We start from the raw sequence: 138,623 nt of genomic DNA, 5'->3' as shown, positions 1-138,623 counted from the left end.
AGACTATATGATGGTTCAGGACGCAACATAGAAGGCAATCAAATTAAACAACACCATACATTCTCGGTGATTTTCGAATTTGGACTCAATCCGATTTATCCCCAATATCTCCCAGAATTTAGGAATACCAGAAAAAAAGAGGTTTGTTTTGGGAATTGAGTGTTGCTCCCATGCTTCCCTCCAGCAGGGGGAGGACCTCTCTTCCTGAATGATCATGGCAAAGCTTTGTTCCAGCCCCTTAACTTTCCTTCTCAGAATAAAAAAATAAAAACCGAGCAAACTTCCTCTTAGAATACCCGCTAAATAAATTATTCCCATTTATGTAGCCATAGAAATGTTTAAAATAGGAGATTGGTATTTGGGCTGGCTGCTCCTTTCTCTGTTGCTTTTTTATGGGGAAAGAGAGGAAGAGGCCAGGTTGGAGATGCAGTAACTCTTGCTTTTTGCTATTGGATAATTATTTCCCAAATTGGACAACTGGATTTGGTCGCCTTCTTGAGTGTGAACTGGTTCAACTGCCTAGATCAGTGTTTCTCAACCTTGGGGACTTTAAGTCCTGTGGACTTCAACTCTCCAGAATCCCCCAGCCAGCACAGCTGTGCTGGCTGGGGGATTCTGGAGAGTTGAAGTCCACAGGACTTCAAGTCCCCAACGTTGAGAAACACTGGCCTAGATGCTTTCCCTAACTAGCAATGTAACCAATCTATTGGTTTCCTCCCAAAAAATCCCTTGACTCACGAGGACCCTTATAAGCAAATCTTTTTATAGTGAGTTACTGGCCTTCGTCAACCTGGCAGATGCTGGTCGGCCGGATTGAGAAAATCTGGTTTATGAAGTTAGCTGTAATTTGAGAACACAGCAAATTTGGACATACCAAAGTCAGTTCTGAGAACAAGATCTGCTTTTGCTTAGGCTAAAAAGCCCAGATCATGGCAGAAATAAAGTAATAATGCTTTGGTGGATGGCATAACCACCTTGGTTCTGTTAGTTGGCATCCATGCTTCTGTAGAAAGTGAGCACCCATCCCTCTCCTAGAAGAATGAAATATTCTAGGAAATATTGAAAAGGCAGAATATTATACTTCCCTAGATGAGAAAAGGAGGAACATGCTCTTGGAAAGCACCCCCCACCTTTCTTAACAGCCCCAGAAAGACTGGGCCACCTTACCTACAATTTTTACTGACAGATCTAGATAAGCACAGAAAAAGCAAAGCCAGTTCTGAGGTTTTTGTGCGAAATGCAGCATAGTAAAAGCCCATTCTCCTTACCTGGGAAGCCCTTTGTCCACTGTCCACCAATGCAGATTAAATATTTTGTTTTGGGAAACAGTCTGCACCTTCCAAAAGTCTTCAGCGTTTGACCTTGAAGTTGCAAGATTTTCTCAGGCTGCAAACTACTCGTGTAAATTCCTTTTCTCTCTTCTAACATACCCCTCCCCACCTCCTATAGCTTTTTTGTCAAGGGGCAAGTGGAAAGAAGTGCCTTGCTAGTCAACCTTGACTTTGGAACGAGCTCCCCGCGGAGATTCAGACCCTCACCTCTCTCCCTGCTTTCCGAAAAGCCGTTAAAACCTGGCTGTGTCAGCAGGCCTGGGGTTGATGAGTTCCCTTCCCCTCTCGACAGGTGTGGTTGTTGGTCATTTTAATATGTGTATTTTGTACTTGTATGTTTCCCCTTCCCATTTAAGTTGTTCGCCGCCCTGAGTCCCTTTTAGGGAACAGGGTGGCATATAAATAAAATAAAACTTAAACTTAAACTTTTTTTTTTATTTTAGCAGTTACAGTATTTTAATATTAGAATACTTCAGTTCATAGTTTGCTAACGCAATGGTAACCCAGTTATTGCAATGTTCCTATGAACAATTGTTTCCAGCTGATGGCACAGGAGGGTCCAGAAGTGGGAGTTCAGTCCTTATTTGCCCAAGAGACTGAGTCGGAATTGAAGCCACGCCTCCAGCTTCCCCTGCTGGCTTCCCATTCCGACTCAGTCTTGCCCAAGAAGAGATGTATTTTTTCATTGCTGTGAGTTAGTATTTTAGTTTTAGTGTTATTTTCCTTTAAGTTACCTTTTCTCTGTTGCTTTAACTGCTGGATGGTGGGGGGGACTTAGATCACAAGTTCTTTTTCATCATATTTGGTTTGTGTCTGAGACAATTCAAGCCTGTTGGAGGCTTTTAATCCAAGGTGTTTACTATTTCTTACTAAGGTGCTGCTGGTTGCGCCAGCTATCGAGGCTTTGTTGCAGCATTCTTTTACATTTTTCCATTGCGGTCACCTATTTGTGGGCTCCCTCAGAGGCTCTGACTTGCCACTGGCTCTCAGAGGCAATGGCGGGCTGCTGGCGATGCGACAGGTGAAGGGGGAGTGCGGTCAGAGTGCTGGAACTTCTGCAGGGCTTGTGGCGAAGTCACAGGGCCAATCCGGAGCTCTTGGAGCCATTTTTCCTTGCCGGGAACACCAGATTTGGTTGCATGGCTTTCCTGGCGGTGGCCATTTTGGGGAAAATCCTCATGGCGGTGGCCATTTTGGGGAGGACCGCAGGGTGGCAGCTATTTTGTTGGTGGCCACAATACGGTGGCCATTTTGGGGAGGACCGCAGAGTGGCAGCTATTTTGTTGGTGGCCACAATATGGTGGCCATTTTGGAAAGCCTTCTGCTGAGTCACGAGGGCAGTGGCCATTTTGTGTGCACCTTTTTTCAGATCATGGCTGCGACCCAGTTTTCGGCTGATGCGACCCCGAACGCCGCTAAGTTTGCTCCCAGAGCTCTTTCCTCCTCTGTTTCAGCTAGGCGGATGTTGTGGCTCCGGAATTGGCAGGCAGATGCCAAGGCAAAGTGGAAGCTGGCGGCGAGCCCATATGCAGGGAAGAAGCTGTTTGGCGAGATCCTGGACCCTATTCTTCTCGAAGATAAGAACAAACATAAGGTTTTGCCTCCCACAACTAAGAAGCAGGAACACAAGTATACACCTTACCCACGTAGGCCACCTTACAGGGGCTCTGACACTGACTATCATTACCAGACTAGGAATTTTCAGCCGCGTCAGGATAGGGGACAGGACAGGTCTTCCCACAGGGATAGGTCCCGTTTTCAGTCCCAGGGTAAGGGGGGACGGACACCCTTTCTGCAGAAATAAATGAACAGGCTTTGGGAGCTCCCATAGGTGGCAGGTTGGTGTTGTTTGCCGACCGTTGGGAGAGTATTATATTGGACTTCTGGGTCCTGAATACAGATTTGGCCCACAGCTGGAATTCCTCTCCATCCCCCTGAATTCTTTTCTTCACATCCTCCAAAACTCAAGCCAAGAGGCTGCTTATGCGCCAGGCCATCGACCATTTGGTGGAGATCCAGACAGTTGGATTGGTTCCAAGGGAGGACTGGAGCAAGGGGTTCTATTCGAACCTTTTTGTGGGGGGATGGAAACTAATCAAGGAGAGGAGCAACCTGGAATTAAGGAAAAACTTCCTAACAGTGAGGACAATCAACCAGTGGAACAGCTGGCCTTCAGACATTGTGGGTGCTTCATCACGGGAGGATTTTAAGAAAAGACTGGACAGTCACTTGTCTGAAATGGTATAGGCCCTCTTGCATGAGCAGGGGGCTGGACTAGAGTCCTTTCCAGCTCTATTCTGGACTCCAGAAGGACTCCAAAGTCCTTTCCAGCTCTATTCTGATTCTGAAAGTGGATAAAGATAAAATCTGGCAATCACAACTGGTACATTAAAAAAGAAACTGAAGGCAAGTGTTTAGCTGCACAACTACAAGCTATTTGAACTAATGCAATCAGGGCCAGAACTGAAATATCATGAAATGATTCAAAGTATATATTCTGTAGAGAACCAGACGAAACAGTAGATATATTCAGCTCATTTAAGAAGATCACGCAAACTGATTATAAACAGAGCAGGTTAATACATGGTGGGATTTCTGAAAACAGATAAAATCTTGGCTCACAACACACCAGATACAACTGTAGTTGAAAAGAAGAAAGTGTGGACAATTGATGTGGTATTACCGTGTGGTGGCTTAATACAAGACAAAGAACTGGAGAAGATCACAAAGTGTCAAGAGATGAAAATCAAAATTGAAAGGTATAAATCAGCTATGGTGTTCCCATTAGATATCAACAAATTGGGTGCCATACCAAAAAATCTTGGAGAACCATTTGTCAATGTCTTGCACATTGACAAAATTTCTACCGGTCAATGACAAAAGTCAACACTGCTTGGAATTGCAAATATACTATGTTGATACATATTATTACATCTTACGTTCGTGTGAAGAATTTGTTTAGGAAGGCCAAAGAACTGGTAGGTCTGCAGCCATATTCCTTTTGGATCTTGGGCCTGCCACACTTTCTATTGTTCTACTATGTTGTTTCTATTGTGGGAAAATAGGAGGGGGGATGGTACAGAGTTAAATGCTATGTAGCTAAAATAAAATTCCTTTCTAGAAAGCCAAGGTTATCCTTTGTCTCTGCACCTCTGTACCTGACCAGAACTGGATGGTTGGATCTAACAGCATGGCAGTGGAAGATTACCATGTAATGGTCTTGTGGGTATGGGGGCAAGATCTTGAACTTTCAACTGGGTGGGGAATACCAGGAAGCTTTCAGATTTGGGTTTTCCCAGATATGCCAATGTGGCTCTCTTCATGAATTGGAACTTTGAGGAATCCTTTGCCTTGGACTCTGATTTAATTTTGGATTCTATTTGGAACCCTGACATTAACCTGAATCTCTATTAAAAATACTTCTCCAGCTATCCCGAAATTTGGGGTGCTGTCCGGGATCCTAAGCCCCAGCACTGACCCGAACCTGGGCAGTGCAGAGACTCAGTGTAGATGGAGGAGGAGGAGGAGAAAGCAATGTTAAAACCAACAGATGATAGATTGCCTATTTATGTCGAGACCATGCCTTCCAAAGCTGTGGTAGAATCCACAGAGAGGGAATGCCAGCTGGAGCCAGGTGCAAAGAGTTGGCCCCTAGGCTTCCCTCGCAATTGGAAATAGCTTTGCAAGATGAAGCTTCGGGATTTACAACCCCTAAGGAGTTGCTGTTGGAGCCACAGAGGGGTATGAGGGTAGCCTCGACCCACGACTGGAGGGGACCAAAGCAAACGCCAACCGGCTGCTCCGATGATTGGGGATCCAGCCACCCTCACACAGTCAGTCTCTGACAGGCCTCCCAGACCAATTCAGGCAGCTGAACATGAGTGGAATCAACCCTTGCCTTAGCTCTGGACCACCCATGGGGACCCTGGCCCAGCCCACATTCACCTTCCTTGGTAGAGACTCCGCTATGCACTGAAGTGGGAATTTATGCTCCTTCCATACAGCAACAAGCGGGTCAGGCCAACACCTTGTCACTGGAGCAAGACTGGAATTAAAGATACTTTTACTGGTTATGAACAGGTAGCAGCGAAAGAAAAGCAAGATCTGAGCCCAAAAGGCATGAACAAGAACATGTCAAGAGCCGAGGTGGCGCAGTGGTTAAATGCAGCACTGCAGGCTACTTTAGTTGACTGCAGTTCTGCAGTTCGGCTGTTCAAATCTCACCGGCTCAGGGTTGACTCAGCCTTCCATCCTTCAGAGGTGGGTAAAATGAGGACCCGGATTGTTGTTGGGGGCGATATGCTGATTCTGTAAACCACTTAGAGAGGGCTAAAAGGCCTATGAAGTGGTATATAAGTCTAACTGCTATTGCTATTGCTAAATGATTACCCAGCCCCATCCTTCCAATTGCCCCAGCCCAGTGTCCAATCTGCAACTCCCTAAGGTGTCATGTGGGGTGCATCTTCAAAAGGCTTCATCAGGTTGGTATGCGAGACGGTTGGTCTTGACCAAGACTAAACATCATCCATCAGCATGCGCAGAAGATGGTGAGAACAAAACTCCCTTCTACATACACCTCCAGTACCATATAATTCCCTTCCCAAGTCCCATGCCCCCACCTTCCCCATTTCTATGGCAGCCGATAGCAAGCAAGCGAAGCAGAGGCTGACAGCCAGTGAATAAACGCACAAAGACATACATATTAGCCAGCAAAGCAGATAGCAACAAAACCTGGCAATGATTAAAGGAAAGTTGAAGAAACAGAATGGAATTAGCCACTCTGCAGCTAATTCTGTCTGCATAATAAGACTCAGCCCTGAAGGACAGATCAATAAATGCCAGAATTGAGAAGATACCAACAGACAGCGAATGACACACCTCTACAAAAAAAAGATTTTTAAAAATGGTGGGCCACCTGATTAGCGGCTGCAAGAAGATTGCACAGATTGACACAGGGAATGGCGTGACGAAGTAACAGCAAAGAAATACTGAAATACTCGAAACAATAACATTTCTCTGTCCCCGATAAACGGGAAGGACTTGACAAGTAGATAAAAATGCCAAATCCAGTCTAAACATTTGGCTGACTCTGTGACCAATGATGATAATAAATTATATAGTTGAGAAGAATTTATCAAGTGGAATGCAACCATCTGTTTGAGACAATTGCAATTCCAGTTCTCAGGTTCTAAGTGTGCATCCTTGTTACTCTAAACAAAATTCGGGGAAGCAGCAAGAACTTACGGCTGTCCCAGAGTTACCAAGAAGGATCTTGGTGGAATGCATTATCTAATTCTGCCTGGCAATGAATCATCAGCCAACTTTTCAATCTCCCAAACTGCAGAGGAATGCTATGTTACTTTGGTTTTCCACATCTGAAGATAGCTAAAATGTCATTTAACTAGCCAGCAAAAAAACGATATGGATAAATAGCTCGCCACAGATTTAAAAGATGCTACAGTGGGAAATATTTATCAGTTTTCTCCCTCTTGAGGATGCCGAGAAAGAGAAGAATGGGATACATGGTTCAGCAGAATGCTATAAAGTTCAAACCAGAAAAAAAAGCAACTGGGATTCCTGGACTGTATTTAATCTGGAAAGAGAATTGCAGGATGAAATGAGGTTTTGTATTGAATTAAAAGAAAAAAGGTGGACTATTGCCTCAACACAATTTCTCATACACCCACCAAATGTGTACTGTGATTTGGAAATCATCTAGCTTCTTTCTCAGGGTCAGGCTGCACATTTATTTATTTATTTATTTATTTATTTAGTTAGTTAGTTAGTTAGTTAGTTAGTTGGTTAGGGTTAGGGTTAGGGTTAGGGTTAGGGTTAAGGTTAAATCAAGATTGTCCGTTTTCAATTTTTTTACCATACAACAAGTTCTGCTAAGCCTTTTTTCCTTTCAGTTAACAAAGTAATGTCATCTGTATATTATGATAGATTGCTCTGAATATCTCTTGGATCTTTTCTTCTTTAGCATAGGATATACTTCTGTTTTAGTTTCCATTGTACTTGTTTTATTACAAACAAATTAAGTGCAATGCTGTGTGCCTTACACTATCTTATATTTTCACCATGTCCTTCAGGTCAAATCTTGGCACGTCAATCACTTTTAATTTATAAATTTAATATATATAGTTAACAGCAACAATATAACATAGTTTAACTCACAATCTGGATCTCATTGCATTTCTCACTCTTCTACTTTCTATTGCGTAGGATTCTGATGCTGACATAATGGCTCATAACTCAACTGGTGGCCATGCCAGCCATGCCAGCCTTACTACTAGTGTAGGCTGGCCAGCCCAGACAGCGGGACCACCAAACCCCATCTCTAGGGGTGAAATTCAGCAGAGACCCAGGGGACCTGGGATTTTTCACCACCCACATCTGGACCTACACGCAACAATAGGAGCTGACATAGCAACCGAAGGAGCCAAAGTGAAGGTGGTGACACTGGTAGCAATGTGGATGGTCATCCTCCACAATGATGCCCTTCAGCTACACAACTTTAACCGCTTTATGATGGCACTCTGCAGAGATTCGAAGATCCATTAAGCAATTGCAAAGCTCAAACCCAAATCAAAGCCACTGACCCAGGGCCATTTACACTGAGGAGTTCCATGAGCTGATGTGCAGACTGAATGATTGGCTGCAGAACATGCTTATCAAGTGTTTCCAGGATGGGCTAAACAACAATGTCTACAACACTTGCAACTGAAGGGGAGGGGGCTGCAGACTTCAGGACCGGTACATTCTGACAGAGAAAGTTGAAATCGACCTGGCCTGCTCCCCGCCTCTACAGCCACTTAGACAATATCATAGAAATTCATGGAAAGGTAGAAAGTGTAGAGAGGAAAAGGGGGGGGGGATCCTCCCCAAAAAAGAAACAGTTAAAAAATAAAAAGGGAAATATTCTGAAGAGTCAAGAGGAAGTTCTGGTGGGTGGGTGTGCAAACAATACAACAAAAAGAGATAAAAGGGACACTGAAGAGAAAGTACAACACATACACAAATAAAAAAAAGAGAAACAAGACTTCAAGAGAGCAGGATAAAAGACAGATTTAAAAAATCATTTAAAATGGTATCCTTAAAAGATTAAGAGATGATGGATAATTAGGAAAATGGTAATAGAAGGGAGGTATAATAATAGGGTAAATATTAGCAAATATATACAATAAGATAGAGCAGTAGATGAGAGTGGAAAGTAGACAATTTAATAACATTATTAATTTTGGATTTAATTTAAATAATGTTGGGGATTTAAAATGTTAATGTTTGGGAAAGGAAAACTTGTGAAATATTTTCTCGGAAGAAGAAATAGGGTAAAAACAACTGGAGTAACTGTAAAAAGGTGAAATATAGGGCATAAGTGATGTTAATTATGTGTAAAAATTGAATAAGGAATGATAAAGACCTATGTAAAGAGAATAATACTGTTGAAGTTGGAATCGCAAAGCTATGGTGAAAAAATGACTGATTTGTAAAGATTAATTAATAGTAATTAGTTGAGGACAAAAATGTATAGCAATGATATGTAAATTCAAATGGATTAATGGAAGAAGATAAAGAATTATATAAAAGGGATGAATATTGATAAAAGTGGGAAGATTAGAATATATTGAAACTATGATTATGAATTTGATGTATAACATGTGACCTGTTGAACAGTCTGTCCATAAAGTATGTATGATGGGGAAAAAAGAAACAAATGCAATAAAACTTGTTCAAAAAAAATATTGGAACACTGCTATCATGTCACCCCTAGTCCTTTTTTTCACTAGTCTAAACATACCCAATTCCTGCAACCATTCTTCATAGCATTTTTGTTGCTCTTTTCTGCACTCTTCCCAGAGTCTCTACATCTTTTTATAATATTGTGACCAAAGCTGGATGCGGTATGCTAAGGCTTTATAAAGCGGTGCTAATACCTCATGTCATCTTGATTCTATCTCTCTGTTTATGCAACCAAAGATTGCATTGTTTTTTTGGGCTGCTACCACACACTGCTGGCTCATATTTAAGTGACTGTCCAGTAGGACTCCAACATACCCCTCACAGTTACTGCTTTTGAGCCAAGTTTCAACTAACCAAGCAATGAATCAGTGAACATCTAGAAACAAACAAAGTAATAACCAAAAGCCAACATGGCTTTGTCAAAAATAGATCATGCCAGACTAATCTTATTACATTCTTTGACAAAGTGACACAATTAGTGAACCAGAGGAATACTGTTGATATAATTTACTTGGACTTCATTAAGGCATTTGATAAAGTAGAGCATAGCCTACTACTAGATAAAATAGAAAAATGTAGGTTAGACAGCATCACTACCAGATGGATTCGTGACCAACCGCACTCAACATGTAGTCCTCAATGGAAGTGCATCTACATGGAGGGAAGTATGCAGTGGAGTACCCCAAGGCTCTGTTTTAGGCCCAGGACTCTTCAACATCTTCATCAATGATTTGGACAAGAGGATAAATGGGGAACTCATCAAATTTGCAAATGACACCAAGCTGGTAGTAATAGCCAACACTCCAGAAGAGAGGCTTAAGATATAGAAGGATCTTGACAAACTTGAACATTGGTACTAACAAAATGAAATTCAGTGGTGAAAAGAGTAAGGTTCTACATTTAGTCAAGAAAAACAAAATGTACAGGTACAGTACAGAACTGTGAGAGGGATTTGGTGTCCTAGTGGACAACCATTTAAATATGAGCCAGCTGTGTGCAGCAGCTGCCAAAAAAGCCAACACAGTTTTGCTTCTAGATGTTCAGAGACCTTTTTTAAAATTATCTTTTCCAGGATCTTCCCAGGTATTGATGCCAGACTTTCCTGTTTTGTTTCCCCTTTGTGAAGATGGGAATCACATAATCTGTTTTCCAGTCCTCTTGTAGTTCTTCGGTGCTCCAAGACCTTTGAAATAAATTGGTTCAATGGTTCTGAGATTACATCTACCAGGTCCTTCAAAATTCTGGGAGGTAATCCATTAGGTCCTGATGATTTGAACTAGTCTAGAGCAGAAGGGTGTTCTCTTATCATTTTCATGCTTATTCTTATTTTTATTTCTAGTCTTTTATGATAATGTTTTTGGTAGGTTGGGCTATATTTTCTTTTTGTGTGGAAACAAGAAGGTTCATTCTTATAAGATACAGCGGCCTGCTCAATCCAGATTAAAATGCTGTTTTCCTAGTTCCTAATATTTTAATTACTACTTATATCTCCTTTTAATCTGGAGAACCCAAATGTTAAAATTCCCATAGAAACACAGAAGAAAAGTCTCTAGGATTTGTTTTCGTTACACAGAACTAATTTCAGCACCAGAGACAGCTCCGTTCTTTGGCGTTTTTAGAAATACTCTGCAATAGTATTGTTATTGTGATGATCCTCATCACTAACTTGATTTTCATGTAATCTGATTATCACTTAAGAAAAGGCATTCAGCTGGTGCAGAATTCAATGCTCTGTTTGGTTGTCATTTACACAGTGAACACTCCCAAATCTATTTTAACTACAGGATCATAATTAAGTCACACAAGTATTGGTGGAAATTCCAGGATTTTGAGTCTCCCTATTGTTTTCCTAAATAAATAATAGTTTGAATTTTAACTTTATAGCATACATTTAGATATTCTGATGGATTTCAGATTCTAATTAGAACGTCTATTTTTCTTCTTTTTCATGTGTAATAGTACAGTTTCTCCAGAAAGATACTAGAACAAGACAATAAGCCTAAACTAGTACAATGAAACCAGTGATATCAATCTCCCTTCTGAGATTACAGCCCCATTCCTCATTCCGTGTGTGTGTGTGTGTGTGTGTTGTATTTAACACAAATACAACACAAATATAACAAAGGCAACAGTAAAAATATTGGGTTTCTGTCGTGATGGACTCTTGTGACGAGCCGAAGGACAGATGATGGAAGCAGTTAGCTTCCTCCCATAATTGGGGCATACCAGGGGTTGTGACACTAAATAGATAGATAGATAGATAGATAGATAGATAGATAGATAGATAGATAGATAGATAGATAGATATAGATATAGATATAGATATAGATATAGATATAGATGATAGATAGATAGATAGATAGATAGATAGATAGATAGATAGATAGATAGATAGATAGATAGATAGATATAGATATAGATATAGATATAGATATAGATATAGATATAGATATAGATATAGATATATATGATAGATAGATAAATAGATAGATAGATAGATAGATACACACACACATATTTGCTTCACATTAGCTACAATTATTAGTGCATTAGTGCACTGAGCTTGGTAAAACTTCTGCGTACATAAGATATACTGTTAATAGTCTTATTCCCAGTTTCAAAAGCTTTTCATTTAATTGTATATAACCTCATAGCTTAAATATCTCACTCATTTTCAAAATCAAATAATAATAATAATGAAATTTAAGACTAAAGAATCAGACTAATAAAGATAGGAAAGGCCTTCATTGCATAATATACTCATCTGAACAGGGAGGTTTTTTCGTAACAACGAGATCAATGTGTCTGACTTACAATCAGATAGTCCAGCATCTTGTGTAAGATGCATCTAATGAACCACAAAAATGGAGACATTGTACTGTTAAACATGTAGTGTGGAAAATCCTTTCAACAGCTGGTTAGGTTATCAGGCATCAGCATATCTTGTGATTTGTGTTTGGCCTAACAAAATGCTTTCTTTGCTTGCCCTGAATTAACTGCCATCCAGCTCTGCAATATACACTCATCCAAAACAGAGGGAAATTCTCTCTCATCCTTCCATAAAGAGAATTGTTTTTTAAACTCTAACCATTTCTTTTATTATTTTTCTTTGCCTAACTTCGCCCCATTGAAAAGCTTCAAAGAGGCACTTTGCATCTTTGTTGGTTTTGAGTTCTCGTTTGCAATGTTTCCAAGTTATGGCCTTTTACAGAAAGGATATTTTTCAAACCATACATTTTCTGTATTAAATGCATCACAGATCACGCTTGTAGTAATCTAGTTTCAAGGTCATCTTATTCCAAAGTGTTATAATCATTGTTAACAAGCAAGGCATGATAGTATTTCTTTTGTCCATTATACAGCTATAAAAATATTGACATTGCTCATTATCTCGAAATCCATTTAACTTTTTCCCCAAGCAGATTATTTCTGCCTTCCCAGTATATTTTCTTAATTCTAAATATTATTTTCCCCACAATATTAGACTCCACATCCTAAATAAAAATGAATTATTATTGCCAAGAACATTCATTTTTCATTCTTGTCCTTGTTTCAAATTAATTGTCCAATTACAAGAAATCCCCATGCTCTGACCATCTATCTCACAAAGGTGTCACATGCAGACAAGGCAGTGGTGGGTTTCAAAATTTTTAGAACCTATTCTGTAAGTGTGGCCTGTTTTGTGGGAGTGGCTTGACGGTCATGTGACCGTGTGGGAGTGGCTCGGCAGTAATGTAACTGGGTGGGAGTGGCCAACTTGATGTCACTCACCAGGAGATGTCATGGATTGGGTAAAATGTGGTGAAGCTCACTTAACAACGCTCTTGCTTAGCAACCAAAATTTGGGGCTCAATTGTAGTCATAAGTCAAGGACTATCTCTCCCTTCCTCTGCATGGCAGCTTTGTCCTAGTAAACTATTTCTCCTTTCTGGCAATTTTCCTCTCTGTTAGAGAGACCAAAATAATCCAGGCAATGTAAGGTTTCCTGCTGCAGCATGCGGTTGGACTAGATGACCTCTGAGTAGCCTTCTAGCCCTGAATTGCTGTGCTGTTTTTCTTTCTTTCTCCTAACAAAGAAACCTGCCTGAGGCTCATTCCACATTCCCGCCAGATAGCGATAATGAGATAATAACCCTAGAGAAAGTTTGGCTCCATTCACAAGCAGGGAATCATCCAAACCCTTTTAGAAACACAAAGCCCATATTGCACAAACCCCAAAACTTCAAAAACATAACACCATATAACATGTAACTATGTAACCAATTTGTTGTTCCCTGCACCTTTGCAATTTAAAGCTTTAATTTAAAGGCATTAAGACTTGTGGACTTCAACGCCCAGAATTCCACAGCCAGGCATGCTCAGATCTGATTTAAAGCGACAGCATTTGTTTTTCTCCTTTGTGAAAGAAGTTTCCTTCTTTCTTTTTCTTTCTTTCTCCCTTCCCCTCCTTCTTCCCCCTCTCCATCCCTCCCCCCTCTCTCACTCTCTCAAACACACACACACACACACGTTGGATTGGATATATTTCTCCTTCCCTCTATCTCGCTCCCCCGCAAATGCAGTGCACACACACAGAAGTTGGATTGGGTATATTTCTCCTTCCCTCTCTCTCTCTCTGAAATGCAGCATGCACGGACCGAAGTTGCTGAGCTGAGCAGTAGCCCTGAAAGCCAAATTTCTCCTCTCCAGCCACCACGATCTCTGCCGTGCTGCTGCTGCTGCCGCCGGCTGGGTGGGCAAAGGAAGTGGGTGGGCAAGGCAAGCATGGTGTGGACGGGCAGGGCGATCGAGTGAGAGGTGACCGGGCAGGCGATGGGAGCAAGTGTGGGGGAAGGCCAGGGGAGGGACCATTCTGGTACGCGGCCTCTGGAAGCCCCGGTACGGGAAGACACGCTAAATTCTTCGAACCAGTCTGCGTATACCGGTGCGGACTGGCTGAAACCCACCTCTGAGAGAAGACCATACTTTCCACTGAGTTCCCGACCTGGTCTCTTTGCTATCCTAAGCTGCAAAAGCTTCCCTAAATATATATTTCACATACCTTTTCACTACGAGTGTCTCTTCCTGGCCCTTTCCTAATGTTGAGACTGATACAGGCCTTCCGAACAGTGTTGCTGCCAGTGCTCATGCCTAATGGTGTAGCCCATTCCCGTAGAGCTACCTCACAGCTGAATGTTCAGTACTCTGAATTTCTCATCTGTACAAGAATTGTCTCTTCTTCTTCTGACTGCTTGCTCCATGTCAATTCATGGGCCATGCAAGGACATGCGTTTGCAAATATGTACCGTACACTTTGTTCTTCCATATTGTTATTAATGCAGATGTTCTTCACTTTGATACCAGTCAAAACAGACTAGTTCTCTATATCCCACAGTAACCAAAGCAAAAGTACCACCAGATGGGGATGATGGGAGCTGTAGTTTCATTTATTTAATAAAGACGAAATTGGACAAGAACTGGCACCAGTATTTCTCTTTCATGACTCAACCTGGAGAAATTGGTGCTGGAACTTGGACCATTAAATGCCAATGACAGTTGAAATTATCTGATTCTGGGTCTGCTGTTTGTGTAGGAAGGATTTTTAACAACCAAGTCTTCTAAACATTTCTAAACTTAAACCACATGCTAGTACATCAGATCATGACTGTTAAACCGTTTCAATCCAATAGAAAGCAAGTAGCTACCCATAATCTTTATTCAGCTAAAGTCCCCTACCACATGGGTTAATGAATCCCAATCTTTGGACTAAATTTCAATTATCTGTTCATATAAATTAACTCTTGCAAAGTATTGATATAGCAGTCAGAGTATTGATGTGTGAAGGGCTCAGGCTTCAGGACCAACAAATGGTCCTTATATCTGCAAGGATCCTTAGATGGTTGGCGCAGAAGAGTTGGAGGAGGAGGGGGGGAAGGAAGAGGAAGACACACACACACACAAACACACACAGAGAGGGGAAGGGAGGGAAGGAGAGGAATGAAACAGGAGCCTGAGGAAAAAGGGGAAGAGCTGCAGAGGCTCACATATTGATTTGAGATCCCAGCCAAAAAGGCTGTGCTGCAGACTTCTTCTTTGCATTTCTCAGTGGGTAAGCTTGAATCAGAGATAAAACATTGAACAAGACATGACTTTTCTTAATCTTTGCCTATATTCCCTTTTAGACATCCACGTCCTATTGGCAAAAGGGCTGTATGTCACACCAAAGGACATCATTTTCAAGGAAGGACATGTTTGATGCCTTAAGCTGTGCAAATAAACAAGGCCTTTTCGGCATAGCAGACATGATTTAATGACTGCAATGGGAGTGGAATTATGCTCCAGAAACAGCTGTGTATCTGCTATAGGGTAGGACTAGAAAGGGGTGCCAGAAATGCTGGTGCAACCATTGGGAGGGCTTTGGGCTGAGAAAAGTTGTGGTGTCATCAACATCAGAGCCGAGGTAGCGCAGTGGTTAGAGTGCAGCACTGCAGGCTACTTCAGCTGACTGCAGTTCTGCAGTTCGGCTGTTCAAATCTCACCGGCTCAGGGTTGACTCAGCCTTCCATCCTTCCGAGGTGGGTGAAATGAGGACCCGGATTGTTGTTGGGGGCGATATGCTGACTCTGTAAACTGCTTAGAGAGGGCTGAAGGCCCTATGGAGCGGAATATAAGTCTAACTGCTATTGCTAATCTCACCGGCTCAAGGTTGACTCAGCCTTCCATCCTTCCCAGGTGGGTGAAATGAGGACCCGGATTGTTTGTTGGGGGCGATATGCTGACTCTGTAAACCGCTTAGAGAGGGCTGAAAGCCCTATGAAGCGGTAGATAAGTCTAACTGCTATTGCTATTGCTATAATGAGAGAAGCATGAAACGAGTGTTGTGCTATTGTCAAGGGTAGGTGGCTCCCTTTCATTGGTCTGCTTCAGCCTTCAGAATCACTGCTGTGGACTGAGGTTGAGTGCTGCACCCTGAATACAGAGCCAGGCCTAAATGTGTATGCTCCTTACCCGCATAGGGAATGGGGGAGGCATGTGTAGAGATAGAGGAAAGGTTACGTAGAGGCCAAGCACAGCACACTGCCATGGCTTAGTAACTGCTTACCTCAGATGCCTATGAGCTCACCTAGTTAGCAGCACCAAGCACCGCCAGAAACCAGACTCCACCCTGGCTGGGATGTTCTTAAGATTGACAAGGAGAATACACCAATTACAATGCTGTTGCTATATACTCTTTGCTTTGCTTGTTAAAACAAAGAGCAGGCGATGGGAGCAAGTGGTGGGGAAGGCCAGGGGAGGGACCATTCGGGTACACGGCCTCTGGAAGCCCCGGTACGGGAAGACACGCTAAATTCTTTGAACCGGTCTGCGCGTACCGGTGCGGACTGGCTGAAACCCACCTCTGAGAGAAGACCATACTTTCCACTGAGTTCCCGACCTGGTCTCTTTGCTATCCTAAGCTGCAAAAGCTTCCCTAAATATATATTTCACATACCTTTTCACTACAAGTGTCTCTTCCTGGCCCTTTCCTAATGTTGAGACTGATACAGGCCTTCCGAACAGTGTTGCTGCCAGTGCTCATGCCTAATGGTGTAGCCCATTCCCGTAGAGCTACCTCACAGCTGAATGTTCAGTACTCTGAATTTTTCATCTGTACAAGAATTGTCTCTTCTTCTGACTGCTTGCTCCATGTCAATTCATGGGCCATGCAAGGACATGCGTTTGCAAATATGTACCGTATACTTTGTTCTTCCATATTGTTCTTCCAAGCACAGCACACTGCCATGACTTAATAACTGTTTACCTCAGATGCCTATGAGCTCACCTAATTAGCAGCACCAAGCACCGCCAGAAACCAGACTCCACCCTGGCTGGGATGTTCTTAAGATTGACAAGGAGAATACACCAGTTACAATGCTGTTGGTACATGCTCTTCGCTTTGCTTGTTAAAACTGTATAAAAGAATAAACTCTGCGAAGGGAGACAGACATCTTTGGATGAACCCTGCTATGACTGGTTTCTGAATCCATCATCTGGCGCCCCAAGCGGGACACCCTCCAGGGGAAGCAACAGCCAATATACCTTACCTTCGTCTGGAATAGACACCAAGGTGCACCTTCGTCCTCTGGGACCCCTCAGTGGTAAGTATGGGTTGCAATCTATCTCAACAACAACAACAACATGTGCAGGAACTTCGATTCCTGCTACAGAAGTCAGGTGTTACAGCACCTGAGGCAGACATAAGGAAGCTGGTTGGGGAGATAGGGAAACATTGTCCCTGGTATCCGGAGCCCAGGATGCTCCGTTTACGGGATTGGACAAAGATAGGGCATACTTTACATCTTGAACCCCGGGCTCCAGTACAGATATTAGCAATAGCAATAGCAGTTAGACTTATATACCGCTTCATAGGCCTTTCAGCCCTCTCTAAGCGGTTTACAGAGTCAGCATATCGCCCCCAACAATCCGGGTCCTCTGTTACATCTGTGGTTTCAATGCCGTCAAGCAGTGGGAAAATTTGGCTCTGATGCTTTGGCAGGAAAACAATTGACCACAAAACCTCCACCTGATTATGATCAAATAAAAATTATTCCCCTGGAATCATCTTCAATTGGACCTTCAGTTCCTCATGAAGGGGTTAATTCTTGTGCTTCTCCAACGGTCATTGTATACCCCCATGAGGCAAATTTTAGAGGAACAATTAGCAGGGGGGGGGTGTGGGGGGTATAGAAAAATTGCTGAAATGTTGTCTGTTTCTCCAGTTCACACTACGGGACAAGTAGATCAGAAAGGAGCTCACTCAGATAGTAGAATATCGTCCTCTGTCGTATGCAATTTTAATGGAACTTAAAAAAGGGTATTTAGAGATATGGGGTTGGGGAGTCCCTATGTACAGGGAATGCTGGAAGCCACTATGAGAAATCATATTTTGGTACCTGGAGATTGGAAAACTATCCTCCGCGAGCTGCACTGGCTGCCTATTGGTCTCCGGATACGCTTCAAGGCGCTAGTCGTCACTTATAAAGCCCTTCATGGTATTGGACCTGGGTACTTGAGAGACCGCCTGCTGCCAATCACCTCCACTAGACCGATTAGATCCCACAGATTAGGCCTCCTCCGAATTCCATCCGCCGGCCAGTGTCGACTGGCGACTACCCGGAGGAGGGCCTTCTCTGTGGCTGCTCCGGCCCTCTGGAACGAACTACCCGTGGAGATTCGAACCCTCACCACCCTCCAGGCCTTCCGCAAAGCAGTTAAAACCTGGCTGTTCTGACAGGCCTGGGGCTAAAGAGCTGTTGCCCCCGTCTCGAATGGTATGACTGTTGTGTGTTTTTAAATTATGTATGGTTATGTTTTGTCTTTTATTTTCTGTCTGTACCCCCCCTTCCCTGATTTGAATTGTGAGCCACCCTGAGTCCCCTTCGGGGGGAAAAGGGCGGCATATAAATATAATAAAATCAATCAAATCAATCAATCAACTACCTTTCGCATGTTGCTTACTCCAGCGGAATATGTGGTTTGGGACAGCAAATTGAAACACCAATGTACTGTGTATGCTCTTCACTCGGGGGGGGGGGTGTATAATTCCTGATCAATTGTATGGGTCTGGGGCCTTTGCTCCAGTTGATGCTCGGATTGTTTTACCAGCTGCCACTTTACAGATTTCTTCTGAATGTGCCAGCCGAGCATTTGGAAAAGTGCCTGTTTCTGGCAAGGCTCATCAGGCCTTCTCTAGTATCAGGCAGGCGGCTACTGAGCCGTATCCTGATTTTATTAACAGATGACGGGATGCTTTACGGCGACAGGACGTACAGGCCAATACGATCTCGTCGGACACGCCATCCAGTGACGTGGGGAGACGTGAAGAACCTGACCACCACAGCGCAGGCAGTGCCGCAACAGCAGCAAGTGGAGCAGAGACCCGAGAACTTCAGCACTGCCATTTTTGCGGTTCTAACTGTCAATTCCTTAGCCGTCATTTGTTTACGTTTGATTGTTAATTGCTGCCCTCTAGCGACAGCATCTGTCATCTCACCCAAAGATTGCATGTCCTTACCCAAGCATCCACTATATATTATATAGTTGCATATCTAGTATAATTGCATATCCTTACCCAAGCATCCACTATATATATCCACTATAAGAGCCGAGGTGGCGCAGTGGTTAAATGCAGCACTGCAGGCTACTTCAGCTGACTGCAGTTCTGCAGTTCGGCTGTTCAAATCTCACCGGCTCAGGGTTGACTCAGCCTTCCATCCTTCCGAAGTGGGTAAAATGAGGACCCGGATTGTTGTTGGGGGCAATATGCTGACTCTGTAAACCACTTAGAGAGGGCCCAAAGCCCTATGAAGTGGTATATAAGTCTAACTGCTATTGCTATCTATCTATTTATCTATTTATCTATCTATCTATCTGTTTATCTATCTATCATCTATCATCTATCTCTATATCTCTGTCTGTCTATCCATCCATCCATCCATCCATCCATCCATCCATCCATCCATCCATATCTCTTATCTATCTATCTAGAGCCAAGGTGGCGCAGTGGTTAGGGTGCAGTACTGCAGGCCACTTCAGCTGACTGCTATCTGCAGTTCAGCGGTTCTAATCTCACCGGCTCAGGGTTGACTCAGCCTTCCATCCTTCCGAGGTGGGTGAAATGAGGACCCGGATTGTTGTTGGGGGCAATATGCTGACTCTGTAAACTGCTTAGAGAGGGCTGAAAGCCCTGTGAAGCGGTATATAAGTCTAACTGCTATTGTTCAGAGCAGAGATAACTGGAGCTGAGGGATGAGCTTCTTGTATTTCATAATTGATTAATCAAGGAAAATAAATAACCACGTGCTTGTTTCATATTTGCAATAGCTCTTTCATGTGCACATCGCTTATTGCATGCAGTGGTGGGGTTAAAATAATTTGACAACCGGTTCTCTGCCCTAATGATTTCTTCCAACAACCAGTTCACCAAACTGCTCAGAAAGTTAACCACCGGTTCTCCCAAAGTGGTGCCAATTGGCTGAATCCCCATCACCGATTGCAGGTCTATAATAGCAGTTAGACTTATATACCGCTTCATAGGGCTTTCAGCCTTCTCTAAGCGGTTTACAGAGTCAGCATTATTGCCCCCAACAACAATCTGGGTCCTCATTTTACCCACCTCGGAAGGATGGAAGGCTGAGTCAACCTTGAGCCGGTGAGATTAGAACCGCTGAACTGCTGAACTAGCAGTCAGCTGAAGTGGCCTGCAGTACTCTACCCACTGCGCCCCCTTGGCTCATATAAGCCTTTCCTGCCTTTAGCAACCATGAATGGAGGAAGTGGTCTGTTATTCTGGGCTCTATTTCTTTTTCATATGAGTAGGAAATGACTTGGAGAAAACGAAAGAGGGAGAGGGCAGGTGAGATCTCAAAAGTCGCATTTTGGGCAATGGGCAACTTCCTTTTCTACAGTGGTCAAAATATGCATCTATTGGCATATTTTGGTCCAAAGAAGCACTTTGGTTAAAGGGCATCCATCAAGTTTCCACAGCCCAAAACTGTAGTATTGTACAATATTTAGTGCCGCTATGTGTTAATCTTGGGTTGAGTACACAGTAGGGATGAACTGAGAACAAAAATCAAATGAAGTCAGTAACAATTTGAATGTATAGATCAGTGTTTCTCAACCTTGGCCACTTGAAGATATCCGGACTTCAACTCCCAGAATTCCCCAGCCAGCATTCGCTGGCTGGGGAATTCTGGGAGTTGAAGTCCGGACATCTTCAAGTGGCCAAGGTTGAGAAACACTGGTATAGATAATCCTTGATTTCAAAAATCAAAAATCAAATGAAGTCAGTAACAATTTGAATGTATAGATCAGTGTTTCTCAACCTTGGCTACTTGAAGATGTCCGGACTTCAACTCCCAGAATTCCCCAGCCAGCAAGGAGTTGAAGTCCGGACATCTTCAAGTGGCCAAGGTTGAGAAACACTGGGTCAAAGCAACCAGGTGACAGAGCTTTTAATGTGAAAGCATTGGCAGCGCAAAAAAACCCCAAACCATCCAGGTGGGGAAATTTCATTGGGAGCAGTTCGGGCTCAAGCCAAGGCCTTCTGCTTTGGCGCCAAATGGCCAGTCGGTGAAGTTCATCACTGCAACTCTGGGGCTTAAAATAGCCCCAGACAATCTTATTCCGGGGCAGATTTCCTGTACCATCCCCCTCAGCTTTTGCATCCAAAAGACCCAAGTTCTGGTGTTCTGATCAGACCTACCGAGATATGCTCACCCTCGAAAGTCCGACCTCCCGATGTAACTGATTTTAAATCAAAATATTTAAATCATGACATTTTCTTGCCAAGAGAAGCATAGGGAACATAGCAAAATCAAACATTTCTGATTAAATGCTACAGAACATAATGGAAGTTTATACAAAAAAAAATACTCAATATAATGCCACTATGGAGAAGGGCATGTTTTACATATATACACAAAAACATTTCATGTAGAGAGATTTTGGAAACCTCCAAGAGTCTGCTTCTACCTCTTTCCTTAAAAGGGGAGATTCAACAATTACTATTTTAATATAAGGAGCATGTCCTTAGAAGCAATGTTCCCTCTAATTTTTTTTCAGTGTGAGCAGAAAAGTATAGTGTTTGAGCGGCATATTTTCATGCCTGAGCACCTTAATTTTTTTCACAGATGTCACCTAAGACAACAACGAAATCAGTATTATTTGAAACTCAAAGTTATGTTTATTCAAGGTACCCGCTTAATTAAAAGTGTTATATAATATCAGTATCACTTAACAACGGTCCTGCTTAGCAACCAAAATGTTGGCTCAGAAACTCTGGCATTGAAGCGTGCAAGTCTTAAAGCTGTCAAGTTACAAGACCCTCGCACCCCTAACCCTTTAGGGAAAAACCCCCAGGGATCTTCAAACCTGACAGCCTTAAGCCTTGTGGACTTCAACTCCCAGAATACTTTTCCGCTCACACTGAAAAAAAATTAGAGGGAACATTGCTGACGGGGTGAAGCATAGCTTGCATTGTCCCTAGTGCGGATTCTTTTCCCAGCCTTGGGAGCTGAAGTCCTCCGTCCCTCCCTTATTCCTGTTTCCTTTTCCTTCATTATATTCAATTGTTTCAATATTAAGTGTAATTCTTCCTTCCTAACATTTTTCCATTTTTTTCCTTATATTCTTTTCCATTTCAACATTGTCTTTGTTCCTTTGTCCTACTGTCTGTATTCCCCTTTCCCAGTTTTTGTGTGAGCCGCCCTGAGTCCCCTCAGGGAAAAGGGCGGCCTACAAATTCTAATAAAAATAAAAAATTCTAAATTCTTCCATTCTTCCTTCCTTCTTTCAATCCTTCCAATATTTTTTCCTTCATTCCCTTGTCTGTTTCAATATTAAGTACATTTCTTCCTTTCTTCCTATACTTTTTCCCATTTTCTTCCTTATATTCTTTTCCATTTCAACATTGCCTTCCTTTTTTCCTTCCTTCCTTCCTATACGTCTTTCCATTTTCTTCCTTATATTATCTTTTCTGTTTCAACAGTCTTTGTTTCTTTCTTCCTTCCTTCCTTCCTTCCTATACTTCTTCTTTCATTCATTATATTTTCTTTTCCATTTCAATATTAAGTGTAATTCTTTGTTCTTCCTTCCTTCTTTCAATCCTTCCAATACTTTTTCCTTCATTCTCTTTTCCTTCAATATTAAGTGCAATTCCTTCCTTCCTTCCTTCCTTCCTTCCTAAGTTATTTCCATTTTCTTCCTTATATAATATTTTCTGTTTCAACATAAAGTGCCTTCCTTCCTTCCCTCCCTCCCATCCCTTTCTTTATGTTTTCTTCATGCTTTCTTTTCTTTTTCCTCTGCTCTTTTTAAATCCCCCCCCCTTCTTCTCCTCCTCTACATTTAGGTTGGATTAGTTTGTACAACGGTCATCAAACTTCTGAAGTAAAAATAAATAAATCATATTTAAGAAGAAGAAGAAAAAGGAAGACGTTTTTAGTTAAGTCAAACGTTTTAATAAAAGTTTCATCTTTTAAGATTCGTCCAACACATCCAATTGTAACCTTAACAGTAAAGAATATCACCCCAGCTGCTAAAGGTTCAACCAGTCTGAGAACCATTGAAAAGACAACAGTGCAAAATCCAAAAGACACAACTTCCTCACCGCCATTGCTTTGGTACCAAATCTTTGAGGAAGGGGGTCCAGAAAGGAGGAGGAGGAGGAGGAGGAGGGAACCAAAGAGAGGCTTTTACCGGGTCTGCGCCCCACAGCCAGGACCGTCCTTGCGCCTCAAGCCGCGTTTCTTCCTGCAAAGCCCTTCGGGCAACCCGAGAGTTCCGCTTGACGCCAGAAGGGCTTTGCAGGAAGAAACGCGGCTTGAGGCGCAAGGACGGTCCTGGCTGTGGGGCGCAGACTCGGCAAAAGCCTCTCTTTGGTTCCCTCCTCCTCCCCCTCGTTCCACAGCCTGCATGACGCTGCCGCCCAGGCTGAGAGCTGCCGCTGAAACAAGTTTGGGGAGGTCCTTTGCAGGCAGCCAGTTCTAGCCGCCTGCAAAGGACTTCCCCACGTTTGCTTTGAAAGAAACCTCTGTGCGGGAGTTAGAAACCTCTGCGCGGGGGTTTCTTGCCATGTGTGCGGCCGCGCGGCCGCGCACCTTAAAGGGAACAGTGCTTAGAAGTAGTCCACTTTATTAATGGAACCATTTAAATACACGTATCCACATGTATTTGGCTGGAAGACTGTATCTCTCCAAGTAAGCTAGCAATAGCAATAGCAGTTAGACTTATATACCGCTTCATAGGGCTTTCAGCCCTCTCTAAGCGGTTTACAATTATTTTTTTTAGCAAATTGAGTCAGCAACTTGCCCCCACAGTCCGGGTCCTCATTTCACCCACCTCGGAAGGATGGAAGGCTGAGTCAACCTTGAGCCGGTGAGATTTGAACAGCCGAACTGCAGAACTGCAGTCAGCTGAAGTAGCCTGCAGTGCTGCATTTAACCACTGCGCCACCTCGGCTCTAGATCTTTAGGTCACCATCCATGAAATACTATATTCCAAGTGGAAGCAAGTTGGAATAGAGGGACACTATTTGTACTTCAAAAAGCCACTATGCCTGCCAAAATTTCAAAATGATAAGTGCAAACACAAGCCAGAGTTAGGTAGGCTCTGGCAGGATTCAAAAACCTCCCCTGTGATGGAACATCCACAATTATGCATAGCTGGCTGGGGGATTCTGGGAGTTGAAGTCCACAGGACTTCAAGTCACCAAGGTTGAGAAACACTGTCCTAGACATTGCAATAATAGTTTCCAAGTAAAAAAAATTTGAGGAACCAAATAAAAATACTATTTACATAATACATTACATCAGGTCAACCATCCAAGACTTCAAGTCAGGTGAAACCAACGAAGAGCCCTTTATTTTGCCTCCCATTATGTAAACACTTTTATTTTTAAGATGGAGTCCTCGAAGTCAGATTTCTTGAGAGAAGGAAGGCTGAAGAGCAACTTTCTTCCTCCTGGTCTCCTGTCTCTCTTCTGTCACAACATTATCTTCTCTCTTACAACAATATCCTTCCCTGCCTATCAGAGGCTCCAATGGATCAAGTGTTTTTCCAAAAAGAATGGGAGGGTTCACATTGCTCCCCAGACTCACAGTGGACAGGAACATTTCCTCTTCTGCATGAGGAAAGGCATCTCTCCCTCATTGCTGTGGATCTTCCACGATTTCATTCCCACCTGGTACTCTATTTTCACTTCAAAGAGCCACTTGATGTTGTTATGGAACCACATCAAGGGCAGAAAGGCTCTTATTGTGCTCTGGAGTCAAGAGCCACTGGTTACTTATGCCTCCAATCATGATTAAGAACAGGTGGCCATGCCAAATGACTGGCTGTGTGGGGACCAAATGGAGATTGATTGATTTATTGATTGATTTATTATATTTCTATGCCGCCCTTTTCCCCGGAGGGGACTCAGGGCGGCTCACAATCCAAGTCAAGGGGGGGGGTACAAATAAGGAAAAGAAAAAAAACACAGAACGAAACTGTACGACAATTTAAAAAGCACACAACAACCATACCATTCGAGAGGGGACAAAAGCTCATTAGCCCCAGGCCTGTCAGAACAGCCAGGTTTTAAGGGCTTTGCGGAAGGCCTGAAGGGTGGTGAGGGTGCGAATCTCCACGGGGAGCTCGTTCCAGAGGGCCAGAGCAGCCACAGAGAAGGCCCTCCTCTGGGTGGTCGCCAATCGGCATTGGCCAGTAGATAAAGCAAGAGAAGGCTAAAGGTACAATCTCTTTATGCTAAGCTTTACATAATCCACTCTGACATTTCCCACTTCAGTAAAATCCAGGACAATCCAGTGACAAGCTTCCCAATCTGACCCTCCTTCCAAAATATTAATGTAACTCCCTTAACTATTACTCCAACGCAGTGGTGTGTGGGAAAGTTAGATTCTTACAGTCGTCCTCCTCCTCCAGCTAAGCATGTCCACAATGGTCAACGGAAATCAAAAGAGGGCTAATTCTCCCTTTAGACTGAGTTGCCTTCAGAGTTGGTCAGGAAGCTCAGGATGTTTCCTACGTCCTACTATGCAAAAGGCTTGGATGCTTCACAGGGAAGAGTTCCAATCTCTCCCTCCAGAGCCAAGGTGGCGCAGTGGGTAGGGTGCAGCACTGCAGGATACTTCAGCTGACTGCAGTTCTGCAGTTCGGCGGTTCAAATCTCACCGGCTCAAGGTTGACTCAGCCTTCCATCCTTCTGAGGTGGGTGAAATGAGGACCCGGATTGTTGTTGGGGGCGATATGCTGACTCTGTAAACCGCTTAGAGAGGGCTGAAAGCCCCATGAAGCGGTATATAAGTCTAACTGCTATTGCTAATTTCTTCCTGGTGCACAGTGGTTTAAGGATCAGCCTGCAGGAAAAGCAAAATCAGCGGCTGAAATATTTCCCCGGGACAATTCTGTTGCCATTCCTACGGTCCTTGAATGCATTAGGGTGAAATGGCTATCCCAGGCAGCTGATTCTGAGAATCAGTGCAGCTGCTGGATGGATAAATTATTGATGGTGGCTAATGACTGGATAATTGAGGCAGAGCAAAGAGCAGCAGGTATCAATTATACATAGGGTAGTGGGCAGCTGGAATTGAGCAAGAAGGGAAGGAGGGAGGGAGGGAGGGAGGGAAGGGCTACAAAGGTCAGTGCCAAGTCTTGTGCAGAACATGAACTACCACAGAACCAGAGTCACATATGAGATGGGACTATCTGAAGCTCATGGATACAGGCTGTGCAAAAATAGCCTGACTGTTGAAGCCTTCAAAGTGCTGATTTAGCAAAGGAGTTGCAGCTGATCATAGCCCGGCATTCTCTGAAACTCAGCAGGGATCCTCTGACACTTAGGCTTGTCCCTGAATGGACAGCCAAGGCCCAGAAATGCATTGAATAAGCTCCCCCCCCACACTTGACTACAAATTTCAAGCAAGGAATACCCTTACCGCAATACTGTGGAGACATGTACCCCCTGTTACAAAGAACACAGTTTCCATGATGTAGATCAGGGCTGTCAAACTCCTGGCCCACAGGCCAGTTGGGTCATGCACTGACCATGCCCATGCCTGGTTTATCAAAGGTGGGGGGAGTCCTGATACGTCATGTGATGCTGCTGTGATGACTTGACTTTGACATTCCTGATGTAGATAGATGTGAAGAAGTAATCATGGGATACCATAGACCAGTGTTTCTCAACCTTAGCAACTTGAAGTTGTCTGGACTTCAACTCCCAGCTTGTCCTTCTGGTCACCAAGTGTTTAGCCAGTGTTAGAGAACATAGAACAGTGTTTCTCAACCTTGGCAACTTGAAGATGTCCAGACTTCAAGCTGACTGCAGTTCTGCAGTTCGGCTGTTCAAATCTCACCGGCTCAGGGTTGACTCAGCCTTCCATCCTTCTGAGGTGGGTGAAATGAGGACCCGGATTGTTGTTGGGGGCAATATGCTGACTCTGTAAACCGCTTAGAAGGGGCTGAAAGCCCTATGAAGCAGTATATAAGTCTAACTGGTATTGCTTCAAGAGCCGAGGTGGTGCAGTGGTTAGGGTGTAGTACTGCAGGCCACTTCAGCAGACTGCTATCTGCAGTTCGGCAGTTCAAATCTCACTGACTGAAGGTTGACTCAGCCTTCCATCCTTCCGAGGTGGGTAAAATGAGGACCCGGATTGTTGTTGGGGGCGATATGCTGACTCTGTAAACCGCTTAGAGAGGGCTGAAAGCCCTATGAAGCGGTATATAAGTCGAACTGCTATTGCTATTGCTAACTGCTATTGGTGTCCTTCATTTGCAGCTCAACTTGGTCATAAAGGAATGCCCAAGGGGGGGGGGGGCAACAATTCACACAATATATTCTGAGTTTAATAAACACATATTTTCTGGTTCAGGAACCTTCTACAAACACGGAGGCAGACAGCATAAAATAGAAGCATCAGCAGAATTGATATATCAATTAAGATAGTCGTAGAGTCCAGGATGGGTTCTTGGGACCAGATCAGGTAGGCATCTGGCATCATCTATCTCTGAGAAAGTTCCTTTGCCAAAGAGCCCCAAGCCGTGTGCTGCTTTTGGCTGGAAAGGAGCAAACGAAACTCCTGCAAAACTCCTGGAGCATTCTTCTATCATTGCCTGGAGCTGGGGCTAGATCAGAAGCAGGAAGCCCTGGTTTAACTAACACTCATTCTCCCTAGGTGTAGAGAGAACTTCTGCTACTAAGCATCTGCAAAGCTGCCAGACTAGTGCTGAAAGGTAATCAAATGTCCTTCATTCGCCCTCTGCCACGTTCTGTGCTTCCTGCTCACTGTCTCCCTCCCAGTCTCTTTCCGCTCTTCCCTGCAAAAGAAATTACAATTGTTATTTATTCAACTCACCCAACCCATTGCTTCTAATCTCTGAGCCTGCAGCACTCAGTAAATTGAATCAGAGAAATGCTCTGTAACCTAGGAAAGGCTCTTGGCTAGGCACCAGGAACCTGGGAACCTCACCACCCAACAGGAGCACGAGAAACCAAAATCCACAGGCTTGTCTGCCATCCTACGGTCAATATTGGTGGCTCACTGATTTTCTGTGGCACATTCTGACAGCAGACAGACAAGAGTGCCTCAACAAAGGAGACGCTTTCTCTTTCCTGTGTCTTTAAAGCAGATGCTACGATTCCAGTTTTCAGTGTGGAATGCAGGATGCAAAAACAAGGCAGATGATATCACTGCAAGGTCCTGGAAGGACATCCTGCCCATTAGTTGTGATTTCATCTGTATAAAATTTCTGTGCACAGACCCTGATGGGTTTCCATTTTACAGAGAATTCAGAGAGATGACACAGCAGAAGAGATGCTCAGAGCACCACCGCAAGAAGAGAAAGATAATGCTCACTGCAAAGACATAAGAATCTTATTAGGTATTACGCCGAGGCAATAAGAGCAGCAAAAACATCCTTATTTTTCTGCTCTTCTGGCGTTCTTCAAGTATCAGCTGGTTTCGCTGTTTAGAATGACCGGTCCTTTTTGGGTCAAGAGGTCCTGAGGAGTACCTGCAATGCAAATGTGAAGGCTACTTTCAACACTTGTTAAATAGAATCATTTGGATTTACACCAGTCGGATTCCATTTTGCAAGTCCTACAAAGTTGACTTGTGTTATTATCTGGGAGGAGTTGAATTCTCTTCATCTTGAGAAAATGGACAGGGTCCTGCGCCCTGTCTGTACAACTAATTGTGTTTTAAATCCATGTTCCCACTAGTTGGTCAAGGTTTCCAGGGAAGGGGTATGCCAGGGGATCCATAGGACCACCAAAAATCAGGTGGCCTTGAGAGCGGAGGTAGCTTTCACCCCTCCTCAAGAAGCCATCACTGGATCCTATGGAACCAAACAGTCTCCAAACTTTCCTTTTAAGAGAAGTGGTTAGTTTACAGTCCCAAAGGATTCTGGAAGAAGTTGATTATATGAATTCCTTCTAGTCTGGATTCAGCCCAGGATATAGTACCAACCCAGTTCTGACTGCATTTGCTGATAATCTATTGCAGGTTCTGGATGGACATAGTACATCTATCTTCTGTGATCTTTCAGCAGCCTTAGCAATAGCAATAGCAGTTAGACTTATATACCGCTTCATAGGGCTTTCAGCCCTCTCTAAGCGGTTTACAGAGTCAGCATATCGCCCCCAACAACAATCCGGGTCCTCATTTTACCCACCTCGGAAGGATGGAAGGCTGAGTCAACCCTGAGCCGGTGAGATTAGAACAGCCGAACTGCAGAACTGCAGTCAGCTGAAGTAGTCTGCAGTGCTGCATTTAACCACTGCGCCACCTCAGCCTTCCATGTCATCAGCTATGGTACCTTTCTGGACCAGCTTAGGGGTTTGGGTGGCAAAATATTATGATGGTTCTCCTTTCTCTAGGGCCAGTTATAATTGCTTTAGGGAGGTATCTAGTCCTGCTTTATGGGATGGCTTCTTTGAACATCTGCATGAAACTGCTGGGTCTTTGTGGTGTCATGAATACCATCTGTATGAGGATGATGCTCAATTATATATCTCTGGCCATGGTGAATTAAGTGAGGCTCCAAAGGTTCTGTCCCATTATCTGGAGGCTATGGGAGTCAGAATGAGGAAGAACAGCGGTTCAAAATGTCAGGATCAAATGGCTGCTGATTTTAAGCTCCCAGATTGTGAGTCTGGAGATGTTTCATCCTTGGTTCTGGCCCAGGTTTCACTACTCTAATCACACCCAGCTGCACCTGTTCATGAATCAGTGGGCCTTGTTTTTATTCATTCCTTAGTCACTTCTTACTTGGACCATTGCAGTGCAGTGTACATGGGACGGTCCCTGAAGATTATATAGGCACTACAATTAGTTGTAACGTTCCTGTGGTTCGCCCATGAGGCCAATGTTGAGAAAAGACAGGAGACAACCTTTCTCGGGATGGAGCGACCCAGATTGGGGGTCTGGAAGCCCCTTTTATTGAGATAGGACAAAGGCAGGAGGAGCAATAGCATGTGAGTAAAAACAGCCTGTAAAAGTACAATTTCTAATCTACTGCTCAGTCTATATATGGTCAAATCCTGGACGTCAATGGTAGGGCACATCTCAGGATGTTATGTTATGCACTATCAGGATGTTATGGCGTTCTAGGAGTTTGTTTTCTCCTGTGTGGTTCAGCGTGACTCTGCAAGCCCTAGTATGAACTGGACAATGGGGGACACACACCTACACAAGGAACTATATTACAACAATTAGTCCAGAATGCAGTGGCATGGGTAATTAAGGACAATTCAGTATGCCCATGTAGCATCACTACATGGTCAACATTACTAGAAGCCACATTGGCTTTTGATAGGCTTTCAGAGAAAATTCAAGATGCTAGTTTTATTTACAAATCCTTACATGACACGGGACTGGTTCTCCAGTAGTCCCTCTCACAGGCTCTGATAGGATCAGCGTGAATCTTTGAATTTCTTTCTTGGGATAATGCCATTTGACTGGACTCAAGAGGTGTGCCTCTTCTTTTGAGTTTCCATCTGGAAAAATTAATGAATGTCATTGATTACTGATGAATTACCTTTTGCTTTTAGTCTTTGCCTTTTGGCATTGTTTGGCATTTTGGTTTTGTATTTTCGTTCCTGAAGGGCGGCCATATAAATCTTAAAACAAATAAACAGCGCTATCAAAATGTTCAGGCAGATCCATTTCATTGGGAAACAGGGCACAATGCAAACGAAATTATGGGGCCAACCAATCCAATTGATCAGCAGAGAGCAACATGATCCTCCAACCTAATTTTGTGGTTTTCCCAACCCCACCCCACCCCACCCCCGTTTTATAATGAAAAGAAGTAATGTTGAGATCATCACAAGCCAGAAGAGCAGATGCTTCCACCTTCCGGCCTGGTCTATTTCCCATCTTGGGTCTCTTGAAAGCTTGCAGCAGATCAGAAGATGGGAGCGGAAACATCCGCTGGGAGGTGGAAATCATCTCCCATTTTCTCATTCTCTGATCCAATTTCCTCCCAGAAGAGGCAGCGTCTGGTATTCACTAATGGCCCAATCTGTCTTAATTAGCCGGAGAGAGAGAGAGAAACCAGCAGAGGAAGGGGAGACTGCAAATCTCCAGCCTTCACAGAGGAAACAAAGGAGGTGATCCTCAGCCAGGCTGGTTGGAATGTATTCCCCATCTATGAATGGACAGACAAGGCACAACAGCCAGCTCCTTGTTCCCCCAACATTTATTTCTTCCTTAACACACACACACACACACACACACACACACACACACACACACACATATATGGAGGGGGGGAGAGGGAGAGGGGAGGGAGAGAAAGATTTAATTTATATCATAATCTGGATAGAAGACAGTGGAGAAAGAGAATGATAGGTAATTTAGGGGAATGGTTTTTCGCACTCACAACCTAAACCCCACGTATGCACAAATAGCAATAGCAATAGCAGTTAGACTTATATACCGCTTCATAGGGCTTTCATCCCTCTCTAAGCGGTTTACAGAGTCAGCATATCGCCCCCAACAATTAGATAGATAGATAGATAGATAGATAGATAGATAGATAGATAGATAGATAGATAGATAGATAGATAGATGATTGATAGATAGATAGATAGATAGATAGATAGATAGATAGACAGACAGACAGACAGATAGATAGATAGCAATAGCAGTTAGACTTATATACCGCTTCATAGGGCTTTCAGCCCCCTCTAAGCGGTTTACAGAGTCAGCAAATCGCCCCCACAGTCTGGGTCCTCATTTTACCCACCTCGGAAGGATGGAAGGCTGAGTCAACCCTGAGCCGGTGAGATTTGAACAGCCGAATTGCAGAACTGCAGTCAGCTGAAGTGGCCTGCAGTACTGCACCCTAACCACTGCGCCACCTCGGCTCTATGAAGCCCCACATACTCACAACCTCCTTTGGAGGCCCAGTTCCCTCTCCTATAAGTAGGAATTTCTCAATTTGCTCATGGTCTCCTAACACGTCTCATAGGAAGACCTACAATAGATGTAAGGAATCACTAAAACAAAAACTTTCCAAGGGACTCTGCTACAGAGGGTCCTTGACTTAACAACCTACTCGCTTAGTGACCAAGGTTACAACAGCAATGAAAAAGTGACCTATGATTGGTCCTCGCACTTATGACTGTCCCAGCATCCTCATGGTGACACGATCAACATTCAGGCACGTGGCAACTGGCATGGGTTTATGCCGCTTGCAACGTCCCAGGCTCATACGTTCACTTTTTGCCATCTTCCCAGATGGTTTCCAACAAGCTGGAGGGATGCCGGATTCACTTAATGACCATGTGATCCACATAACAAATGCAGAGGTTCAGTTAATAACTGGCAAAAAATGGTCATAAAACTGGGCATGACTCATGTAATAAGTACCTGGTTTAGCAATGGAAATTCTGGTCCGAATGTGGTTGAAATCGAGGGTTATCTATACCAGTGTTTCTCAACCTTGGCAACTTGAAGATGTCCGGACTTCAACTCCCAGAATTCCCCAGCCAGCATTCGCTGGCTGGGGAATTCTGGGAGTTGAAATCCGGACATCTTCAAGTTGCCAAGGTTGAGAAACACTGATCTATACATTCAAATTGTTACTGACTTCATTTGATTTTTGTTCTCAGTTCATCCCTACTGTGTACTCAACCCAGGATTAACACATAGCAGCCCTAAATATTGTACAATACTACAGTTTGTAAATATTGTACAATACTACAGTTTGGGGCTGTGGAAACTTGATGGATGCCCTTTAACCAAAGTGCTTCTTCGAACCAAAATATACCAATAGCTCCACCTGCCGGTAAAGTTTAAAGCCCGTTAATGAACAATAGAGTTGCAGTGAATTGGGCAGCTTTATAAACCTAAAAGAACAAATGAATAGGTGGAAAAATTCTTACTAATTCTTCTATTTGATTTCCATTGAATTTTCCATTCATAGTTTTAAAAAGTGGATTAAAAAAACGCTTGGTCAAAAAGGTCACCAAAGTGATCTCATGCTGATCAGCACATCCTCAGGTCTTCTGGCACTTGGAAAGTTTTACAGAATGTGGTCCTCTGTGTTTCAAGAGGGTACAGGATTGAAGGGTCCTCTTGTATGGGGCAGCCTTTGAAGAGTATTCGGAGACTACAACTCGTCCAGAACGCAGCCGCGCGAGCGATGGTGGGTGCACCTCGGTACACCCACGTTACACCTATCCTCCGCGAGCTGCACTGGCTACCGATCGGTCTCCGGATACGCTTCAAAGTGCTAGTCGTAACTTATAAAGCCCTTCAGGGTATTGGACCTGGGTACTTGAGAGCTGCCAATTACCTCCCGTAGACCCGTTAGATCGCACATGGTCGGCCTCCTCCGGGTTCCGTCTACCAGCCAATGCCATCTGGCTACGACCCGGAGGAGGGCCTTCTCTGTGGCAGCTCCGGCCCTTTGGAACGAACTCCCCGCGGAGATTCGGACCCTCATCTCTCTCCAGGCCCTCCAAAAAGCCGTTAAAACCTGGCTGTGTCGGCAGGCCTGGGGTTGATGAGTTCCCCTCCCCTCTCGACTTGTATGGCTGTATGACTCTTGTGTATTTTAATTACGTGTATTGTGTTTGCATCCCCTTTTCCCCTTTTGAGTTGTTCGCTGCCCTGAGTCCCTCCCGGAGAAGGGCGGCATACAAATAAACTAAATCTTAATCTTGTAGGCATTGATGAATCTGGGTGATTCCGTTTCAGCATAGTATCTCAGGCCAACCGAATCTGATCAGCGCAAGCATCATTGAGCTGTTCACATCAAGCCCACCAGACCCACCCTACTTTCACGCTAGAAAGTTTGGCTTTTCATTAGCTTCGCTCAACCACCAGCCCATCTTCTCCTCATCCCTATGACAAGAGGAAGACATCTTGAGAGTGTGAAGAAAATGCTTGTGATTGCAACGGGAGAAAATCCAGGTTACAGCCAAAGGAGAGGAGTTTCTGAGATGTCCTTGGTGTTCAGAACAGTTCCCCTAAGCCTGCATTATTAATACCGTCTTGTCGGGTAGTGAATTATTTATTTAGCACTATTTGTAGGAAGTGCAAGAGGCACCAAGGTGCTTTTAAAATAAAGAGTACAGAAATTATATGGATTATTAACCCCCTTCCTAACTAAGAAGAGGCTGGAAAACAAATAAGACGAAACTTGTAGGATGCAACTGTTTAATTGGGGCCATAGGCAATAACTACAATATTGCTTTTACTGGCAATATGTAAAGTATTGTGGGAGGTTTTTCAGCTGAACAATAGAAAAAAATATGAGATACACAGAATGCTGAATCTGACAAGAGGACTTCTGTGAAGTACCCGTGGTTCGCCCATGAGGTCAATGTTGAGAAAAGACACGGACACGAGCTTTCTCGGGATGAGGCGACCCAGATTGGGGTCTGGGAGCCCCTATTATTGAGATAGGACAAAGGCAGGGGGAGCAATCAGCATGTGATTTAAGACAGCCTGTCAAACTACAATTGCTAACCTACTGCTCAGGGAAGTTCTGTCTATATATGGTCAAATCCTGGGCGTCGTTGGGTAAGGCACATCTAGAGTGAACTATCAGGATGTTATGTCTTTTAGGAGTTTGTTTTTTCCTGTGTGGTTCAGCGTGGCTGTGCATGCCCTGTTATGCACTGGGCCATGGGTGACCGCCACATCTACACAAGGAGTTATATGACAACAGACTTCTACTGCAAATGCGGTAACTGCTCACAGCCTACAGAAAGCAGCAATTCTTTCCTGGTGGCAAGACTCCATCAGGTATAGCAACTCTTAAGACCTTCCTTATCAAAACCTACCATTAATCTCTTTCTCAGTCCTTTAGAATAAAAGGATTCCAGTATTTAGTACAGAACCAACTGAGCCAACGTGGCGCAGTAAAAGAGCCGAGGTGGCGCAGTGGTTAGGGTGCAGTACTGCAGGCCACTTCAGCTGACTGTTATCTGCAGTTCAGCGGTTCTATTGGATGCCTTGGACGTAACCAAGCAAAATGAATTGAATTACATTTGCTGGACTCAAGAGGTCTTCAGAGAACTGAAGGCAGCTTTATGCAGTCAATGTGTATTGATGGCCAAATTTTGATTCCCCCTTTATAATGTATGGGGATTTCAGACGTTGGATTGGAGACAGCCCTTAATTCACTTCATGTGGGTGAGGACTATTGTACCCTCCCCTTTTTTTAAAAAAAATACATTTTTAATAGGATCAAATGGTGTCAGGGGCAGGTGAACGATGGGTTAAGCCCTACAGTGGGCTTTGCAGAGGTTCAGAATCAACATATGGGCATACAATTTCACAGTCCTCATCCCCCCCCATCCTGGAAAAGATGGGAGATACCAGTTGGCAGTTAGCAGTTAGACTTATATACCGCTTCATAGGGCTTTCAGCCCTCTCTAAGCGGTTTACAGAGTCAGCATATCGCCCCCAACAATCCGGGTCCTCATTTCACCCACCTCGGAAGGATGGAAGGCTGAGTCAACCTTTGAGCCGGTGAGATTTGAACAGCTGAACTGCAGAACTGCAGTCAGCTGAAGTAGCCTGCAGTGCTGCACTCTAACCACTGCGCCACCATGCTTGGCCATGCCTCACCCCTCCTCTCTCAATCACTCCTTGTCACCCCTAGTTTCGCTTTGCCTCCTGGCCACCCACCTCAAAGGCCTCAATGTATCTATAGATCTTTAAAAACGTTCACCTTTTTTGACTTTTATTATCTGCATCTACATACTATAGATGTACTTTCATGGACCAATGAAAGGAGGAAATGTCTTGACTTGCTGGCTGGTTGGATTTGTCAGTTGGAACCTTGACAGAGTTCAAAACCACAAAATTCCATTGTGTATTGAGTCTCCTTCTCCACTACTTCTCAAGAATGAGATAATTCTTTTCCCTATTGGGCATTCCAATGCCGATCAAGTGTTCTATAAAAATAAGGGTCCCCATTTTACTGGTGATAGCCTTTTATTGCTGGCATTAATCAAGGAGTGATGAGCTTTCAGGCTCAATGGCTGTCATCTAGTCTTCTGCTGACCTGATGTTTGACCAGCAGCTGGCCTCTTCATAGTGTGCTCATCACTCCTTGGTCCTTGATTTGCCTGCGAACACTGTTGTGCTCCTTTAAGAATCTCTCCAGATTTACCTTTCCTCTCTGATCTGGGTCTATACGGATTTTAAAGTGATCTTTGCCTGGATTAAGGAAACAAATGTGTAAGACAAAAAGCTAACTTCATTCAGCCAGCTTCCCGCTCAAAATGGTAAGATATATCCTGCCTCTAGATTACTTCGATCCTTCACCAAGGGCAACAAGGGTTACTAAGACATACGGGGAGCTGGAATGCAGCATTTGGAAGGTCCGTCCATTTTAGCACTTGCAAGTTCAGAAAACAGGAAGAAAAAGTTTGCCAAGTTTTAAATTCAGTTCAGCAAAGGCTTGTGTATCTTTGAGGAACATGGCAAGAACAGCCACATAAAATAATCTCCAAAAGTAGAACTATCTAAAACTAACAAAAAAAAGAGCTCTTCCTGCCCCCTCCATCCCAGAATGACAAACCCCACAAAAATTGTCCCAACTAAGCTATTTTTGATGCTGACAATTCCATATAAACAGGTTCTTCAAAAAGAGGAATTTTGGGGAGGGGGGGGTCATGGTGAAGAAACGGCACACCCCCAGTTATGAGTGCTCCCACAGAGCCATGTCAATTTCCGCTATAGAAAAAATCTTGTCAATTTTCACATTTAGTCCTAAGGATTAAATGGCATTTTAAAGTCAAAACAGTGTGTATTAAAAAAATACACTGATGGCATTAAATTTTAGAAATTCCTTACTTGCAAACAAGACTATGAATATAGCATAGTATAGAGGATGGCGACAGATAACCAGAATAATAAAGTAACTTAGAGCTGGAATCCAGGTCTACCCAGGATCAGAATCTGTGCTTTATATAACACCAATATTTCAAGAAAACAGGTACAAACACCAACTCTGGATTGTCTTCAAATGCAATAGCCCTGAATGTTGAAAGGGAAAATAGTTCCTGAAACAGAACCATGCTTGGGCCAATATATGACAACGTTCAACCGTCTGTTTCAAGGAAACTGAATTAATGCGTATCAGCCAATATTGCTCTTTCAACTGTTGCCAATAGATACAAAACATTCACTTCAGTTAGACCTGCAGATATACATCGGAAGGGGTCTCTCCATAGTTAAATGATAGGCAAGTAGACTTTTCGTGCTGCACTCCTCCTTCAGATCAAGTATCAGGTGGCTAAAATGTAGGTACTGCCAGCAAAGTACAGATACTTTAATTGGATAAGATGATTCTTGGCTGTTGCTTCCGCTGTTCTTTTCCCCTTAAGAAACAGGACAGTTTAGCACCATAATCTCCAGTTATGTTTTAAGTTTATGCTGTCAGAACACCCTGAGCACACTTGCACATCAAACTTCAAGTTTTTATCAGTCATCATCTGGCCTTTAAAAAAAAACACTACTCCATCTCATTCTAACCAGAGGAATAGACCCTTGTGCTCTGGGTAGCACGCACGTCTTCAGCTGTGACTATGTAAGACATGCGCTCGACCGGTTTAGGTATTTGGAGGAACAATAATTAAAGTGATTCGTGATGAGGGTCAGGCAGCCTTATGGTCTGGGTGGCTCTTGAGTTTGTGGAACTTGACACTGTCTAGCTTCTCAAAACGTTTGCCACAGTGTTCGCAAGTGAAGTTGTATTGGACTTCTGAAGTGTGCTTCTTCATATGCCAGTTGAGAGAAGACCTCTGACGGCACTGATAGCCACAAATCTCACACCTGTGGAGAGAAAGAGTTGTCATTCCATGACACCCCAGACTGGAAACCAGGAAAGAATCCCCAGCCCCAATCACTACCAACAGCTGTTGCTGTCTATTCAGCATCTGCTACTATAATCAAGCAGAGAATGTATTTCAATTTACCCACTTTTCCTGTCAAGTACTGAAAGTAGCTTTTTTTTAAAGTACAATTGTAATTAATAATTGCATAATTACAAAAATAATTAGCACGGTTGTTTAGTCTCAAGTATATCAAATGTACTTATAGTACAATTGGTCTCCGGACGCAATTCAAGGTGTTGGTTATTACCTTTAAAGCCCTACATGGCTCAGGACCAGCCTACTGCCATACACCTCCCAACGGCCGATAAGATCCCACAGGGTGGGCCTCCTTCGGATACCGTCAGCCGGACAGTGTTGGCTGGGGCCCCCCCAGAGGAGAGCCTCCTCTGTGGCTGCTCCGACGCTCTGGAATCAGCTACCCCCCGAGGTCCAGACCTTGCCCACTCTCAGGGCCTTCAGGAAAGCCGTTAAAACCTGGCTGTTGCGGCAGGCCTGGGGCTGTTGACCTTATTGAAAGGTCCAGCCCCGATTAGAACGTATGTGTGTTGTGTATTTTAAACAATTTTTTTTAACTTATTTTGCTTTTCTTTTTTTCTTCTTTCATTGTAAGCCGCCCGGAGTCCTTCGGGATTGGGCGGCCTATGAATTTAATAAATGAAATGAAATGAAATAATTACTAAGCAGCTCATTCAGAGTTCCCATTTTCATGGTATTGGACCTGGGTACTTGAGAGACCGCCTGCTGCCAGTTACCTCCAACAGACCGATTAGATCCCACAGATTAGGCCTCCTCCGAATTCCATCCGCCGGCCAGTGTCGACTGGCGACTACCCGGAGGAGGGCCTTCTCTGTGGCTGCTCCGACCCTCTGGAACGAGCTCCCCGTGGAGATTCGAACCCTCCCCACCCTCCAGGCCTTCCGCAAAGCCCTTAAAACCTGGCTGTTCTGACAGGCCTGGGGCTAAAGAGCTTTTGCCCCCCACCCTCGAATGGTATGACTGTTGTGCGTTTTTAAATTATGTATTGTTCTGTTCATCTTTTTTATCCCTTATCTGTACCCACTTCCCTGACTTGGATTGTGAGCCGCCCTGAGTCCCCTTCGGGGAAAAGGGCGGCATATAAATGCAATAAATTCAATTCAATTCAATTCCATTTTAAAAAATGGCTAGATATGATCAACCGGACTGAGCCCTGGCCAATAGGCACAAAGAAGGAAGAGCAATCAAGCTCCAAAGAACTCGCCCAGTTGCTCTCAGGCTGGAGGGTGGCTCAGCCCAGACTCTCTTGTCATGCCCCAGGTGACTCACTGGAGAGGTGTCTCTCCCGTATGTGTTCGACGATGGACCTCCAGATGGTTTTTCCGCTTGAAGGATTTTCCACAAGTCTCACAGGTAAATTCACGGACTCCTGGGAAGATACAGGAATAAAAAAAGAAACAGCAAAGACTCATCAATAGCTAACGTAAGGACATTCTCTGTCCCAAAGAAGAGACATCTCCTGAAATAACTTGCTTGAAGGAGCAGCCCTGCCATTAATCTAATCGTATTAAACCTTCAAACACCATGCACCACTTAAAGGAACATGCTTTAAACTTAAGAGAGAAATAATAAAAAGAGAGTCCCAATCTCATTGGTCCACAAATTCAATATTCAAAGAAAACTAGGCTTAATAAACTTTTTATTAAAAGTTTAACGGAGCATAAAAACTAACACAAATTAATAGAACAAAAGCACAAAAGAAAAAAAGTAAAAGAGCAAACAGAAAGAATAACCTGTTAGTTTGATTTATTTATCTAAAACGTTTATGTAACTGCCCACCTTTAATCCAAATTCTAAGTGGCCCCCAAACAAGGTTTAAAACAATAACAGTAATAAAGATAACTTGGCCTGTGCCAGAGAGGCTTTTAAAGAGGTTAATCAGCACCTTGAATTACACCCAGAATTCATGGGGAAACCTAGGGGCACCCTTCACGGAGTATAACACCTCATTCTGCAATAGTGGTCTTCAAAAGCAGCCCCATATAATCCACACTGCGGTAATCCAGACAGTGACCAAGGCATGAATGACAAGTGAGGACTCCCAGTCGAGGAAAGGCCGCAATCAGCATACCAGATGAATCTGTGGAAAGGCCCCCACTAGCCACGGCTGCCACCTGCTCAAGAGGGAGCCCCGAGTCTAGGAAAATCCCCAAATTTGGCACCAGCCCTAGGACTGCCAACCCATCCAGAGTCAAAAGATGAAATTATTACAATACTATGATTATAAAAAAAAGCTCACTCTTTTCTATTATCCAGGATTTTTTTCTAATCGCAAAACCACGAATCGTAAATTTGTTTTGTGGGGGGAAAAAATCTATGAAGGATTTCCAGTAAACCATAAATGTAGATAGTTTTTTTTCTCAAGCCAGAAGTTAATTTAACCGTCTCAGAAAAATTTATCATCTTTACCAACCATTCTTGCATTGTGGGTAGTGTTAGGCCTTTCCATTTTTGAGCAAATGACTATTTGCTGCAGTTGTCCTCTATAGAAACAACGATTCATGATTTGTTTTCCTACTTGTACATTACTTGCAAAAGTTAAGTCAGAATAGTTTGGTTCTACGTAACTTCTGGGAATCAACAAAAATACAGAACAATGAATGGGAATTGCAGTTCCTTTTCTACACTGAATTGAAGGAATCTTGAAAACTGTTTTGTTGTTTGCTCCAATAGGCAAGAGTAAAAGGGACTGTAATAATAATAATACCTACACTGATAAAGCACACCTCTTCCCTTCTGAGTGGCAAAGCCATTATCTCCTCCGTCCACTGTAGAAAGAGAACCTTTAAGTCCATGCTTCATTTTTCTATAGTGGAGAAGCAGATGGGGGAGAGAATTCTGCAGGATTTTTAGAAACTTCCTTTTAACAAAAGAAGATGCAGAAATCCATCTAGTGGCCTTATATGTATTGTTGAGAGGAACCTCTGGAACAAAAAGATGTTCAAGGTTGCTGAATAGCTGAGCTGTTTATAGAATGGGCTCTGATGCCTCTAAAGCAGTGTTTCTCAACCTTGGCCACTTGAAGATGTCCGGACTTCAACTCCCAGAATTCCCCAGCCAGCATTCGCTGGCTGGGGAATTCTGGGAGTTGAAGTCCGGACATCTTCAAGTGGCCAAGGTTGAGAAACACTGCTCTAAAGCATTAATCAATAATGTTTCTTACAAGGGAAACAGAAGACTAGATCTACTTTGATATAGCTATGAAAAATCTCTGAAAATAAATCAATATACAGTTATAAAAGATTAAATCTTTATAACTCTGCAAATGCTCCAACCTATTCTATGCCTCATTTAGAATAATCTACACTTATGACTGGACAATGGTGGAAGCAAGAGAGGAACAGATATAATATTATGGGACTGAATTATTATTTTTTAAATGGCCATACAATGGTTAATTAAAAAGACATACGCTGTGTGCACAATTATTAGGCAAACTGTATTTTTGAGGATTAATTTTATTATTGAACAGCTACACTCCAAAAATGTTAATAAACCTGAAACCTGAATAGTTAAGAAAGTAAAAGTGAAGTTTTGGCTTTCTTACGACGATATCTATGTGTGCACAATTATTGGGCAACTATTAGTGTGCAGAATTATTATGCAACTACATGAAAAACAAAAATGTGCCTATCTCACACATTTATTTCCATCTGTTAAAGTGAGAATAACAAACTACTCAAAATTTACAAATAAACATTTCTGACATTGCACACACAAAAATCAATGACCCATATAGCCCCACCCCTTCTTTTCAATAACAGTCATAAGCCTCCAATTCATGGAGTCTGTCAGTTTCTTGATCAGTTGATGACCCAGACACTGTCCAGAGAGGTTTACTGTTCTACTTCACCATACATTTCCCGTTTAAGAAGGGCCCACAAGTTCTCAATAGGATCCGTCAAGCGTCACTCCTCATCAGTCCATAAAGCCTTTGAAAAATCTGTCTTCAGATATTTCTTGGCCCAGTCTTGCCATTTTAACTCATGTGTCTTGTTCAGTGGTAGTCAGGATTCAGCATTCCTTACCTTGGCCATCTCTCTGAGCACTGAGCACCGTGTACCTCTGGGCACTCTGGGTAGGTTGCAGTTCTGGAATATGACAGCACTGGAAGACAGTGGGGGTTCCTGGCGGCTTCACGTTTGATTCTTCTCAAATCTTTGGTGGTTAATATCCGTCTTTTGTTCTCAACATGTTCCTTGCAATCCTGTTGACTATTTGCAACAAAATGTTTGATGGTTCTGTGATCACCCCCCAATATCTTAGCAATTTCAAGAGGGCTTCATCCCTCTGAAAGACTTTTTACAATGTTTTGACTTTTTCGAGTCAGTTAAATCTCTTTTTTGGCCCATTTTGCATCAGGAAAAGACTCTGCCTGATAATTATGCACACCTTGCTATATAGGGCAGTGATGGCAAACCTTTTAGACAGCGAGGGCCCAAACTCCGTGTGCATGTCCAAGCTGAAAGATGGGTGTGAAACTTGCGCAAATGCACTGACATGCATGTGTGCACAGCAGGGGCCGGAGGGAGGCAGAGCATCCCAACACCAGCAGTGCAGCAAGAAGTTAAGATCTTTTTCTTCCATGAGCTTCTGTTTCATCATCTGTATGGAAACAGAAACTCACAAAAGAAACGCCACGTAGATCTGACTGGGAACAACAGCGCATGTTCCATCAGAGGGCAGTGTGTCACTTCTGGCACACGTGCCATAGATTCGCCATCACGGATGTAGGGCGTTGGATCTTCCTTAGGCCACACCCTCCCTCATTACATACCTAACCTGATAGGCTTCTATCCAATAAGCATTCAAGTTTAGACAGCTTGGAGACGGGAAACAAGCATAAAAACGATATGGTCAAAATACTCATTTGCCTAATAATTGTGCACACAGCATTTGTCAGCTCTGAAAGTCACAGCAAGTTTAGCATTTTAGCATGTGCAAAATAGCTTGCTAGTCTGGAAAGACAGCTGTATTGTGACACAGGTAGTCCTCGAATTACAACTGTAATGAAGCACCCCCCCATCATGGTCATAACTCAAGACAGTTGTAAATTGGGCCACTCATGTGATGAACCTGATATTATCTTTTTTGCAGATGGTTGTTAAGTGAATCATCATGATCTCTAAGTGAATCCAACAATCATTAAGTGAACACCGCAGTCGTTAAGTGAACATGTTTCCATGACAATATTTTCTGATACATTTTTTCGGGGGGGGGGGGGGGGGGCTCCAAAATAAGCCCTAGGGCAGTGTTTCTCAACCTTGGCAACTTGAAGATGTCTGGACTTCAACTCCCAGAATTCCCCAGCCAGCGAATGCGCTGGCTGGGGAATTCTGGGAGTTGAAGTCCAGACATCTTCAAGTTGCCCAGGTTGAGAAACACTGCCCTAGGGCTTATTTTTGGGGAAACACAATTTCAGGTTGATCAGCCTGGCTGGGAGCCTTACCCTTGGCACGTACACAAAAGGCAGCTTGCGCGCGGGAGCCGACATTGACCGGCAGCAGCTGCAGCCCGCTGCACCCTTTAGGTGGCGCACTCTGGGGCTGCGCAGTCCACGTAGCACCAGTGAGTTACTTACCTCTCCAAGCAACAGATTGGGGGGGGAGGGGGGGGCAGGCATCGCACGGGCCACAGGGCAGCCAAGTCAGTGGGCCAGAGCGGCTGCAGGAGGTTCTTCTTCACATGGTGGCACCATCAGCAGACGGAGGTAGAGGCTGAGGGGAGGCACGGAATCCGGCTGCGCCACGTAGGCTGCAGGCCAATCGAGAGATGGCGGGACGAAGTGGGCGATCACCCACGGGTGGCTCCGTGACCCGACAAATGCGCAATAGACATATGCGCGCCAACAAAACCTCGACGACATAACCGTGATGTCAAAATCGCGCCCACAAATTCTCTATGTCAAAATCGCGATGTCAAAATCGCGATGACAATAAAATCGAAAAAAAATTAGGGTTAGGGTTATAATGTATGTATGCACGATTTTGTCGTCGCGCTATTGTCGAAAATCAATTAGAGATTTTGACGTCGCGGTTTTGTCGGTGCACACGTCTATCACACATTTGTCGGTGAACCGGGTGGCTCCTCATCATGCCTATTGGCTTGCCTGCGGCCCGCCGTGTCAAGATCACCTGCCTTCTCCTGCCCACCCCTCTGCTTGCTGTGCAAAGACAAGCCTCCCGTGGCTGCCCGCCTACTCCAGCCCACGGACTCCTGGCTTTCCCACAGTCCCTCTGGATTGCCTGCCTTTCCCTCGCCTCTGCTGGCTGCTTGGATAGGTAATCAATTCACCAACTCACAGACTGGGGCTGCTGGACACTGTGCTCCCCCCGCCCAAGCCTCTGATGCTGCCCCCCCCCCCGATGACGATCTTCACTGGAGTTTTTTTTTTTAAATCGGGCTTATATTAGGCGCACTTAAAAATCAGGCGAGGTCTTGTTTTCAGGGAAACACGGTACCTCCGAAGTGATGGAAGACATATCATAAATTGCAAAATTTAGAGATGGCAATATACCTGAATGGATTATCATGTGTCTTCGGAGATGATTAGATAGGTAAAACTTTTTGCCACATCCTGGGTGTGAACACACCTTCGTTTTTCCTTTCCGATGAACAAGATTAACATGATTCTGAGGAGAGAGAAAAAATGAGATGAACATTGTTCCTCTAAAGCAGTGTTTCTCAACCTTGGCAACTTGAAGATGCCCGGACTTCAACTCCCAGAATTCCCCAGCCAGCGAATGCTGGCTGGGGAATTCTGGGAGTTGAAGTCCGGGCATCTTCAAGTTGCCAAGGTTGAGAAACACTGTTCTAAACAGAGATTTTTCTGTGGACTGGAAGGGCTGTAGTTTCACATGCTGCCTGCTTCCCACGGAAGGGGCTTTGCTTGTTTGCACAGACCAATTTCTGGCATGCCAGGGCCCGGTGCCAGTCCACGGACCAGGGTTTGGGAACTCTTGCTCTCTTCTACAAATTGGAAAGTTTTACTTCTTCACGAACACACAAATCTATAGTAATTAGAGTAAATTACTACCTGTCCTTCAACGTATTTGTATTTATAAGTCAAACATGGACAAAACGATGTCTAATATGCCCTTGGTTGCATTAAGAGTTATTAGGGTTTAATTAGGCCATTTAGGCCCTTTCCGCCCGGGAAAGCAAAGGGAAATCATCAAAGCCATTAAAAAACGAAAGTTAGAATATTTTGGACATGTGATGCAACACGCCGAAAAATACGACACTCCTTCACTTAATCCTTCAGGGAAAGATTGAAGGGAAATGAAGTCCAGGCAGAAGAAGAAGATCATGGCTTCAAAATCTATGGGGCTGGTTTGGACAAAACTCAGCAAAAGTCATGCGGCTGTTGACAAAAGTAGGATGGTCAACGTCCGGTGACAGATATGGCACAAGAAGGCCCTGAAGTCTAACCCAATGTTCCACGCAGGAATCCAAATTAAAGCATCCCTAAGAGAAGGCTATCTAAATTCTGCTTGAACATATCAAGTGTTATTAGATCCACTACAAAAATAGTAGCTGTATTACGTCTGACATTTTGCCCGACTCCCCAGCATAGAATATAATTTAGTGGTCAAATTAAGGTCAGAAGCTCTTTTACTCCACCACCATAAATTGATTTAATCTATCAGGTCAAAGTAACTGTACCTGAAAGCTACTAAGTGCTACATAGACTTGGGTGCATCCTTCATAAGGACAGTGGAACATCTCCAACATGCCATCCGCATCTATGACACGACTTCTTTTGCTCCGTCGCCTCCTAAGAGAAGAAAATTTCAAGGAAAACTGCTATACGTTGTCCATAAATCTACTTCAATGTCAGAAAACGATTCTACTGTTGTATTGAGCTCTATGGAAAAAAAAACCCAAAGACTAAAAAGAGCTTCACCACTGCATCACAATAATAAACAGAGATTGTAGAGCATTTTAAGAATACCAGTTTCAGGGCTGCAGAGAAGCCTGGAAAAAATAAAATTTGAGACGCTCATTTCTGAAAGTCTAAGATAGACTTCCAAGAACTAGCACTAAATTCTGCCAAATGTTTTATTAACTAACCTACTACCATTTATTGAACTTTGACCCAACAAAAATTAATCTACATTTCTCTGGTTTAGATGATCACAAACACCATGCTGGACCAGGCTAAGACCCAACTATTCCAGTATTTTTTCTTACACTGACCAGCCTCTGGGAGAGTTATTGATAGAAAATCTAGATTTGCAGAACCATGCTGGTTCTTCTTCAGCAATGTTTGCTCCTTCATAGGCCTATTTATTTTTGCATAGATTATTTGCAAAATAATCTACAATATGTCATAAATATTAATTTGAATGGATGTATACGTTTCTGTATTTATCCTTGTTCTCTTTCACAGGTCCAACTGATTAGCAAAGTATGTTCAGGGGTATCAATGTTTACCATTTAAGCAATGGTAACTCACTTGGCAGCAATTGAAAAGTAACCAGAATCTTCAAAAGTTAGACAAACTACATTCTCAATACTCTATGACAGTGTTTCTCAACCTTGGCAACTTGAAGATGTCCGGATTTCAACTCCCAGAATTCCCCAGCCAGCGAATGCTGGCTGGGGAATTCTGGGAGTTGAAGTCCGGACATCTTCAAGTTGCCAAGGTTGAGAAACACTGCTCTATGAAACACATAATAAACATTTCCCACTGTTCCAAGAAGTAGCACCCAGTTGCTTCCCTAAATGTTGAGATCCAGATGGCCATGTCTCTTTCTGCTGCTCACTCACTTTTCAGGCTCCTTTGGAATCTCATAAATAATGGACGACACGTTGTTTCCAACAGGGTCCTCCTCAGGTCCAGGCTCTGGTTCCTGCTCTCTGCTCTCATGGGTTGGTTTTGAGTCACAGGATGCTTCTGTTTCTGATGGAGGATGATGCTCTTCTTTTTTGAGTTTAAAGAATGCCTTATTTTCTGTCATCAATCAGAAAGCAAAATTGTAGTTCTAAATGCTGATCTCTGTCTCGAGTTATATAGGGATATTAGCCAAAAAGCAATCACTTCTGAATTGTGTTCTTCTCCTAAAATATTGGGCAAGTGATTGGGGGATAAAAGGCAAACTTAAGCTGCTTAATTGAAGATAAACTGGAGAATCTCCATGGAAAGAAACAGAAGGCATACACCACTCCAAAAAGAAGTTTGTACCATTTCTTTACATGAGTTTTACATAAAGCCAGATTTGCAAATAAAACAGGTGCTACCAAAAAAATGAAAAATCATTTAAAAATTAACATAAAAATAGGCACACACTCAAAATATACCTTTTCATGTCCCAAATATGAAGATGTCAAATAATCTACTTTATTTTAACATTATCCTTCTTGCAACAATATTAAATGGAGGTTAAACCCTCCAATTCTTGATTTTCTCTATTATGGACTTTATAAGGAATTGCTGATATATTTGTAGTTCAACTGTTTTGGCATGAGACACACACAAAAATCACAAAATGAGTTATTGCAAGGTGAGTGAAAAAGTAGAGAACAGATCTGTGCCTTATTCCTTCACAGGAATGTAACTTCTCCACAGGATGCTGCACTGGCAGCTGGAAGAATGCTTACGGAAAAGAACAGGCGTACATTTGCATGCAACAATAAGTAGACTGGGATTCCTCCCAGCCCGTCTGAATTTTAAAACACAGAGCTTGAGGCTCCCGCACGCCTTCCTCTGTAGCAGAGTGCTCCAACTTTTCTGGGTTGGCCCGGAGCAGGATAGGGGAGTGGGGGGAAAGAGAGGATGATTCTGTGGGAGAGGCACAAGTGCATATGTGCATGCTTTGTGGCCGGGATGTTTTCGCGAGCGGGGCCGCAAATATTTGCAACGAGGCTTGCGCGAGTGGGGCTTTGCCGCTTGCAGAGGTGCATGCGCTGACCAGCCATTCACACGGCCCAGTGGCAATTAGCCCACAATGTGGTAGTGGGCCACGGCCCACAGGCTGGGGACACCTGCTCTATAGCAAAAACGCTGCTCTTATACTTACAACAGTACATTAAACCTACACATTTTAAAGCTAGACACTTGGTTCATTTGAGAATAGGCAGCCAAGGTAGAAACTACCTTTTTTCGTTTTGATGTACTCCATGTTTTCCATGCTACTCTGCTGTCCGTTCTCAGGCTGTGCTTGAGTATAAGTGGCTACACCCTCTATCATAGCACAAGGCAGCTCCTCTTCTCCTGTGCTGGCGACATTAAGCTGGATTCCTTCCGCTGTGAGAGTATCATAGCCCGGCCCAGCAATGATGATCACCTGTGAACCTTGCACAGGGCAGCTGGCTACTACTTCTCCAACGTTCCCAAACAGGGCTCCATGACCTGGGCCCATTTGCATGGGTACTGGCATGCACACCACAGTTTCCATCGTCTCCGGTCCATTGAGGGGTGGATTGTGGCACGTGCTGGCACCCTGTTCTTCTCGTAAGTTCTCAAATGGAATATGGATGCCGTCCTGTGTGATGAGGCCACTGGCCTTTTCTCCTTCTGCCTTTGCTGAGGATTGTTGAACCTGGCGCTTGTCTGTCTGATTCTCCAACTGTTCCTCTGTCTCAGAGTTAGAGCTCTCTTCTGAAGACTCAGAGCTTCCAGCTCCAGCGCCATTGGCAACTACAAATTTCAACAAGGATTAAGAAGATTAGCAGATAATTTCTTGGTAACACAGACAAATCTTGCAGCTGGATACGTCACCTGCTTACTATCCATAGCTGTATCCAGGATTCTACACTATTTGGGATAAATTAGGATATCTAAACACCTGCTGAACGACTGCCCTGTTTGCCTCCATTTAAAAAGGCCTCCTCTTCACACTCATTAAGAGTTTTAGAGCACTTAGTAAGACCATGAGTGCATATTCTTGCTTTCTCTGTCTTCCACCATTACTCTCTGTGTAGAGAATAAGCATATCCAGAACTGATTTTGCTGAGAAGAGATTAGAGTTCTTTACTGGTCTCTACTGTACTTCCTCAACCTCTATATAAATGAATATGAACAACGCTATTTTCTGAATGGTATTCTGCAATCTAATTATTAGCACTTGAAATCAGACAGACAAGTCAACTAGCCAAGAATACTTGTTGGAAAAAACAGTGTGCTGCAATCAGTGATTGTAAATATCAAGTCTGGAATATAAACTGTTTTCTGGCTGGCACTAGGAAATCTTCTAATGTGCTAGAAAATATTCTAATGTGGCATTTTAAAAATTATTTAAATCTTTTTTTTTAAAAAAAACACATTGTTTGTCACAAAATATCAGAAATGACAGGCCTAGGGAAAATTATGAAAAAAACTCTGGTTAAAATAGTGCAATATTAGACATTTTAATACAAGCGTTTAAAGATATCAATATCTTACCTTACAATATTCAATCTGAAAGGAAAATAACTGAAAACTATGTGTATGCTAATAAACTTTAGGAATTCTCGACTATCCATGATGTTATTTCTTTCAGAAATGAATTTCTTTTAATTAATGTTGTGGTGGGCCATCTCCAGCTGCGCTGCCCTAACTTAAACTGTGTTCATGCATTTCCAAAGTTATCATCATCTTGTGACACTGATTTCCAAGCTCAGCTGCACTAAAGAATAACACAGAAAGCAGCTAGCTGTATGATTTGCAAAAGCTACATAGAAAAAATACATAGAAATATTTGCTACATGTTAACTGCAAAAAAAAAAAAAAAGTTAAGTTGGAGTTTTAACATCCAGGACACTCTATACCAGTGTTTCTCAACCTTGGTCACTTGAAGATGTCCGGATTTCAACTCCCAGAATTCCCCAGCCAGCATTCGCTGGCTGGGGAATTCTGGGAGTTGAAGTCCGGACATCTTCAAGTGGCCAAGGTTGAGAAACACTGCTCTATACACTTACCAATGTCACATTCATTTTCAGAATCGCTGAGTGGTTTAAGTGGTGAGTGTAAGTCCTGGAAATAGCGGTGCCCTGCTTCACACTGCCACACAGCTGTGGTGTACCTCCCAAAGTTGGGATCCAGCTCAGAGAGATGAGGCTCATAAGGGCAGCGATTCTTGTGATCTTCATACCAGATGATTGTGTTCTTCAAGCAGTTCACATTTCGCCTTCTTCCTTGGGACATGGCAAGAATGGGAAGCAAAGAAACAAAATAAAGCCCCAAAAATGTTTGAGAAACTTGGAACAGATGGCATGTTCTCTCTGAAAGCTAGCGACAGAATCCATCTGTCTTTATATATTATGTCATTTCATGTTATTTCTACATTTAGGAAAACAACTAACCAAATGAATTTCAGCCACATAGAAAAAAAAGGAAATAGACCCATTTTAGGCAGCAAAACTATTAAAATACATATGGTATGCCTCAGTCTATTATCATTGTTCATTATGTTCTTTATGATTAATGACAATTAAGAGTAGCATTTTGCATTTCATTAGAAGGAATGCATAAATGAAGTTATATTCCACACTTCCCTTTGCAACATCAGCACTTTGGAGTGGTACAAACTCATAGCAGTAGCAATAGCAGTTAGACTTATATACTGCTTCATAGGGCTTTCAGCCCTCTCTAAGCGGTTTACAGAGTCAGCATATTGCCCCCAACAACAATCCGGGTCCTCATTTTACCCACCTTGGAAGGATGAAAGGCTGAGTCAACCTTGAGCCGGTGAGATTTGAACAGCCGAACTGCAGAACTGCAGTCAGCTGAAGTAGCCTGCAGTGCTGCATTTAACCACTGCGCCACCTCGGCTCTATAGAATGCCTTAGCATCACATAATATTAACTACATATTTCTAGTCACTATGCTGAATATTTACAGTACTTGACTACTTCCTGAGACAGTTTGTAAATTGTACTTTATGAAAGAGAAGTACTTTACAGATTTTATAGGAATGCAATCATATATATATAGTATAGCATAATAAACTGGTCTTTATTAAAAGGTACGATTATTCCTGCTGTAACTGAGAATTTATAATTTGAAGTAAACAAAAAGCATTTAATAATTCAATAATTTCAACAATTTCTGCTCTGTGCTAGGAACTACTGCAGACTAAGAAAAATACCGTATAAGACACACCTTCCTCCCCCCCCAAAAGGGTGAAAATTTGGGTGCATCTTTTGCACCGAATAGCTAACTTAAATAAGTTCCTAACATTTTAATTATTGTCAATACAAGAGCTATTGGCGCAGTGGTTAGAGTGCAGTACTGCAGTTACTTCTGCTGACTGCCAGCTGCCTGCAATTTGACAGTTCAAATCTCACCAGGCTCAAGGTTGACTCAGGCTTCCAAGGTGGGTAAAATGAGGGCACAAACGATTGGGGGGCAATATCTTGATTCTGTAAACCATTTAAGAGAGGGCTGTAAAAGCACTGTGCAGCAGTATATAAGTGCTATTGCTATTATACTTGTATTTTAATCTCAATTGATACTTAAAAAAAATAAAGCAATGCAATTCCAGGAAGTCAATAATGATATATTAAGAAAATATGAAGAATTTTTCAGCATATTCATTTTGGCTTTTTTAGTTTTAAAAATATTTGAGCCAGTTATATGAAATTAAATATGTAATGAATGCTGAGTAGGTTTAATGTTAAGTTTAGTGTGGTGAAATGTAGTAGAATAAATAAACAAAGTTACAAGTTATAATGTGCCTTTTGATGTCTTGGTTCTTTTTGATAGGTGTAAAAGTGATTATAGCCAAGAAAAAAAAATTTACCGTATTTTTCAGAATATAAAACACACCTTTTTCCATCAAAAAGGAAAATTTGGGTGCGTCTTATACACTGAATACAGCATTTTTGCCCTCCTGAAACCCCACCCCCTTTGCAAAAATGGCTGTGCATAGCCTTTAGAAGGCTTGCAGAGTGCTCCTGGGGGCTGGGGAGGGCAAAAATGAGTGAAAAACGGGCCAGTTTTTGCTCGTTTTTGCCCACTCCAGCCCCCCAGGAGCACTCTACAAGCCTCCTAAATGCTTTTTTTTTTTTTTTTGACAAAAAGGACCATTTTTTTCTCTTTTGCCCACCCCCTCCCAGAACCCAGGAGCACTCTACAAGCCTCCTAAAGGATATGCATGCCCTTTTCTTGACAAAAAGGGCCCGTTTTTGCGAAAAACGGGCCGTTTTGGGAGGTCTGTAGAATGCAAAAACCCTTTTTTAAAATTTGCCTCTACAAAATCTTGGTGCGCCTTATACTCTGAAAAATACGGTAACTGATTTTTAGCTGTAAATATAAAGCAAAGTAAACACTGAGAACATTAGATTCAACAAACTAATAAACTGGATTGGGCTATGGATGGGAGAATTTTAAATTATTAGGGGACAAGCGAAAATTATTTAGGCCACTGGACCATACCACCAGCAGTATTGGCAGCTACAATAAATTTGAATAAATATTTCTGAAATCATTACATAGATAAGTGAAGGTTCTTATACCAGGAATTTATGCCAATAGTTATATATGTTCAGTCAAATTTACTGAGATTTACTTTGTAAAAGAACTACTGCCAATTTCTGCATCACTGTACATTCATTCCAGACTTTCTTCTTGATTTCTTTGTACTTTGTGGCATTCAGCTTTTTCGTGATTTTTTTTTTAAATTTAAAAACTGACAGCAATTTGTTCTCTGCATTTTTAGAGTATGACTAAAACCTGACATAACAATGCATAGATTACACTTACTTTTCTTTCGCTGTGGCTCATAAGGGATCTGCTCCCATGGTTTTCTGCAAGTAAAGATAGTAGCGTATCATGGTATGCACGTAGATCTCCAGAAGTGAATGCTAGAACTTGTTTGCCAAAGGAAAACCTCAACCAAAGGAGGTACTAAAAGCCTTTGGAAAACCTCTTCAAAGATAATATTTCAATAAGATTGTGATTCAGAGAGGAAAGGGATGGTAAGAAATAAGGAAATTATGCTTCTGAAGAGACCTAGTTTATACCCTAATAATCAGCACTCTCTTTTCTAACAGCCTCTATCAGAGCAACAAACAACTAAAATCAGAATTCAAACATGCTCTCGATTTCTCAGTTAGAGCAAATGCTAATGAGCAAACAAGGAGTCTATCAAGAACCATTACTTGATCTGGTATAATTTCCAGGTTGGAAATCATTGGATTGGTCTCTACATTTCAGAGTTTCCAGACCTATATATTACATTTCCAGACAATATGTGCGTGCATTGCAAACTAAACTAAGGACCGATCATTTTTTAGGAAATGTTTTAAAAGATTTGATAAATAATTCTTGGTTGCACAAATATAGTGAAGATGGATAGTTTAGGATAGGAGGATGCAATATTCAAACTTGACAGTCAAATTATATTACTACATTCACCATCCCTGATGATAATGGGGAGGGGACGGGGGGGGGGGACACAAAATGGTTCTAGTTTGCCAGGTATCCCACCCGTTCCTAACTACCCATTTCTAAATGACAAGATGACATCAGATGCCTATTTGCAGAACTTTATTTATTTATTGGTACGATTTATAGGCCGCCCAATCCCGGAGGACTCCGGGCGGCTAACCATCTCATCCTCCTTTTTGTCAAATGCCTCGAGATCCAGAAAGCGACCCCCTTCCCGGAGCAGCCGAATTTGAAGGTACCCAGGGAGAGTGGGGCTAACTGGAAATCATTGGATTGGTCTCTACATTTCCGAGTCTCCAGACCTATATATTACATTTCCGGAGAATACGGGCGTGCATTGCAAACTAAACTAAGGACTGATCAGCCTGGCCTGAACAAAACAAATCAAAGTATTGATTATTGTTAATTTTAATTTGAATTCTTTTTTAAAAAAAATGTGTCATCGTCAATTTTAATTGGGGATATCCTATTTAATTTCTTTTTCATTTTTGTAGTATGTGTTTCTTTTAATGTTGTACATATAAATCGAATAAACCTCAACATTTTAAGGAAATGTTTTAAAAGATTTGATAAGTAATTCTTGGTTGCACAAATATAGTGAAGATGGACAGTTTATGGAGACTGCAATATTCAAACTTGACAAATTATATTACTACGTTCGAAAACAGCCATATAAGTGCCATGCCTGATGATAATGGGGGGACGGGACAGGGGGGGGGGGTACACAAAATGGTTCTAGTTTGCCTAGTTTAATTTTAATTGGGTTTGGGGATATCCTATTTAATTTCTTTTTAACTTTTGCAGTATGTGTTTCCTTTAATGTTGTGCGCCGCCCTGAGTCCTTGGGAGAAAGGCGGCATATAAATCGAACAAACCTCAAACCTTATCATTTTTATGAAATGTTTTAAAAGATTTGATAAGTAATTCTCGGTTGCACAAATATAGTGAAGATGGACAGTTTATGGAGGCTGCAATATTCAAACTTGACAGTCAAATTATATTACTAGGCCCTCGCCCGCCCCCCCCCCGCCCCTTGTATGACCACGAGGCCTCCAGGGCTCTTCTCCCCCCCCACCCCCACCAACACACCCGTTGGCATCAGCCGCCTCGCCGTCTCCTCCCTCGGCCCCTTCTGCCGACTCTCACCCGCGGCGCCCGGCCCGCTGTCCTCCTCGTTCCAGCTCCAGCAAATAAGCCGCCAGCTTGGCGTCACTCCAGCCACTGCGCTGCCTCAGCTCCACCCACGGGCCGTGAGCCTCGCCCAGGTAGACTCGCCGCTCGTCGTACTTCTTGCGGGATTCGAGGCGCCGTCGTACCCGGTCGGAGTCGGTGAGGCGCGGCCTACCCCGGGCTTTCCGCCCACCACGGACCTTCCGTCCACCCGGCGCGGTCTCGGCATCCGCATCGTCCTCCTCCTCCTCCTCCTCTTCCCCTTCGTCCTCGGGCTCCCCACCATCCTCCTCACCTGCGGCCGCCTCAGAAGCGCTCATCGCGGGGCCTCGCCGCCAGGGAGCCCGCCTTCCCGCGAAGCCTCGTCGCCCGCCGGGCGCGCGGTAGTGACGTCACCGGGCCGCCGCTCGATGGCTCGCCGCCTCGCCCGCTCTCGCCCCCTTCCGGCCGGAGGAAGGCTCTGCCGCTCGTCCAACGGCCCTAAACTTCCCTCCAGGACGCAGGGAGCCGGCTCCAGATGCTGCTGCGATGTTAATATTTTGGGAGCATCACCGTTAGAGGAAAGAAAAGTGCAAGAGACTTACCGATTAAACAAGTTGCAAGGGCAACGATGCGTTTTTTTTCCCCTCTCTGCAGCCCTTCCTCCGGATCTTCAGGGTTCAAATGGAAACTCTCTGCCTATCTTTCTTCTGCATGGCATATATAGCAATAGCAATAGTTAGACTTATATACCGCTTCCTAGGGCTTTCAGCCCTCTCTAAGCGGTTTACAGAGTCAGCATATTGCCCCCAACAACAATCCGGGTCCTCATTTCACCCACCTCGGAAGGATGGAAGGCCGAGTCAACCTTTGAGCCGGTGAGATTAGAACCGCTGAACTGCAGATAACAGTCAGCTGAAGTGGCCTTCAGTATTACACCCTAACCACTGCGCCACCTCAGCTGTAGATAGATAGATAGATAGATAGGTAGGTAGGTAGGTAGGTAGGTAGGTAGGTAGGTAGGTAGGTAGGTAGGTAGGTAGATGATAGATAGATAGATATCAATAGCAGTTAGACTTATATACCGCTTCATAGGGCTTTCAGCCCCCTCTAAGCGGTTTACAGAGTCAGCATATCGCCCCCAACAATAATCCGGGTCCTCATTTCACCCACCTTGGAAGGATGGAAGGCTGAGTCAACCCTGAGCCGGTGAGATTAGAACCGCTGAACTGCAGATAACAGTCAGCTGAAGTGGCCTGCAGTACTGCACCCTAACCACTGTGCCACCTCAGCTGTAGATAGATAGATAGATAGATAGATAGATAGATAGATAGATAGATAGATAGATAGATATCAATAGCAGTTCGACTTATATACCGCTTCATAGGCCTTTCAGGCCTCTCTAAGCGGTTTACAGAGTCAGCATATCGCCCCCAACAATCCGGGTCCTCATTTCACCCACCTAGGAAGGATGGAAGGCTGAGTCAACCCTGAGCCGGTGAGATTTGAACAGCCAAACTGCAGTCAGCTGAAGTAGCCTGCAGTGCTGCACCCTAACCACTGCGCCACCTTGGCCACCTCATATATGGTGGATCTTCGGTCCGGAATGGGACAACTTGCTGTGGCCAACTTGCCATGATCAAGTAGTCGCTGGAAGCTTGCTGTCACCACTCATCTCAGGACATGACACGTTTAACTCACCTTGGGGACAACTTGCTGCAAGAGCTGCCCAGGCAGGATCTGGGCAGAGTGTGTGGGGTGCGGCAAGAGGATGGAGTATGCCACCAGCAGCAGTAGCAATTGCAGCTCCCTGCTATCACCACCACCACTACCCCGGCAGGCCAGCCAGTGCTCTGCAGAAACTGGTGCAGGCCACATTGAAACAGTGCCCAGAGCATCCCTCCCTCTGCTTGGCGCATCTGATGTGACCGTGGCAATGCCAGAATCTGATGCTGTCCCCTCTCTGGGCTTTGTGGAAGAGGCTAGGGATGGCAGGAGTGGGCATTTAGATTCCTTTGGTTGATACGGACAAGTACATTGTTCCTATGTCTTGTTATGAACATTCTATACTTCTGTATTCTCTGTTCCACTATATACTGCTCTAGAAAGGGATAAAATGCCTTGTTTTACTTGTGACCATCTTGAGTTTAGAAAAGTACAAGCCTATCATTTTTCTTCTTTCTTGTTCCTTGGATTTCTCTTCTTGTTTTTCCTCTTCCGCATACCAGGGCATCCTCAACTTTGGTGAATATTTCCCCTATCATTGAGGTTAATTCACTCAGATGGAGCTCCACAGAGACCATTATTTTTCTGATCACAAACATACAAGTAATCCTTTCCAATCCTCCCTTTTTATACTCCAGACCTGTTAAATGCTGAATATGAGCCAGAAATGTGCAGCCGCTGCCAAAAATGCTAATACAATCCTGGGTTGTATAAACAGAGGCACAGAATCAAGATCACGTGAAGTATTAGTACCATACTGCTTTATAAAACCCTAGTAAGACCACACCTGGAATACTACCACCAGCTTTCCTCACCGTACTACAAAAAAGATGGTGGGACTTTGGAAAAAGTTCAGAGAAGAGCAGCTAAGATGATCAAAGGCCTGGAGACTAAAACATACGAAGAACTGTTGCAGGATTTGGATTTGGCCAGTCTAAAGGAAAGAAGGATTTGGGGGGGGGGGGGACACGATAGCAATCTTCCAGTATTTGAGGGGCTGCCACAAAGAAGAGGGAGTCAAATTATTCTACAAAGCACCAGAGGGCAGGACAAGAAACAATGGTTGCAAATTAATCAAAGAGAGAAGCAACTTGGAATTAAGGAGAAACTTCCCAACAGTGAGGGCAATTAACCAGTGGAACAGAAGTTGCCTCCAGAAATCATGGGCACTCCATCACTGGATGTTTTTAAGAAGCATCTAGACCAGGGGTTCAACCTCACAGCCCACAGATGCATCACACGCCGGCCACCCCCACCCCCGGTTTAACGAAGGGGGGGAAAGTCATGATATGTCATGTGATGATGCCGTGATGCTATGAGTTTGCCACCCCTGGTCTAGACAATCTCTTATCTGACCAGAATACAACCATTATTTTTTTTTACTAATTATTATAGGCAATACTCTTCAACTCTCCCTCCAACACATGGAAAGAGGGGCAACTTAGTTGACATATACGTTGTTAACGTACCTGCCTCCCAACAGCGTTGCAGCAGCCCTCCCCTCGCTCCTCGAGTCGGTAGCCGAGCTGGCAATTGAGTTCCCTAGGTTGATGGTCCTGGGGGACTTTAATTTGCCGTCGCTCGGTGAAAACTCTGACGGGGCGCAGGAGTTCATGGCTTCCATGACGGCCATGGGCTTGACCCAAGTAATTCGGGGCCCGACCCATTCGGCGGGGCACACGCTCGACCTCGTATTCCTCTCGGAGCAGTGGATTTGTGATCTTGGTCTGAGGGGTAATGACATCATACCCCTGTCGTGGACAGACCACTGCCTACTGAGGCTCGACTTCCGGAGGCCAAACCCCCACTGTAGGGAGGAGGAACCGACCAGGTGGTTCCGCCCCAGGCGACTCATGGAACCATTAAGGTTCCAGACGGAACTTGGGGTCATTCCTGATTCTTTCGCCCACAATCCGGTAGAGACTTTGGCTGCTGCCTGGCATTCGGCAGCATCAGAGGCCCTCGACCGGATTGCGCCACTACGGCCCCTCCGAGGCGGCGGATCCCGGAGACCTCCTTGGTTCACCGAGGAACTCCGGGAGATGAAGCGCCGGAGGAGATGCCTAGAGCACCGATGGAGGTCCAATAAGTCCGAATCGAACCGAGCAATGGTAACCACCTGCACCAAGGAATACACCAGAGCGCTTAGGGCAGCGAAAAGATCCCATATAGCCACCTTGGTTGCGTCCGCTGAGTCCCGCCCAGCCGCCCTGTTTAAGATAACCCGCTCCCTATTAAATAAAAGGGAGGCGGGGGAACCCTTACAGGGCAGAGCTGAGGATTATGCCCAATTCTTAGCGGACAAAATTGCTCGGTTTCGGTCGGACTTGGACTCCACCCCTGCAGTTCCAGCCGAGGCACAAGAGGATCAGATGGAACACCCCTGGGTTGAGTTTCAGGATGTTACCCCCGGGGATGTGGACAAGGCCATGAGGGCTGTGAGTGCCTCCACCTGCGTACTGGACCCGTGTCCCTCATGGCTGGTTACCAGCAGCAGTGAGGTGACACGAGGCTGGATCCAGGCGGTCGTGACCGCCTCTCTTCGGGAGGGGAACTTCCCCGCCGCACTGAAAGCGGCGGTGGTGAGACCCCTCCTAAAGAAGCCATCTTTGGATCCAGCTGTCCTTAATAACTATCGTCCAGTCTCCAACCTTCCCTTTCTTGGGAAGGTTGTTGAGAAGGTGGTGGCCTTTCAGCTCCAGCGGTCCTTGGAGGAAGCAAACTATCTCGACCCCTTCCAGTCAGGCTTCAGACCCGGTTACAGCACTGAAACCGCTTTGGTCGCATTGACTGATGATCTATGGAGAGCCAGAGATGGAGGACATTCCTCCATCCTGGTTCTCCTTGACCTCTCAGCGGCTTTCGATACCATCGACCATGGTATCCTTCTGCGACGACTGCGGGAGGTGGGGGTGGGAGGCACCGTGTTGCGGTGGTTCTCTTCCTACCTCTCGGACAGGTCGCAGTCGGTGTTAGTGGGGGGGCAGAGATCGTCCCCTAGGCCCCTAACATATGGGGTGCCTCAGGGCTCGGTCTTATCCCCCCTACTATTCAACATCTACATGAAACCGCTGGGAGAGATCATCCGCAGGCACGGGATTAGATACCATCAATATGCGGACGATACTCAACTGTATCTGTCCGCCCCGTGCCAACTCAATGAAGCGGCAGACGTGATGAGCCGGGGTCTGGAGGCGGTTATGGACTGGATGAGGGCTAACAAGCTTGTGCTCAACCCAGAAAAGACCGAGTGGCTGTTGTGTTTCCCTCCCAAGGATTCCACCAATATTCCATCTCTCAGGCTGGGGGGTCAAACTTTATACCCCTCAGAGAGGGTCCGCAACTTGGGAGTCCTCCTAGATCCACAGCTATCATTCGACCACCATTTGACGGCTGTGGCTAGGGGGGCATTCGCCCAGGTACGCCTGGTGCGCCAGTTGCGACCCTACCTGAATCGGGAGGCACTCACAACAGTCACTCGGGCCCTCGTGACCTCTAGGCTGGAATACTGCAATGTGCTCTACATGGGGCTGCCCTTGAAGAGCATCCGGCGTCTTCAGCTAGTGCAGAACGCAGCCGCGCGAGCGATAGTGGGTGCACCGCGGTTCACCCACATTACACCTATCCTCCGCGAGCTGTGCTGGCTGCCTGTCGACTTCCGGGTGCGCTTCAAGGTGCTGTTAATCACCCATAAAGCCCTACATGGTAGTGGATCTGGATACTTGAGAGACCGCCTTCTGCCAATTACCTCCCTGCGACCAATAAGATCACACAGATTGGGCCTCCTCCGTATTCCATCGGCCAGCCAGTGTCGGCTGGCAACTACAAGGAGGAGGGCCTTCTCAGTAGTTGCCCCGACCCTTTGGAACGAACTCCCCGTGGAGATTCGTACCCTCACCACCGTCCAGGCCTTCCGCGCAGCCTTGAAGAACTGGCTAGCCCGTCAGGCCTGGGGATGAAGATAGTTGCCCCTCCCGAATGATGAATGCATGTTGGTTACTGTTTTTATTATATGTGTCTTTGTTATTGTCTGTATCTCCCCTTCCCCGATTTTGTGTGAGCCGCCCTGAGTCCCCTCAGGGAAAAGGGCGGCCTACAAATCTCAATAAAAAATCATAAAAAAAAAAAAAAAAATCATATACAGTGTGATGCAGTGAGAACAAGGATTTCCTTCCAGATTTAGTAACATCCACAAAATGTTAACTATTATTTACAGAATCAAGCTTGATCATGGAACCCACTGAAGAATTATAACATTTTGAACCTTCTCAAATTTGTTTAATCTACCTAAGCTAATTTAATTAGCTGTCTAGCTCTGAAAATAAATATATATATTATAAATAAATATATATATTCGGACCCTCACCTCTCTCCAGGCCTTCCGAAAAGCCGTCAAAACCTGGCTTTGCCGGCAGGCCTGGGGTCGATGAGTTCCCTCCCCTCTCGACATGTATGGTTGTGCGACTGTTGTCTACTTTTATTATTTGTATTTTGTTTTTTTATGTTCCCCTTTTTCCCCCTTGAATTGTTCGCCACCCTGAGTCCTCCCGGAAAAGGGCGGCATACAAATAATAAAATACAAATACAAAATACAAATACAAATATAAGACGGTTGGAGTTTTAGGTCAGATCTTATTTTACAAAGCCTCAATCCTCCTCCATCTGCAATGTCAGAAACATATTATATTAATCTACATCTTAGCCTGATTTAACAATTCGGGAATTTATTGGCTCAAATGTCCTTAAAAACCTCATATAACACGACTGAAACCTAAAGCACAACCAGCGACGTTTCAAACTTCCTGTTTGAATTTGGCCTGTGTTCTTCCACTCTCGCCCTCCGTTTCTTGATTGCACTGCAGCTCCTGGGGGCTGTGCGTGAGACGGAATATGACAGTTATATCATGCAAAATAGGGTTCGTTTCCTGAAGACCCACAATCCATTTGGCCAAGGTAGCCTTGTCTTCTGCCCCGACCATACACATGGCAAACACAGGCCCCTCCTTAACTGTAGAGAAAGCAGAAAACACAGTGTCAGCATTCCAAGGCAGTTTAAAACGGATGGCAAAGAATTACGGGTGTAAAACATTCAACGTAAGCATCAGAGGGACAAATGCAATAGCAATAGCAATAGCAGTAGACTTATATACCGCTTCATAGGCCTTCCAGGCCTCTCTAAGCGGTTTACAGAGAGTCAGCATATTGCCCCCAACAATCTGGGTCCTCATTTTACCCACCTCGGAAGGATGGAAGGCTGAGTCAACCCTGAGCCGGTGAGATTTGAACCGCTGACCTGCTGATCTAGCAGTAGCCTGCAGTGCTGCATTTTAACCACTGCGCCACCTTGGCTCTAAAAATGCAAATACCTCAAGGCCAATTCATCATCTACTGTCAATTCCCAGAATACAGCTTACATTACCTGCATGCACTTACATCAAGTGGTGGGATTATTATTATTTTTTACTACCGGTTTTGTGAACGTGGTTTGGCGGATGTAGTGTGGCTTGGTGGGCGTGGCAGGGGAAGGATACTGTAAAATCTCCATTCTCACCCCACTCCAGGGGAAGGTTACTGCAAAATCCCCATTTCCTCCCAATCAGCTGCGACTCGGGAAGCAGAGAATAGATGGGGACGGGGCCAGTCAGAGATGGTACACTTCTTTTTTATTATTATTATTATTATTTTTTATTAGTAAAAGAAAAATACAACAGCCAATAGATTGCAAAAGACAATACAACATCCGCCACTGTTTTGCTTTACATTTGACTACGTTTCGAGACATTTCCATAATAACAAAATCGCTATAGACATCAAAAGTTAGGCATCTTCTTCCCTCCCTCCCTCTTTCCTTCCCTCGTTTCTTCTCTGCCACTCCCCTTCCTTCCCTCCCTCCTTCTCTCCTTCCTTCCCTCCTTTCTTTTCTCCTTTTCTCCTACCCTTCCCCCTCCCTTTTCTCTCTCCTTCCCCCCTTCTTTCTCTCATACATTCCCTCCTTCCTTCCCTCCCTCCTTCCTTTCTTTCTTTTCTCTTAGATTCCCTCCTTTCTTCCCTCCTTCCTTCCTTCCTTTCTTCAGGGATGGTACACTTCTGACTGGCCTTTACTGGTTCTCCGAACTACTCAAAATTTCCACTACCGGTTCTCCAGAACTGGTCAGAACCTGCTGAATGCCACCTCTGCTTACAATCATTTGTTTAATGACTGTTTGAAGTTACAATGGCACTTTAAACAAGTGGTCGTTGCGCTTATGACCATCATAGCATCCTTCTAGTGAAATAATAAAAGTTTGAGAAGTTGGGAAATGGCATGTATTTACGACAGTTGAATTAATTCGTAATTTAATGAGTTTATATGCCGCCCAATCCCATAGGACTCCGGGCGGCTTACAAATACGAGATAAAATAAAAATAACAAATAGGGGAGAGAAACAAAAACAGTTTAAAAACACAACATACATTTGGCTTAGCTGGGGGCTGGACCTGATGTATAGATCAACAGCCCCAGGCCTGCCAGAACAGGCAGGTTTTGGTGGCTTTTTTTGGAAGGCTGCGAGAGTGGGAAGGGTCCGGATCTCTGCTGGTAGCTCGTTCCACAGAGCCGGAGCAGCTACAGAGAAGGCTCTCCCCCGAATGGTCGCCAGCCGGCATTGTCCGGTCGGCGGCACCCGGAGGAGGCCTAGCCTGTGGGTTCTTATCGGACGTTGGGAGGTGTGTAGCAGGAGACAGTCTCTCAGATATCCAGGTCCAAGGCCATGTAGGGCTTTAAAGGTAATCACCAGCACTTTGTAGCGCGTCCGGAGACCAATAGGGAGCCAGTGCAGCTCGCGGAGGATAGGTGTAACATGGGTGTACCGAGGTACACCCGATATCGCTCGCGCGGCTGCATTCTGGACCAACTGCAGTCTCCGAACACTCTTCAGGGGCAGCCCCCATGTAGAGTGTGTTGCAGTAATCCTGGGGCCAAATGATTGGCATTTGTGACCTTCCCACCCGCCACCTCACAAGCAAAGTCAATGAGGGAAGGTAGATTTGCTGAATGACTGCATGATTCACTTAACAAAATTGTCATAAAATTGGGTGCAACTTACTTAACAATTTCCTTGCTTAGCCATGGAAATTGTGGTGTCGATTTGGGTCATAAATCGAGGACTACCTGTATACGCATGGGATTTCACACAGATCCCACATCCTGGGAGTTTACATTTACATAAGAGAAATCATAGTGAAGCAAGCAGGGGGGTCTTTCTACCAAATGGTCATGTAGCAGTAGCAATAGCAGTTAGACTTATATACCGCTTCATAGGGCTTTCAGCCCTCTCTAAGCGGTTTACAGAGTCAGCATATCGCCCCCAACAACAATCCGGGTCCTCATTTTACCCACCTCGGAAGGATGGAAGGCTGAGTCAACCCTGAGCCGGTGGTGAGATTTGAACAGCCGAACTGCAGATAACAGTCAGCTGAAGTGGCCTGCAGTGCTGCATTTAACCACTGCGCCACCTCAGCTCATGTAAGACAAGAGAAGCTGTTAGGTTAAACTCCACTCACTTGATTCTCCTTTCCTAGTTTTTACGTTGGGAAGAATGTCATCCTACTTGCTAGGGATGATCAAGACTGTTATTTTTGCATACAAAACACAACACCCAAAATATATGATGGTTACCTTTATCTGTGTAAAACTCAAAATCATCCAGAACGTCCCGTTCCAAATCAAGATCCAGATGCATGGGGTAGTAGAAATTTCTTTCTGGGTCAATCACCTCCACCATCTGTGAACAGAAGGAAGTGCTGATTACGTTTTTAAATAGCAAATTATCTGAGTAGAACCCTACTATCTTTGGTTAGGAAAAGTAAACAGAAACATGCAGCCGAGGTGGCGCAGAGGTTAAATGCAGCACTGCAGGCTACTTCAGCTGACTGCAGTTCTGCAGTTCAGCTGTTCAAATCTCACTGGCTCAGGGTTGACTCAGCCTTCCATCCTTCCGAGGTGGGTGAAATGAGGACCCGGATTGTTGTTGGGGGCAATATGCTGACTCTGTAAACCTCTTAGAGAGGGCTGAAAGCCCTATGAAGCGGTATATAAGTCTAATTGCTATTGCTATTCCTGTTCCTGTATTCGTCTCCATTAAAGCTACATGCTTCAGAGCAATGTATTTTATTCTAATAATCTCAAGTTTCAGCAAGGTTTTACAGATACTCAAAGGATAGCACATTAGTGGTCTCTGCTATTTCTGACTGACACTAGTACTCAGGATGTTCTTCCAGAGCCTGCTTATCCCTTCAGGTGTCCTCTGAAGTATAAAAACGCCATTTCCCCCATATAAGCAATTAATAAGCTCCCTGTGGGTTCTTTTTCTGTGTCATCAGGAAGCTTTTCCTTACTAAGCTAAATCCACGAAAAGAGCCTCTCTCCTTCATTTTTCCTATAGCTGGATGTCCTCTTTAGTCTCCAGTTAGAATGTGGAATCCCGAGTTTCATTTCTTTTGGCTTCTACATACTTGCATCTGAACACGTCCAACGGAGACTTTGTTTAATGGGTTGAATTATTTAAACGAAAAACAAATTGTCATCATTTTGTTGCCCTCTTCTGCCGCTCATTTCCAAATAACTGATCAGAAGTGAATGGAAGTGCTTTCTTGGAGCTTCAGGTAGTGGAAGACCCAGCTTGCTCTTGAACAAAATTTAGATGTTTTTAGATGTTTTATTAGAATTTGTAGGCCGCCCTTTTCCCTGAGGGGACTCAGGGCGGCTCACATAAAACCTGGGAAGGGGGGGGAATACAAACATCAAGATAGAGACATATCATAAAATGGTAGGCAACATACATTCATCATTCGGGAGGGGTAACTATCCTTATCCCCAGGCCTGACGGGCGAGCCAGTTCTTCAGGGCTATGCGGAAGGCTTGGACGGTGGAGAGGGTACGAATCTCCACGGGGAGCTCGTTCCAAAGGGCCGGGGCTACTGCTGAAAAGGCCCTCCTCCTTGTAGTTGCCAGCCGACACTGGCTGGCCGATGGGATACGGAGGCCTAATCTATGGGATCTTATCGGTCGCAGGGATGTAATTGGCAGAAGGCGGTCTCTCAAATATCCAGATCCACTGCCATGTAGGGCTTTATGGGTGATTAATAGCACCTTGAAGCTAGTCTTTGTCTTACAAAATAACCAATAATTATTTGCTCTTCTCTCTCAACTAAAACCTTAACACTAAAAATAACACCAAGCCATTCAGATACATTCAGATTCCTTTGTAGGTTTCCTGTTTAAATACACTATTTCCATCTCTAAAATGTCTAGGCTGCACAAACAGGGAGGGATAAATTTTCACACCCTGAATTGCCCCCCCCACCCCTCCCCCGGTCTCCACATGACACTCCACGCATGAACATTCAGAGTACAATAATAGTTCATCCTTTTTTATACGTTTGTTTTGCAATGACACATGCTCACACAACTCCATCAGGTGCGCTAGCAGAGAAATTACATGCATCCTTCCATGTCTGACTCAATGTTACAAGCAGCCTTTAGAGAAGATACCAAATATTGATTTACATGTTCTTCTGACAGCTTCGCTCTGAGCACATAGTAATAAACACACTTGGCCTTGAGCCATAAGCGAAAGGGGCCTTCAAGGAAAATGGGTTTTTCAGTGTTATGAGAAGCAAGCAGTGACTGCTGATCAGGGCTTTGCGTTCCTGAAAGGCAGAAAAGAGACACAAAAAGGGCAGGTTATAAAACAAAGGTTAATCACCACCATTATTTTAAAATATAAAAACAGTATGTCAACTCTAGCTCTTTGGTAAATTAAAAAAAGAGATGGGATGTATTTTGTTTTCAGCCAAAACAAGAATTCTCAGCGTTATCAGCTATGCCGAAGGAAGAGTTTAGAAACCAAATTCCAAGAAATCCGCTCTGCATAATGTACACAAGTATTTCAAATCTTAGATCCCACTATCCATTCATGTTGACTCATTATCAGCTCTGAAGCTGGCAGCCAAAGCACTATATTATTGTGAAGAAATTTGATAATTTCAGTATTTCACTTCATTGCCACAGCATTTCTGCCACTATATAATTCTCCTGCGATTGTATTTCTAGCCCTAGAAGAAATGAAATAGCTAGAAGATGCAGAGAATTAAGTGCTAGGTAGCTATGCTATGAGAAAAATAAGTGGAGCGCAGAAAAAAAAATTCATGCGAAGGAAATTTCTTGTTCCTTCCTCTCTGACCAATCTGTAAAATTTCCGGTTTCAGCATTTGTATTTCTGAGCTGAAGAGTGAGGATTGCACAATATTCCCCAACAGGTACACAAATATCCATGCTTTCCAAGTCTATTCAAGTCAAGCAATGCCTTGTTGCATTCCTATCTGTAATTTTTATTTCTGGTCCTGCTCTATGCATTATAAAAATAATAATTACGCAAACAATGGCTGTTGCAGGTATATGTTGAGTCACACATTTTTGTGGCGTTCCTTCTGTCTCCTATGGCAAACTGAGAAGGCGAGTAAGAAGAAAGAAACCAGACTGGCCTTCTTCTTATATGCACTTGACAGAAGGAAATCAGTTGATTTGCAACAAGAGGAAAACCTCTTGTACAGGAGAAAATCTGGTCCTGGAAATTAAGAATCGTTCAACTAAAGGGGTATTTTCTTACCATAAGTTTGCCACCAGGCTTCTATCTTATCCCTTTATCCTGCCCTTCACAATTTCATTTATGTTGAATAAAAACTGAAGCTGCAATTAAACAGCATTGCCTTTGGGTTGCCTTTGAGCCTTCTCTGAGCAGCTGGTAAGATTCTTTTCTTTTCCTTTCATTTTGAACATAGTTAAAAGAAGCTTCCTATTTGGGTATCCAATTGACATCAAGGTATATAACACTAAAGGAGGATAACTATTATAAGGTGAGAAAACAAATAGAAATAGATTTTAAAAGATGGAAAAACCTACAATTATCATTGATGGGAAGAATAGCAATAGTAAAGATGAGTATATTACCAAGATTGCTATACCTATTGCAAACAATACCAATAAAACTAGAGAAAAAAATTCTTTGAAAGTATGAATAAAATAGTAAGGAAATATATATGGCAGGGGGGGGGAAGCAAAATTAACATAAAAATGTTGCAAGATGCAATGATTCGAGGTGGATTTGGATTACCAAACTGGGAATTGTACTATCAAGCAGCGGGACGAGCTTGGATGAAAGAATGGATTTTATCCTGCCCTTCACAATTTCATTTATGTTGAATAAAACTGAAGCTGCAATTAAACAGCATTGCCTTTGGGTTGCCTTTGAGCCTTCTCTGAGCAGCTGGTAAGATTCTTTTCTTTTCCTTTCATTTTGAACATAGTTAAAAGAAGCTTCCTTGTCTTACTTGCAGTTACAGTGGCACCTACAGACATTATGACGGGAATCCCCATTTTGTTCCATATTCATTTGGTCCTCAAATCGGAGATTGTCCAGTCAGCACAAAGAAAAAAAAAACGACAGAAAGAATTCAGTACCTACGATGTGTGGATGGTTGATTTCTTTCCCAGAATCTAGCACTTCTGAGTGGGAGGTCTGTAAACGTTAAAGATAGTTTAAATTCATTGGTGACACAAAAGTTATTAAAGGAGCACCATAATAAATTACAGGAAGCCATTAAGTAATAGAAGATAAGGGTGGGAATGAAACAGGATTAGGATTAGGAGATGACCAGCGTATCTGCGAGACTGCCTACTGCCACATACCTCACAGCGGCCGCTAAGATCCCACAGGATGGGCCTCCTTCGGATGCCGTCAGCCGGACAGTGTCGGCTGGCGGCTCCCTGGAGGAGAGCCTTCTCTGTGGCTGCTCCGACCATGTGGAACCAGCTACCCCCAGAGGTCTGGACCATACCCACCCTCATGGCCTTCAGGAAAGCTGTTAAAACCTGGCTGTTCCGGCAGGCCTGGGGCTGTTGACCTTATTGTTAAGGTCCAGCCCCGATTAGAATTGTATGCGTGTTGGGAATTTTTAAATTATTTTTATTTCGGTTTTCTTTTTCCTTTCTTTGTAAGCCGCCCAGAGTCCTCCGGGATTGGGCGGCCTAGAAATTTAACAAATAAATAAATAGGAGATGAAATACAGGTAGTCCTTGATTTAGAAAGTTACAACAGCATTGGAAAGAGCGACTTGTAACTGTTTTTTCACGTTTATGAATGTCGTAGCACACCATGGTCATGTGAATAAAATGCGGGTGCTTGGCAACTGATTCTTATTTATGACAGTTGAAGTGTTCCAGATTCACGTGATCCCCTTTTGCGACCTTCTGACAAGCAATGAGTCAATGAGGAAACCAGATTCACTTAGCAACTGTATTACTAAAAAAAACCCTGCAGTGATTCACTTAACAAATGTGGCAAGAAAATTCGTCAAATGGGGCAAAACTCACTTAACCAATTTCACTTAAGAACATACATTTTGCGCTCAATTCTCATAAATTGAGGACTACCTATATTAGTAAAGGAGTAGATGGGTAATGAAAGGAAGTATTTTTCTTTTACATCCTTCCAGAATATTTTCAGATTTAGCTTTCAATTTACTTTGAGAACTCCAAACTGTGGTTGTTGTTTTTTTCTCTTAAAAAGTTAAGATTTTCATAATTAAGCTTTTTCTTTTATTTCAGGAATATATCTATACACATTCCACACAAAGCCAGTGGCCCACATACTGTAAATTTTTTTAGTTTTTCCATTAAGGAATTTGAATGTTTGACACATGATAAAGGAAAGGTACTACATTCAAAAGAAACATCAGTACTTTGAATTAGTGGAGAAACTAATCATTTGAATCTCAGCACAGTAGATCATCTCCTCTACCAGTAGGATTGCAAATTTCTCAATTTTACCTGATAAACTGTAACCTTGGAATCCAGGTCAGCCGCAATCCTCTGCAAGCTCAACTTTGCAAGTTCAATAGGATCTTCGGGCAGAGGAGTTGGGACGGGATAAGGATTGATATGCTTAAATTTAGGGAACCAGTACATGATCCTCTGATATTTTCTTACAGGGTAGCTTTTATTACCAAAGATCTCGAGCAGCAAAAACCTGGTTTCCAGGTTTGGCATGACACCTTTAGGACAAGAGAAAGGACAAATTTATCAGGAATGGGAAGAAACAGTTTTTATTTATTTTATTTACACCGGTCTACAAGGAAAAAGGAGGAGCCGAGGTGGTGCAGTGGTTAAATGCAGCACTGCAGGCTACTTCAGCTGACTGCAGTTCTGCAGTTAGGCTGTTCAAATCTCACCGGCTCAAGGTTGACTCAGCCTTCCATCCTTCTGAGGTGGGTGAAATGAGGACCCGGATTGTTGTTGGGGGCGATATGCTGACTCTGTAAACCGCTTAGAGAGGGCTGTAAAAGCACTATGAAGCGGTATATAAGTCTAACTGCTATTGCTAGAAAGCCTCAGAGATGAAAGTAGCGGGAGGGTGTAGCCTGAATCCCAGCAATACAACATGTTCTCCGGGGGGCTCTCTGAAGAACCATCAGATTCCTACTGTATCGTGGGAGGGGTGACCTGTACCCTCACCATAGCTGTCCTAGAGAGACAGTGATGAAGGGGGTGGGGGCGCAAGTGGGTGGGATTGTGGAACTCATAACTTTCCCTAAAACGCCTGCTCTTGCAGAACGTGAAAAATATGACAGAAAAGCAGAAAAGAGAGCTGATGTGGAAACTGGACATACGGGTGGTGAAAAAAGTGAAATATTTGGGTATCCAATTGACATCAAGGTACATAACACTAAAGGAGAGAAAACTATTATAAGGTGAGAAAACAAATAGAAATAGATTTGAAAAGATGGAAAAACCTACAATTATCATTGATGGGAAGAATAGCAATAGTAAAGATGAATATATTACCAAGATTGCTATACCTATTGCAAACAATACCAATAAAACTAGAGAAAAAAATTCTTTGAAAGTATGAATAAAATAGTAAGGAAATATATATGGCACGGGGGGGGGGGGAAGCAAAATTATCATAAAAATGTTGCAAGATGCAATGATTCGAGGTGGATTTGGATTACCAAACTGGGAATTGTACTATCAAGCAGCGGGACAAGCTTGGATGAAAGAATGGATTTTATTGAGAAATACAAGATTATTGATGCTGGAGGGCCATGATTGGCAATTGGGTTGGCATGCTTTTTTGTGGTATGCTAAAAGTAGGGCACATGGCTATTTCCAAAGACATTACGTAAGGAATGGATTATTAACCATATGGGGAAGAGTGAAAGGGAAACATTATTCAGAAATACCAATGTGGCTTTCAACAATGGAAGCATGGACACATCCAAATATTAGTAGCATGAAGAATATTATTAGATATAAAGATATCTTAACAGAAAGGGGGGAACTAAAACAAAACAAGAATTAGAAGAACAAGGGATTGATATAGGATGGTTTTCACAATTGCAAATACAATCAAGATATGAAAAAGATAAAAGGGAATACGGTTTTAACTTGGGAAGTTCGGAGTTGGATAAGATACTTATGGGAACCGAAGAAAGAATAATCAAGGATTATATAGCTACCTATTAAGAACTAGGTTAGAAGAAGAAGTAGTTAAAAATACAATGTTAACTTGGGCAAAGAATTTTGGCCATACGATTGAACTGGAAAAGTGGCAACAATTATCGTGTTTCCCCAAAAATACGACATGTCCTCATAATACAGCCATCCCACATTTTTCTGGTGGGCAAAAATATACCCCCCCCCGCATATAAGCCCCCTGGACAAGCCCCCACCTCCAGCCAGGCAGAACGCCACTCACCAACCTAGCAATATCCCGAAGGTGCCAAGCCGCGGGAACGATGGGGGGAGGCAAAGGTGATCACGTTGCTTGGCGTCTTCGGGATACCGCTAGGTTGGTGAGCAGCGCTGTGCCCAGTTGAAGAGGGGGGTTGCCGGGCGGCTGCTCTCTTGCGAGCGGGCTCCCAAAGAGCCGGGCACAGCCTCATGGGCGAATGGCTGTGTTGCGCTGTCGCAGCAGTGCAACACAACAGCCATGAAGCGACCACGCTCATGAGCATCCACCTGGCAAACCCCCTTTGCAGCCGGGCACAGCGCCATTCACTGATCTAGGGGTATCGCCAAGCTGTGTGAGCGCCTGTTCACCACCGCCCGGCTGCCGCGGCTTGGCGCCTTCCAAATGCCAGTGAATGGCGCTCTGCACAGTTGGAGGGGGGGGGTTGCGCGAGAGGCTGTTCCACTCTCGCTCACCCATCTCCCAGCCACACGATGCATGGCCCAGCTCTCATTACGGATCCAGGGCACCTCCGCCACCATCCCAGCCTGGCTTTTTCCGCAGCTTCCAACCAGTCTTTTGGCAGTGGCTGCTCTGGGCACACGCTCTATGGTTGTACACTCTGCAGGCAATACAACTAAATGCCTTTATGTCAGCAACAGACTTCAAACTGGTTAGCAATAGCAATAGCAGTTAGACTTATATACCGCTTCATAGGGCTTTCAGCCCTCTCTCAGCGGTTTACAGAGTCAGCATATCGCCCCCACAGTCTGGGTCCTCATTTCACCCACCTCGGAAGGATGGAAGGCTGAGTCAACCCTGAGCCGGTGAGATTTGAACCGCTGAACTGCAGATAACAGTCAGCTGAAGTGGCCTGCAGTACTGCACCCTAACCACTACGCCACCTCGGCGATAGATAGATAGATAGATAGATAGATAGATAGATAGATAGATAGATAGATGATAGATAGATAGATAGATAGATAGATAGATAGATAGATAGATAGATAAGAGATATGGATGGATGGATGGATGGATGGACAGACAGACAGATATAGAGATAGATAGATGATAGATAGATAGATAGATAGATAGATAGATAGATAGATAGATAGATAGATAGATAGCAATAGCAGTTAGACTTACATACCTCTTCATAGGGCTTTCAGCCCTCTCTAAGCGGTTTACAGAGTCAGCATATCGCCCCCACAGTCTGGGTCCTCATTTCACCCACCTCGGAAGGATGGAAGGCTGAGTCAACCCTGAGCCGGTGAGATTTGAACCGCCGAACTGCAGGTAACAGTCAGCTGAAGTGGCTGCAGTACAGCACTCTAACCACCTCAACAGCAAGTTTAAATGGTAATACTCTACAACTTTCTTCCCATACTTGTTTCTTCGTATTCAGATAACAAAAATAGACAGTATTCTATTACTGCTTATGTTGTAGAAATCTTTCCAAAGCAAAAACCAGAAAGAAACTTCTCCAAGTGCCTGGAAAGTTCTCCATTGACAGTTATTTTATCAGCAGTGTTAGTCAGCATTCTATGCTAAGATTATTCATGTAATACATGGAACAATTTCTAAATTAAGAGCAAGTTCGTGGGATGGAGGATCCCGTGTTTTTTTCATATACATATCATTAAATAAAGATCCCCCAATTTTGGGGCCCTCTTGCTATTACTACCAGGTATGTACTTACCAAAATGCTCCATCTGTTCAAGCAGCACGACAGCACAATCCTGCTGCCTGGGATAGTGTTTGAGCATTTTCTGAAAAACATTTTGAGGAATAAAGACTTTCTTAGGGAAGACATCCAAGATTTTGTTATATACATCAACATCCTTCTCCACTCCAAATTCTGGCATTTTCTTCAGAGCTGCATAGATGAACTCTACGTGACCCGTGCGGCGAATATCCTGCTTGCAGAAGATCTCCACGGCTTCCTGAAATGTAGCTGAAGTTTTTTCATGTTCGGATACTGTCTCAAAGATATCTTCGATTTTCACTAGCGATTGGTTGGCAGATTCTCTGTGGGGTTTTTCATGCTTCTTTACAGCAAAGTCGGAAGTGCTAAGAACTGTGCTCCTTTGAATACTTCTCACGGGAACCAAACTGGAGTTCTAAGACGAAGTTAATTGGAGAGATGTAAGAATTACAGACTACAGATTACAGAGTACAGTCAAAGAAATATTGCAGATAAAATAGACTCACATTTTTATGCAGTCTCAGAAATTAAGAGAAGTTTTGCCGTCTTCTTAGAGACTTTACTGATTTTTTTTCTCTTTTTCCCTTTTTTTTTTTTTAAAAAAAATTTCTTTGGCTTTAATATATTTCGACTGTGTTTGATAAAAAGCTATACCGTGTACGGGCTCTGGGAAGTCAGGGGGGGGGAAGGGAGGTGGGGTTCTAGGGGGGGAGGGGGGAAATATAGTATGTGCTGGATTTTAAACTGATTAATATGATTGCACTTGTATACTGTTGCTTTTTTAATTTTAGTGTAAAAATAGGACGCTGAATATATTGATAGATAGTAGAAATACACCGAAGGGAGGAGTAGAGGGAAAGAAGAAAGAGGGGTAGAGAGGGTGGGAGAGAGGATGGGAGGGAGGGTGAGAAGGAAGGGAGGGAGTGTACTGGGAGAGAGGAGTGGTAGAGGGAGAGGGGAAGTAGGGTAGAGGGGAATGTTGGAGGGGAGAAAGGAAAGTTGGAGGGGGGGTGAAAGAAAGGGTGTATGAAGGGTTGAAGTGGTATATTGGGTTTGTATTTTGGGGAGTATTGTTGACAAGGATGGCTGTGTTTATTGCTCAATGTTATATGGCCCCGGTTATGCACAGTATATATGTGACCGTATGAAATGAAAATGAAAATGAAATAAAACATATTTACACAGAAAAAAAAAAGAAATTAAGAGAAGTTTTAAGGATTTATTTATTTATTTATTTTGTACCTGGAAGTAAGAGCTTCTTTGTGATTGTATAAGATTCTTTTTAGGAAAGAAGGATCTTCTTGCAGAAAGCTGCCCAGCCACTAATAGTGCCCTGAGACACTTCATGACAGTCCATCTGTTTTCCAGAACCAAAATTGGGATCTCTCAACTTCCCGTTACATGCTTCCAGGAAAACCAAAGACCTAAAAATAGAAGAAGATGAAATTATGGTTACATTCAATGCCACAGCATTCTTTATGCCCATAGAACCAAGAATCCATGGCAGCCGTACTACACAGCATTCTCAAACTAGCCAAGTACACTTAGTTTGAGTTTTATTTCATTTGTATGCCGCCCTTTTCCCTAAGGGGACTCAGGGCGGCTCACAGCTCAAAAAGGGAAGGGGGGATACAAACAGTTTAACAAGAACACAAAACTATACATAGTTAAAAGCACAACAATCATACCATTCGAGATAGGGGCAGCGAGTCTTTAGCCCCAGGCCTGTCGGAACAGCCAGGTTTTGAGGGCTTTGCGGAAGGCCTGGAGGGTGGTGAGGGTGCGAATCTCCACGGGGAGTTCGTTCCAAAGGGCCGGAGCAGCCACAGAGAAGGCTCTCCTCCGGGTAGTCGCCAGTCGACACTGGCCGGCGGATGGAATTCGGAGGAGGCCTAATCTGTGGGATCTAATCGGTCTATTGGAGGTAATTGGCAGCAGGCGGTCTCTCAAGTACCCAGATCCAATACCATGAAGGGCTTTATAAGTGACGACTAGCGCCTTGAAGCGTATCCGGAGACCAATAGGCAGCCAGTGCAGCTCGCGGAGGATAGGTGTTACGTGGGTGAACCGAGGTGCACCCACAATCGCTCGCGCGGCTGCATTCTGGACAAGCTGAAGTCTCTGAATGCTCTTCAAGGGCTGCCCCATGTAGAGCTTAGGTGGAGATAACCAGAATCATGGAACTCATCAACCTTTGCCTCACTAGCAACTTTCAATTTGATGGACAAAAATACCAACGTCCAAAGGATCACCACTCTCATAGCAGAGTCTGTAATGCAGCATCTAGAAGCGATACCACTCCAACATATACAACATACCAGGGGGGCCTTTGCCCAGGTTCGTCTGGTGCACCAATTGCGGCCCTATTTGGATCGGGAGGCACTTCAAACGGTCACTCACGCCCTTGTCACCTCAAGGCTGGATTACTGCAACGCGCTCTACATGTGGCTACCCTTGAAAAGCGTTCGGAGACTGCAGCTAGTCCAGAATGCAGCCGCGCAAGCGATATTGGGTGCACCGAGATACACCCACGTTACACCTGTCCTCCGCGAGCTGCACTGGCTACCAATTGGTCTCCGGACGCAATTCAAGGTGTTGGTTATTATCTTTAAAGCCCTACATGGCTTAGGGCCAGCGTACCTTCGAGACCGCCTGCTGCCACATACCTCCCAACGGCTGGTAAGATGCCACAGGGTGGGCCTCCTTCAGATGCCGTCAGCCAGACAGTGTCGGCTGGCAGGCCCCCCGGAGGAGAGCCTTCTCTGTGGCTGCTCCGACTCTTTGGAATCAGCTACCCCCGGAGATCCGGACCTTGCCCACTCTCATGGCCTTCAGGAAAGCTGTAAAAACCTGGCTGTTCCGGCAGGCCTGGGGCTGTTGACCTCACTGCTGAGGTCCAGCCCCGATTAGATTGAATGCATGTGGTGTTGCGATTTTAAACCGTTTTTTTTCCCTCTCTCTCTCTCTTTTTGTAAGCTGCCTGGAGTCCTTCGGGATTGGGCGGCATATAAATTTTATAAATAAATAAATAAATAAATAAATAAATAAATAAATAAATAAATAAATAAATAAATAAATAAATAAATAAATAAATAAATAAATAAATAAAAATAAAAAATAAAAAATAAAAAAAAAATAAAAAAAAATAATAAATAGATAATTGATAATTGATAATTGATAAATAAATAAATAAATAAATAAATGAATAAAGTATGGATCCAGTAAGTAGATGAGAGATTTGTCGTAATAAAAAGGAACAACAGCAGAAGACACGTGGAACAATCAGCAATATTTTCAAAGGAATAAATTTATAAGAGAAGAACCAAGCAAAAACATATTCAGCTTCCTAGATATCCTCATCAATAGAGGAAATGCCTGCAAATTAGGTATACAAGTCTATCGAAAAATAACCTACACCCACCAGCTAACTAACAAGTAAGAACCAGCGAGTTTTCTCACTTGAGAAAACAAATGATCAACTTCAAATGGTCCTCCTTCTGTGAAGACCTCGCTCGCTGAGAAAGATTGAAGGAAAAGGACCACTGAAAGCAATGTGGACTGTCAGCACCTCTTCATTGGATAATCAGGAAAGAAGACCACGAGACTCCATTGATAGAAATCAAGTGTACTTTTACTAATTATAAATGATTAGAAGCGTAGCAAAGCGAAGACTGATTATTTAGGCGCGAAAGCAAATGATATATAGAATAACCCATTCCCCACCCCTTGGCATCCCAGTCACAGTCCAATCATAATTCTCCCAAGTGTCAGGTGCGAGATAACTTCGAAAGGCATCACCAAGATGGAATGTCGGTGCCGTTGGCCTTGGCAGGAAACCTCCTCCGCATGCGCAGTCCGACAGGCAGCAGAACTCCAGAATCTTCCTCCAGCACAATTAGTAAACCCCTCCCAAATACCATGACCCCCCTCCCCGTTTCAATGGCAGCCGAAGCAGCAGCAAAGCAGAGGCTGACAGTGGACAGTCTCAGTTACAGAGACATTGAGAGCAGCTGGAAAACCCGAAACCCCAGGCTAGGGACAGACCATCAATAAGAAAATGTTATCTATGTGCCACTAGGTATCAAAAACCACTTGATGTTCCGCCATCAAGATTTGAAATACGTACTATACTTGGATTCCCAAGTCAGTAGGACATTCCAACTCTCATCTAGTTTTTAGATCACATAAGTATAGCAATACAGGACTGCCCATAATTCCAGCTAACTTCCTCCCGGCTTTTCAAAATTTACGCCCCATCCCGCTTACTTTTGTGGCTGATACTCAGCACTCTGAACTCAGCCTGCATCTCCTTTAAAAAGCATGGGGAAAATGTTATGCTATAGGATACAGTTAAAGAAAGAAAGGATAATGATAATAAATTATATACATAGCAATAGCAATAGCAGTTAGACTTATATACCGCTTCACAGGGCTTTCAGCCCTCTCTAAGCAGTTTACAGAGTCAGCATATTGCCCCCAACAACAATCCGGGTCCACATGGAGGATTAGAAAATTTTGGTATTGAATGTTATGGATGTTTAGCTAAGGTGGTGCAGTGGTTAGGGTGCAGTACTGAAGGCCACTACAGCTGACTGTTATCTGCAGTTCAGCGGTTCTAATCTCACCGGCTCAAGGTTGACTCAGCCTTCCATCCTTCCGAGGTGGGTGAAATGAGGACCCAGATTGTGGGGGCGATATGCTGACTCTGTAAACCGCTTAGACAAGGCTGAAAGCCCTATGAAGCGGTATATAAGTCTAACTGCTATTGCTATTGCTATTAATGGAGTAAGTTTGTAAGTTTAATTTTATTTATAGGCCGCCCGATCCCGAAGGACTCCGGGCAGCTGGAGGATTTTACAAATAAGTAGATGAAATGCCAGCATGTGATTATGTATTGAATCTTGGTATATTTAAGGATGTTTAAATAACTATAGTCATATAAAAGTGGAGGCATGATGATGTTAATATAGTAAACATTTGAGTTAAGATATTTGAATTATTTTTGATGGAGGTGGAAGAGATGCACAAAAGCCTTTTGTAACCAGCTGATACACTTTCTACAGTATGTAAAGAAGGAGGAGTTGTATGTTTGTTTTGAAAATAAATAAATATATTTTTTTAAAAAAGCATTAAATATATAATAAAACCTATAGAGCCCATAGGAAATAAACAGGTATGCGTATTGGTCATAGAGAGAGATATATGCTATATCAGTGTTTCTCAACCTTGGCGACTTGAAGATGTCCGGACTTCAACTCCCAGAATTCCCCAGCCAGCATTCGCATTCAGTCAGTCAGCATTCGCTGGCTGGGGAATTCTGGGAGTTGAAGTCCGGACATCTTCAAGTCGCCAAGGTTGAGAAACACTGTGCTATATGTTAAATGTTAACCGCATGGTCAAACCTAATTCATATCTAGATGGAATAACGCACGTGGGCAGCCACGGCCCCTATCAGGCTTTCTCCCACCTCCCGCAGCTCCTTCCCGTGCAAGAGCGCCCCGAACCCCCCCCCCCATTCCGCCGAGGGGCGCCCGCGGGCTCCCCTTGCGCCCCTGACCTTCCGTTGTCTGCACCGCCACCCTGGGAATTCCTTCGCGTGACGTCATCTCTCCCCCCCCCCACCCAATTGGTCAGATGGTTGCCTTAAAGCCCCGCCTCCTCTCGCAACTCATTTAGAGTTACGCGAGAGCCGGCTCGGCGCGGGAGGCTCCCTGCGCAGCCTCGCTCAACCTCGCGAGAGCTGGACTTCAACTCCCAGAGTTCCACAGGCAGCGTTGGCGTCCGCGGATTTCTTCGATTGGGCTAGTGTTTCTCAACCTTGGTAAGTTGAAGATGTCCGGACTTCAACTCCCAGAATTCCCCAGCTAGCATTCGCATTCATTCAGTCAGCATTCGCTGGCTGGGGAATTCTGGGAGTTGAAGTCCGGACATCTTCCAAGTTGCCAAGGTTGAGAGACACTGGATTGGGCATTGGCGTCTTTTGCATTCCTTGAGTCAACTTCTACACTTCTGGAAGCTGGGAATTTGTTGCAACTTGGAGATTACAATTTCCACTGGGGCAGGATGTTGTTGTTTTGCTTTTAAACCACTCCAGTAAAGTGGCTTTATGCGGGGGAAACCCTGCGCCTTATCCGACAGCACGATTGCAGCATGCTGCAAATGTGTTATCATCTCATTGTTCGTTCTTTGCTCAATTTCAGATAAAACTTTGGAGGGAGTGGGGGGAGTCCATCAAATAACTGGAAAGGCAGGATAAGCAGGAGGGGAAAAAAAGAAGGAGAGAGAGCAGGAAGGGGAAGAGAGAAGGTAAGAGTAGGAGAGAGGTAAGGGAAGAAAGAAGGGGAAGGAGAGGAGGGTGGAAGGGAGAGAAAGAGAAGGAGAGGGGGCAGGAAGGGGAAGAGAGAAGGTAAGAGTGGGAGAGAGGTAAGGGAAGAAAGAAGGGGAAGGAGGGGAGGGTGGAAGGGAGAGAAAGAGAAGGAGAGAGGTCAGGAAAGGGAAGAGAGAAGGTAAGAGTAGGAGAGGGGTAAGGGAAGAAAGAAGGGGAAGGAGAGGAGGGTGGAAGGGAGAGAAGGAGAAGAGGGTGGAAGGGAGAGAAAGAGAAGGAGAGAGGGCAGGAAGGGGAAGATAGAAGGTAAGAGTAGGAGAGAGGTAAGGGAAGAAAGAAGGCGAAGGAGAGGAGGGTGGAAGGGAGAGAAAGAGAAGGAGAGAGGGCAGGAAGGGGAAGAGAGAAGGTAAAGAGTAGGAGAGGGGTAAGGGAAGAAAGAAGGGGAAGGAGAGGAGGGTGGAAGGGAGAGAAGGAGAGGAGGGTGGAAGGGAGAGAAAGAGAAGGAGAGAGGGCAGGAAGGGGAAGAGAGAAGGTAAGAGTAGGAGAGGGGTAAGGGAAGAAATAAGGGGAAGGAGAGGAGGTAGGAAGGAAGTAGAGAAGGAAGGGAGAGAGAAAAGTAAAGAAAGAGAAAATAAGGTGATGTCACAATAGATGCTTGGGATGGTAAATAATACAACCCAAACTGTACTCGATAATCTCTTAAAGGGAATAACAATAGTATAAGATTGGCAAAGAAAAAGAATAACCATGTGAATGTTTACCTGGAATTGTATGCATATATATAGCACATTATAGATAAACAACATTTGGTTATAAATAGCTAATTATAGAAAGGGAAAACACTAACTGCAAAGAAACCGATACGGAACTGCTGTATGATACATGATGGAATTTATTGTTCCTATGTTGTCTTAAGTCATGTGTTTGTTCTTGTTGATGTGTTTATGTGTGTAAAATAAAAACTGGGGGGAAAAAGTCAGGATAAGCCTTTCTGGCCAATAAAACCGGTTGTGGGTAAACCAGTGCTTGAAGGGCTGTCACAAGAAGAGTGGATTGACTTATTCTCCCAAGTATCAAGAGGGCAGGACAAGAAGTAACGGGCGGAAGCTTGTTAAAGAGAAATCCAACCTAGAAGTAAGACATTTTCTGGCAGTGAGAACATTTTAATACTTGCCTCTTGGAGTTGTGGCTGCTCCATCACTGGAAGTTTTCAAGAATGGACTGGATAATCATTTGGCTGGGATGGTATAAGGTTTTCTACCTTGAGCAGAGCGTCGGACTGGAATACCTCCAAGGTCCCTTCCAACCCTATAATTCTATGTCAGTGTTTCTCAACCTTGGCAACTTGAAGATGTCCGGACTTCAACTCCCAGAATTCCCCAGCCAGCATTTGCTGGCTGGGGAATTCTGGGAGTTGAAGTCCGGACATCTTCAAGTTGCCAAGGTTGAGAAACACTGATTTAAAGCCTCAGATACCTTCATCCTCTTCAGTGGAAAGACAGTGGCTAGGACAGTGTTTCTCAACCTTGGCAACTTGAAGATGTCCGGACTTCAACTCTCAGTGAATGCTGGCTGGGGAATTCTGGGAGTTGAAGTCCGGACATCTTCAAGTTGCCAAGGTTGAGAAACACTGTTCTATGTTCTCTAACACTGGCTAAACACTTGGTGACCAGAGGGACGAGCTATTGTCATCACGACCTGCTTTTAGCTCTGTAACCAACTCTTCCAATGACGTTCCAGCTGCTTCTTTGATCCTGGCCATCGACTTTTGTCTGCTGTTCTCTTCCTCCCTCGATTAGATCACAACATCTGGTTCAAAAGGCATTGTGCAAGATCACAGCCTTGGGGAAAACAGCCATTATCTGTTTCACAATTGGTTTATTGTTCTTTTCTCTTGCGGTTTGTACTCTTCTGGCATGTCAAGATAGCTAGTTTAAGATGTGGTCCGCCAGTCCATGAGGTGGCATGTAGAATGTCAAGAAGGAAAGTCATTTGTTTAGCTGATTACTTGTGAGATGCATCACCAATTGTGTAATTCCTATCAAGGCTGATTGGTAAAATGTCTTTCACAATTCTATTTCTATTCTATTTCTATTTGTTAAATTTATAGGCCTCCCAATCCCGAAGGACTCCGGGCAGCTTACAGAAATAAGAAATATTAAAAAGAGTTAAAACAGATAGGACACAACAAATTAAAAAAAACACATCATGCACCCAGTCTAAGCGGGGCTAGACTTCGGTCAAGAGGTCAACAGCCCCAGGCCTGCCGGAATAGCCAGGTTTTAAGAGCTTTTCGGAAGGCCATGAGAGTGGGTAGGGTCCGGATCTCTGGGGGTAGTTCATTCCATAGGGCCGGAGCGGCAATTGCTTCACTGCCCTTTGTGTTCTGCCCATCTGACTGGCAGGGACTGGCAGCCAGGGAAGTAACAGGCTGGGTGTTATAGAAAGCACATTATGCCAAGGACATGCTGCTCACCTACTTGTTTGTGAAGGGATTTCGGGTCTGATATTCAGTGAGGTCTTTTTGCTAAAAAGAGCCGAGGTGGCGCAGTGGTTAGGGTGCAGTACTGCAGGCCACTTCAGCTGACTGCTAGCTGCAGTTCGGCGGTTCTAATCTCACCCGGCTCAAAGGTTGACTCAGCCTTCCATCCTTCCGAGGTGGGTGAAATGAGGACCCAGACTGTGGGGGCGATATGCTGACTCTGTAAACCGCTTAGAGAGGGCTGAAAGCCCTATGAAGCGGTATATAAGTCTAACTGCTATTGCTATCTATCTATCTATCTATCTATTTATCTATCTATCTATCTATCTATCAACTATCTATCTATCTATCTATCTATCTATCTCTGTCTGTCCATCCATCCATCTATCCATCCATCCATCCATCCATCCATCCATATCTCTTATCTATCTATCTATCTATCTATCTATCTATCTATCTATCTATCTATCTATCAATCTATCTATCTATCTATCTATCTATCTATCTATCTATCTATCTATCTATCTATCTATCTATCTATCTATCTATCTATCTATCTATCTATCTATCTATCTATCTATCTATCTATCTATCTATCTATCTATCTATCTATCTAGAGCCGAGGTGGCGCAGTGGTTAGGGTGCAGTACTGCAGGCCACTTCAGCTGACTGTTATCTGGAGTTCGGCGGTTCTAATCTCACCGGCTCAAGGTTGACTCAGCCTTCCATCCTTCCGAGGTGGGTGAAATGAGGACCCAGACTGTGGGGGCGATATGCTGACTCTGTAAACCGCTTAGAGAGGGATGAAAGCCCTATGAAGCGGTATATAAGTCTAACTGCTATTGCTATTGCTGGTGGAGAGCATATGCTGAGGAATTGCTGCGCCCTGCTGAGTAAGTGCTAGGCCAGATACTTTTGCTCCCGCACCAGTCTGGCAGTGCTCTGCCTGAACAACACAATTGGGTCTGGCGGGAAGAATGCTAAGCATGGCACTGATAAAAAGTTCAGTGAGCTGATGATGGATAAGGTATGAACGGTGGACGTATAGCTAGGATGGCAGCAAACGTAGACCCCGGGCCCCTGTGTTATCTGCTGCAGTGATTGGTCTGGATGGTGGTGACATTGGATTGCAGGCTTCCCAAATCCCCTGTATGACTTGTTAGTGTGTCATGAGGGAGGCACTGGCTGATTAAAATTACTGGGCTTCCTTCTGTTTCAGCCAATGCTTCCATTGTGGGTCACCTCTGGCAGCTGATATGCCACCTGCTGATGTGCTTTGGAGGCTTTGAGAAGAGGAAATAAAAAGTGTTACCGTCCACTGGAGCAGCTTGGATGGGAGGAGATGTTCCTCCAGAGGCCAAAAGCCAATGTCTAGACCCGTGATGGCGAACCTATGGCCCATGTGCCACAAGTAGCGTGTAGTGTCCTCTCTGTGGGCCCGTGAGCAGTCACCCGGGTTCAGCTCCACTGCGCATGCACACGTGTGCCTCCTGCCGGCCAGCTGGTCGTGCATGCGCAGGGTATGTGTGTGTGTGCCTTCAGGTGCCTTCAAGAATAGGTTGACACCCTTTTTGTGGCAGCCCTTCAAATATTGGAGCACTGCTTTCATGTCACCCCAATCCTGCTTTTCATTAAATCATACATGCCCAATTTCTGTCCTCTTTATGTTTCAGCCTCCAGTCCTCTAATCATCTCCGTTGCTCTTGTCAACACTCTTGAGTCTTAACATTTTTTGTTTGAACAATGCATCCATTGTATCCAGTTTGATACCATTGCATGATATCATTGTGACCAAAACTGGATGCAATGTTCCAAAAAAGGACTTACCAAGGCATTATAACACTTCATGTGATCTTGATTCTATCCCTTTATTAATACTTAATACTCTTTCCTCCTCTTATTTTCCCCACAACATCCATCCTGTCTTTGGGTTGAACTGAGAGAGAGAGAGAGTGACTGGCCCAAGGTTATCAGGAGTCTTTCATGCTTAAAGTGGGACTAGAATTCACAATCTCTTTGTATATCTATTAAGTTTTTTTTTCATATAAGCATTTCAAATTGTGTCATTTTAATTAAAGTGCTTTTCTTCTTCCAGCAATTTGTAAATATGTCATCCGTGGCACACTCTGGTCTTCACTGAGTAATTATATCTGTTCATCTGATCCGGAATTCATTGTCATGAATTTCTTGCGCGCTGGGCTAAGGGAAACATGCTACATCATGTGGCAGTGTTTGAGTTTGAGTTTAAGTTTCATTTTATTTATATGCCGCCCTATTCCCGGCGGGACTCAGGGCGGCGCACAAACCCAAGGAGGGGAAGGGAAAAACACAAAACTACAAAGTACAGGGAATTTAAAAACAACCAACGGCCACACGATTCGAGAGGGGAAGGGAACTCATCGACACAGCCAGGTTTTAACGGCTTTTCGGAAGGCCAGGGAAGAGGTGAGGGTCCGAATCTCTGCGGGGAGGTCGTTCCAAAGGGCCGGAGCCGCCACAGAGAAGGCCCTCCCCCGGGTGGTAGCCAGATGGCATTGGCTGGTAAGACGGAACCCGGAGGAGGCCTAATCTGTGTGATCTAATGGGTCTTTGGGAGGTAATTGTTATTCAAGAAGTGTTAACCAGTCGTTCTTAAGATGAATTGAGGGGGACAGGCAAATACGGTATGTCTTTCTTGCATCTGTCCAGGACTGGTGCCAGGTGTGCAGAAGACTGCCTCTTGCGCTGATGCCAGGATTTTTCAGATTTTTCTGATTTAGCCATAGGAACTGGGTGGCGCTCTCTGTAGAATGAGTTCTCTGCCTGAAATTTGGATCCGTGTCTTACCTGGCTTTCGCAGGCAACCAGGCAGGGAGTCAGTGGCTGGATTAAGAAAACTGTCAGTGCTTCTTTGAAGGAGGGAATAATGTGGAGGAAGTTGTGTATGTCTTCCCTTGGAGATGGATCAAATCATTTCCAGTACGTTCAATCTGGCAACCTTGCCTTTGGGAAGAAGGCTTCTGAGGAAACGGTTGAGACTCAGTTTCAGAAAATCCCAGAAGAAATAAATTATCTGGATTGCTGCCAGATGCAGACCCATTATGAAACTGAAACGGCACAAGTTCTGGATAATCTTTAAGAATGTGCTCTTCTAGTTCTTTAAAAACCTTCAACGGCATATACAGTAGAATAGAATACTTGATGGGTTGCGTGATTAGACACACAAGAAATTTGTCTCTGGTCCACAAAGTATACGTACAAAAACAAAAAGTGATAATAATCCTAATGATGATACCAATAAGAGAAGATAGTGGAATAGATGAGAAGGATAAAAGTAAAATACTGCCATACTACATGGGTAAATATATTTAGATTTAGATTTTATTCAGTTTGTATGCCGCCCTATTCCCGAGAGAGACTCAGGGCGGCTAACAATCAGAAAGGGGAAGGGGGGTACAAAATAAAAAGACAAAGACAAAGAGTTTAAAAACACACAACAGTCGTAACCTCGGCTGGGGCTGAAAGATTCAACAGCCCCAGGCCTGCCGGAACAGCCAGGTCTTACTAGCTTTGCGGAAAGCTGGAAGGGTGGTAAGGGTCCGGATCTCAACAGGGAGATCGTTCCAGAGGGCTGGAGCAACCACAGAGAAGGCCCTCCCCCGGGGAGTTGCCAGTTGACACTGGCCGGCAGATGGGATTTGGAGGAGGCCTAATCGGTGGGATCTGATAGGTCTTTGGGAGGTAGGCATATGGCAGACTTATTTTGAAGACTAGTTACAAGATTATTGAGGGAAGGAGTCAAAGCTACTTTTCAGAGGCTCCTTAGACTACATGGGTTCACACATTGTGCAAAGTTTAAATTTAGGGGTGTATCAAGTAATGGCATACTGATGAAAGAAATGTCCTTCTGGGTTCGGCTCCAAGTGGGGAAAAAGACACCGGAGACACGGAGGCTGCTTGGAAAGATGGTTTATTGGTGGACAGGGCCACATGGCTTCAGCCCTGGACAGAAAAGGGGATCAATGTTGGTGGAGAAGAAGAGAAGGGCTGAGGGAGGGGCTTGCTAGGCTTTTTATAACCTGTTCAGTCCCACCTCTCTGTTTCCTGTTCCTGTGTAAGAAGTGTATTCTGATTGGGTGTCAGACTCCCACGGGGCCATGCAGGGGCAACTCTCTAGGCTGCGTTTTGAATCCAGGTTTGGTTGAGTTCTCAGATGCCATGTGGTCAGTTGGGGGCCAATATTATCATGCTTTAATCCCATCCCCCTGTAGCTGAAGTGGAGAAGTCTTTATTATGTAAAGTGGACTAGCTTGGCCTTCTTAATGGCCCATTGACAAAGTGGGGATGGGCAGGAAGCTACAGGCAGCTATCCTGTCTTTTAAAACATGTTTCTTTCTTTTCATATTCAGAAAAAATATTCTGCCTTTTCAATATTTCCTAGGATATTTCATTTTTCTGGGAGAGGGCTGGGTGATAACTTCCCACAATACTGTATTTGTTATTTACACTCCTTACCCTCTCCTAAGAATTCTAACTGTTTACGCAAACTTTACTGAATAAAGAACAGTTGACTAGCTTTGCCCAACAATGTAAGCCATAAAGAGTGGTTTATGAGTGCACCCATCATACTTTCCTTGGCTTGTATTTGGCATATTGTATGAACACGGCCATCATGCTCTGTAAATAATGATTAATGGTTTACTGTGAATCCACGTGACCATGACTTATACAAATGATAGTTAAGCGCAGAAAGTTTTACTGTGGTTATATACAATATACTGCACATAAAATGGACACCTAACATCAAAAACTTCATCAAAAAAGCACAACAAAGAATGTCCTTTCTGCGCCAACTCAGAAAGCTCAAACTTCCCAAAGAGCTGCTGATTCTGTTCTACAGAGGAATTACTGAGTCTGTCATCTGCACCTCTATAACAGTCTGGTTTGGCTCTGCAACCAAACTAGGCAGATACGGACTTCAACAGAGAATAAGAACTGCAGAAAATACAATTGCTACCAACCTGCCTTCCATTGAGAACCTGCACACTGCACGAGTTGAAAAGAGGGCTGTGAAACTATCTACAGACCCCTCATATCCTGGACATAAATTGTTTCAATGTCTACCCTCAAAACGACGCTATAGGGCACTGCACACCAAAACAACTAGACACAGGGAAAGTTTTTCCCCGAATGCCATCACTCTGCTTGACATCTAATTCCCAGAACACTGTCAATAATTTACCAAGAACGTATTACTATTATTCTTCTCTTCCTTCCTAGTATCTATCTCGCCCCACTTATGACTATAAACACGTTGCTTGTGACTTTCAATTTATATTGTTTTTTTTTTATTGTTTCCTAGTACAATTTGACAGCTTATTAGTAACCTTGACTGTCACTAAGTGTTGTATCTTTTTATCCTTGATGAGTGCATTTTTATTCTCCTTATGTGCACTGAGAGCATTCTGCACCAAAGACAAATTCCTTGTGTCTCCAATCACGCTTGGCCAATAAAGAATTCCTATCCTATCCTATTCAATCATGAATCATAATGATTCTTTTAAATTCCGGTTTTCACATAGTAAAAGGTACAACACATTTCAGTTCAGCCTCCCTACTGTACAGTACTTGCTTATCAGATTTCATGGAAGAAGAGTAAGATGGCATTACACACACACACACACACACACACACACACACACACACACTCCCTCGCTGGCTGGCTGGCTGGCTGGCTGGCTGGCTGGCTGGCACACTATGTCTTTTTGAATATAATTTAATCCTGTGGTATAAATCAGATCCTAATGTAACATGTTCAGTTTTAGGATGCTTGTCCAGTGATTACAGTTTTTATTCACACTTTATGCCTGTATGTAATGGGTGAATCTAATCAGTTATAGCTTATTCAACCAAGCTTAATTAAACATAGCATAGTTTAGCACAGTGGTTCCCAAACTTGGCAACTTTAAGACTTGTGGACTTCAACTCCCAGAATTCTCCAGCCAGCAGAGTTGGCAACTTTAAGACTTGTTGGACTTCAACTCCCAGAATTCTCCAGCCAGCTCTGCTGGCTGGAGAATTCTGGGAGTTGAAGTCCACAAGTCTTAAAGTTGCCAAGTTTGGGAACCACTGCCCTTTAGCACAATGCACAGGTTCGGTCAGTGACTTGATTTTTTTTTTTTTTGAACTAAGACATCACTCAAAACGATGAGCGAAACCCAAACATTTCAAGATGTCTTAAGTAATTATGTGCCACTATCCTAGTTCTTTGAATGTTGGATGGACTGACCTAAAGATCTCAAATGTAGAATTCATTTGGTGACTTGTGTCATTTTTTGTTTCCTTGGCTCAACCTACCACACAAAGTTGTTGCTTATCACACAAAGGATAAAGCCAGGGCTGATCGCACATATCCCCACCAGGAAACAAATTCCTTAGTCAGATCTAATAATTAAAAAAAACAACAACAACAACATATCACTGCATGTACTAGTGTGCACACACTCAGCCAAATTGACACTTTATGTCTGTATGTAATGGGTGAATCTAATCAGTTATAGCTTATTCAACCAAGCTTAATTAAACATAGCATAGTTTAGCACAGGGTTGACTCAGCCTTCCATCCTTCCGAGGTGGGTAAAATGAGGACCCGGATTGTTGTTGGGGGGCAATATGCTGACTCTCTGTAAACCGCTTAGAGAGGCCTGAAAGCCCTATGAAGCGGTATATAAGTCTAACTGCTATTGCTAAATTGTAATTTGCTTGTTTGTGTAAAATCCCAATAAACACGAGGTGGGATTTAGCCAGCAGTGTGAATCCTGCAGAATCGATTCATTGAAACCCACAACTTCCCGTGTCTTGTGGAGTCAGGAGGGAGCCTTTCCAGGTGAAAGGGAAGATACCTGTCTGCTAGGAAACGTGACACATGTCATCGGCAGGCAGGTGAGCGGTGCCGAATTCAATTGCCAAGGACGTTGGCGGGGGCGGCGGCGGGGGGCGTCCTTCCTCCCCGGAGACCCTCTCCGTTGCGTTCGATGGCAAAGCTGGGGGGGGGGCGGCACAGGAGGCAAGGTAGTGGGGGGGGGGTTGTCTCTCTATTTGGGGCTGCTGGCTGACCTGGGACCCCAGAGGGGAAGGAAGCCCCTTGCCTTCAATAGGGGATTTATGACTGTCGCAGTCTGCCGGGGGGGGGGAGAGGGGGGGAAGGTGGGCGGGAGGCGGAGCGTTTCCCGAGGAAAAGGGGGAGCGGGGAGAACCCCAAAAGGAAGATCTGCAGCCTGGGAACGGAGCCTAATCTGCACCCCGTGGAGCGGAGCTTTCCTTTCGCGTGTCCGTGGCACTTGCGGGGAAGGGGGGGAGACTCCTCCGTCCCACCCCCCCACCCGGATTTGGGCTCCTGTCTCCCCTCTGCCAGCCTGCAGGGCGGGGCCGGGGCTAGGAGGCGGCGGTGGATTGGCCGGAGCGGAGGGGGCGCTAGTCCGTCGGGGGGAGGGGATGGCCGTCCGACTGAAGCCTCGCCTGGACGGGCTCAGCCTCGCGGGCGTTACGTGTCTCCCCGGCCGAAAAAGAGGCACCAGGCGGCTGGAGGGAGGTGAGTAGCCCACGCGGGGAGAGCCGCGGCAGGACGAGCTACCGGCTCTTCTCCATGGGGTTTTTTGGGGGGCGGGGGGCGTTTTGAGCAAAGGGCGACGAAGCTTCCATGGCGGGTCGAGTCGAAGCCAGCGGGCTTTCACTGCGGGCGAAGGGCTGGGGGAGGAAAGGAAAGGAAAAGAAAAGGAAAGGAAAAGAAAGGAAAGGAAAGGAAAGGAAAGGAAAGGAAAGGAGGAAAGAAGGAAAGAAGGAAAGGGCTGGAGGAGGAAAGGAAAGGAAAAGAAAAGGAAAGGAAAGGAAAGGAAAAGAAAGGAAAGGAAAGGAAAAGAAAAGAAAAGGAAAAGAAAGGAAAGGAAAGGAGGAAAGGAGGAAAGGGCTGGAGGAGGAAAGGAAAGGAAAAGAAAAGAAAAGGAAAAGAAAGGAAAGGAAAGGAGGAAAGGGTTGGAGGAGGAAAGGCTTGCAAAGTAACGCTTCGGGGGGTCGCGATCCCGAACAGAAGAGGCGCTGGCAGGTCCTCGCTTTGGGGACTAAGCCTGGCACGCTCGCCCCTTCCATCGCCATAACTCGGCTCCGAGTGGAGAAGGTCCCTTGGGCGGGACACACGGAGCTAACACGTCGCGTGGAAGCATTGCATCAGAAGAACCGTTCTGTTCGCGTGTGTTTTGTCAGCCTGTACAAATCAGGTTCGGAAAACGGGGGAAAGCCCCCTCCCGCTTCCTCCCCAGGGTCTTCTTAGGAAATGTCACCCTAAAAATGCCACCACACCAAGTCCAGAGAATTTGGGAAAAGAAATTGCAGGTCAAAGAAAAATTTCACTTCTTAATTGAGAGCATTGATTGATTGATTGATTGATTGATTGATTTTTATTTATATGCGGCTTACAACTCAACCAGGGAAGGGGGGTACAAACAAGAATTTAAAACGACATAAGCATGGAATATATTTAACTCAGGGCATAATTTAGCAAAGATAGATGGGGGAAAGGAATATATTTTAGATCATTCTCTGGGGTCAGCAAGGAAAAGTTAAAAAGTTGATTTTTTTTTTTAGTATTATATTAATATTTATAGGCCGCCCTTTTCCCCGCGGGGACTCAGGGCGGCTTGCATAAAATAGGAGGGGGGTATAAACAATAAACATAAAACAATACATAAGAGTTAAAATAGTACTCAACATTCTGGTTCTGCTTCACCCCTGGAAAGGCTCACTGGTTCCTAAATTGGATTATTATTGTCATAATGTAAGAGTCCCTTGCAGCCTGAACGTGTTAAGGCGGCTCCTGGATGAAGCACATCTGCTTCATTTGATGTTCAAACTTCATATCCTGCAATTGAAATTGGACATTTGAAGCTAGCCAAGATGGCTCATGTAATAAAAACAATATGTTTTATGAAATAGAACTAGAATATTAAAAAAATTCCAGGTGTAACAAACCATGACTGAAGACTCTTCAAGGGAGGAGGGGAAGAAAGTCCCCTATCAATAGGCTACTGTTTGAACATGTTGAAAGGAAGCACACATGTCAGGATTGTATAGATTAGTGCAGTGTTTCTCAACCTTGGGGACTTTAAGTCCTGTGGACTTCAACTCCCAGAATCCCCCAGCCAGCGCAGCTGCGCTGGCTGGGGGATTCTGGGAGTTGAAGTCTGCAGGACTTAAAGTCCCCAAGGTTGAGAAACACTGGATTAGTGGGTACTTGTGGCTGAATACCTGAGCAGGTAATCATTTCCTATAGATATCTCTCTAGGAGACAAGAGGTAGAAACAGGCGTACCCAGCTGCCCTAGGTAAATAGTGCAGAAAAAACAAGAACGGGGCTCATCCTATTGCTCTGTCGGTCCCTTCAGTCCAAAATTCCTTTAGACTGAAAGCAGATTTTTAGAATTTTTTTTTTTTTTTTTTTTAGAATTTTATTAGTATTTGTAGGCCGCCCTTTTCCCTGAGGGGACTCAGGGCGGCTCACACAAAACTAGGAAGGGGGGAATACAGACATTAAGACAGAACATGTAATAAAATAGCAAGCAACATACATTCATCATTCGGGAGGGGTAACTATCCTATCCCCAGGCCTGACGGGCGAGCCAGTTCTTCAAGGCTATGCGGAAGGCTTGGACGGTGGAGAGGGTACGAATCTCCACGGGGAGCTCGTTCCAAAGGGTCGGGGCTACTGCTGAGAAGGCCCTCCTCCTTGTAGTTGCCAGCCGACACTGGCTGGCCGATGGGATACGGAGGAGGCCTAATCTATGGGATCTTATCGGTCGCAGGGATGTAATTGGCAGAAGGCGGTCTCTCAAGTATCCAGATCCACCGCCATGTAGGGCTTTATGGGTGATTAATAGCACCTTGAAGCGCATCCGGAGATCAACAGGCAGCCAGCGCAGCTCGCGGAGGATAGGTGTTATGCGGGTGAATCGAGGTGCACCCGCAATCACTCGCGCGGCTGCATTCTGCACTAGCTGAAGTCGCCGGATGCTCCTCAAGGGCAGCCCCATGTAGAGCACATTGCAGATGTATAAAAGTCCCTGATTCCAGATTGTGCAGCTGGGTAAATCGGTTTCAATCCTAGTTGAAAAACTCTCTTGACAGCTGTATCTCTGGGGCAATGGCTTTGTGTGGGGATCATCTCTTCAGGAATCTGTTAAGTTTACAGATCACTCTCGCGCATCGCAGTGAGTCGTGATATGAGTTGGTGTAACATGTTTAGTCACGAAGTAACAAAAATATTTTGCGTGTTGTGATATATAAATCCAGAATGCAGAGTCCTAGCATGTCCAGATGGACACTAAAGAAATCAGGCTATGGATACAGTGAAAAAGATACTGTAAAAATGATCAAAAAACAGATCTGGGAACAACTAGAAACAAAGTTATAATAGCAATAGCAGTTAGACTTATATACCGCTTCATAGGGCTTTCAGCCCTCTCTAAGCGGTTTACAGAGTCAGCATATCGCCCCCAACAACAATCCGGGTCCTCATTTCACCCACCTCGGAAGGATGGAAGGCTGAGTCAACCTTGAGCCGGTGAGATTAGAACCGCTGAACTGCAGATAACAGTCAGCTGAAGTGGCTGCAGTACAGCACTCTAACCACTGCGCCACCTCGGCAAGCTCCATAACTAGGATGAGCCGTGGTGGTGCAGTGGTTAGAATACAGCATGGCCGGCTACTGCTGACTGCCAGCCGTTCGGCAGTTAGAATCTCACCAGCTCAAGGTTGACTCAACCATCCGTCCTTCCAAGGTGGTTAAAATGAGGACCTAGATTTCTGGGGCCAATGGGCTGGCCCTTAGAGAGGGCTGTAAAGCACTGTGAAGTGGCTAAGTGCTAGTGCTATTGTTGCTATTGCTAATAGCCAGCACGGGTTTGAAAAACAGATATTGCAAAAACAATTTATTTCATTCGTTGACAAAGTGACTAAATTAGTAGACCAGCAAAATGCTGTTGAGGTAGCTTATTTAGAGTTCAGCAAGGCATTTGACAAAGTAGACCACAACCCTACGTCTTGGTAAGCTAGAAAAATGTGGGATAGAAAGCATCGCCCCCAGATGGATTTGTAACTGGCTCATAAACCATACTAAATGAGTACTCCTTAATTACATCTACGTGAAGGGAAGTGAGCAGTGGGGTAGCACAAGGTTCTGTCTTAGGCCCAGTACTCTTCCATATCTTCATAAATGACTTAGATGAGGGAATAAGGAGCCGAGGTGGCGCAGTGGTTAGGGTGCAGTACTGCAGGCCACTTCAGCTGACTGCTATCTGCAGTTCAGCGGTTCTAATCTCACCGGCTCAAGGTTGACTCAGCCTTCCATCCTTCCAAGGTGGGTAAAATGAGGACCCAGACTGTGGGGGCGATATGCTGACTCTGTAAACCGCTTAGAGAGGGCTGAAAGCTCTATGAAGCGGTATATAAGTCTAATTAATAAAATAAATAAATAAAATAAAAGGGGAACTCTTCGAAATTGCAGATGACACTCAGGAATAGCCAACACCCCGGAAGACAAGCTCGGGATCCAAAAAGATCTTGACAGATTTGAACAATGGACCATATCTAACAAAATATAATTCAGTGTGGAGAAAAGCAAGATTTTACACCTGGGTTGGAAAAAAACAACAAAGGTATAGATTAGGCAAAACCTGGCTCAAAAACAGTAATTTGACAGCGACCTTGAAGTCCTCGTGGACAATCACTTAAAGATAAACGCGACGGCTAATATAATCCCTAGTTGTATAAACAGAGGCATAGAATCAAAATCACATGAAGTATTAGTAGCGCTTTATAAAAACTCTAGTAAAAGCACAGCTGGACTACTGCAACCAATTTTGCTCGCCATACTACAAAAAAGGTGTGGAGACTTTGGGAAAAGTGCAAAGAAGAGCAACTAAGAGGGAAGGAAGGAGAGAAGAAAGGAGGGAAGGAAGTGAAGGAAGGAGAGAAGGAGAGAAGAAAGGAGGGAAAGAAGGAGGGAATGTAGGAGAGAAGGAAGGGGGGAGGGAAGGAGGAAAGGAAGGGGGAAAGGAAGGAGAAAAGGAGAAAAGAAAGGAGGGAAGGAAGGAAGGAGGGAAGGAAGGAGGGAAGGGGAAGGAGGGAGGGAAGGAAGGGGAGCAGGAGAGAAGAAACGAGGGAAGGAAAGAGGGAGGGAGGGAAGAAGAAGTAGGACTGTTGTAAGATAAGATGGATCTATGGGATGTTAAGAAAGCAATCTTCAAGTATATTGTCAACAGTAGGGAAAAATTGTTATAAATACATATTATTAATAACAGTTATGAGATCATATAATTGTGAATGTATATATGAAATTGATAAAATTAAAATAATTAAAAAATAAATAAATTATTTTTTTTTTTAAAAAAAACTAAGACGATTAAAGGCCTGGAGACTAAACATGAAGAAAATGTTGCAGGATTTGGGTTTGGCTAGTCTAGAGAAAAGGAGGACTAGGGGTGACATGATAGCAGCATTCCAGTATATGAGAGGCTGTCACAAAGAGGATTTATTTTTCAAAGCACCAGAGGGCAGGACAAGAAACAATGGATGGAAACTAATCAAGGAGAGGAGCAACCTGGAATTAAGGACAAGCTTCCTAACAATGAAGACAATTAACCAGTGGAACAGCTGGCCTCCAGAAGTTTTGGGCTCTCCATCACTGGAGTTTTAAAGAAGGGGCACTAGACAATCGCTTGTCTGAAATAGTATAGGGTCTCCTGCTTGAGCAGTGGGTTGGACTAGAAGACCTCCAAGGTCCCTTCCAGCTCTATTCTGATGGATTGATTGTTTGGAGCATCTAATATTTTCTGATGTGTTCACATAACACAGAACTTATCGGGCCACAGTTTAACCTAGTACAGTGATGGCAAACCTTTTTGGCACCGAGTGCCCAATCCGGAATGCATGTGCATTTGTGTGCCAGTGCTGGAGTGCTGTAAACCTGAACACTAGCTAGCTGGCACACACGTGTCTATTTTGGGGGCAATTTTGGCATCTTTTGGGCATTTTCAGGTTGTTTTGGGGCCATTTTCAGGCCAATTTTCAGACTTTTTCAGGCCAAAAACAGCCTGAAAATGCCCCCCAAACAGCCTCTTTTTTGGCCATTTTGGGGGCTGTTTTCTGGTGCTTTGGGACCCACGAAGACCAGCTAGTGGGTGCTCACCGGAAACCAGAAGAGCAGTTGGTGATGCCACTCGTGTCCACAGAGAGGCCTCTGCGTGCCACCTCTGCCCCCCCCCTGCCATAGGCTCACCATCACGGACCACGTATATTGTGCAAATGCATTTTGTGTGGTTGACAAAGATTTATATGCATATACATTTGTATATAACTCAGGCAATTAAATGCTGTGAAAACCCCGCGGCTGTCTCTTGAAATCCTTTCCATACGTGATGGAAAACTAATCTCTGACAGCCACGGTTATATCGTTTTTAATCATTCCAAATTTTTCCTTATGTTCCTGATACATTCATTGTGGATCCAAGTCATTAGTAGACTTTTGAAACAGATTGCAACATGCAAAGTACGCTTTTCAAATGCAGCCGTTCCATTTGAATGGGCTGAGGGAAGCAACATAACCCTCCATCCAAAACAATAAGGCTTATCTGCTTAACCATCTTGCAGAGCATATTGTTTTTCTGATTTGTGCTGTGCTTTTGGTAAAGGGTGAGAATGGTGCACAAGAATATATTTTATGCCTCAATAAGTTGAACTGTTTTTCTTTGAGAGCCAAGGTGGCGCAGTGGTTAAATGCAGCACTGCAGGCTACTGCTAGATCAGCAGGTCAGCGGTTCAAATCTCACCGGCTCAGGGTTGACTCAGCCTTCCATCCTTCCGAGGTGGGTAAAATGAGGACCCAGATTGTTGGGGGCAATATGCTGACTCTCTGTAAACCGCTTAGAGAGGCCTGAAAGCCCTATGAAGCGGTATATAAGTCGACTGCTATTTTTTTTTTTTTTTTTGTTGTTAATCTGCAAATCCTTTGAATACCCATTAAGAGTATTTTGTAACAACTGGCCAAATTTAATTGTGCAAAGATTAAAGATTAGACTAAAGGAACAGGCAGTTCTTCTGCGAGAGTGATGAACTTCTTGGCGCACATTCCAGCAGGGCACTGCTTAAATATCAATATTCAATTTTTCTGGTTTAAAACTGCAGTGTTTCATATCTGAGTGTTGAATGAAAAATAATGCCTCCAGTGGGCAGTGACTTGGTCTGTGTCTTTATACCCACCTTCCTGACTTCTGATTGTCCAGGAGCCTTCTCAAGGCCTTCTTCATTGCTTGTGACATCGCAGTCTTAACTCCTTCCGCCATACAGCTCAGACTTGATGTTATAAGATGCTCATCTATCTGAAGATAAGAGACAAAGATGAGGAGTGTGGGAGGCAAATTAAAAAATGGATAAGAATTGAAGCCCTAAAGAGGAGAAGAGATGCTGGATAGAAAGAATTGCCCTTTAAATATTGAAGTAGCCTGACTGTAAGCTGAAAGAGGCAGAAATAAAATTCGAGTTTCGAGTTTTCGAGTTTCATTTTATTTATATGCCGCCCTATTCCCAGCGGGACTCAGGGCGGCGCACAAACCCAAAGAGGGGAAGGGAAACACAAAAGCTACACAAAAAGTACAGGGAATTTAAAACAACCAACAGCCACACGATTCGAGAGGGGAAGGGAACTCATCGACCCCAGGCCTGCCGACACAGCCAGGTTTTAACGGCTTTTCGGAAGGCCTGGAGAGAGGTGAGGGTCCGAATCTCTGCGGGGAGCTCGTTCCAAAGGGCCGGAGCTGCCACAGAGAAGGCCCTCCCCCAGGTAGTGGCCAGATGACCTTGGCTAGTAGAGTAGACGGAACCCAGAGGAGGCCTAATCTGTGCGATCGAATCGGTCTTTAGGAGGTAATTGGCAGCAGGCGGTCTCTCAAGTACCCAGGTCCAATACCATAAAGGGCTTTATAAGTGACGACTAATTAGATTAGTCTAAATTAGATTAGTCTAAATTAGATAGGGGAAATATTAGAATATAAATGTTTATGGAATGAATATAAATAATAGCTAGAAAGATTAAAAGTTTATGTTTGTTAGGCATTTTTTGTTTATGTATGTTTAAACAATATAATGAGGATCACATAAATTTGATAAATGTGGTAGGGATTACTAATATTGTTACTGCAAATTGGATTAATATGAATGATACCCAGAACCAACTCTGTCTACACACAGTATGGATGTGTATTTTAACAACAACAACAACAACAACAACAACAGAATTATTGTGTGCGTGAATAAGCAGCGAGAAAAAATGACAAACTACCAGGACTTGCAAATTGAAGTTGAGCGACTGTGGAAAAAGAAATCGTGTGTTGTCCCGATTGTAATTGGAGCCCTTGGAGCAATACCTAAAGGGCTACCTCTCTTATTTGAAAATTCTAAATTAATCGGACTTGAACATTCTGATTCTACAAAAAAACCGCCCTACTTGGAACAGTTTATATCCTCCGACGTGACCTTAACAGTTCCTGGTTAGAACTCGATAATCAAAATGAACTTTAGACTTAAAAAATGTGCTATATTAACCATGCAGCGACGAAAAATGGGGAAAAAAACAGAAGGAATAAAACTGGGAAATGGAAATATAGTGAAAGCATTAGCAAAGGATGATGGTTACAAGTACAAAGGCATATTGGAAGCAGATAACATCTTGAATGGAAAAGTCAAAGAGTCAACGCAAAAGGAATACATCAGGAGGGTCCGCAAAATATTAAAATCAAAGCTGAATGGTGGAAACATAATTAAAGCCATTAATACATGGGCAGTTCCAGTGATACGCTACTCACCTGGAATCATCAACTGGACTTTGGCTGAACTGGAAAACTTGGACTTTTGAATATGTACCACGCTTTACATCCCTGAAGTGACATTGACAAGTTGTACCTGCCAAGAAAAATAGGGGGCAGGGGGCTATTGCAAATCCATCAAAGTACAGAAAAATTGCTGCAGGCTGTGAAAACGGAGAACAGCATAAAAACAACAGAAACAAAGGCAGAATATAAGGAAAAACAGCTGGATGACAGATTAAATAGATGGAAAACCAAAGCTTTGCATGGACAGCACTTGAAAAACATTGAAGGAAAATGTGATGACAACTTGACATGGGCATGGCTTAAGATGGGAACTATCAAGAAAGTAACGGAAGGTTTAATACTGGCTGCTCAAGAACAAGCACGACAAACTAATGCCATGAAAGCAAAGATACAAAAATCCAGACAACCCAAACTTTCGACTTTGCAATAACAAAGTCAAAACTGTTTCACATTTAATATGTGAATGCAGCAAAATTGCATAAACTGATTACAAAGCTAGACATGACTAAGTTGCTAAATTAATCCAATGGTCATTAAGTAAAAAAAATGATTTACCTGTATCCAGAAAGTCATGGGAAAATAAAGTGGAAAAAAGTTATCGAAAATGAGAAGGTGAAGATCTTGTGGGACTTTCGAATACAAACAGATTGTCATTTGGAGCATAACATGCCAGATATCACAGGCCGAAGTGTACAGTTTATTGATATCGCTGTTCCTGGAGATACCAGAGTCGAAGAAAAAGAACTAGAAAAAATAATGAAATATCACGACCTGGCCATCGAAACTACGCGGCTATGGATGAAGCATGTAAAAGTGATATCTATTGTCATCGGGGCACTTGGTACCATGTCCAAAAATGTTATAAGATGCATCAACAAATTGCAGCTTCCTGCAATAATACCAGCAGAACTGCAAAAAACTGCAACATCTTATATTTTAAGAAGGTACTTGGTTGATACCTAGGACGCTGGCAGCACACCGTATCAACCATTAGCACCAGTCACTGGTATTTGTGATACATTTTTGAATGTTCAGTTGGCTGAGTTTTATGTTTAATGAATAAAGTATAATAATAATATGTTCATCTATCTCCCAAATTGAAGGAATGCTTTGTGGGCATCTTGTGGCTGAAATCAAGAAAGAACTCGAAAGAACTTTTAGGCTAGATGAAGAGAAAGCTTTAAGAAGCTTGCCGTTGTGGGAAGAAGTGTGGCGTTTAGGTGAAAAAGAATACAGGTAATGAAAAACGTCATGAGGATTATGGCACTTTCCTGTTTTGAAATCAAGCTATCCCTATTTAAATAAAAGTTATAATGGTGGAGGCACTGCTTTAAATTCAGCCCTCTTTCTCTCTGTTTAGCTCCTCAAAGTGGGGAACTTCAGAGCAGTCACGTGTGGAGATGTGTTATATGTGTCAACAAGGTTTGGAGTCTAATTGTAAAATTAAAGCTTTCTCTTAGAATTATATAACTGGATGGCATTCCAGAGACTTTAGGATAACAAAGCGCTCTGTGTTTTTTTGCTGATTGTATTTTAGAGGCTCTGTCAGTGTTTCTCAACCTTGGCAGCTTGGTGGTCTTCAGAATTCCCCAGTCAGCATGGCAGAATTGTGCCATTTAGCGATGGAATTGCCAGTCCCAATTGAAGTCATTAAGTGAGGAGTACCAGTGATCTTTGCTCACAAAGGGGTGGGATTAAAAGAAAAGGTCTCCTCCGTTTTGCTGGCCCTCTGGGAAGGAAGGAGTGGAACCACTCTGCATATTTAGCAAAAGGAAAAAAGACGAAGGGATCTGGATTAGCTGAAGGTTTAAAAACATTTAAAAGGATTTCCGAGCGAAGAATGGGAACAGGATGTCTTGTGAGCAATAGTACTGTATAAGAAGCTTGATTTCAGTTTAGGTGAAAGGCAAGCTTTAGAATAAACTCATGACTCTTTCTGAGGAATTTTCAAGTAAAGGGGAGACAGCCCATCTTCCAATGACCAGCGGCAAACAATTACACAGCTTGGATTTTGCTATTTTATCGTTGGGCGTTGAGGTTGAATGCTACAAGTTTGCCTTCTGATCTTTGAACACTTAGAATCACCTGTGTGATACGGGTGGCCATACAAACCATATACAAAAATAGATTAAATGAATTCCTGGGTTTTAAAAAATGAATAGACATATAGAATTAGCTGTATGTTCATTTGAAGCAAATAGTTACTTAGTACGTGTACTTACTCTGAAGTAAGGTAAAGATAACGTCAGCAATCCAGTGTGCTAATGACTTAACACAGATTAATAAATCCACGCTGTAATCACAATATGGATTATCATGGGAGTCGATAGGTCTGTGGGTGAGCAAAAACGTTTTGACAATTAAACTGTGATGCTATTGGTGGGTGAAAAAGGAACAAGGACTGAATGGTTCATCCTGATATTTTCCTCCACTATCCTTTATTATTAGTATTATCTGTCCCTTATTATTAGTAGCCAATTAGGAGTATTAGTAATTGTCTGTTGTTTATTAGCAGTGATCAATTTTAGTAGGGGGCCTTTCAAGGTGGCGCAGTGGTTAAATGCAGCACTGCAGGCTACTTCAGCTGGCTGCAGTTCTGCAGTTCGGCTGTTCAAATCTCACCGGCTCAAGGTTGACTCAGCCTTCCATCCTTCCGAGGTGGGTAAAATGAGGACCCGGATTGTTGTTGTGGGCGATATGCTGACACTGTAAACCGCTTAGAGAGGGCTGAAAGCCCTATGAAGCGGTATATAAGTCTAACTGCTATTGCTATTTTCTTTTTTCATGTTCTTAGCCCTACATAGAACTGGTTTCTTCTTTGCAAGATGACTCTGCCAATTTTCTGGCTGTATTTTGGTTTGCCTAGTCGTTTTTATATATTATTAGTTCTCTTAACTGTCTCCCTTCAGAATCCATTTGATGTCCTTGTAATTTTTTTATGTGGTACATATTGTCTGCTGTCCCCATGTTTATTTGCCTCGATTTCTCTTTTCTTCTGAGAGAATTTGATTAATCATACGTTGGCCACCTTCTTGAGGAATTTAACATTCTGGCTGAGGTCCAGCCCAACACTCTCACATTTTTTTCAATGCTTCCTTTTGACACACACACACACACACAAACACACCAGGATCCAGTTTTGACCGTCTTCCCTTTCCCAATATGACAAAACCAGATTTAGGGAGAGTTTTTCATCCTACAACTATTTATTTTCTCTGTCTTGTTTTGCCATGATTTTCAGTCTTGATTCTTCGATCTTTTCTCTGTTTAAAAAAATTGGCCTTTTTTTGTCTCTACCCTTTATTCGCTGGCTGGGGAATTCTGGGAGTTGAAGTCCAGACATCTTCAAGTGGCCAAGGTTGAGAAACACTGGTCTAGCAACTCCATTTTTCTGCTCCGAACAGACCCTTTCGTCTACTTGCAGGTGCTGCTGAAACTCAATGGAGGACTTCACCCGCTTGGGTTACTGCATTGTGGCCGGCAGCTTCGTAGCCTTCCAGTTCTCCTTCTCAGCCCTCAGCCCTCAGCTGTCCTTGTCCTTGAGCCCCAGCTACTCCAGCCTCCCTGCGGTCAAGCAGAGTGAATGGAATTCCAGGTAGAGAGAGGCTCTGGTGGATGTGGCTGGACGAATGGTTGCGAGATTTGCGGTTCCCTCACCTTTCCACTGTAAGAATCTCCATGGAACCTGAGAGGTTTCCTTCCACGCCTAGGGCGCTTCGCACAGAACAGTCGCACGCATATTGCAAGAGAGAGATTGTGTAGTTAGTGTTGCAATTATAGAATAACCCTTACGTGTTTCTCCTCTCCAGGTGTGTGTCTACTCTCCATGCGGTGATTGTCGGCCTCTTCTGCCTCTACATCCTCTGGTATGACGATGCTGTAAATGCCAACCCCATCTGGTAAGAAATAACAGGCAATCAACTTGCATGCATGCCTCCGTGGGGGGCACGCATATATAGATTTGGCTGCCTGATCTCCGCTGGCAAGAGATAGAAAGAGAGGAAGAAGAGGAGGTGCCTATGATTGTTTTCATTGTGCTGAGAAGCACAAGGACTGTTTTATGCTGAAAAAGAATAAGCCTTTGTTCTACTTGGGTTTTAGGATGTGAGGGGTGGAAACAGGGTCACTTCAGGCAAGAGGATCTGAACTGGCCTTGGCATTGAGCCTAAAAAGGTGCCAACACTCCTGGCCAAGCCATAATCACGCCTTTCTTTAATCCCATTCCACGGGTGCTCCATAGCAGTGTTTCTCAACCTTGGCAACTTGAAGATGTCCGGACTTCAACTCCCAGAATTCCCCAGCCAGCATTCGCGTATAAACAATTCAGTGCCTAGGACAGTGTTTCTCAACCTTGTCAACTTGAAGATGTCCGGATTTCAACTCCCAGAATTCCCCAGCCAGCATTCACGTATAAACAATTCAGTGTCTAGGACAGTGTTTCTCAACCTTGGCAACTTGAAGATGTCCGGACTTCAACTCCCAGAATTCCCCAGCCAGCATTCACGTATAAACAATTCAGTGTCTAGGACAGTGTTTCTCAACCTTGTCAACTTGAAGATGTCCGGACTTCAACTCCCAGAATTCCCCAGCCAGCATTCGCTGGCTGGGGAATTCTGGGAGTTGAAGTCCGGACATCTTCAAGTTGCCAAGGTTGAGAAACACTGCTCCATAGAACTATACCTCCTGTTTCAATGAATGGGCTGAGCTGATGGGAGATTCTATAGCTAAGAAGGCACCAATGCCGTCACTACCTCTCTCTATCGCACACCTTATTCTTTCTGCTCTTCCTCCCCGATTCCTGCTTGATCTCACTTGTCAAGTTTCGTTGTCTGGCTTTGCACATGGCATGGCTGAAAGTCAGGCCCTCTTAATTCTGAACTCTTCATTCAAGAGTTTATTTGGATGCAGAAGAGTCACAAATACAGCTTGACTAGAGAAGCTCTTTTAAAATGAAGCCTAACGCAGCATACAGGGGTCAAAATGTATATGTTTGTGCTTCAGAATTTAAGTCCTAGCCACCTTACTTTGTCTTCCCAACTCTTCAAGGTGGCTGCAGTTGAAAGATTGATGTAACAGTTTAGGTTTAGGTTTCGTTTTATTTATATGCCACCCTATTCCCAACGGGACTCAGGGCGGCTCACAAACCCAAGAGGGAAAGGGAAACACAAGAACTACAAATACAAGCATTTAAAAATAGCCAACAGCCACACAGGTCGAGAGGGGAAGGGAACTCATCGACCCCAGGCCTGCCGACACAGCCAGGTTTTAAAGGCTTTTCGGAAGGCCTGGAGAGAGGTGAGGGTCCGAATCTCCGCGGGGAGTTCGTTCCAAAGGGCCGGAGCAGCCACAGAGAAGGCCCTCCCCTGGGTAGTAGCCAGGTGGCATTGGCTGGTAGACGGAACCCGGAGGAGGCCAACCCTGTGTGATCTGACGGGTCTTTGGGAGGTAATTGGCAGCAGGCGGTCTCTCAAGTTTTCTCAAGCCTTTCTCATATTTCCTGCTATAGCAACTACACTCCTGTCACCGATCACATTTTGCTGACAAACATCTTGGTCTTAAATTAGAATTTCATACAAACATATTAATGCCTTTGCTCATAATCTCTTGGGGATTGCCATTTCTCACGGGCATTTCGAGTTGAAGATTGGGGTTTTCTACCTTGAAAAATGAAGAGAGAATTCTAAGGGCATTTCAAATAACAGGACTAACCATATACAGTAGTCCAGAACCGTATTATTACTAGACGTGAGAACAAAGAAAGATGGTTGAATCTAGGAGAAGGTAGAAACAATATAGCTTTTTTTTTTACCGCTCCAAATTTATTACTGCATCCTTTACAGTAATTCTATAGAGTAGGATGTTATTTGGTTTTATCAGGGTTTTATGCTCCTGCTTTATATTGGGGGAGGGAATGGAACAGAATAATGAAAGTAGTATTGCGTCATTGTGAAAGAAATCTTGCATGTTTTGTTTGGTATTTCATAAAGTCACACACATACAAGAAAAAAAAATTCGCAATTCGCAATTTAATGAGCTTATATGCCTCCCAATCCCGGAGGACTCCGGGCGGCTTGCAAAATACGAAATAAAATAAAATAACACATAGAGGAAAGAAACATACACAGTTTAAAAAACACACAACATACATTTGGCTTAACTGGGGGTTGGACCTGATTTTAAAAATCAGCAACCCCAGGCCTGTCAAAACAGCCAGGTCTTGGTGGCTTTTTTGGAAGGCCACGAGAGTGGGAAGGGTCCGGATTTCTGCTGGTAGTTGAGTTGAGTTGAGTTTATTGGTCTTGTATGCCGCCCACTCCCGAAGGACTCCGGGCGGCTTACAATAAACAAGGGAAGGGGATAAATAAACAAAACGACATTTTAAAATACACAACAGTCACAGTTTCTGTGGGGCTGGCGCAGCCAGAACTTAACGGCTTTGCGGAAGGCTGGGAGGGTAGTAAGGGTCCAGATCTCCACGGGGAGGTCGTTCCAGAGGGCTGGAGCTGTGACAGAGAAGGCTCTCCCCGGAGGAGTCGCCAGCCGACATTGGCTGGCAGATGGGATCCGGAGGAGACCTAACCTGTGAGATCTAATCGGTCTATGGGAGGTAATCGGCAGGAGGCGGTCTCTCAGGTAGATCGTTCCGCAGAGCCGGAGCAGCTACAGAGAAGGCTCTTCCCCCGAGTGGTCGCCAGCCGGCATTGTCCGGTCGACGGCACCCGGAGGAGGCCTAGTGCAATGCTGCATCCGTGCTTGTGTTATTCTGATAAACGCAGCAAGGGGTTCCTCTCTCAAGACCGGATCTTTGTCTTTTGATCTTGTCTCCTGCAGGGGAGATCCTTGGTTGGTCAAACTGAACGTAGCGGTCACCTGTGGCTACCTGCTCTATGGTAAGCACCACACCTTTGGTTTTCACAAGGTATGCTAGAGGGTTTATTATTTTATTTTACTGATTAATTTTTTTTTATTAAAGTATTTTCTATTAGTAAAAGAAAAATACAATAACTGGTAAAAGACAATACAACATCCACTGTTTCGCTTTACATTTGACTGTGTTTCAAGACGTTCCCATAATATCAAAATCCTTATAAACATCAGAGGTTAGGTATCTTCTTCCCTCCCTCCCTCTTTCCTTACCTTGTTTCTTCTTTCCCACTCCCCTTCCTTCCCTCCCTCCTTCTCTCCTTCCCTCCTTCCTTCCCTCCTTTCTTTTCCCTTCCTCCTTTCCTTCCCCTTCCCTTTCCTCTCTTCTTCCCCCCTCCTTCTCTCATATCTTCCCTCCCTCCTTTCCTCCTTCCCTCCTTCCATTCTCTTCTCTTGAGTTCCCTCCTTTTTTTCCTATTTTATTTTACTGATTAAATTTTATATGCTGCCCATTTCACTGCTGGGGTAACTGTCAAGGCAGCTTTCAGATTTGCTGTGAATATTTTCCTTGCCGTATTCATCCTGAACGTATAATAATCATCTTTGTTAATATTCTTCTCTTTTCCCTGCCTCCCTCTCAGCCACTGGGGATACCTACTGCATGAGGTACATTGCAGCATACAAACAGTTATTATTCCACTAAGATATTTAGCAATAGCAATAGCAATAGCAGTAGACTTATATACCGCTTCATAGGCCTTTCAGGCCTCTCTAAGCGGTTTACAGAGAGTCAGCATATTGCCCCCAACAATCTGGGTCCTCATTTTACCCACCTCGGAAGGATGGAAGGCTGAGTCAACCCTGAGCCGGTGAGATTTGAACCGCTGACCTGCTGATCTAGCAGTAGCCTGCAGTGCTGCATTTAACCACTGCGCCACCTTGGCTCTTTCCAGTAGCTTGTATCCAAAATAATTAAATTAAAGCAAGACTGCCAGGAACTCCCTCCTCTTCTTTTTTCCACGATGCAACGAGGTGGAAGGGAGAAAGCTTTGCAAGGAATTGCATTAACTGAAGACAGTTGAGGTTGTGAAGTCAGTTCAATGGGGGGGGTGGGGGGAGTATTTTTGCGATTTTCCTTTCAGTCATTTTGCCCCATGATGCTTTGAACAAGTTTTCAGCTTGACGGAAAGCCCAAGTTTTTAAGTGGGATCCAGATGTCTAAATAAAAATGAACAAATCTACCACTGCCCCCGTGATGTCCCCAAACGTTGTATGCCTTTCGTTTCCTTGTCTCCCTTTAAGCCAGGGGGGGGAATCTCTTGCAATGGGACCCATTATAGCAGTGTTTCTCAACCTTGGCAACTTGAAGATGTCCGGACTTCAACTCCCAGAATTCCCCAGCCAGCGAATGCTGGCTGGGGAATTCTGGGAGTTGACGTCCGGACATCTTCAAGTTGCCTAGGTTGAGAAACACTGCATTATAGGAAATGTACACTGGACATTTTTCTGAAAGTGGTTGACTTTAACCATTAAAGAGGAGCAATTGGATTGGACTCGGAAGAACTGAGTTTGATGCCCCGTTTCTTATTTTATTTTTGACCCATTACTACAATTTTTTAAAAAATCATACAGTTTATAGACCACAAGAAACTAAATACATATAAGCAAATAAACAAAACAATATATTGGTTATGGAGAAGGTATGAAAAAAACAAGCCATTTATCTGATGTTTGCAAGGTGTGTGTGTGTGTGTGTGTGTGCCACGTTTTCCAGCTGTAGAAGAATTTCAAGTCCCCTCTGCAACACACACAAACACACACGTACACACACTAAAACACACATACACACACATAGAAATAATACATGAAATCAGATGAAAAAAATAACTATTATTTCCTTAGTTCTACAATATTTGCTCACCTGCCGCTTGTCGTCAGTCACATAGGCAGCATTAAAGCCAACCATTTTTTTTAAAAAAAATTATTTCTCATATATATATTCACAATTATATGATCTCATAACTGTTGTTAATAATATGTATTTGTAACAATTTTTCTCCCCTACAATTGACAATATAATTGAGATTGCTTTCTTACCATCCCATACACCCATCTTATTTTACAACAATCCTACTTCTTCTTCCTTCCCTCCTTCCTTCCCTTCTTTCTTCTCTCCTTCCCTCCTTCCTTCTCTCCTTCTCTCCTTCCTTTCCTCCTTCCTTTCCTCCTTCCTTCCCCCCTTTCTTCTCTCCTTCCTTCCCTCCTTCCTTCCCTCCTTTCTTCTCTCCTTCTCTCCTTCCTTCCTTCCCTCCTTTCTTCTCTCCTTCCCTCCTTCCTTCCCTCCTTGCTTCCCTCCCTCCTTCCTTCCCTCCTTCACTTCCTCCTTCCTTCCCTCCTTTCTTCTCTCCTTCCTTCCTTCCTCCGCTCCTTTCCCTTCTCTCCTTCCCCTTCCTCTCCTCTGCTCTTCCCCTCTTCTTCCCTTTCCTCCCCTCTCTCCTACACTTGCATTCCCTCCAATTCTTCCTCTGCTTTTCCCTCCCAACCATTTATCTCCACATCCTTTTTATGTCATATGAAGTACTTTCCCGCCCCACTTCTAGGAATGAAGAGTGGTATAATATTGGCTGAGGCACTCCAACTGGTCACTTTATCATTAAAACTGGGGCAGGTTTTCAACTTAACTCTTGCCTGCCAGACTTAAAGACTGCTGGGGCAACAAACTCTGATATATAGAGATGTTGCTTTTCTGGGTTCCACCACAAAACCGTGCTCGACTAAACCGCGTCGCTGACGTCATCAACAGGGCGACAACAGCACGGAGACAGAAGCACGCTGTAAACCCTAAACCTAAAATTAACCCCTAAACCTAAACCTAACCCCCCTAAACCTAATCCTAAACCTAACCCTAAACCTAACCCTAAACCTAACCCTTAACCTAACCCTAAACCTAACCCTAAACCTAACCCTTAACCTAACCCTTAACCTAACCCTAAACCTAACCCAAGAGCCAAGGTGGCACAGTGGTTAAATGCAGCACTGCAAGCTACTGCTAGATCAGCAGTTCAGCGGTTCAAATCTCACCGGCTCAGGGTTGACTCAGCCTTCCATCCTTCCGAGGTGGGTGAAATGAGGACCCCGATTGTTGGGGGCAATATGCTGACTCTGTAAACCGCTTAGAGAGGGCTGAAAGCCCTATGAAGCGGTATATAAGTCTAACTGCTATTGCTATATTGCTAAACCTAACCCTCACCCTAAACCTAACCCTAACCCTAACCCTTAACCTAACCCTTAACCTAACCCTAAAGCTAACCCTAAACCTAACCCTTACCTTAAGTTGAATCGGCTTGTTTTCAAAGCGCTATTTAAAGCGCCCTTCTTTCTCCGCGCTCCCTGTTGTTGCCCTGTTGATGATGTCAGCGACGTGGTTTAATCAGGCGCGGCTTAGTCGAGCGCGGTTTTGACGGGTCACGGCTTTTCTGAAAGGCCCTAAAAACATGGCATTTATTGCAACAGGGCTGGGAACCCCAAGTGGAAGCCAATCAAGTGGTTGATTTGAGTGTGATGTTGCAACCACGGGGAGGGGAGTTTGTTATGTGCTTTTGTTATGCAGTGGATTTTTAAAATGTTTTTAAACGTTTGATAATTTGATAGGTAATTGGCTTACAACATTTTAAAAAATCCATAGCATTGGAGGCATCTATGAGTGAATTGAGCAGCTATATCAATTTGTTAAATAATAGATCGATGTGTGGGGTATGTGAATTTTGGGGTAGGGTTAGCATCAAAAGTGAGTGAGTACTGGTGTAAGTGATGTTACCTGTAATTGCCTATCAAATTAAGTATCAGGCAGGATTTAAAAAAAAAATACTAGAAGAATTTGAGGTGAATTAAGGCCCTTTTTCCACTGAAAATCCAATTCCCATTAAAATGGGGCCAGGGCTACGATAATTTGCCCTGCTCCTCAGTGCTCCCTGTTTTTGATGCCCAAGAAGGCTGGCACAGATTGCAAAGCTAAGTTTTAACCACCTTGAGAGAAGATATTGAGTCTGATCATAGTTTGTTCAAAGAACCTTTTCCCTAAGAGCCTTTGCTCTTAGGAATTATTTTCCTTTCAGTAGTTTCAGCATCCCCTCCCTTCACTTTTGGCTGGGATTAGTCTGTTGCCCAGCTGCATTCCAAGGACGGTTTCCCCCCCCCCCCCCCCCCGTGATCTTCTGAGGTTGGTTTTGACTGGATCTTTCCAGCCAGGTTTTGATCTCACGTGTTCAATTAGCTGATGAGATCTACTTCCTCAAACAGGGACTCTCTGTGTTAAAGCAAATTCTCCCCCTTCCCTCTGGTTTGACCAAATCTTTTGTTTGGGACAGTTTAATTAGTTGAAATTATTTACTCAGAGGAATCAGGGGATTGCTGAGTCCCTGTTAATTCAATGTCTCTTTAAGAAAGGATTGGAGGGGGGGGGCATGTAAGATGTTTGCCAATGAAGGGCATTTTGTATGCCGAATATTGGTTGGGTTGGGTTCATGATGACCTCAATGCTTACACCGCCAGTGTTCACCATGTACCTGTGCTACTAATGGCAGAATAAAAAAAGGAGAAAGAAATTAGAAAGATAGAAACTTTCTTACCCACATTTGGAAAAGCCTCAGCTGCTAAATCCCTGCAGGTAGCAGAGCTGAAAGAAGCAGGGGGGGGGGAAATCACCAGAGGTGGGTTCCTACCAGTTTGCACCTATTCGGTAGAACCTGTTCGTCAAATTTACCGAACCGGTTAGAAGAGGTTCCACCAGTGGACCCGGAAAACAGGTCACATACCTACAGAAGAGGTTCCAACATTTTTTGAAACCCACCACTGGGAATCACCTTACTCTTGCATTTGATTTCTTAACTATGAAATTATTTTCTATATGTTTATTTTCTAATAAAAGCACGGTGCTTGTTTATGAACATGTGTTCTGCTCTGAATTCCAGATCTGTTGCTGCTAGTGCGCTACTGGAAGACGCTGGGGGATTCCCTTTTCGTGTGCCACCACTTGGTGGCGCTCTATGCTTATGGATACGTATTGGTTAGTTCCAGGGTCCTTTCATTTTTCTGGTGGGTGGGGAGGGGCAGAGAGGACTTCACCCTTCATCCTTTTGAAAGAAGGCCATGCTTCTTCAACCTACCTCAGCGCATTCCGCAGCATCGGCACCTCTACGAGCCAACATTTTCTGGTGTTTGCCATCTCGATCAGTTTCCATCTATTATAGCAATAGCAGTTAGACTTATATACCGCTTCATAGTGCTTTCAGCCCTCCCTAAGCGGTTTACAGAGTCAGCATATTGCCCCCAACAACAATCCGGGTCCTCATTTTACCCACCTCGGAAGGATGGAAGGCTGAGTCAACCTTAGCAATAGCAATAGCAATAGCAGTTGGAGTTATATACTGCTTCATAGGGCTTTCAGCCCTCTCTAAGCGGTTTACAGAGTCAGCACATTGCCCCCAACAACAATCCGGGTCCTCATTTCACCCACCTCGGAAGGATAGAAGGCTGAGTCAACCTTTGAGCGGGTGAGATTTGAACAGCCGAACTGCAGAACTGCAGTCAGCTGAAGTAGCCTGCAGTGCTGCATTTAACAAAGTAGACCTACTTCTTGGTAAACTAGAAAAATGTGGAATAGAGAACATCCCCACCGGATGGATTAGTAGCTGGCTGAAAACTGTACTCAATGAGTAGGCCTTAATGAATATGGAGAGAAGTAAGTAGTGGTGTATCACAAGGGTTAGGGTTAACCCTAACCACTGCGCCACCTCGGCTCTCTATTATTCCTCCTCTGGTCCCTACCAATCGCCTGAAGGGTGAGACAGGAATCTCCTATAGGTTGCTTTAATTGCACAAACCCCAGAGCTGCAAAAGGGGGGCCAGATGCAAAGCAATTCTAAGAATGAAGAGACATACACTATTATCGCCAAAAGTATTCGCTCACCCATCCACATAATCAGAAGCACTTGTGAGCCAATACTTTTGGCAATATAGTTTAGGTCAGTGTTTCTCAACCTTGGCAACTTGAAGATGTCCGGACTTCAACTCCCAGAATTCCCCAGCCAGCGAATGCTGGCTGGGGTATTCTGGGAGTTGAAGTCCGGACATCTTCAAGTTGACAAGGTTGAGAAACACTGTCCTAACCACTGCTGGGGAATTCTGGGAGTTGAAGTCAGGACATCTTCAAGTTGCCAAGGTTGAGAAACACTGGTTTAGGTTATGCAGTAGAAATGAACGGATGATGGCAAACTCTAACTTTCTGCTGCCATCTAGTGGTCACCTGGCTTTTTTTTTTTGTCCTAATTCAGAAGCCGCTTACAGTGTTTCTCAACCTTGACGACTTTAAGTCCTGTGGACTTCAACTCCCAGAATCCCCCAGCCAGCATGGGGAATTCTGGGAATTGAAGTCCACAGGAATTAAAGTCACCAAGGTTGAGAAACACTGATATAGAGATAGTCTTGGGCTACCATTGAGCCCAAAATTTCTGTTGCTAAGAGAGAGAGACACTTGGTAAGTGAGTTTTGCCCCCATTTTACAACGTTTCTGGCCACAGTTGTTAAGTAAATCACCGCAGTTGTTAAATTAGTAACATGGTTGTTAAGGGAATCTGACCTCCCCATTGACCTGGCTTGTCAAGAGGGTTGCAATGACCCCTGGGGACATTGCAACTGTCGTAAATATGAGTCAGTTGCCAAGCATATGAATTTTTATGTATAGATAGTTTTATTTTCCATTTTCATTTTCGTACAGTCACACGTATACTGTACGAACCGGGGCCATATAACATTAAACAATAAACACAGCCATTCCTCTTGTCAATAATACCCCCCGCATATGAATTTTTATAAGGGGACCGTGGGGATGCCGCAATTGCTGTAAGTTTTAAAAATGGTCATAAGTTACTTTTTTCAGTGCTTTTGTAACTTTCAACGGTCGCTAAATGAACTGTTGTAATTTGAGGACTCTCTGTACAGTGGGGGGATGGAGCTCTTTGGAGGAGAAGGTGTTCGTGGTGCCCTTTAAGGTCAAGAGCCGAGGTGGCGCAGTGGTTAGAGTGCAGCACTGCAGGCTACTTCAGCTGACTGCAGTTCAGCAGTTCGGCTGTTCAAATCTCACCTGCTCAGGGTTGACTCAGCCTTCCATCCTTCCGAGGTGGGTGAAATGAGGACCCGGATTGTTGTTGGGGGCGATATGCTGACTCTGTAAACCACTTAGAGAGGGCTGAAAGCCCTATGAAGCGGTATATAAGTCTAACTGCTATTGCTATTGCTATTGCTATTGCTATTGCTATTGCTATTGCTATTGCTATTGCTATTGCTATTGCTATCTATCTATCTATCTATCTATCTATCTATCTATCTATCTATCTATCTATCTATCTATCTATCTATCTATCTATCTATCTATCTAGAGCCGAGGTGGCGCAGTGGGTAGAGTGCAGTACTGCAGGCCACTTCAGCTGACTGTTATCTGCAGTTCAGCGGTTCAAATCTCACCGGCTCAGGGTTGACTCAGCCTTCCATCCTTCCGAGGTGGGTGAAATGAGGACCCAGACTGTGGGGGCGATATGCTGACTCTGTAAACCGCTTAGAGAGGGCTGAAAGCACTATGAAGCGGTATAGAAGTCTAACTGCTATTGCTATTGCTATGTTCATGTTGTAGATTCTCAACCAGAAAAGTGGGATGTCTGACTTCCCTTAAAACTACATTTGTCCATGCGTCTGAGATGCAATGGGCCAAAGAGGTTCCTTCGGAATTCTGCCCTAGGAATCCATTTTGTGATCTGGAGGACATTCCCTGGCTTAGGAATGAAAAGCATACTAGAGAGCTGGAGTTTCTACATGATTTATTCCAAAATAAAAATAACTTTTATTTTAGGGTAAAACCTATTCCAAATGAGTCACAAAAAATAAATTTATGCTAGTCTACGACCGCAATAAAGATTTGATTTGATATAATAAATATTAGGAATAAAAGATGATTTAACGAATCCAGCATTTAAACCTCCTTATGGCAATTTTAAAACTCAAGCGTCCTTCAGAGTAACCGTATAATGAACTGGAATAAAGCCAAGTCAGGGGAAAGTCAGAGTTTAGTACGGTAATTATATCCCCAGGTTATGCTAAAAACTAGAAGTTATCACACCTGAGTGTGGAACCCCAAGGAAAAAAAGTTCTCTTTAGTGTTAGAAGTTTGAATTTTCTACCCAACAAGAAGTTTGGCATATCATCCCTACATTTGTCCAATAGTTTTGGATCAACTGTGTTGTGCCCAAATGTTAAGCCAATATAACAGAAATTATAAAACAATTTCCTGAAATCTTCTTTGATTCCATGTAAGAAAAGAAAGATCATAGTTGGCTTTGTGAATGTATCTTATAATCCAAACGGATTTGGGCTGTAAATGTGCCTTCCTGATCTCTAGTTGTCTCTGATCATTTGGGGACACATATATGTAAGATACATGTAGCCAAACATACTTCTTCAGAAAATGAACCACTTCAACAAAAGTGGCAGAGAACCCAGGTAAAAATAAAATATGCAGTTTCTCCTCAAAGTTCATTTTTCATCTGGAAATATGAATTTAAAAAATCACTACATATCAGTGAAGAGAGAAGAGGGAAGAAAATGCCTCTGCTCTATACAAAAGCTGCAGGTTCCTATGAGTCACATAGAATTGGATATGAATCTCCAATAAGCACAAAGTTATGGGAGAAAAAGAGAGATCACAGTTATAGATAGATATTGAAAACAATTAAAGTAAAGAAAAATAGCATCTTTGATAAAAATACATGATATTGAAATTTACATTTAATAAGGAAAAAAGAAATCTTAAAATATATTTCATATATAAAATTAAAACATGACCCAATTGTTCAAATATTCTTTTCATTGAAAGGGAAGTGGGAGAGGAGAGGAAAAATTGTTTCCTTTGAAACCTATAAGAGCCATGGAATTTAAGAAGAAAAAAGGCCTCAGGGCCAAAAAGCTTGAGTAAGTGCTTAAGTTAAATAAACTACCACTGAACAGATCATCAAAAATTTGATAAATTAGTTTTAGAAACAGCTAACATAAGAAATAAATTGGAATAAAATTGTAAGAGGCTCAGTTTATCTTCCAAACAGATTTATTGACTGTTTTTAAATTGGAAGTACCCATTATTTCATGGTAAAAGGATCGATGTTATGTCTGCAGCCTAAACTTTTATGAATATACTTTGTGGCATTAAATGTAAATATTGAAATTTATCTCTGAACAAAGAAGGAACGTTTTAGTGGTAGCAGAATGTCTGCCTATATTAGTCATCTGTTCTGTTGCTGTCCAATGTAGAATAGAATAGAATAACAGAGTTGGAAGGGACCTTGGAGGTCTTCTAGTCCAACCCCCTCCCTAGACAGGAAACCCTATACCATTTCAGATAAATAGTTGTCCAACCTCTTCTTAAAAACTTCCAGTGTTGGGGCATTCACAACTTCTAGAGGCAACTTCTCTTCCACTGATGAATTGTTCTCACTGTCAGGAAATTCCTCCTCAGTTCTAAGTTGCTTCTCTCCTTGATTAGTTTCCACCCATTGCTTCTTGTCCTGCCCTCAGGTGCCTTGGAGAATAGTTTGACTCCCTCTTCTTTGGGGCAGCCCCTGAGATATCGGAACCCTGCTATATACTGATATATTTTGCTTTTCTTTCTTTCTGGGAGAAGGGGAGAGTTGAGATCTCTGCTTGGAACTTTGAAGATTCCCTGAAAAAGGCAACATCTTTAGAATGGCCCATGGGATGGTAAAATCAAAATCTGAGATATTTCTCTCCTTTCCCGTAGAGTCGTGGCGTGCTTCCCTATTTTGCCAACTTCCGTCTCCTTTCGGAACTCTCCACACCCTTTGTCAATTTGCGGTGAGTTTGGTGATACCAGAAACAAAACGGGTGAATTCAATAGCTTGCCCAAGAAAATGCACCAGTTATTTGATAAAGGGGCCCTTGGATTTATCTTCTAGGGAAGGACAGTAGTCGCCCATTCCCCATTAAAGTTGAGTTCAACACTTCAAGCCTGCTGCATGGACATATCTAACTATTTTAATGGTTCCACCACAAAACCGCGGTTGACTAAAGCGCGCTCGACGAAACCGCGTACCTGACGTCATCACAGCGCGACGAAAACAGCACGCTGTGAGCGGTAAAGCTAAAATTAACACAAAAACCTTACCCTAACCCCCCCAAACCTAACCCTAAACCTAACCCTAACCCTAACCCTTAACCTAACCCTAACCCTAACCCTTAACCTAACCCTAACCCTAACCCTAACCCTAACCTTTACGTGAATCGGCTTGCTTTAAAAGCGCTTTTTAAAGCACCCTTTTTTCTCCGCGCTCGCTGTTGTCGCGCTGCTGATGACGTCAGCGACGCGCTTTAATCGGGCGCGCTTTAGTGGACCGCGGTTTTCTCGTGCCACGATTTTAATTACCTGTTGTAATTCTGAGAGTGATTTTTATGCTGTTGCTTTACTGGGGGAGGCAGAGAATTTGAATGGACTGACATCCATTTGATTTCTTTTTTTTTTTACATTTTGTGTTGCCTCAGGTGGTTCCTGGATGCCGCTGGCTGGCCACGTACTTCAAGTCTTGTTCTGGCCAATGGCTTTGCTATGATGGTAGCGTTCTTTATGGTGCGCATTGCTGTCATCCCCAGCTATTATATGCAGGTGTACTCTTGGTATGGAACGCCTGAATATGAACGCTTAGGCCTGGGTGTCCAACTGGCCTGGATTGGGCCAAGCCTTGCTTTGGAAGTGCTCAATTTGATCTGGATGTACCGTATTGTCCGTGGCTTCTACCGAGCTTTAGGCTGGTCTAAGACCGACAAGGCAGCCTGAAGAAAGGAAAGTGATGGTACTTGATCTGGAAGACCCACATTCTGCTGGACAAAAATAATTTCCCTCTTCTAATCCCCTTAGAAGCCAGTAGCTCTAGGAACTGCTCCTGACTAAGTCCTTGGGGAAAGAATCCCAGATTCATGGGAAAATGGAGCATATGGTTTTCCATTCAATCAAAGAAAGGTCTTGGCCAAATTGACTAGATTCAGCAATTTGCCATCTTCTAGAGATGGGAGGTGTATCTAGCCTAACTTTTGGCACAAATGGAAATGCTTGAGAGATAAGAGTTTGGGGGACTCTGCTGACATTCCACAGGACTTTTGAACGAGATTTCATATAGCTCTGTATAGCTAAACAGGTGATGTTTCTAATATTTCAGGAATTTAACCTCTTTCAACTATCAAATCTGTCCATGATGATGATGATCAGGTACCGTTTCTTCCTAGGAAGAAAAGACTGGCTTTTGGGCCATGTTTAGTGGTAAAGGGGATTGAAAATAGTGGAAGGATAAGGGAAGAAATAATTGTAAATTAAAATTGTAAATTTAATGAATTTATATGCCGCCCAATCCCGAAGGACTCCGGGCGGCTTACAAAATACAGGACTAAAAAGATAAAAAGTTAAAAATAAGGAAGGAGAAAAACAGATTAAAAAGCAGCACATCATACACTCAATCTAGATGGGGCTGGACCTCATTCGTGAGGTCAACAGTCCCAGGCCTGCCGGAATAGCCAAGTTATGACTAGCAATAGCAATAGTTAGACTTATATACCGCTTCATAGGGCTGTCAGCCCTCTCTAAGCGGTTTACAGAGTCAGCATATCGCCCCCCAACAACAATCCGGGTCCTCATTTTACCCACCTCGGAAGGATGGAAGGCTGAGTCAACCCTGAGCCGGTGAGATTTGAACAGCTGAACTGCAGAACTGCAGTCAGCTGTAGTCAGCTGAAGTAGCCTGCAGTGCTGCATTTAACCACTGCGCCACCTCGGCTCGACTACAATGCCCAGTTATGACTACAAATGGTGGGATTTCCCAGGACCCAGTGGCTGGATTTCAGGACCTTCGCTAGAAGGACACCAAATACTGTAAAAAGCATCCTTGTTTTACTAAATCAACTGAAACTTGGCATTCCGGTGAAGAACTTGCTTACACAATAGCAGCTAAATTTCTAAAAACCAGAAAACAATAAATTTTAACAAGGCTAGCATCAAAGCACACTTGCCTTTGTTCCGTGGTTCGGATATATCAAAACTAAATTGATATCAGGTGCGTCTAAATGTGCCAGGAATACAACTCTCAAAATCCCCATCCACCATATGGCTATCTTCCACTCTGGTGTCATTCCTTCTTGTGGTTGCCATTCTTGTATATGACAATCCCATCATCCCTGCAATAGTTTACAGTGGAAGTTTCTTCACTCCCAAGCGTATGCCTCAGTCAATGCAGCCCAATGGAAGGGTACAGGTACTACCACACTCGGCTGAACTTGTTGAACGTTTCATTGTTCTCGAGAGTCTAAATGAATAAATAGTTAGCGCAAGATTCCCTTTCCCCAAAAGCCATTAACAGAAGCTTTTTGCTTTCCCCTCTTGTGTTTCTATGCCTTGCTTCTTCTGCTACAATTGCTTTTCATCCTGATACGTGCGAACACAGCCACCAGTAAAGAGACAGGTTAGCGTGATATTGGTTCTGCATCAGAGTCGACAAAAATATAAGGGTAAGATAGGGCAAGTCTTAATAGTAGAATTCATTTTAAGAATTTTGAAACCTGCGAATTCCAGCAGATGGACAGAGGACTGGTTGAATCTTAGGTAGTATCAACACGAACCTAGAAGAACAATAGCGTTGTGGAAAATTCCACAAACTTACTAATGTCTGATTTGCTAACATGGAATATCACAGCACACTGGTGTACAAGGAGTATGCCCATGTGTTGCATGGCTAGTTATTGCTAATTTCTGAGAAAGAGTAAATCTATCTATCTAAAGCAGTGTTTCTCAACCTTGGTGACTTTAAGTCCTGTGGACTTCAACTCCCAGAATCCCCCAGCCAGCGCAGCTGCGCTGGCTGGGGGATTCTGGGAGTTGAAGTCCACAGGACTTAAAGTCGCCAAGGTTGAGAAACACTGATCTAAAGCCAGCCTTAATAACAATAGCATTTAATGAAAAAGTACATTGGTCCGTTGACCAAAGGATTCAATTCGAGCCTTCCTACTACATTTTCCTTTATTTAAATTACATTAATAAAATAGGAGGTGGCCACCTGTGAAAATCAGCTGTCCTGTGATTGGTGGATTGGTTTCTCACCAGCTGTTGTCGTTCAGAAAAGGGGTTTAATCTTTGCTTAACATGCTCTGCACCGCTAGAATCAGGACACCATCACAGGATATCAATGCTATAGAGCTGTAATGGCAAACCTATGGCATGCGTGCCACAGGTGGTACGCGGAGCCATATCGGTGGGCATGCGAGCTCAGCTCCGGTGCGCATATGCGCACTGGCCAGCTGATTTTCAGGCCTTCTGGGCCCACCAGAAGTCGGGAAACAGGCTGTTTTGTGGTCCTCCGAGGGGTGAGGAAGGCCACGTTCACCCTCTCCAGGCTCCTAGAAAGGGTCTGGAGCCTGGGGAGGCTGAAAAACAGGTCCAATGTAGCCATTGTGTGCCAAAAGAGGGGGGGGGAGTGCAGTGGAGTTGTGCGTGCATGCGCGGGGGGAGGGTGCATAGAATTATGGGTGTGTGGGCACATGCGCACATGAACACACACACCCTGCGCTCCCCCCCCCCACTTTTGGCACGTGATGGCAAAAAGGTTAGCCATTACTGCTGTAGAGGCATCAGCAGAAAACATTAAGGCGCATCATTTTTGCCAGCTCAAACATGAGTGGCTGGTACTTTAACCAAATCATGAGGAAAGGTCCTAGATTCAGACACCATGAGTTGCTTGCTTAAAACAGTGGTTTTAAAGTAGTACTTGAGAGATACTTTGGCTTCATATATAATATGAACATAGTCAATGAGAGACTTCATACTCAAGCCATTCCAGAGAGAGGCTTGATTACAGAACTCTAGAAGTGTTTTAATTCTGATTGCATAACATGCCTAGAACATGCTTGGCTTTATTGAATATAGTTTTTCCTCTGATTTTAGATTACTCAGTACTTCATGCTTCTTTAGTGCTGTATGTTGATGCTTTGTGATGAAAGCCTTTAACTATTCATTCTTAAAGCTTCCTTATTTAGAGACCAGATCATTATAACTTCTTAGCCCTTGGGTTAAATCCAAGTATACGGTACCATGCCTATTCTGCTCTCAGAACTAAAATCTCCAGGAAACCCTTCTTCCACAAGACCCATGGACCTCCTAGGGAGAATTTTCACACGGATTGGACTCCACAGTTTTGGAAAACCAAAACTGACTCCAGGTGCTAAACGCCTTAACTTGTTTTTTTTGGGGGGGGGAGGGGGAATGCAGCAAGCACCAAGATTGTTTCTTAAATTTATAGTATTTAATAGTATTTGGTGCTAGGGGAATGAGCTGTGATCTTTTAAAGAAGAAGCCGAAGAGCTTTTGTTCCTAAATATGTGCCTTAAAACAACATTGCCAAACAGTCAGTTATCAACCTCAAATAGGCTGCCTTATTTTGTTGTGTTCCAGTTGTATATAGATGGCAATTCTCAGAGTTCCCAGCAGCCTGACAAACAAACCCCCCTCCCTTCCCCCCCCCACTGCTTGTAATTGTGGAAGCTGTAGTAGCCTCAACGTGTTGGGAAAGCTATCAAGTAAGGAAGACCATCCTAAAAACTTGAAAAAAAGCCCTCTCCATTTTTTAGATCTCCACAAATGGCAACATGTACGATTTATTCAGATGGGCTATGCCTCATTTATAGCAGTGAAAATGGCTGTTTTTCCCCCTGCAATTTTGAATAATTAAATTCTTGCAATGCAGTGTTTGTAATTTTCTAGCCTCTGTGTGTTAACTGGAATAATGACTGTTAATTTAAATAATAATATAAATAAATAATATTAATTTATTAAACTCCCCCACCTCTGTTTTGATCTTCTGTGAGCATCTGTGAATTGTACTTTGTGGATGCTAAATTTCAGCCTGAGCTGCGGGATATATTGATGGAAGTGGGTTGGTACCATATATGGATAAATGAAACTTTAAAGGCCGCATCCCACCGTCCTTTAAATTCCTTCTTAACATATACCTAATGTAGTCTCTGCCAGGCATCTGGGTTGTGGAAATGGGAGGGGAGCTCATTCCAGGGCAGAAATGCTGCTGCTGCTTCTACTGTATTTCATTTTATTTCCCCCCTTCCTTTATGCTTTACTTTACTGTAGCTCTGGATTGGTGTTCTATTCAGAATTAAGTGTCTGTTGTGTAGTAAGACTACACAAAGAACCCAGCCTGGCCTTCTGCACAATTTGATGCCTACAAGATCTTGGGGATGTCTATGAAACAATGAAAAAGCTAGTGGGTGTTGTGAAGCAAAAAATAGCAATAGCAGTTAGACTTATATACCGCTTCATAAGGCTTTCAGCCCTCTCTAAGCGGTTTACAGAGTCAGCATATCGCCCCCAACAATCCGGGTCCTCATTTCACCCACCTCGGAAGGATGGAAGGCTGAGTCAACCTTGAGCCGGTGAGATTTGAACCGCTGAACTGCAGATAGCAGTCAGCTGAAGTGGCCTGCAGTGCTGCACTCTAACCACTGAGCCACCTCGGCTCTCTGCAGGAACAGGTTTCAACCAGTGGTGGGTTTCAAAAAATTTTGGAGCCTCTTCTGTAGGTGTTGCCTGCTTTCCCGGTCCACTGGTGGAACCTCTTCTAACCGGTTCGGTAGATTTGACGAACCGGTTCTACCGAACTGGTGCGAACTGGTAGGAACCCACCTCTGGTTTCAACCCAAGCAGACTCCAGACAAGATGTCCTTTGTGGTCAAACAAGCAGAGAATAATATTCAAAACTTAGTTTTTCCCTTTCAAATATTGTATAAAATCAGGTGAACTTGGAATATATTTGTAATTATGGAAGGTTTTTTGTCTATGTTTCTATTTGTTGTGTCACATTATTCCCCTCCCCCTCCCCTTTTCTTTCCTTTCTGTGTGGTAATTGTTCATTTTTATTTAGCAATAGCAGTTAGACTTCTATACCGCTTCATAGGGCTTTCAGCCCTCTCTAAGCGGTTTACAGAGTCAGCATATCGCCCCCAACAACAATCCGGGTCCTCATTTCACCCACCTCGGAAGGATGGACGGCTGAGTCAACCTTGAGCCGGTGAGATTTGAACAGCCGAACTGCAGATAACAGTCAGCTGAAGTGGCCTGCAGTACTGCACCCTAACCACTGCGCCACCTCGGCTCTTGCATGCTGGCTGGGGGAATTCTGGGAGTTGAAGTCTGGACATCTTCAAGTTGCCAAGGTTGAGAAACACTGCTCTAGCATGATGACTCCTGCTGTGGAAATCAGGAGTCTCTGAGAAATCACACAGCAGCCATATGGGATCATTATAGATAAAAGACGTAACCATGCTTTAACTGAATTCATACATTTTCACGCATCATGGTTAATTTAGTGAATAAACCAGTTAAATAGATTGCATAGAACAGGGGCATCAAACACACATCATCACAGCGGTGTCACGTGACGTATTGAGACTTCACTAAACGGGTCGTAGGCATGGCCAGCAGGTGACACATCCATCCCTCTCTAACTGCAGCTGTCAAAAATCAGTGTTCTCGGCATTTAGCAGTAGAAAACGCCCGTCGGGTGTCATGAAAAAAGCCACTATTTCAATCTGTCTTTTTTTTACATATACCTAAATGTTCCTGGTAGAAAATACAAGGGAACATTGATGCAGATCCTTACCAAAGGTTGATTGTTGTCCTTTTTAAACGGACTTTAACAGGTAAGTTAAGAAAAAATTGTTCAGTCTGCAGAAATTACTTGCGGTTGCTGAATTACAGTAGTATTGTCCTGACCACCCACCGCTGCTTATTTCTGTATTAAGCCATAAATCATAGTCAAAGCAGACATAATCCTTACATATTCATATAATTAAATGCATTATGTATAAACCTACACTGAAGACTTGATTTTTGACTCTTTTTTCTCCAGAATTTCAAACTTAGGGAGAGAGAAAAATGCTTCTTAAGATCACCTGAGTATCTTTAATTTCAGTCTAAAACTGCATGAGAGAAAGGAAAATACACGCGTATGAAATCAGAATATGACGCAGTGGTTAAATGCAGCACTGCAGGCTACTGCTAGATCAGCAGTTCAGCGGTTCAAATCTCACCGGCTCAGGGTTGACTCAGCCTTCCATCCTTCCGAGGTGGGTAAAATGAGATTACCCACCCAGATTGTTGGGGGCAATATGCTGACTCTCTGTAAACCGCTTAGAGAGGCCTGAAAGGCCTATGAAGCGGTATATAAGTCTACTGCTATTGCTGCTATTGCTATGATTGCCTCTGGTGGCCACTAGGAAAATAATCCAAATGTATGTGTACATATTTTCTGATTAGAACTTTGGACCAGAAGACAATTTCATGAAACCCACTCTCTGTAGAACTGATAGGAGAACAATATTTTGGAGAAACTTCATACTTATCTGGGTTTCATAATGGACAATGGTTAAAAGGGGAATTAAAAAAATTTTTTTTTTGGTTCTGCTTGCAAGCAGTGGCAATTAAAATCACCCTTTACTCAGCTCTTTGTTAAATAATGGATAATTCTGGAAAGTTCTTATAAGCTTTATCAAACTACTTTTGCTTGTATATAAGCCTGTTACTGCTTTGGTAACCAATACATTTTCAGCTAAAATTCAAAATACTGATTTTTAACTTAGAAAGTCCAATATGGCAATGCTTTTAGATATTTGCTTTATAGACACTTTAGATACTTCACTTCACACAGAGGTGGCTTTCAGGGCACAGATCAACATCTTTTGATTGTCTCCCCTTTAGGTGAAAGGGGAAGGTTAGTTTTTCACTGTGACCCTAGTATTAATCTCCCTTTTAATTAGTCTGTTTGGTTTCTGGGGAGCCTGGGGAGAGTAAAGCTGCTGTGCTTCCTTGTATTCTGTCTCTGTATCGGTTATTCTCAGATGTTGGTAATGTTTTGTATTTTTATTATGCGAATTGCCAGGAGTTGCTTTTGAATTTAGCAATAGAAATTTAATAGAATAAACACACACACAATTAAACATATTGTCCACTGCGTGGCACGACAAAACCGCGCTGGTCAAAATCGCGGTGATAAAATCGCGGTGCTAAAGCCGCGACGTCATCACCGTGCGTCATCACCGCCGCGACAACAGCGCGGCAACAGAAGGGCGCTTTAAAACGGCGCCGCGGCAGAAAGCCAACTTCAATTAAGGTAAGCGTTAGGATTAGGTTTAGGGGTTTGTTTTAGGGTTAGGTTTAGGGTTAGGGTTAGGGTTAGGGTTGGGTTAGGTTTCGGGTTAGGTTTCGGGTTAGGTTTCGGGTTAGGTTTAGGGTACTGAGTGCTGGGGAATGCGCGAATTTGCCCTCCGCGATTATGTCATCGCGGTAGGGTCGCGTTTTTCCTTAGCACTTAGAACGGCGCGAATTAGTCTTCGCGCTTATGTCTCCACGCAGAAGGGCTTCGCGGATTTGTGGTGGAACCGTCCACTAAATAGCAGGGCAATGGCATTACAACTGATTTATTTTGGCCACATTGACTAGCCCCATTTACCCAATGGCTGATGCATTTGGCATGCTGTCTTATCCAAATTTTCCTTCTTGGAATGGTGCCTCACCACATGTGAACTTTAGTACATTCATTTCAATGTGATGGAACAGAATAGTCATACCACGGATTCCCTTTCTGCAAGGGAGATCCCCAAAGGCTGAGACCTCAGTCCTCTTCTCCCCTCTCCCCAAGCTGTTAATGCTCCAGGCATTAATAGACACTAGATGGGATGCAGCAGCCGTAGTGACCCAGTAGCAATTTTGCTTTCTTTCTGGGAAGCGTGCACACACACACACACACAGTGGCTATGTTTACCAAGTTAATAGGCGGTGACGTCAGCCCATCTACCAAGGTTCTATAAATGGAAATGCTTATTGTTAGAGAGACAGTAGGCGAGAGAGGGAAGTTGTGATTCAGCTTCCATGCATCCCAGCCTCACATCATCAGCAAAATTTAAATTCCTAGTAGTTCCCTCAGGAATTGATGAGGCTGTATGTGTGCCAAGTGACACAATAAGCTTTGGAAGCTACTACCGTTAATTGCGAGGATGGCATTTCTTTCTAATGTCTAACAAAAATCTTCTAGCAGGAGATGAAACATGAGCTTTCCCCAAAGTAAAGTGTGCACCGTGTTAGTTATTGAAGAAGAAGAAAGGCTTGTTTCCTTTTCTGTACCATTTTTCAAGCTGGTATTAAATCAATTGGAGAGCTCAAAGAGATTGTTATTCCTTCATAATTCAGCCAAAGTTGAAAGGAAGAAAGAAAAGTTATGCAAAGCTATTTGGTGTCTAAAAGGATATCTTTTGGTGCATTCGCTGGCTGGGGAATTCTGGGAGTTGAAGTCCGGACATCTTCAAGTTGCCAAGGTTGAGAAACACTGATATAGCAGGTTTGGGTGGACAAACCTATAGGTGTGAAGATTATACTTCATTCTTTTACCCAACCCTCAAAAGCTTGTGCTGCTGCCTTGGATTGACAAGCTGAGAACCCCAACATCTGAAGACAACGTTAGACTTTTTCTATCTGGCTCTCACAAAAATGGCCACAAATCAAGGATAGTAAAAAATGGCCACAAATCAAGGATACGTAGAAGACCGTGGGGCTATAAATGACTGGGAAAGTTAAAGTCAGAAATGCTTCTTCTGCTTGTACAAAGCAACTAGACTATAACCAGATCTTCCTTGTAAGGAAAGAAGGTGTCACAATGTTAGAGCTATAGGACTACTTTGGAAAATTGGGGAAGTACGGTAGTTTTGGGACCCAAAAGATGATTAGGGCGATGAGACTTCAAAGGAGATATTTCCCTCAGAAGGAAAGAAAGCCTGGAGATATTTTCTGAGGTAAAATTAAAGACTGTGAGGATATTTATACTATTTGATTTGCGGATGGGAAGAGAGGGATGAACTTCTATGGGATAAAATTGTATTGTTCCATAGTTGAATAAATAGCAATAGCAGTTAGACTTATATACCGCTTCATAGGGCTTTCAGTCCTCTCTAAGCGGTTTACAGAGTCAGCAAATTGCCCCAACAATCCGGGTCCTCATTTTACCCACCTTGGAAGGATGGAAGGCTGAGTCAACCTTGAGCCGGTGAGATTAGCAATAGCAATAGCAGTTAGACTTATATACCGCTTCATAGGGCTTTCAGCCCTCTATAAGCGGTTTACAGAGTCAGCATATCGCCCCCAACAACAATCCGGGTCCTCATTTCACCCACCTCGGAAGGATGGAAGGCTGAGTCAACCCTGAGCCGGTGAGATTAGAACAGCCGAACTGCAGAACTGCAGTCAGCTGAAGTAGCCTGCAGTGCTGCACTCTTAACCACTGCGCCACCTCGGCCTATATCATTGTGAATAAAATGCAATCTAGGATTAGATTTAATTGGTTTTAAGTTTAATTAGTTTAATTTAGTTTAATTAGTTTATCATGTAGCTTTACTTGTTCAATAACTAACTTTAATTTTGCCTTGAATTTATGATAACTGAATGCAGTCAGTTGAATATTAACTGACACTGGAGAGATATTTCTTCCAGACAGCCTTGAGTTGGAAAAGAAGATTATTCCCCTAATTCTTAGAAAATGACTTTGCTTGTTCCCAAGGGCTGGGCCAGCACATTTGCTGACTGATCAAAGCTATATCCTCAATTCTTGGTATGGGAATAGAGTAAATTGTTGGTTGAGTTTTATTAGTGGCAACTGGGGAATCCCCTCCATTTCCCAAAAGGCTAATTTAGGAAACTCACGACGAGCTGTGCCATACATCTAGCGTCAACATTTTGCTGGTAATTCCTATTTTCTGCTTTGCTCCTGTGGTGCCATGGTCCAGATTGGTGCTGCTCATTCTCAAAGCAAAAAAAAAATTAGCCTCTGGAAAAGTTCACCTGTGCCTAAAGCTCATGGCTGATGGAGAGAGAAAGAAAGAGAAAGAGAAAAGGTGTCTCTCCCATTCAAAATTAAATTAAACACTCAGCCTGAACCTGATTAACAGGAGGTTCAGCTAAGATGGGATTGGATCCAGCATTGGATAGCATTAACCTGAGATGCTAAATGATGAGTATCTGAAGGGGCCTTTGCCCCACCATGCCATAAGAGCTCCGAGGCTCCATTTCTTTGCAGTTTTCCCATATAAAGGCTGAAAATGTGCAGCCCTTGGCTTAAGGCAAACATGTTTATAAAAGTACTGTGGAAACCGTCCCGCCTTCCCCCCCCCCCTCCTTCATTCCAGCCCTCTCACAGCCTCCCTGGCCCACTGCTCTTTGCTTCTGATTGTTACCAGATTTATGGATAGCCAAGGGAAAGAGGGAGGGGGGAATATAGGACTGCAATGCAAGTGAGGAAGGATGCTGGACTTATAAGGCAAGTATAAAGCAGGACTGGAGTTGCTACTGCCAGCCGTTTGGCTTCTGAGCTGTAGTGCCGTTAATATAAATTAAAGGCACACTGCCCCCCGCCCCCCCGCCCCACTTCAGCTTCATGCTGGATTTGCAGAAGTTAAAAAAAGACAAATCCAGTAGGAGTGTTTTTTTTGGGGGGGGGGTGAATTAGCTTGCAGCTAGAGCAGAGGGCAGGCAGCCAAGGCGATCTTTTGTTTATCCCTTCTTATCATAAAATTAGGGCAGCAAACTTCACTTTTTTGCGTGATAGAAAAGGGGGAGAGAGAACTGCAAACGAGGATATCTTGAGTTCTGTTCCTTTTTTTTTTAGTTCTGAGTTCAGTAATGGAGAATCACGATGATAGCAAAGCCACCAGATCTGGACTGCAAAAGTAAGGAGAATTCCGTTCTGTGCCACTGGTTCAATTAAAAAAAAAACATTTCTCCCTCATCAACTAGTTCAGTGTTTCTCAACCTTGGCAACTTGAAGATGTCCAGACTTCAACTTCCAGAATTCCCCAGCCAGCGAATGCTGGCTGGGGAATTCTGGGAGTTGAAGTCCGGACATCTTCAAGTTGACAAGGTTGAGAAACACTGTCCTAGACACTGAATTGTTTATACGCGAATGCTGGCTGGGAAATTCTGGGAGTTGAAGTCCGGACATCTTCAAGTTGCCAAGGTTGAGAAACACTGAACTAGGCATTTACCCTGCTGGGGAGAAATTGATATTGTAATATGCTTTTATTTTATCTGCCCCTTCCTTACAACTGGTTCTAAGAACAGGTAGTCCTCGACTTACAACGGTTCATTCAGTGACCAAAGTTACAATGTCACTGAAAAAAAGTTACTTATGGCCATTTTTCACACTTAACATCCATTGAAGCGTCCCCATGGTCATGTGATCAGAATTTGGATGCTTGGCAACTGGTTCATATTTATGACAGTTCCAGGGTCCCAGGAAGAGCCGAGGTGGCGCAGTGGTTAGGGTGCAGTACTGCAGGCCACTTCAGCTGACTGTTATCTGCAGTTCAGCGGTTCAAATCTCACCGGCTCAAAGGTTGACTCAGCCTTCCATCCTTCCGAGGTGGTTGAAATGAGGACCCGGATTGTTGTTGGGGGTGATATGCTGACTCTGTAAACCGCTTAGAGAGGGCTAAAAGCCCTATGAAGCGGTATATAAGTCTAACTGCTATTGCTATTGCCATCATGTGATCATATTTTGGGACCTTCTGACAAGGAGCCGAGGTGGCGCAGTGGTTAGGGTGCAGTACTGCAGGCCACTTCAGCTGACTGTTATCTGCAGTTCAGCAATTCAAATCTCACCGGCTCAAGGTTGACTCAGCCTTCCATCCTTCCGAGGTGGGTAAAATGAGGACCCGGATTGTTGTTGGGGGCGATATGCTGACTCTGTAAACCGCTTAGAGAGGGCTGAAAGCCCCATGAAGCGGTATATAAGTCTAACTGCTATTGCTATTGCTATCATGTGATCATATTTTGGGACCTTCTGACAAGTAAAGTCAATGGAGAAGTCAGATTCGCGTAACAACCATGTAACTAACAACCACTGCAGTGATTTACTTAACAAATGTGGTGTAGGAAAGGGCCCTCATATGGGGCGGAATTCGCTTAACAACTCTTTCACATAGCAACAGAAATTTGGGGCTCAGTTGTGGCTGTAAGTTGAGGACTACCTATTCTATTCCTGCTGCCATCTAGTGTTTGCTTGGGATTCTGCAGCCCAGCTTCCTTAAACTTTGAGGTAAGTGGGTTGTTACTACATGAGGCAATTTGCAGACTGTTAAAAGTAGTCAGGGAGCATTTGGGGGAAAAACTGTTTCCACCCACGAGAGGGCCAAACTTGCAATTTTTGGAATGGCTATTCAACAGAACTTGGCTCAACTGCAAAACACACCCAGAATCCAGATGCATTGTGGAGATTTGTTTGGAGGGGAACCCTGAAATCCAGTAGGTGTAGCTAACCATGATTTGAAACATTGCTGAAGTTCCTGGAGCTCAGTATCTTTGTGACGTGGCTTCCGGATGACCTCATCATGCTCTGCAACCTCTTGCATTATTTGAGACAGGCATATCCTAGAAGCAGCAGATGCTGCTTCAGAAAGACTGATTGCCAGGAATCCTTTTTGATGCCAGCATGCTTTGCTTTACTGGGGGGGTGGGGGCATGTGCGCATCTCTGTCCATAAATCATCTCAGAGCTTTTAGGAGGAAAATGGAGTTTAGAGCCACGTTCCTGTTATTAATTGGTAGGAGATCCAGTTTGGTATGGTAGTTAAAGATCAGGCTAGAAACCAAGAGTTGTAGTCTCACCTTAGGCACAAAGCCATCGAGGTGACCTTGACCCAGCGAACCCCCCTCCCCTCCCCAAGCCCTGGGAAGCAAGAAAAGGCAAACAGCTTGTGAGAAACTTTGCCAAGAAATCTGCAGGGACTTGTCCAGGCAGTCGGCAGACATCAAAAACTGAGCCAAAAATGTACACAAAAATATTAACTGATAGACAGACAGATAGGCATACATCACATAAAGCTTTTTTATATCAAGAATGATTGATCCAGCAGCTAATCAGCTTCTCCGGAAATTCTCCTGATACAATTAGAAAAACTCGCAGTGTTTCCACCGTCTGTCCAACCACATAATTGGTTGTTTCTTTTTAAACTGACTCCCTGCTATAGTGAGAACAAGAACGCATCTACGGTAGATGCTTAACCAATTTCTGTTTTGTGACTAATTGCTAATTGGCAGAAACTCCTGTCCAGCTCTGTAGGAAGACTAATAGTACAATTATGGTAAGAAACTCCTGTACTAACCCGGGTACTAGAAAAACGTTCTGCACTGCTTTGTTAAAATTTATATCCCTTATCTTTCCCTAAAATTTAAATATTGCTTGCTTAATACCAGTTATTTTAGACTTTAATTGGTTCACCAGGAAGTCACTATTCAAGTTACTAGTCCACACCTGTGTGTCTAATAGTGGGAAGCGGAGAAGGGGAAGTGACAATGGAAAAAGACAAACTCACCAAACTGGCTTGTAGCAGGATCTTCAAGGCCGTTGGCACTGAGAATAGAATATTAGCAGTTTGACACCTCAGAGTTTCTCAAAACATCATATCAGCATCACATTGGACTGGTCATGGGGGGAAGGATTGGGAGTTGGAAGGATTGGGAGTTGCATTTTGCGTGGGGACACCAGATTTCGAATGACTTTGCTGCAGCTAGTTTTTTTCCCCAGTAAAAGTCTCTTTGGTTCCGTCTACCAGCCAATGCCATCTGGCTACTACCCGGGGGAGGGCCTTCTCTTTTGCCGCTCCGGCCCTTTGGAATGAACTCCCCGCGGAGATTCGGACCCTCACCCCTCTCCAGGCCTTCCGAAAAGCCGTCAAAACCTGGCTGTGCCGGCAGGCCTGGAGGTGATGAGTTCCCTCCCCTCTCGACTTGTATGGCCGTATGACTCTTGTGTATTTTAATTATATGTATTGTGTTTGTATCCCCTTTCCCCTTTTGAGTTGTTCGCCGCCCTGAGTCCCTCCCGGAGAAGGGCGGCATACAAATAAATTAAATCTGAAATCTGAAATCTGAAATCTTTGCTTCAACTAAATGGAGTCCTGTTTCCTGAGAGAGCTGAGAGACTGGGGCAGGGCTGACATTAGGGGGAATCTTCAATCTTGGTTAACCCAGAGATTTCATCTTACAGTGGGGACCATGCATACAACGTCAACTCATGGGAGTGACCAAGAAGAAATTGAAACCTAGGAGGAGGCATCTAGGAGACCCCCTCCGGGAGGACTGGATCTCTCCAGCGGCTGGCCGAAGATGACCCGCCAAGACCCTGATGGTTCCTAGGGGTTGGGAAAAAAAGGGGAGTGGCAAGAGAAAACCCACGCAGTGATATTCACCTGTGGGAGCCGAGGCAGCCACCAACAGGGAAAGGGAGCACAGCTGGAAGGACTGGAGGAAGAAAGAAACGAGAAGTGCAAAAAGAGCAACTGGGCAGACTGGATGATGGAACAAGCCACAAGGATCATGTGGGGGCCCTTCAAGAATCTCAAAGGGCTCAAAATCCTGGCTCAGATGGGGCAACCTGACGCACATCCACCCCCTCCACCACATTTGGTGATGGAATATCCATCCTTGTTGCAACCTCCTACACCTCAGCCAGCTCGACAGTGGTGGCTGCCACATCCCTAGCAGTGTCGTGTGTCAGGCCTGGAAGCTATCTTTTGCGCTTTGGATTTCAGGCCTGCTACACTTTCTGCTGTGGGAGAATGGGAGGGGGGGATTGTACAGAGTTGGGTGATGTGTAGCCATAATAAATTCTTTCTCAGAAAGTCAAGGTCACTTTTGCCCCTAAACCTGGATGAATGTGGAAGGGAGGAATCTTTCTTCATGGCAATGGAGGATTGGACCATGTGATAGTCTTGTGGGTATTGGGGGAAGGGTCTTGAACTTTCAACTGGGTGGGGAAACCTGGAAGCTTTCAGATTCGGGTTTTCCCAGATGTGCCAACATGACTCTTTTAATAAATTGGATCTTTGAAGAACTTCTAGCCTCGGAGTGTTATTTATTTGAGGATGCTATTTGGACCCCTGACAGATGGACATTCTCCCATCCCATGAGCTGACTGTTTCATAGAAATCCTACCGAGGGCCAAATTACCCAAACCCAAGCTATACTCAATGACCCTAAGGGAACTGGGTGAATTACGGACCTTCATTGACAAAAATCTAGAACGAGGGTACATCCCGACCCCGGGTAGCTGCCATGGTTCTGTTCCAAGAAAAGAAAGATGGGTCCCTTCATCTGTATGTGGACTATAGAGGGCTAAATGCCATCTGAATGGAAAATGTTTACCCTCTACTCCTAATGAAAGATATGCTGGCCCATCTGGCAAAGGGAAAAATCTTCACAAAGTTAGACCTGCAAGAAGGATATTATCCAGTTAGGATCAAAGAAAGAGATGAGTGGAAGACAGCATTCAACTGCCCCTAAGGATGTTTCCAGTTTAGAGTCCTCCCATTTGGACTACAAGAAGCCCCATGCGGTCTTCATGCAGCTAATAAATGAGGTGCTGCACAAACATTTATACAAAAAGGTGCTAGTATATTTAGATGACATTTTAATCTATACCGAGACTATGGTGGAGCATGTCAGGAACTTGGCAGTGTTAAAATGTGTGGACACCAACTCCCATGTTAGCTGGGAAATTCTGGGTGAATATCCACAGTGAATATAATCACTGATCAGGGAGTCAAATTCACCTTGAAATTTTGGCAGGAGTTTCTGGGTCTTTTGGGGACCTCCCAGGGACTAAGCTCCATTCATCACCCTCAAACTAATGGGGTGTGTGAACGAACCAGTGACGTTCTAGAGCAGTACTTCAGGTGTTATGTAAACTAGCAGCAAGACAACTGGATGGAACTCCTCCCATTCGCCAGAATAGCATACAACAATTCCATCCATAGCCACACAGGCCTCACACCATTCAAAATCTTTGCCTTAATACCAGAATTTGACTTACTTTCTTTGGCATCTATTCTCCAAATCTCTTCCTCATTAAGTTTAAATCAGCAGTTTAAAGGTCTGTAGAAATAGTACATGGAATTTAAATTGAAAAGTTTGAAAACTTTTCTCCATCAATGATCCTTAGCAGAGCCCATCTCTTTTTTTAGTGACAGGTACAACACAAAATAAAGGCATATTACCTGACTGTGAAAACAGCATAGCAAGAGTGCTAGCATCTTGGCCTACAACAGTGTTTCTCAACTCAGCAGTTTTAAAACATGTGGACATCAACTCCCACGCTGGCTGGGAAATTCTGCGAATTGAAGCCCACACTTCGTAAAGTTGTCAAAGTTGAGAAGCATTGTCCTAGAGGTACAGTAGATCAGGCTTAAATAAGCATCCCATTAGGTTTTAAACACCAGTAAGGAATTTTTTTTAATGATAATTAAAAACTGTCCTCTGATATTAGATGCAGCCAATATAAATCCATAATTATGTCAGAAATATAATGGAAAATTCTTAGCCAATTTTTCCAATTTGTAAGAGATCACATATTATTTGGACTGACTGAAAAATGTTCGAACATTTTTTGAAACCCACCACTGATCTTAATGGTTTTTTTGTACCATCAATCATGGTATATTCTGGAATGGGAACTGGGACGCCATTTTACAAGGTGTGGGGTTCTTAATGCTCTTTGAGTTTCATTATTTTCTTGCAGACATTTCATTACCCAAACTAGGTGATATCATCAGTGCGCTGATGTTAAGGTCCTGTCCAAGTGCCTGGAAGCTCTGTGGATCTGGATGAAGAGATACCAATATCGATTTAACCTTACCAAGACTAAGTGGTCCTGAATATTAGCATTCCCCCCCCCCCCCCAGATTTGGGGATTTTCCATCTTTAATCTTAGATGATGATATACGTCCCCATGTCTTTGAACGTATTCTATATTGAACAGGTGGATGTTAACTTGTTTATTTATCTTATGTTGTGGGGTGTGTTTTTTTTGTTATTTTTTGATAATGTGAGCTACCCAAAGTCATTTTGGAGTTGGGTGATGCCTATATCTAAATAATTAAAAAAAAATAAAGCTGAATCATAAGCAAATCTGCCTAAACCAATTTCCCTGCCTACTTTGCAGCAATTTTTTTTTTAAAAAAAGAAAGCTACAATTTCAAATCCACATAAATTGCCATGTTTTGGAGTACATATATGAAGGAAAGAATCCCAGCCAAGTACTTTATCTTTTGTTAGGCTTCAACACCAGTTGTCAATGTCATTCAGCTTTCCAAATTATTTGGATGCTGTTCACTGGGAACCACAGCTGTGCAAAAAACAATGGAGTGCATAAGCCTTCAATTTAGCGATTCCAATGAGAGCAAGAAATATTCCTTGTGAAACCTCACAGTTAATATGTTGGAGGGTCCAAATTGGTGCTAAAAGAAAAAAAAATGATGCACTGTGTCCATTTCTTGGTGTCTATTACACTTAACATTGCCTTCCTGTTCCAAATGAGAAAGCAGAGAATGCAGCTTAAAAAACATGAACATAATCAAAAATAAGGGCTGTGCTTCTGAACAAAGATGGATCAATCAACAGAGTAAGATGAATGTATGAGTAGATGGTAGTGGCCTTCCCTTCCTTCCTTCCTTCCTTCCTTCCTTCCTTCCTTCCTTCCTTCCTTCCTTCCTTCCTCCCTCCCTCCCTCCCTCCCTCCCTCCCTCCCTCCCTCCCTCCTCCCTCAGGTGCTTTGGAGAATAGTTTGACCCCTTCCTCTCTGTGGCAGCCCCTCAGATATTGAAAGACTGCTATTGTGTCTCCTCTGGTCCTTTTCTTCACTAGATTAGCCATGTCCAGTTCCTGTAAGTATTCATCGTAGGCACCAGTCCCCTAATAATCTTTATTTCCTTTATTTTTTCATTTTCATAACATACAATCACATGTATACTATTACATAGCCAATATCCTATAGTATTAAATAGTAATTACATCAGTTCCTCTTGTCATCAACGCCCAAAAAGATAAAAACCCATTATTAGCTCTTCTGCTCTCCATACACCTCTTTCTTCTACCTCTCTCCTACCTCCTTTCTTCCCTCCATCATCCTTTTCTACTCTACTTCCCCTTCCTTTCTCCTTCTCCTCTCTCTACATTCCACTCCTCCTTATCCTCCTCATCTTCCCCCCTTACCCTCTCTCCTATCCCTCTCTTCCTATCTTTCTTCTCTCCTCTGTTTCCCACTCTTCCTCTCATTCACTTGGTGTATTTCAGCTTCTGAGCAAAGTCCAATCTATGTTGATGGTATTTATGCTTCCATATCAATATACTTAGTTTTAAAGAAGAAATAAGAGAAGACAGTATACATGTGCAATCATATTACATTAAAATCTAACACCCCTCGTCAAGCCTAATATACATCCCTCCCTCCCCCCCTCCCCCCAACCCCCCCCACCTTCCCTCCCCCGACTTTTCAGAACCCATATACGGTATAAATCTTTATTTTAGTCCCCTAATAATCTTTGTTGATCTTCTCTGCACTCTTTCCAGAGTCTCAACATCTTTTTTTACATTGTGGAGACCAAAACTGGATGCAACATTCCAAGTTTGGCCTTATCAAGGCATTATAAATCCTCTCCCGTATCTGTGTTTTAGTAAATAAATACAGCAAACCTATTACAGTACTCAAAAAAATCTACCACCGCCACTGATGTGGGTGGCATTAAAAAAATACAGTGATAGCGTGTGACTTTAAATAGGCTTTAGTCCATTCTGAAGCAAATAAAGAAAAGAAAATTACATCAATGTCAAGCAATAGAGGATCATGTCAGACTATGACAATAGGCTGCATGCATTTGTGACTCAAGGTGACATTGTGTGAGGGAAAGCTATGCTGTATCACAAGATTACAAAGCACTGGAAAATATGTAATAAGTAATAAGTGTCTTGTTCCAATCACTGACTTAATGAATCAGAATCAGCTGCTGGAAAGAAAGTTTTCTGAGTCAGGCCAAGTAAGCATATTAAAGTATGCTTAAAAATGGAGAACAAGTTACATTTTTTTAAACATAAAAAATTGTAAGATTCTTTAGATTTATTATGTAGTTCATTCCTAATTTTTCCCCGTTGTTGTTGTTGGATTGGATTGGATTTATTTCATTTATATGCCGCCCTTTTCCCCAAAGGGGACTCAGGGCGGCTCACAATTCAGTCAGGGAGGGAGGTACAGACAGGGGATAAAAAGACGAACATAACAATACACAATTTAAAAACACACAACAACCATAACATTCGAGGAGGGGGGCAAAAGCTCTTTAGCCCCAGGCCTGTCGGAACAGCCAGGTTTTAAGGGCTATGCGGAAGGCCTGGAGGGTGGTGATGGTCCGAATCTCCACGGGGAGCTCGTTCCAAAGGGTCGGAGCTGCCACAGAGAAGGCTCTCCTCCGGGTAGTCGCCAGATGGCATTGGCTGGTAGACGGAACCTGGAGGAGGCCGACCCTGTGAGATCTAATCGGTCTGGTGGAGGTGATTGGCAGCAGGCGGTCTCTCAAGTACCCAGATCCAATACCATGACGGGCTTTATGTCTTATCCTGCTTTATGAATACCCACTTGAACTTTCCTGTGGCACAAACAATCCTCAGCAACCTCTTTTTTCCTCCCACGTCCTCATTATATTGCCTTCATTAATCACCATACTTGAAGCAGCCTTAAGCGATCCTTTATTATACTGGTGGTAGTGTTTTCCCCCATTGCAACCTGAGGATTTTTAGGTATACTATATTCTGTTAACTAGAACGTGGGAGTGTTTGTTTATTTATTCTTTCAAATGATCTATATCTCAGAACAGTGCGGAGTTAAAACAGTTTAAGCAATCCAAGCCATAAAATCTGAGGTGGCAAGCAGCAATTCCGGTTCACTGACAAATGCGTGCACGACAAAAGCGCGCCGACAAAACCGCAGCGAGAAAACCGCAATGTTGAAATCACACCCACAACAGAGCGCTGACAAAAGCGCGCCATCAACAAACAACGCGAAAACAAGGTAATAACCCTAACCCTAACACTAAACCTAACCCTAAACCTAACCCTAAACCTAACCCTGAACCTAACCCTAACCCTAACCCTAACCCTAACCCTAACCCTTAACCTAATGCTAAACCTAACCCTAACCCTTACCCTAACCCTAACCATAACCCTTACCCTAACCCTAACCCTTACCTTAACCCTAACCCTAACCCTAACCCTAACGCTAACCCTAACCCTAACCCTAACCCTAACCCTAACCCTAACCCTAACCCTAACCCTTACCTTAACCCTAACCCTAACCCTAACCCTAACCCTAACCCTAACCCTAACCCTAACCCTTATCTTAACCCTAACCCTAACCCTAACCCTAACCCTAACCCTAACCCTAACCCTAACCCTAACCCTAACCCTAACCCTAACCCTAACCCTAACCCTAACCCTTACCTTAACCCTAACCCTAACCCTAACCCTAACCCTAACCCTTACCTTAACCCTAACCCTAACCCTAATCCTAATCCTGAACCTAACCCTAACCCTAACCCTAACCCTAACCCTAACCCTAACCCTAACCCTAACCCTAACCCTAACCCTAACCCTAACCCTTAACCTAACCCTAACCCTAACCCTAATCCTGAACCTAACCCTAACCCTAACCCTAACCCTAACCCTAACCCTAACCCTAACCCTAACCCTAACCCTAACCCTAACCCTAACCCTAACCCTAACCCTAACCCTTACCTTAACCCTAATCGCGCTTTTGTGGGCACGGTTTTGTGGGCACGCTTTTGTTGTGCGCACATTTGTCGGGTCACGAGCAATTCCAAGTGGTCAGTAAACAATATAAACCATTTGAGCTTGCTTAACTTCATAGCCCAAATCCCAGGGGGGGAATAGCCAGTCTTTAATTACAAATTAAAGAAATTAGTCTTTAGATTCCATGGGTCTCTTGAGGGGCGTTCTTCCACAAGAATGGATTAACTTGACACTTATTGATCGGTTTAGGTAGTTCAGGCACAACGTTTCCTCTTGAATCCCTGGGCAGGGCCTACCAGAAGTTTTGGAGAGGAGAAAAAAATCCAAACTGGACTTAATCTCCATCCATGTCTCTGATCTAGGTGAACTAGATACTCACCCAGGAGATTGGCCTTAATAGCAACAGATCAGTGGAGGGGGATAGGAGTTGCCTCCTTCTGAGCCGCCCAATTCTCCCAACCCCACCCCTCCACCTGCCAAAGTTGTTCTGCTTTTCAACACAGTTTTAGCTGTTTAGCTAAGAGCCGAGGTGGAGCAGTGGTTAAATGCAGCACTGCAGGCTACTGCTAGATCAGCAGTTCAGCGGTTCAAATCTCACCGGCTCAGGGTTGACTTAGCCTTCCATCCTTCCGAGGTGGGTAAAACGAGGACCCGGATTGTTGTTGGGGGCAATATGCTGACTCTGTAAACCGCTTAGAGAGGGCTGAAAGCCCTATGAAGCGGTATAGAAGTCTAACTGCTATTGCTATTGCTATTGCTATTTAGCATTCATCTGGAATAACATCCTATACATATGCAACTGCTTTTGAACGTGGGTACAGCATGTTCTAAGATAGCACTACACCTGTGTTCAGCCACCTGTTATGCTCACTACCTCCTCTTCCAGCAGCATCTCATGTTAAAGTGAGTGATTGTAGGTATTTTCCACTTACTTATTTATTTTATTTTATTTTATTTTAATTGGTTTGTATGCCGCCCACTCTCGAGAGACTCAGGGCGGCTTACAGGTAAAAAAAAAGGGAAAGGGAGACATACAGAAAAAAATAAAAAACAACATTAAAAATTCCACGACATTCCTGACTTAAGATGGGGCTGGATAAATCAACAGCCCCAGGCCTGCTGGAACAGCCAGGTCTTGGTTGCTTTGCAGAAGGCCGGAAGGGTAGTAAGGGTCCGGATCTCAACGGGGAGATCGTTCCATGATGCGTGAGGGGAGACGAAGGAAATAAATCCAGCAAACAGTCCTCAACTGTAGTGAGTAAAGATGATGGTCTTGAAAGGCATTCAAAAGACCTGCCACCGTGGCAATGCTCAGATAAATGAGACTCAAGTACAGGACAAATACGCCATTTATGAAAATGCCTCAGGCAGCCCTTCAGGGCCCCAATTCTCAGGAAGAGGGAGGAAGGGAAGCACCTATCTATAGAAACTGACAGAGGTTGCTTCGGATTCATACTAGATATTTGACATGGTTCTGCCATGAACCATGGTTCAGGTCAACAGAAGGGTGCTCAAGCTACTTTGAAAGGGAACTCACCAAAAACCATTTCTAGTTAAGATCCCCCCCTGTCAGTTTCTAATGTGATTATCATCCAAGCCTTGCCTCCACAACTCTTTCCAAGGAAGAGACCTTTTAGAAAATCTGTGGCCAATGCCTGTGAACTGATCCTGATGCTTTGTCCATCCAGTGTTTCCAAATCTTGGCCATTTGAAGATGGGTGGACCTCAACTCCCCATGGTGAATTCTGGAAGTTAGTCCACACACCTTCAAGGGGCCAAGGTTACGAACCTCTGATTCAATCTCAACTTCACTCCCTTGTCAAACCCTTCTCTGATTTAAAAACCTGATCTTATTATACCACAGGCATCAGCAAGTACTTTCCTAAGTGATCAACTTGAATTCAGGAAATTTTAGCTGCCAGGGGAAAGAACTGGCTTTCCCATCCATTTTAGGTATCTAGAACCAAAAGCAAAATATTCAATACCTGGTAGCTTAAACCAGAGGGAAAATAATAGTATTTATTGACAGGATATTAATGTCAGTGAAGGAATACTAAACTGGTAGAGAATCCTAGAAATAGGCTAATAAATTATCTTTCCTGTTCATGCTAATTTCTTTAATCTCTTCACCCTTTAAATTTAGTTCCCAGCCTTGTCTCGAGGCTTCATAGCAGTAATTACAGGTTGCACTGAATCATAACAAGGCATTAGCCGAGGGCAAGTTGTCTCTTCCTATTTATTTTCTCTATTCTCATTAGGAGAATTATATAGCCTGGTAGTTTTTTCTTTTTCTTTTCTTTTTTTGCAAATTTGTCTTAAGGACTATAAATGGATCAGAAGCTGTTTGTTGCTGCTGGAGAAGAATGAAGAGTTAAACTTTTGAGGCCCACATGATAGTTTGCAAAAGTATTTTGCTAAAAAAAAAAACAACGCCAACTGTCAGTGCCAAAATAACCCAAGAGACACAAAACTCAGAGAAGGCAAAGCAAAAAAAAAAAAAAAAACCAGTGTAAAGTCAAGGAGACAGTGTGTGATTTGATTTTGAGTG

General features: G+C 43.7%; 3 protein-coding genes and 1 long non-coding RNA gene across 7 annotated transcripts; 1 reads left to right on the top strand and 3 right to left on the bottom strand.

Moving 5' to 3' along the window:
• Window positions 1–37,005: 37,005 nt before the first annotated feature.
• ZNF653 (zinc finger protein 653) lies at window positions 37,006–54,873 on the bottom strand. The gene is made up of 9 exons (XM_087711054.1): window positions 54,515–54,873; window positions 52,682–52,725; window positions 49,897–50,112; window positions 48,095–48,637; window positions 46,768–46,951; window positions 45,661–45,772; window positions 44,513–44,627; window positions 39,265–39,364; window positions 37,006–37,897 (listed from the first exon to the last, which is right to left on the bottom strand). Exons 1-9 carry the CDS (start codon window positions 54,856–54,858, stop codon window positions 37,720–37,722), a joined length of 1,836 nt encoding a protein of 611 aa, XP_087567180.1. The 5' UTR covers window positions 54,859–54,873; the 3' UTR covers window positions 37,006–37,719.
• Window positions 54,874–60,946: 6,073 nt separating this feature from the next.
• On the bottom strand, window positions 60,947–78,327 carry ECSIT (ECSIT signaling integrator). The gene is made up of 8 exons (XM_087711053.1): window positions 78,273–78,327; window positions 73,958–74,139; window positions 72,710–73,130; window positions 69,111–69,334; window positions 67,743–67,800; window positions 65,790–65,932; window positions 63,900–64,005; window positions 60,947–61,250 (listed from the first exon to the last, which is right to left on the bottom strand). Exons 2-8 carry the CDS (start codon window positions 74,060–74,062, stop codon window positions 61,036–61,038), a joined length of 1,272 nt encoding a protein of 423 aa, XP_087567179.1. The 5' UTR covers window positions 74,063–74,139; window positions 78,273–78,327; the 3' UTR covers window positions 60,947–61,035.
• Window positions 78,328–88,753: 10,426 nt separating this feature from the next.
• Window positions 88,754–117,222, top strand: LOC106542449 (TLC domain-containing protein 4-B). Of its 3 annotated transcripts, XM_087711050.1 has the most exons (8): window positions 88,754–89,092; window positions 98,539–98,671; window positions 100,860–101,030; window positions 101,245–101,334; window positions 104,267–104,325; window positions 109,270–109,364; window positions 114,141–114,214; window positions 114,899–117,222. In XM_087711050.1, the coding sequence occupies exons 3-8, from the start codon at window positions 100,876–100,878 to the stop codon at window positions 115,188–115,190; spliced, it is 765 nt and encodes a 254-aa protein (XP_087567176.1). In that variant the 5' UTR covers window positions 88,754–89,092; window positions 98,539–98,671; window positions 100,860–100,875; the 3' UTR covers window positions 115,191–117,222. The 3 variants fall into 3 exon arrangements, with proteins under 3 accessions (XP_087567176.1, XP_087567177.1, XP_087567178.1); XM_087711051.1 differs by lacking the exon at window positions 98,539–98,671; XM_087711052.1 differs by lacking the exons at window positions 88,754–89,092; window positions 98,539–98,671 and having other exon boundaries at window positions 100,880–101,101.
• LOC148048418 (uncharacterized) lies at window positions 90,299–101,358 on the bottom strand. 2 transcript variants are annotated; one of them, XR_015696089.1, is made up of 3 exons: window positions 101,228–101,358; window positions 95,808–95,926; window positions 90,299–90,415 (listed from the first exon to the last, which is right to left on the bottom strand). It is a non-coding gene; the product is annotated as an uncharacterized LOC148048418 (long non-coding RNA). The 2 variants fall into 2 exon arrangements; XR_015696090.1 differs by lacking the exon at window positions 101,228–101,358 and adding an exon at window positions 99,658–99,735.
• Window positions 117,223–138,623: the final 21,401 nt, after the last annotated feature.

This window comes from Thamnophis sirtalis, unplaced genomic scaffold (assembly GCF_051295495.1).
Source record: "Thamnophis sirtalis isolate CommonGarterSnake01/CBP01778 unplaced genomic scaffold, rThaSir2_p1.2 scaffold_3, whole genome shotgun sequence".
NCBI classification, from domain to species: Eukaryota; Metazoa; Chordata; class Lepidosauria; order Squamata; family Natricidae; genus Thamnophis; species Thamnophis sirtalis.
This window is presented reverse-complemented; position numbering and strand designations above follow the sequence as displayed.

Excerpts from the sequence above, each read along its gene's own strand:
- LOC106542449 (XM_087711051.1), top strand. The coding sequence starts at position 100,876 with ATGGAGGACTTCACCCGCTTGGGTTACTGCATTGTGGCCGGCAGCTTC. Across the intron at positions 101,335-104,266 it reads GTAAATGCCAACCCCATCTG|GGGAGATCCTTGGTTGGTCA; the intron begins GTAAGAAATAAC and ends TGTCTCCTGCAG. Across the intron at positions 109,365-114,140 it reads ATGCTTATGGATACGTATTG|AGTCGTGGCGTGCTTCCCTA; the intron begins GTTAGTTCCAGG and ends CCTTTCCCGTAG.
- ECSIT (XM_087711053.1), bottom strand. The coding sequence starts at position 74,062 with ATGAAGTGTCTCAGGGCACTATTAGTGGCTGGGCAGCTTTCTGCAAGA. Across the intron at positions 69,335-72,709 it reads TGAACAGATGGAGCATTTTG|GTGTCATGCCAAACCTGGAA; the intron begins GTAAGTACATAC and ends CTTGTCCTAAAG. Across the intron at positions 64,006-65,789 it reads CGAAGCTGTCAGAAGAACAT|ATGGTGGAGGTGATTGACCC; the intron begins GTAAATCAATAT and ends TTCTGTTCACAG.
- ZNF653 (XM_087711054.1), bottom strand. The coding sequence starts at position 54,858 with ATGAGCGCTTCTGAGGCGGCCGCAGGTGAGGAGGATGGTGGGGAGCCC. Across the intron at positions 48,638-49,896 it reads TGAAAATGAATGTGACATTG|TTGCCAATGGCGCTGGAGCT; the intron begins GTAAGTGTATAG and ends TGAAATTTGTAG. Across the intron at positions 44,628-45,660 it reads TAGCACTTAGTAGCTTTCAG|AATCATGTTAATCTTGTTCA; the intron begins GTACAGTTACTT and ends CTCTCTCCTCAG.